The 126,509-nt window shown below is 40.7% G+C and overlaps 4 protein-coding genes across 4 annotated transcripts; 2 read left to right on the top strand and 2 right to left on the bottom strand.

Annotated features, from left to right (window-relative positions):
• The first annotated feature begins 15,586 nt into the window (after nucleotides 1-15,586).
• Nucleotides 15,587-26,080, top strand: rell2 (RELT like 2). Its single transcript, XM_061079666.1, has 6 exons — nucleotides 15,587-15,673; nucleotides 16,146-16,355; nucleotides 17,890-17,952; nucleotides 19,943-20,006; nucleotides 20,797-20,973; nucleotides 21,123-26,080. The coding sequence occupies exons 2-6, from the start codon at nucleotides 16,160-16,162 to the stop codon at nucleotides 22,999-23,001; spliced, it is 2,379 nt and encodes a 792-aa protein (XP_060935649.1). The 5' UTR covers nucleotides 15,587-15,673; nucleotides 16,146-16,159; the 3' UTR covers nucleotides 23,002-26,080.
• A 3,383-nt stretch (nucleotides 26,081-29,463) lies between these two features.
• LOC133011263 (F-BAR and double SH3 domains protein 1-like) lies at nucleotides 29,464-60,346 on the bottom strand. The gene is given in 21 exon segments (XM_061078948.1): nucleotides 29,464-29,514; nucleotides 29,640-29,695; nucleotides 30,450-30,600; nucleotides 30,732-30,842; nucleotides 30,993-31,108; nucleotides 34,807-34,951; nucleotides 36,349-36,432; nucleotides 37,457-37,585; nucleotides 38,068-38,223; nucleotides 40,294-40,398; nucleotides 41,651-41,767; nucleotides 42,445-42,540; nucleotides 43,279-43,401; nucleotides 43,672-43,800; nucleotides 44,116-44,179; nucleotides 44,969-45,105; nucleotides 45,229-45,373; nucleotides 50,741-50,814; nucleotides 59,436-59,481; nucleotides 59,609-59,706; nucleotides 60,326-60,346. Coding segments are annotated over 21 exon segments (2,154 nt in total).
• Nucleotides 60,347-88,149: 27,803 nt separating this feature from the next.
• Nucleotides 88,150-95,306, bottom strand: LOC133012200 (matrix metalloproteinase-17-like). The gene is given in 8 exon segments (XM_061080180.1): nucleotides 88,150-88,331; nucleotides 88,422-88,495; nucleotides 90,835-90,932; nucleotides 94,015-94,200; nucleotides 94,385-94,449; nucleotides 94,452-94,498; nucleotides 94,674-94,854; nucleotides 95,294-95,306. Coding segments are annotated over 8 exon segments (846 nt in total).
• Nucleotides 95,307-98,175: 2,869 nt separating this feature from the next.
• On the top strand, nucleotides 98,176-123,421 carry LOC133012199 (alpha-1,3-mannosyl-glycoprotein 4-beta-N-acetylglucosaminyltransferase A-like). Its single transcript, XM_061080179.1, has 17 exons — nucleotides 98,176-98,266; nucleotides 98,711-98,756; nucleotides 100,258-100,375; nucleotides 102,056-102,263; nucleotides 102,795-102,974; nucleotides 103,870-103,998; nucleotides 104,357-104,490; nucleotides 104,873-104,919; nucleotides 106,205-106,318; nucleotides 106,582-106,657; nucleotides 109,810-109,924; nucleotides 114,960-115,090; nucleotides 116,840-116,947; nucleotides 118,914-119,107; nucleotides 120,647-120,725; nucleotides 122,255-122,330; nucleotides 123,303-123,421. Exons 1-17 carry the CDS (start codon nucleotides 98,176-98,178, stop codon nucleotides 123,419-123,421), a joined length of 1,965 nt encoding a protein of 654 aa, XP_060936162.1.
• The last annotated feature ends 3,088 nt before the right edge of the window (nucleotides 123,422-126,509 follow it).

The raw sequence follows: 126,509 nt of genomic DNA, 5'->3' as shown, positions 1-126,509 counted from the left end.
TATCCCTTCCCTTCACACGTCCTTCATTCTATCTCCCTCAATCTTTATATTTTGAGACAACTTGCTCAGCAATACTCAACACAAAAATGTCACAGCGAATAAATTCATTGAGGTCATGATGATGCTGAGTCATCTGTCTGCTGCTCTCTGAGTGTGTGTAAAGGACAAAGAGAGATACTGTGTGTATGGGAGCTATGCATCAACATCCTTCCTTTACGTATCAGATATGTTTGTTCATCCATTCATTGGGTTGCAAGAAATTATACTCTCCAAATCTTCTATAGTTTTATTTCCTCTGCCAGGGAGGTTATTATTTCACCAATATCTGTTTGTTGGTTTATTTTTATTTTTATTTGATCAGCTCAGGTTATGGAGGTTTGCACTTTACAAGTGCTATTCTATTGATTGTAATGAAAACACTACTTTGGAAACAAATCAAACAAAAAATATCGAAGGCATATTTAGTTGAAATGTTCCTTTAAAGCTTGATTAGACTGTTAACGTTTTCTTTACTCTGTATTGGAGGGTCTCATTTAATTGATTGGTCAGTCAACTTGGGATATCCATTGTATGCAGAGAATGATTCTAGGGATGTTCACAATGAGCTGTAGGGGTGTCACGATACCAAAAATTCAGTAGTCGGTGCCAATACCAGTAAAATAACACGATTCTCTATGCCAATTTCGATACCACGGTAAAAAAAAGTGCATTATTTGGATGTTGTTAATGTCATATACGGTAATTCAATGTGCTTGCGCTGCGCATATACTGAGGGTTATACGGTAGTTGCGGTCGCATGTGAGTGACGCTTTGTTGTGAGACACGTTATGCATTAAATGATACATCTGCCTCACGCCGGGTTTACACCGGACGCTGAAGCGACGCCAAAGCGACTCATAAGCGCAGCACCAAGCCTTAAATAACAGCTGGCTCCCATCCACTCCCATGCGCCGCTTCAGCTTCCGGTGTAAACAACCATGTGCCGGCGCGTTAAGGATTAGCGCGGAGCGGCGGCGTTGCTTCTGTGTCCGGTGTAAACCCGGCGTCAAACGCAAAATACTTCCATACACGACTCTTTGTGCCTTTTTAATAAACAAGTCGAGGTGGGGCGAACGCTGCAGCCGCAGTTGCCGTCTTGGTTTTCAGAATGTAAACGTCGACTGGCGCAGCACCGATGCTAATGCTAAGTTGCTAACAGCTGCTGGCATCGAAGCTGACGGTGCCTACGGTACTTCAAAAACTTGGGCATCGTTTTGTTATGTTAGTATCGAAAGGTATCGTAGGTATCGGTTCTCGTGACATCCCTAATGAGCTGTTAACCAACAATCGATTAACACTCACAGCACAAAATTTCTCAAACATTGGGCTTTTCGCAGCGGTTTTACATGCCTTGCCTCCTGCATGCTCTACTCAGGCTCCATCCCCAGACTTAATGTTCCAGAAATGTTCCTGTCATTGTAATAGCATCGGACTCTGACAATCTCCTGTGTTCTTCATATGTGAAAGGTAGATTACTGAATTGTCTAGCCCCAATTTTCTGGACTGATAACAGTCCAAGTGGCTGGTATAGTTTACAGGAACATCCGTGCAAAGAATGGATTACAAGTATTCTAGTCCCTGTGGGACATACCACATACAGCGGTTGAGAACTACGGATCCTATGGGGCTTCAAGTTCCAACCTGAAAAACAACTGCTCACTATCCAAACATAAATCACCTTCTGGAAGAATAACCATGGTAAGATAGAGAAGTAGCAAGGTCTGAATGAAGAACTGGACCAGATATAAAAGGTGAAGTCCAAAGTGGTCCTTGTGGTAATAGTAGCATTAGGGGGTGTTACAAAGTCTGGCCACTCTATAAGGGCACTATCTCTATTCCTGGAACATTAGTACCATCTGAGAACGTAGGTCTCACAGTTAACAGACTGTCACCAGACTAACCCTACACTGTGGGCTTAACAGACACCTCATAGACTATTTTAGATTATTGGCTTTAAAAGTGAACTAAGCTGGCTACATTGTAATACGTTGACATACAATGGTATCTAGAATGATATACTTCAGAATAGTTCATTTTTAAATGAAAAGGCCCACTGAGGTTGCACATATATCAACTGTTACAGTCCAGTAACAACAAGCTATACCAGGTGGTGCTCTGCAGACTTTTTTTAATGCCTGTGTGACCTCTGTGATCTGTCTTCTCCCACAATGATTCTCAGGAAGCTGGTCAATGTTGCTGGCAACAGATGTTTATTGACTCTGCATATTTCATATAAAACACAAGAGCAGAAGGGTCCTCAACACAAGGTAGATGCGTGGTCACTCATGGCGTTCCTTAATCTAATAGTGGAATTTGGCTCATAAATGCTGTGTAACTAGTCTAGAGATGAGCCGGATACTCGGCTGAAACGAGTATCCGGTACGGATAAAGCACTTTTGCCGAGTACGATTATTATACGAGTAATCGGAGTCATTATCTGTGCTCGGACTGAATGAAAATCCTCACACAGCGTCACAGCGCTCCTCCCGTCACACACGGCTCTGCTCACTCACTCACAGAACAGCTCTCTGTCTCTCAGTCACTCAGGTTCACTGCGCATTGGGACTGTTCCATAGGCTCAGTCAAGGAAGCAGAAATGATTCGTTCATTTCCCGACTGGGTCTTCGGGTACGAGTCTTTGGAAAATTTTTCACGAGACCTGCATTGGCTCAGTAGAGGAGCGCTGCAGATGCAAGGGACGTTCACTGTCTCCCGGAGAAGTGAACGCTCTGTGTTTTTAGTATGGAAAGACGTGAATTGTATTTGTTCACGGGTCATGGTGACTGGTTTTGTTGTTTTCACTTTACATTTACACTTACTTTACAGTAAAGTAAACCTCTATTAAATACAGTACAACATGACAGTTTGTATGGCTTGAAATTGTCATTTATTATCACACTGGCATTTAATTATCACGGCAAACAATTACACTGCACTAAACTTTAAGTGTTAATGTAAGGTGAAAATAGCAAGGCCAGTCTGTGTGACTTGTGAACGAATGTGGATCGCGTCTTTCTGTGCTGGGGACACAGAGTGTTCGTTTCTCCGGGAGACAGTGAACATCCCTCGCATCTCACTCACACACACACACACACACACACCTGTTGTGGAAATAAATTTAAAAAAAATTAAAAAATCATAAAAAAATGTCAAAGTTAAAAAAGAAAGTTATGTTGAACCAGCCCACTTCCGGGTTAAATCACACCCACTTCCGGGTTAGGCCCCGCCCACCCCGAGAACGGATACGGATACAGATAATGCTGTACTCGCTCATCCCTAGTAACTACATGTTCATGTGTGAGTATGCCTGTTTGTGTGTCTTGTAAATTAACGACTGGTTCACATTGTTCACTCCCATCAACAGAAGAGATCTCCTGCAAGAATAAAACTCAAAGGGAGTAGAAGGTGTCTGTGAACAACTTTGTCTCTTGATGTCACAGGGTCCCTGATGCAGTAAACATTGATTCCAGGTTTCACAGATGCCACTTCATAGACGTTGGATTCTCTTTTGTCCCCTATTCTCCTCTTCCCCCTCTCGCCACGATTTGCAAGCAAGACCCTGTCATCACCAACCATGACGGATGATCCCTTTGTCTTGCAATTGTAGTTTCTCGACTTCCGAGCCTGTTCTGTCCAACTGTTCTGCCGGGCAATGAGTGCAGCTTCAGACAGGTCACGTTTCTAACGAAGGACAAAATCACTGTGACCGACAACAGCATCATTGGGAGGGACCTGCTGGCCCCTAACATCAACTGGTAACCGGGGAATCCTGCCAAACATAAACAAAAGGGAGCAAAACCTGTTGTCTCGTGCTGGGTGCAATTGTAAAAGAAAGTCAGCATCTGGAGCATTGTGACCACTTTGCCTTTGAATTTAGGGGCAGGGCCCTGATCATGTTCCCTGGCCAGGACCAAGAGTCCTGTTGTACCGTTCCACAACCCCATTCCCCATAGGATGGTACAGGGTGGTATGAGATTTCTGGACACTGGCTACTTCCAGAAACTCTTTAATGAGTTGACTCTGCAAGGAGAGCATCTGCCAGTTTGGAGAAGTGATCTGTGACAACCAAAACCTCCACACACTTCTTTTCAGTCTGCTCAGCAGTCCAAAAATCAATACACACAAGCTCAGAGGTGCTAAAGCTCTCAAGTGGAGCACAGTCCTTAAGTTTTTTGGTCTTCCCAACCAAACAGCGAAAGCAGTTTTTGACATGATTGATAATGTCTCATTAATTTCTCGAGCCTGGCCCTGATGACCAGCTGAGGCATGGAGACCATTGACGACTTGTGCCTTTATGGAGTTCGGAAAAACAAACTGGTGAGTTGTCATGTTCATTTGTTTGTCTCTTTTCACTTCGACCAGCACACTGTTCTTAGTGGAGAGCTTGGGCCAATGTCGTAACAGCTTCAGAACACGATGAGACTCACCAGCACGGTCACATCTAGTGGGCCGTGATGCTCGATGTAAAAGAAAGCTCTCCCCAGAACGTCATCCTGCTCCAGTTCAGTACTTGGTAGAGAGGCAGTTTGGTGGACAAGAGCAAGCTGGGGAAAATCTTGTTCAGTGCCTCTGACTTGGCTTACACATCCAGAGTCATGTGCATACAACACAGCTGAGACGTCCTGTGAAGACAGAGATCCCTGAGAAGAATACGATGCGTCATCAGCTTCTTTCTCAGACTGATCAACAAAAAAGTTAGCAGTACATCTGAACTGTGAACGTTTGTTGTTAGCCGCCACATTTATACCATGGATCCACTGTGCTTATAAACAGGGCTTGTCTCTTTGTGTATACCTGGTCCCTCACTAGTGGTAGGGGTGGGCTTGGTGGCGCCTACAAAGTTTATATATCCTAGGTTGTATGGCTGTCAGTGCCAGACTAATGTAATTTTCCAATTGCAGACATGCTCTGTGCTTTGTTTTGAATACCTTCAATGTAGAACAGCCAGACTCGCAGAGGTACAGTATGTGGTGGCAAATTAAATAAGATATTTCATACCTCCAAGTTTTAGATGCCAAGGTAGTATTCCATGGTTGTGGCAGCTTTGCGGCTGAGCCATCTTCAGTCTGGTTGTCTGATGGTCTTTTTCTTTTTAAAAATGTGTAAATTTTTTCCATTAGCAGGCACAGTGCATCTTTCTGATGCAGCGGCTGCTCGATTCGCTTTAGCGGTGTGTGTTTTTTTTAAATTTAAAGATTGGCATTAGAAGAAAAAGAAGATTGGAATCCAAGGACACATAGATTTCGATATGCGGTGATTCATATCATCTAAAACCATATTTAATTTAATAATTACATTTTTTATTTTTATTGCCACATTGTCCCCCCTTTTCCCTTACAGCCCCGACCCCACTGGCGCCCCCCCCTGGTGGTCGGGACCCCCCACTTTGAAAAGCAGTGAGCTAGGTTACACAGGCGAATCTTTAAAGACAATAAAACATATAAAAGATGATCAGTAACTGAATAAAAAACATGTAGAAATGTATCCTAGACATGTAAAATAACACTTAATAAATTCACCTTTACTAATATCCGCATTCATGTTGTTAACAATATATATAATTACGGACTTCAACACACACACACCTTATGGGATTCCTCGATATCTTTCAAGGAATACCAACAATTCCTTGCCCCTGGGGCTCACTACTCCCTGCATTAACACATTCACAACAATAGGTGGCACTGTTATTCTATTTAAGGGATTTAATATGAACGTTCATATTAACCCTACCTATTAACCACACCTGTATTAAATCTCTGATGTAGAAGGTGTCCAAATGTAGCCAAAGAAAACTAAAAAACTAACAATAAATAAAGAATAATTTGGAGGAGAAAGATAATGCATTATCTATATTTTAATAATCCAAACAAAAGAGGCTAGAATTGTACATCATGCAAACATAAGTGAACTAGGTTATTAGACTCTCGCTCATTGTATTGAATGGTGTAATAGTAGTTGTAATAGTATTACATTAAATAACATATAATTTAGCCGACACTTATCCAAAGCAACTTGCAATAAGTGCATTCAACCATTAGGGTACAAACCCAGAACAACAAGAATCAAGTTAGTACAATTTGCTTCAAAAAAGCCAAACCACAAGTACTACATATAAGTGTAACTAAAATTACTTTTATTTTTTATTGTTATGTTATTATAAACACCTGAGTTGACGATGGTTATGAGACATCATCTTTTTATCCAAGGTGTAGTCGGAAGAGATGTTTAGAATTTCTGCTGTCTTGAAGTCAATGGGGAGCTCGTTCCACCATTTGGGAGCCAGATTAGCAGGCGTTACTGATTTTGCTAAGTGGCTAGGTGTCCCTCGAAGTGAGGGAGCAAAACGCCGATTGATAGAAGTAGAGCAGAGTAGATGGGCTGTGCTGTAAGGTTTAATCATGTTCTGAATTTTGACTGGGTCTGATCTTTTTAGCAACATGGTTCCCAAGTACTAGTGTTTTAAAATGGATGCCGGCAGCCACTGGTAAACAGTGAAGGGAGCGGAGGATCGGTGTAGTGTGCATGAACTTACGTAGGTTGAAGACTAGTTAAGCTGCTGCATTCTGGATGAGCTGCAGAGATCGGATGGGACTAACAGGTAGCCCTGCCAGCAGGGAGTTGCAATAGTCTAGGCGTGAGATGACAAGATGGACCAGAACCTGTGCCGAGTGAGAAGGGGACCTATTCTCCTGAGGTTGTGCAGCATGTATGTACACATACATACATGTATGTCGGGTTGTTGCAGCTATGTTGGCGGGAAGGGAAAGTTGACTGTCGAGAGTCACAACCAGGTTCCTATCAGTTTTCTGTAGGGGCTACCTCGGAGTCTATGGTGATAGTAAGCTCATGGTAGGGAGAAACTTTCCCTAGAAGGAAAGTAGTTTGTTCTTGTCAAGGTTGATTTTCAGGTGGTGTGCGGACATCCACTGAGAGATGTCAGTCAGACAGACAGAAATTTGTGCTGCTGAACTGTTGAGGGAGCATGGCGAGCTGAGCAGACGCTTCCGACGGAGCTCCATGCCACTCGGTGCAAATTTTCGCAATATCATGATAACAACCGGGCGCTATAAGACATTTTTGTTATGAATATAATAGGCTATGTCCTTGAAAAACTTTTGGCCACAGTCTTTCGACAAGATGGGAAGAACCAGAGGTACTAAAGATAAAACAGACGTCCCGTCCAAACCCGACTAAGACACACAAGATGGCGACCTAGCCGAGTCTGATTCCGCAGATGGACTTGACCCTGCTCTTGCTAAAGCTCTGAACGTAATGACCGCCAACATCATTAAAGTTATTGATGAAAAACTCGGTCCTCTGGCCGAGACTATCCGCAAACATGCCACGGAGATCCAGGCCGATAGTGAGCGGCTAGATGAAGCAGAGGCTAGGCTACTCACAGTTGAAAACTCCTCCGCAGCACAAGAGCCGAGGATCGTGGAGCTGGAGAAGCAGGTCAGCGCCCTCACGGAGAGTTTGGACATGGCCGAGAACTTCAACAGGCGCCTCAACATCCGAGTCGTCGGCTTGGCGGAAGGTACGGAGACTGGGCAGCCGGTGGAGTTTTTCGAGTCCTGGCTGCCCCGCGTCCTAAAGATGTCAACGAAGGACGGCCGCATACAGCTGGAGAGAGCCCACCGCTCACTCGCATCGAAACCAGATCCGAACAGGAGACCCAGGTTGCTGCTGCTGCGATTCCACGCGTTCAGAGACAAGCAGAGAGTCATGGAGGCGGCGCGACAGGCGAGCCAGGACGGGGGCTTAACCTACGACGGATCCAAGGTCTCTTTTTACAGCAATTTCTCCCCGACGGTGATGAAGAAACGCAAGGCATACGATGCAGTGAAACAGCGGCTTCGAGAGCGAGGGATGCCGTATGCTATGCTATTCCCGGCTACTCTCCAGGTGACACACGGAGGCTCCAAAAAGAGGTTTTTCACCCCGGATGAGGTACGCGCCTTCGTTGAATCTCTGCCTGGATGATAACTTTGCGGACAGCCGTAGTTCTTCCACTCAGGCTGGCAGATCATGCTCTTTTTGTTTTCTATATGTCGCTTTCTCTTGAGCACTCTGAACATTATGAACACAATGAACGTTTCTTAACTGAGTGGCGCGGCTGCATTTAACGTGAATATCGCGTTCCCACCTTATTACGCCTTCGTATGGAGGACTTTTTTTTTTTTTTGACGTGCTTTTCATCATGATCCATCAGTGCGCTCTTGGTGAGTTTGAAAGCCGTTTGTATGGTTAACAGTCCCTGTTTATTCGGGGAACGACCCTCAGTTTGTTTTTCTTTGTTGTTTATTTGTTTTGCTTGTTTAGTGTAGTTCATGTGTCTAGCTCAGGACATGACATGTATATAAGATTTTTGTGGAGGTATCAATGTGTCTCTATTCCTGCCAAGTGTGACTGTCCTCTGCATCCGATAATGAGGGTCATGGGAGGCATATATAGGATAAATGTAGGCTTAACCCGCTCTGACTCTTCTATCCTGCCCTGGTGGCAAATAGTGTCTTATGGCCTTGTCTGATATTAAGATTTGTTCCTGGAACGTCCGTGGCCTCCAAAAATCTGTTAAGAGGACGGCAGTATTATCATTTTTGAAAAAGGAAAATGTTTCTATTGCATTCCTCCAGGAGACTCACCTGGAGGACAAGGATAATGTTAAATTGCTGAAGAGCTGGGTGGGGCACGTCTTTGCCACCTCATATTCCTCTTGCAGTAGGGGCGTTGCCATTTTGATTAGTAAAAGGCTGGCATTTAGGTCTCTTGAGTGTGTCAAAGACAGGCAGGGCCGGTATGTAATTTTTAAGGGAATACTCGCAAGGAAAGAGGTAACATTCATGAATTTATATTGTCCCCCAGTTTACTCCCCTGATTTTCTTTCGTAGGCTCTTGCAGTGTTTATGGAGCGGTCCTCAGAGGACTCTTTGATGGGATTTCAACTGTCACCTTAATCCCTTTCTTGACAAACTTCCATCTGACATTTCTCCCCCTTCTAAGCGAGCAAGGGTGCTCACTAATATATGTGCTGATATTGGATATTGTGATGTGTGGAGGCAGCTTCACCCTACTGACTTAGAGTTCACTTTTTTTTCGGCCCCACATAAAAGCCGCACCAGAATTGATTATATCTTTATCCCCTCCTCAAAAATGTCTCTTGCTCTATCATGTTTTATAGGTAATATTGTGTTGTCGGACCACGCCCCCCTTTATTTGGTGTATTCTCTCGCTGAGGACAGGGTATTGTCACGGTGTTGGAGATTTCAATCATACCTTCTCAAAGACAACAAGTGTATCTCCTATTTTACTTCAGAATTCAAGATTTTTTATTCTATCAACTCACCGTCCACAGATAATCCCTCTATCCTCTGGGAGACGTGTAAGATATACTCTCGTGGACTGATTATGTCTTTTGCTGCGTCCAAGAGACGTGGGAAGAATGAACAGCGTAGACTTCTCGATTCTCGATTAGCTGAACTGGAGAAAAATCTTATATCTAGTCCGAGTCCTGAGTTGCTTGAGGAGCTGTTACACGCACGTACTGCACTGAATACTTTTCTCATTCAGGATTCTGAACAGTCCCTCAAATTTGCCAGGCAGAAACTATATGAGTATGGGGACAAACCTGGGAGATATCTTGCTAATCTCGTAAAGAAGAGGGCAGATTCTCAAAATATAGTCTCTATTATTGATGCTAATGGTGTTAGATCATTTGATACTAGAACTATTAATAAAAACTTTGCATCATTTTACACCGACCTATATGGTTCTTAACAGCCGGATAATGCCTTGTCCCTTATGCGTCAGTTTTTTGCGGATTTAAGACTGCCCAAAGCTACGGATGATCAAAAATTACAACTAAATGCCCCAATTACTAGAGAGGAAGCGATATCTGCCTTGAAATCTATGCCGTACGGTAAGGCCCCAGGGCCAGATGGGTTTGGCTGCGAGTTTTATAAAGAGTTTAGTGATATTCTTCTAGACCCTCTGTTGTCTATGCTCAATCATTCATTTGAAAATGGGATTCTACCTCAATCCCTTAGGGAGGCCAACATCTTTCTCATCCTTAAAAAAGGAAAAAGTCCAGACAGCTGTGCCTCTTAAAGGCCGATAGCTAACTCTGACCATAAATTGCTTTCCAAAATTTTGGCCTTACGTCTGGAGAAGGTTCTGCCCCATATTGTCAAGGAAGACCAAACGGGTTTTGTCAAGGGCCGGGACTCCTGTGATAATGTGACGAGGCTCCTTAACATCATTCAACTAACTCAAAACAGCAAGGACCCGGCCGTCGTGCTATCTCTCGACGCCGAGAAGGCATTTGACCGGGTCGAGTGGTCGTATTTATTCTATGCTCTGGAGGAATTTGGCCTAGGTGACAATTTTGTGAATTGGATTAGGGTTCTATATAACACTCCGACGGCAGCGGTTCTGACTAATGGGCTGAGATCCGATAACTTCCCTCTCCACCGCGGGAATAGGCAGGGTGACCCCCTCAGCCCCCTGCTCTTTGATATTGCTATTGAGCCGCTGGCCCAAGCAGTAAGGCAAAACACTTTAATCTCTGGTATTTTCATTGGTGAAAAGGAACACAAAATTACTTTATATGCAGATGACATTTTGATACATTTATCACAACCCCAAACCTCTGTTCCCTGCTTGATTGAGGTCATCTCGTCATTCAGTGCCCTTTCAGGATATAAAATTAACTTTGCAAAATCCGAGGCCATGCCGCTGGGGTCGTTAACATGTGTTTCGGATATGGCTGAACCCTTCCCGTTCCGCTGGTCTCCCACCGGTTTTGTTTATTTAGGAGTGAATATAACACCTACTTTTGGTCAGATGTTTAAGTCGAATTTCCCCCCCCTCTTGGATGCCATAAGGGCGGACTTGGACCGCTGGGCCCCTCTCCCTCTTTCTTGGCTAGGAAGGGTTGCTCTTATAAAAATGAACGTCCTGCCTAGACTGCTACACCCACTGCGAATGATCCCTATATTATTATCAAATAAGGTTATCAAGGTGCTTGAAGGTTGGTTAAGCTCCTTCATTTGGAGCAAAAGGAAGCCCCGTCTAAAGATGATAAAACTTCAAATGGCGGGTTGTGATGGAGGGTTAGATGTGCCAAATTTCAGATTTTACCAACTGGCATCTCACCTGCGGGTGATTTCAAGCTGGCACAAATGTGATCCAGCCTCGATTTGGCACGACATTGAAGCCTCTCAGTCAAAGTGTCCCTTGTCATATTTACTGTTTATGAAATATTCTGAATCTGTTAAAAAACACTGTTCTAACCCTGTCACTCTTAGTACCATCAGAGCCTGGAGATCCATTCGCTCTATAGAAGGCCGGGCTCAGTTATCGTCTCCTCTCACTCCCATTCTTGACAACCCGGACTTCCTGCCAGGCTGTAGGGATCAGGGCTTTAAAGTGTGGAGCACCCAAGGGCTGAAGAAAATAGGTGATCTATTTAAAGGCCAGATTTTACTATCCTTCTAGCAGTTGCAACAACAATTTGGTTTATTCAACCGGGGTGACTTCTACAGATATTTACAAATTAGAGATTTCATAGTTAAAGACACCACCTTAACGACTAATAACACCACTTTGTGTGTGGAGAAGGCCCTGTCTCTGCAGATTAGTAAGAAATGTATCACTGTTTTTTACAGAGCTCTGAACTCCAATTCTCCTCTTACCTCACAGACCACCAAGCAAGCTTGGGAGAAAGATTTAGGCGTTGCTATAGATGATGCTGACTGGCAGGAAGTCTGGTCTCAGGCCATGAACATTTCTGCATGTAACCGTACCAAATCCATACAGTTCAGAATTGTACATCGCACGCATATAACACCTGTTGTCAAGAACAAAATGGATGCTAATATCTCACCGCTCTGCTGGAAATGCAACTCTGAGACTGGTAATTATGTCCACTGCTTCTGGTCATGTGGGAAATTACAAAGCTACTGGTCTAGTATAGTGATTGAAATGACTGCTATCTTTGATGTCCCAATACGGATGGACCCTATGTGCCTGATACTTGGTCTCCCGGAGGGTCGGATTACTGACAGTAAACACAGGAGACTTTTCAATATACTAACGTTTGCTGCTAGAAAGAACATTTTACTCTTTTGGAACAAGAATTTTGTTCCCACAAAAAAGTCATGGCACAACATTGTTATGGACTTCATTCCTAGTGAATACATCACGTGCATGCTTCACTCCAAAACAGACGCCTTCTATAAGGTCTGGGACCCTTACTTGCAGCATATCGGGTCCACAATGTCATCTTCCTGGCTTCCTGGATTTCCCAGCTCAGCCTAGCCTGTCCTCGTAACTTTGTCTTAAGGGGTAACGTTCATTTTGTGGCCTCGCTATGTCGGTATGCTCTGTATTGACTCCTATCTGACTCTGCCTTGTCTTGATGGAAATTGTGCCCACTGTCATTAATTCTTATTTTCTTAATTAATATCTCAATTATTTTCTATTTTACTGTATCCACATGCCCACATTCTGTTGTTTCATTTTTGTCGTGTCTGAGCAGTCCTGTTTGTTTTGTGTTGTCTAAAAAAAAATGTGTAATAAAAATATATTAAAAAAAAAAGAAATTTGTGCTGCTACTTGTGTTCCTGTTTCAGATTGGGTAAAAAAGAGAATTAGTTGGGTGTCATCAGTATAGTTATGGTAGGAAAAGCCATGTGAGTGAATGACAGAGGCAAGAGACCTCAGTAGTGAGAGGAAAAGGGTCTGACACATCCTCTCCAAGTTACCCGGTAGATACGGTCTTTGAGGTAGGATGAGAGCAGGGAGAGAGCAGAGCCTGAGACACCCAGATCCTGAAGGGAGGAAATAAGGATCTGGTGGTTCCTTGTTTCAAATGCAGCAGAAAGGTCAAGAAGGATGACCACAGAAGAGAGAGAGGCTGCTCTAGCAGCTCAGAGACAGCAAGGAGGGCAGTCTCAGTTCAGTGGCCTGCCTTGACTGGTGAGGATGAAGAAGGTTGTTCTGATGAAGATTCAAGATAGGAGGAGAGTTGATTAAAGATAGCACGCTAGAGTACTTTGGAAAGGGGAAAGAAGAAGTAAAGAAGAGAAGAGAGACAGGTCTGTAAGCGTTTTCCTCAGACATTTTGAGGGTGGGTTTCTTGAGTAGTAGTAATAATAGTGAGTGTCGCTAAGACCCACAGACCGCCATGTTATACTTTTCATCTATTTTTCTGGGAAAACTAAAATATTTATTCTATTAATACAGACAATAATTAGACATTCACCACATAACACTATAAATTATCAAAAATGATTTTCTGTAACTCACAAGGCGAATGGTCAAGTAAAAATAAAATGTTCAGTTCAGAGTTTAGTAGTAAGTATGATGTAGCTACTATGGGTGTTGCTGTATGCTGATAAGCCAGTGGGAGGGCAACACCGATAAGCTGTTACACGTTCACAATCTACGCTGCGCGTATACACACATGCTTGTTTAGATGGAAGTTAGTCTATGCTGATTAGGACTGGTGTATTTCAAATGTTTTCAGGTTCACTTGTGGGTTTCATTATTAAACCAACAAGGCTGAGGTTCCCTTGTGTAATATCTGCCCTTTTTCTTCTCACGCTGTCTGTGTGCCCGCTTCTCTGGAGATAAGGTTTGGCTAATGGGGAACTGTCTGCTAAGTTAAGCTTCTTATCCAACAAACACATTTTGCATTATTTATCAACTAAATCGCAACAGCTTTTTCTATGTTTTGTTTTTGCACCCTTTAGACTGACTACGATGGATGGATGGATCCACTGCTGACAGAGTGTTTTCTGGAGGTGCTGGTTAGTTCCTTTTGATGTTTCAATTGCTTTTCATGAATTTTTTTCATCAGCATGTTTAGTACATAACCAATAATGAAGCTCTTAGCGTGACATATTAACTCAAGGTTTTGAAGTTAGGTAAAATCTAACACCCCTTATCATGGTGATTTTCCAAAATAAATTTGCAAGTGGCCCCAGGGCAGCTCCCTGCTTTGCCCTGGTTGATAATCTTGCTTTGACCAAACTGTAAGGCAAAATAGATGCAAAGCCAGCATCACCCACATTTAAATAAAATCTGTAAACACTGCTTTAATCAAGCTTCTTTAAGCTACCTCTCTATACGAAGGCATTATTTACAAACGGGTTTCTTAGCTGCAATTAATGGCCTCATTAAGGTATAATACATCACTCACTGATTCTTAATGAGATCAGCATTTTGCATCGTCATATTGTGGAATATGATTCTCCAGCAGGGTATTTTAAATTTTTCTTGTCAGCTTATTGTTGTTCTTTAAAATAAGACACTTTGTAGTGTATGTGCAAACAACTGCTAATTAAGACAAGTGTAACTGCCTGCTCGTTGGATGAATTGTTGGGTTTCTCTATAATTTTATAGAGGCTAAAGTGCCTTGAGATAATGCATTTTATGTTTTGGCCGGATTCAAATAAGATTTTGTTGAATTAAAACGGGAAAGAAGTGACCAAATAGATGCAAGCAATTACCTTACAAAGATGTAACAACAAACAGATGTGAAAAAAACACATAGGCAAAGCAAGGCATGCCAAGTTTATTTGTGTAGCACATTTCAACTGCCAGGCAGTTTTGATATGTGCTATCCTTTGGATGTAAAATATATACTCAAATATTTAACATAAAACTTCTAAGTACAGAAATGAGAAAAAGTTAAAAAATAAACTCAAGAATAATAGATACAAGTTGCAAGTGTATTAAATGACTGATTAAGATTGAATGAAAGGTTGCAGTAAACAGACAATTCTTGATTTAAATTAGAAGAGAGCTCTTACAGTCAATTGCACTTATGAGGGGTTTAAAAATGTAACGCTTCTTCGCCATGTTTACTATTGCTCTGGGCACAGAAAACAAACCAGTGCCAGACGACCTGAACGATCTGGATGGTTCTGAATAATGCTCCAGATCAGAAATTAATTTTTTTGCTAAATTGTTCAATGCTTTATAGATTGATAGCAGTATTCTGAAGTCAGATATTGGAGCTATAAAACAACCAAGTACACAAATTGTTTTATTTTAATTTTTTTATGTCTTTGGCCTTGTTTCATCTTTTTATTCCCAATTTTAATTACACAAATTGTTTTTTTTTTTTTTTATGTCTTTGGCCTTGTTTCATCTTTTTATTCTACTCTTTTTAATCTTTTATTTTACTTACATTGTTTTTTAAACTGAGCTTTCAGACTCAAATAGTTTTTTTTTATTTTGTTCCTGTTTTTTTATGACCATGTACAACACCTTACAAAAATACAAATTATGACTACATACGAGGCAAAGATGTGAAACATAAAGACACAATATAACCAAAGAGCAACAACAGCATCAAGATGGATCAATGCTTCACCATCCATTCCATTTGGTCTAGGTAGCTTTTATACAGAACGCTGAGGTAGAATAAAGATTCAACATTTCCTAAAGAGAAGTGACAGATGAAAAATGTTTTCATTTAAATTGATATATAGGGGATAGTTTAATAATCTTTTTTCCTCCTTGCTTCACAGGCTGATTCTTGATGTTGACCAGTCTATAACAGAGGAACAACTGGAGATGATTTGAACCAAAAACTAAGCCTGTACATGTTTCTCCTCACACTGTAGTGTATATACTATATATAGTATATTTCTGTGTCTTTTGATTGAGGTGGGGGTGGGAGATATCACAGTAACTCCAAGTAAAATGCCTATAATTTTCTACATCATTCTTTTAAAATTCTCCATCACATTCCGTTTCTTTTTTACACACTCACATTTCTTAACTATAGTTGAATGAAGGTTTGACTGTAAAGACAAATTATAGCTTTGTCGCTTTCATCTAGTAATTAACAATATAAAACGGGTTGCATTTTCCTTATTTCAGGGTTAGTGTTATTATACCAGGCTTGTATTTATTGCTACACAATGCAATTTTCAACTTTTTTCAAGTGGAACCAAAGATTGGCTGGTTGTGATGGAGGGTGATTTACGACAATTTGGTTTCATCGACATTTTTTTTCTGAAATGGTTAAATAATTGTAATATGTGTCACGTCATCAATAATTATAAAAATGTATTCTCTCTTTATCTCAGATTTGATCCAGATTATGACAGACTATGAAGCCTCAAGTGCGGGGGAGAATACCCCTCCCTACATGATATTTGTGGTGGTGTTCCTCTTCTTCGTCACTGGACTGCTGGGTTTCCTCATCTGCCACCTGCTGAAGAAGAAAGGCTACCGCTGCCGAACTGGAGACATGGACAATGAAGATGAGGATGAGAAAATTGGAGGAAATACAGATGGTGGGTTGAGAAAATGTAATAGGAAAGAAACTCACAATTACTGAAACTAGCAGTTTCATCTTCCTCTGAGGTCATTGCGATGGCAGCAGACCAAGCAGGTTTATTATTTTTGTAGTTTTAGATCATTAGTTTCAGAGAATACCATTCAGTCTGTGGAAACAGTAGTCTTGTGTCTTGTGTCTTCTGTGAACCCCGGGATGTCACCAGGGTTGTCTCAATTTGAGCTTGAAGAATTCCGAGCAGAGCAGAAAGTCTTTACAAACTGGAAGTGTGGCCTTTTACCTTTTCTTTTGACTTTTTGAAGTGAATGAGTGATGCTATTGGTCAACAGGTTGGACATTTTTACCATCAGCCACTTCACTTAAGAAATGATTATGCAGAAACTTCTACTATTCGATCAGCAAATGTGTCTTTTTTCTGTTGGCTCTTGGCTGTATTGCTGAAAACTGAGTGCCCTTCACAGCAACATGCACATCTTAAGTATAAACTATCAGTTTTATTGTGAGTTAACATCATCCTGACAAATTTCTCAGTAGCCCGCAGGAGAGACACTCCACGCTATGGTAGGATTTCATAATTGGCTGTGAAATAGCTGTGACCAAAATGCCTCCCTTATGTCTGCATGACAAAAAAAAATGTAGTTTACCTGTCAATATACAACCAATCAATATACAAGGTTTTCTTGTTGCTTTAAGGGAAATGTAGGATCCAGTGATTTTAGAATTTGAGCCATTTCTCTGCTGTTTTTACCTATTTCTGGTGTTTCAAGTTACTATTGGTTATCTATTAGGGTAACGTTTTTAATTGAAGGCATATGTGTCTTCAGTTGGTAGGAAAGTCATGTAAGTGAGAAATATGTGCAAGGGGAGCTGAATAATTCAGTCATGTTCAACGATTTAGAAACACAAAACCAAGAGAAAAAATATACTAATTAGAAAGATCCATGCTTCCCTGCATCTGCAACACATGTATTATGAGTTATGATGATTATTATCATGAACTATGTCAAACCCACATGCACACAACTCTGCACACAACTCAACAGAAAGGCCCTGCTCATCTGGCATACTTGAATGCAGAATCTCTTGGCTGTGAAGTGACAGTGGTGTGAATGTAATCTTAACTAAGAAAAAATACATGATTTATTTCAGTTTTTATTTTCTTCTCTTTTTCTTTCCTTCTAGCACTGCATAAAAAAATCCATAAACATATGCACTAAGTCAGACACATACCTTATTTTGTTTTAATTAGGTAATTTTTAATTGAATAGTTGACAGACTGTATGGATGTGTCATTTGGTGAGAGGGATTGCTGAATTTATGGGTTTGCAGTCTACACCCACAACATTACAAAAGGAAACTGGTTTTAAGGTTGCAGTATTTTTTTATCTAGTCAAACCACAAAGCTGTGGACAATAATTTAAACTACAAAATAAAGCTAAAATCCCACTACTGATGGTCCACAATCTACACTTTCAATAACAAAAATATGCACTAATCAGTGTAATTTCATTCCTTGTTTTGCTGTTTTTCAGAGGAGGATGAAGAGAACCAGGATACGGTGGAGCAAATCCTCAAGTGCATCATTGAAAATGAAGGTGATTAATACAAAGTTACTGTAGTGTTTCTTGGTTTTAATGCTGTTTAATTTATACCAAATTAAAGTTAACCTGCTTTAATCTAGTCTTATCTTCTGGTTTTGTCCTGCTTCACTTTGGTCTGTGTTGCTGTTTGCTGCTTAGTGTTAAGATATATCATTACATTACATTACTTGTCCAAAGCGACTTTAGTACACTCAACATTTATGACGGACCATTTAGGGGTTCAGTATCTTCCCAAGGACACTTCGGCATGCAGATGGGGAAGAGTTGGGATTGCACCGGCAACCTTCTTGTTGGAGAACGGCCACTTTACCACCAAGGCCACACCGCCTAGGCGATATAATTAAAATTCAGAACACAGGAGCAGAGAGTGTGAAAGTGGTGTTTAAAGTTTTAAAACAAAGATAGTAAACAGAGCGGAGTCAGGTAAAGGCAAAAAAACGAAGTCGTTTAAATTCAGATGGACATGCCACGGGCATGGAGAACGTAGCAGAGTTATGATGTTGATGTGTGGATAAATTAGAGGTTACATACATCTGCTCCCAGTGTTGGGGAGTAACGGAATACATGTTACGGCGTTACGTATTTAGAATACAAATTATGAGTAACTGTATTCCGTTACAGTTACAAATTAAATAGATGGTATTCAGAATACAGTTACATTGTTGAAATCAGTGGATTACATGACGGTACTTCTCTGTTTCACGAGTTTAATCACTGTCTCGTAAATCCACCGGAGGCAAAGCCCCCAGGAAGCAGCTGGAGACCAGGGCTGCAGTAAGAGCGCCCGGACCCCGGCGGCGTGAAGAAGCCTCACCGCTACCGGCTCGGGACCGTTACAGGCCCGGTACCGTGGCTCTGAGAGAGTTCCGTCGCTACCAGAAATCTACGGAGCTGCTGATCCGCAAGCTGCCCTTCCAGCGCCTGGTGAGAGAAGACCGACCTGCGCTTCCAGAGCTCCGCTGTCATGGCTCTGCAGGAGACCAGCGAGGCACGCCGGGTTCACACCGGACGCTGAAGCGACGCTAAAATAATATCACCCGTTGACCCAGTAGTATAAAAGCATATAGTCACTTGTTGCTCCAACATTAACTGCAACAGCGTCCCAATTTAATGTCATCCATCTTCAAGAACTTCTCCGCTGTTTGCTCCGTTCAATGTCGGGTGTCGAGGGTAAACTACGTATTCTCCGCCCCCCCCCCCCCCCCCTCTCTTTTTATCTTTATGACCGCTTGTGTGTCTGTATGGAGGGGGGCATTTAATAATGTGATCGGTCAAATTGGTAAATTTAAAACTCCAGGACAACAGAAGGGGAATACAAACTATGGGATGCATGCTTTATCATTTATATCATATAAAATATGTCATCAATATCGTTTAAAATCATTTTTCAGTTTGTTTCCTCAAGCGATATGCTCGCGTCAAGCGCAAAAAATAGACCCGACGCCGAAACGATCGCTGCACGGCGCGAGGCAGCCTTGGCGCAGGGGGGGGTTCAGCCTCCGGTGGGACCGGCACAGAGGTGGGAGAGGATGGGAGCCGGACATCCAGCTGGCCCGCCGCATCTTGCGGAGAGAGAGTTTAAACTGCTGCTGCTCCACTGACTATAACGACGCCGCAATCATACACTTAAAAAATGCAATACAAACCGGAAGTATTCCAAGTATTCAGAATACGTTACTCAGATTAGTTAATGTAATGGAATACGTTACAGATTACATTTTTGTGCATGTATTCTGTATTCTGTAACGGAATACGTTTTGAAAGTATCCTTCCCAACACTGTCTGCTCCCCTCCTTCTCCTACTTTTGATGGAGAATGAGAGATCAGAGATCAGTAGGTGTATTCTTCCCGTTCCATTGCCTGCAAGACGGCGCCCTGGGTGGCAGCCCATTTCGCACATTTCTAAATCTCCCACTGTGTATTAGTAAATCTACTTAGCACTTTTTTGAATTCCTGCTCTAATATTGGTTCTTCTTGTCTCTAGCAAACATGGAAGCTTTCAATGAGATGTTGGGAAACCACAATGTCTGTGTGCGCCATGACCCCAGGTAAATTCATTCAGCTGACAAGGCTTAACTGTGGATTAGTGTTGTATTGCGTTATTTTTAGTGAATAAGAACTTTTAATGTTGAATTCAATTGTTGATTCTTTAAAATTTAATATAAAATATGAATTTGTTTTATTTTACAAGGTGTATCACACTTGTCAAACACATTTTCAAATATGATGTATAATTGCAATTTTTTGGAAAAATGTTCACTTATACATTAGATTAATGATCAGACTTTAATCAAATTATAATACTGTGGTAATATACAGAACAATTGAATGCTTTCAGTCTGAATGCTACGAATTATGTATAGTTCCTTTTGGGTTGCCGGAAAATACTCTGTATGAAACCACTGAGGATCGAAGAAAGTATGGATGGGTCCTAAAACCTGCCCCACTCAGGATACACCATTCTTTACCACACAACCAGTGACTGTCCATGCACATTTTCAATGACCCCTTTTCTACAGATGGTAACAAGCTGGAAAAAACATTCTGTTTTTCAGGATATAGCATAATTCTATCCTGTGATCCGCTGAAAATTATGTTTTCAGCGGATCAGTTCTTTACACAACCAACACACTCAGAATTTTAAACTACAACTCTGCTTCTGACACGGATTTCTTCTACATTTTTGGGATTTGGTTTGCAAAACATGACCGTGCTTAGTATAAAAAACACAAATGTGAACTTGTCTGAAGGACTTTCAGACTGCCCAGAAAAGCATAATTCCAGTTTTTGACTTCACCCTTCAATAAGGATAATATTCATTATAATTATACTATCCAGGTTGCGCAAGGAGTCAATTGGTGGTGTTCCTCCTCATCACCACACAGTCCACTCAGGCACCGACCACAACTCCTGCCACCTCTGTGCTCAGGTTCAATCTAAAAAGGGCCGCAGACAAAGCAGAACCCCCCGATTCAGACAACGGCCTGGAGAACAGACCGTATTCTCTGTTGGCAGGTAACAGATTATGTTTAAACCATTTTTGCAGGTTTTGTTGGAGAAAGAACGTAACCAAATAAAATGCATAAAGATAATGTATGAACAATGTAAAACTAAGTTGGAAAAAAAGGACATAGGTTTCATCCTTTATATCATTATCCCTTCAGATTTCGGGTGACGCACAATGACAAGAAGCTCCATGGAGGTCCCAATCCATTGGTCAGTTCAGGGGACCAGCTGGACCAATCCCAGGATAGTGAGGAGCAGAAGGAGGGAGGGTACCACCTGAGGAGCATGTTCAAGGATGTCCGGACCTCCACAGAGGGTGCCAATGGGGTTGTCCCAAATGTGGGGAAGCGAAGGAAGAGTGTGACCATATTTGGGCTGAGGCGGGGCAGTGAAACTGTTGGCATTAAAGAGGTGGAGGGGACAGGTCGGGAGGCCGGAGGCGCTAAATTTGCCATTCAGAAGCAGCCTGTCGTATTGGAGGAGCTGGTACAAGCACAGAACATTGAGACTGCTTCTGAATGTGGTACTAAATGGGGTTCTACATCAGGAACTGAGCCCTCACAGAATGAAATGCCTGCTCCACTGCAAAGTGAGGTTGAAACATCAGGTTCTGTTAATTCTCCCTCTTTTGCAAGTAAGGAACAGACCCATGACTTTAGCTCTGCTCCTGAACCTCGTATGAACCTCATAATTAAACCTTCAGTTGGGAGTACGGCAACTTCCGCGCTCAGCTCATTTCTCATTTCATCTCCCACAATGCTCGGACATACATATACTGCAACAGAGAAACAGGGACATGCTGGAGACAAAATTATGAAAAACGAACAGGATTATGATCCTGGGCCTCTTCAGGCCTCCACACCAACTATCCCCATGACAGTATCTATTCCAGGTTTCACTCCTCTCATTCCTGCTGGTCAGAGTAAATCCTGTTTGAGCACAGTTTTTCCAGTCATCCAGACTCCCCCTAACCCAAGCTCCAGCCCAGATCTGGAACACGGCTTTGGTGCTAGCCTAGCTTTTATAAATTTAGGCTCATCACCTCAGTCTTTATTCCCAATCAAGTCCCCATCTTCAAACTCTTTGTTGAAAACTCCTACATCACCTCAGACTGTCATGTTTAGCCCTGCACTAAGCTCAAAAAATAAACCACCAGAGACTACAAAAACAGCTCTCACTCCAAGTCCCAAACTTCCATCAGGTCAAGCGATGTCAAGCCAATCTAATATCGCCAGTTCATTAGAAGCCCAAACTCCCTCACCTGCTCTTAGTGGTAGCCCCAAACTTACCACCTTTTCAGCATCATCACAACAACACAACATCAAAACTCTCTCCTTTTCTCCAGCTGACCAAAACCCAGATTTCATAACTTCAACTCCTTTGCAGTCAGAAAGTGTCATGTCTGTAAAATCTGTGACCACAGGCGATATGGTTTCAAGCCCACTATCTATAAAGGAAGAAGAGCAAGCCAGAATCCCACATACAGAAGAGAAGACAGAAAAAAAGATGGTTGGGATTCTCAAAACAGCTGTACTTCTACCAGTGGAGGGAGGTGTTAAAGGCCTTGTCCTTTCCTTTCCCTCTGATCCGGTTCATAAAGATAGCCTGAGCAGTTTGCAACCGTCTCCCTCCAGCCCACTGTCCACAGCCCCATCAGGAGGGAGCAGAATAAATAGTATGACCATCTTCAAAGCCAGCCCTGAAAGCAAGAGAGAGTTTTCTGTTGTTACTATGATGGAGGATGAAGAGTCCACTTCATTAACAAAAGACCAGAAAAAAGAAACATGTAAAGTTGGGGCGGAATTTGAGAAAGTTGAATTTAGTCCAGCAGTTGGTCTGGGGGAAAAGTTTTCTGTTTCAGGTAAGGGGCAAACTGAAAGTCAAAGAGAAGAGACTAAGCCGATGTTGAGCCAAGAAAAAGAAGAAATGGTGGAGATGGAAGATATAAGAGATTGCAAGGTGATGCAGTTGCAAGAAGCAGAGAGAGAGAGGGAGGAGGTGGAGAAGACGGTAGACACTAGGTTGACACAGGACTAAGAGGTGCATTCTCAAGATGTTGAAGCCATGTGATAATCCAAGTAGTCTTGGATTATTATATGAAGTATGCCACCACTCAGCTGACTATAGGAAAGGAAGGGTTTTGATGATAAAATACATAATGAAAACACCTTTGCTCATTTAACCAAAGCTGTGAATATATTGCACTAAGCAGGTTAGGGTCAGTTGTGGAAACTCCCAGATTTTGACAAATTACATACACTTTACAAGACAGCTAACCTTGTATATAACATGCGATGGGTTTTTGCCTTTTCTAGCAATACTAGTCACATGGCTGTAGGGATAAAAATGTCAGTTGGCTTTAGTTTAGGCTAATATAGCTCAACTATCAATCATTGGCCTATGATTATCCCGGCTGATGAATCATTATGATGTTGAGAGATTACCACATTAATCAATCCAACAACCTTGGTTGTTACTTGTGCTATCCTCTGGAGTCTCCATGAGGTTTACATGAGTGATTATTATACCTCAACAACTGCCCTAACATTTGCTTCTGACACATATGTACCCTTCATGATGAAGTTTATGAGTGTTTGACATTTCACCTGGCACCGTTATCAGGTCAATAATTTCAATACAACAGTTGTCCAAGTCTGGGGGCCCTGGATAACTGTAGAGAATATTGCTTAAATACATCTAATAGAAAGAGCTTGTTGTACTTTTTTTAAGTGATATTCTATACTGGACCAAAGTGGTGGTCTGACCAGCTGACTGAAAGGCTGACAAACCCCCATTTCCAAAGATTGTTACTGAACATGTGTATTTAGTTTCGAAAGCACTGCTGTAAATTTACATGTAGCATTGATGCAGACTTGATGCCTACTTCCATGGATCAACTCAACTCAAGGAAGCTTCAGGATTCTTTTACTATATTATTCATAAACTTGACTTACTTGGAAAAATACAACATTACATATCAAATAATACAGGATTAATTTAGAAAGTGGTCAGCAATTATGTAAAATACTGCTATACTAAAAGGGTAAACTTGTCCTTCAGTCATATCACGATTTTATGCCAACTTTCTTGAGTTGTTTTGATGTACTCACCTTGCCTTGTTTGATTCCTAGTTGGTGATTTGTCAATAGATTCAGAGAATGAGTGGCAGCTTGTTGTTATTTAAAATCAATTAAATGTATGGACATAAAAACACAATTTAACCATTGACTTACTACTACCAATGATATGCACAACCACAATGATGATTGTTTAAACAACACATACCAAGGCATGATAATGTGGTGTTCCATAGACTATGTGAAAAAATCTCTTAGACTACAGAGTTATGAACCTTCCACAGAATAAACTCTGCAGTCCTCAAAGCTGTGAAACCATAAATAATATAGACAATACATTTTAAAATAAGATATGTATTTCTAAGTATGATTTACAAGTCTGACAGTAAAGCATATAAGCAACAGGTGATGTTGGGCATTGATAAGTGTAGCAGAACACTCTGATGACTTTTGGTCCCCCTCAATTGCGAATATATTGAGCTCAATGAGATATGCAAGAACACATCAGTGTCTGGCAAACTTCATTCTGTGATTACAGTTGACAGAGCTGTCTTTTACAGGCGTATGGCAATTTATATAAAGTATTTATACAAATCATCTTCACTGTACAGTGTAACTATATACTCTAATGCCTCTGTTATTGTCGCGGTCATGTGGTTAAACAGTATATCCTGTAATAACAATCTGAAGTCATATGCTAGAGAACAGATTGTGTATGTCCATTTGCACACAGATCTAAGGAAAATATTTTTTTACAAGTATAGGATATTTATTATCAACACTGACACTCCAATGCAACACTCTCAAGCTCTTATTTTCCAACAGTGAACATAATACTCTGCTGTGTAAAACTTGCAGCCTCACAACTACAGAGACAATCATCTGTCTGTTTTCCCACGATCCAAAATGTAACGTAGTCCTGTCACTTCCCCTAGTATTGGTCATGTAATAATCTTAGTTTTGTTGTGCTCATGTTGTCAGTGCAGGTGAACAAATTGCCCTTAACAGGTCAAATTGGGAGTTGGCTAGAAAATATTTATGTATATCTAATTCTAATGAACAAAAACTTTAGAAATTAATTTCCGTATAGGGAGTCTCTGTAGACTGATTCACTAGAAATTGAAAAGAAGTAGTTTACTTGACAAAGTTCAGAGGTTTCAAGTATGAGGTCAATGTCATTTCCTGCCTTCATGAGAAAGCAACTAGAGAATTTCTTCTGTCCTAACTTTTATCTCATTCTCTGTCTTCAATTAATCGTCATGTTAACCATCTTAACAATCTTCATGTTAATATCCTTGACTTGTGTCAGGATTTTACCCTGTCCACTTGTTTGTTTGTCGGGTTGTTAGGATGTTAGTTTGTCAGGATTGCACAGAAACTACTGAAGGGAGCTCCATGGAACTTTTTGGAAGGATGGGACACGAGAGAGTTCTTTAAATTGTGGACAATGGGGCATATCCAGAATTTTTTTCTCTTTCTTTAACATCGTGAGATAGGGCATTTGTTTTGAGATTTTCACCAATTTCCCAGGAAATAATGAATGACTCTTCATGGGAAAAAAAGAACAGATATTTATATATGTGTATTTTGATGTGATAATGGAATTAAAGGGGAAGTTTTGCCTGTGGCAGTAGTATGTGCCTCATTGAGTGCCATTCTATTTGTGAACTGTGATCATGGTTTGCATGTCAACCTTTGCTGGTTGCTAAACTAACCACAGCAGCTGGTGTGTGTGATCTTGTTTAACCAGTTGATTAGTTAACCATACCAATATGTAAAATTGGTGAATGCTAAATGTACATGTGAATAAAGAGGAAAATATATATTTTCTTTTAACTTGCCCGATGCAGCTACAGTCACTTAAGAAGCATAAGAAATGTAAAGATGCATCATATATGTATTACACTGCACTGTAAATAAAAGAATAAATATGAAATGTCCTAACAGGGCAGCAATCAGCATATCAGCCATATTATGTTCACTAAAGAGAACAATGTGAATCTACTTACTTGTCAATAAAGAACAGATTGCTTATATTACATTTGCATTGACTGTCATCTCTAGGGGCTGTTGTGCACTAAAGGTGTTCTGAATAAATACCCTCTTCAACATGTCAATCAGAGGCATTTGTGGTTTTACAGGCATAGTTTCCTGCTTTGTCAGGTTTTGAGAGGTCAGTCTAGAAAACTACGTGCAAGAAAGAGCTCTTGACACAAGCTTTTTAAAAAATTAAAAATGAAGGGACAATGTCAGATAAATATTTGTGAAAGTTAATTTAAAACATAAAAACATATAAGTATAAAATACCATCATAACACAGGAGTCTGTCTTTGTACAAAAGTGTAACTGTGTAGTCATATCACCAAGCACGGAAAAACATGTTAAAAGAAATGGAAAGACATGAATAAACAGGGTTGGGACTTTTGGAAGCCGTGCTATCCCTCTCCTCCCACCCAGGTGCAGGGCAAGTGCAGATATAAACCAGACGAGTCCAGGAAATAACATCACGTACAAGTTGACCAGTGCACCGCTGTGTTTTACATCAAACAAGCATGAATATCAAACTTCCTGCATTGTGGTCTGTCAAGTAGTTCTTTTAAAAATTTGTATTAACAACCTCTCAAAGTGCTTTGTACTCTTCACATTCACCTATTCTCACACACATTCTTACACGGCTGAGAGAGTTGCCCAGTGAAGTCAGTATATCACAACAGCATCATACTGGTAGGCCAAACTTGTTATTATGAACACTAATTTAATTAAATCAAATTCATAATCAAACAATACATTGTAAAGTCTTATTTTTATAATTTTACAGATATGTAATAAGATTTTACACACAAACTCACTATTTATTTACATAACCCTCTCATCCAATTGTATCTCTCAAAATATTTATAAAAACAACTCTGTCTGTGCCCTGGAGTTTCTGTGCCTTAGCGCCCGCAGATGCAGGGCCACAGCTGTGGCCGCACCATGGATTATGATTGTGGATCGCGCATCAGAGGTCGCAATGGTGGATCCAATTTGGTGGATTCTGTATCGTGCCAGCTGATCGTAGTGGTAATGGAGGATCCTTTGTCACGTTGGCATCGGATGATGGTGGACCACGACCGAGGCGGCGGCTGATGATGGATCCTAACTGTCACCAGTGGACAATGACTGTGGACTATAGTGGATCCCATCTTGATGATGGATCGTGATCTTGCTGGCTGCTGACCAGAGACTATGATTGCAGCAGGACTACTTGACATATATTATTGAAGTTATCCTTCAAAAATGTTTACCCTCATCGATGCTGCTAAAAAAAAACAACTTTAATCCCGATGATGTTTTCCTACACTTGACATCTATTGCACTTCTGTCCATCCTGGGAGAGGGGTCCCTCACATGTGGCTCTCTCTGAGCTTTCTACATATTTTTAGCTTTTAAAAGGGTTTTTAGTAGTTTTTCCTTACTCTTGTTGAAGGTTAAGGACAGAGGATGTCACACAATGTTAAAGCCCTATGAGACGAATTGTGATTTGTGAATGTGGGCTGTACAAATAAAATTTGATTGATTGATTGATTGATAGTATTAGTGAATTTACATTTAGTCTTTGTGATGGAAATTTATCTTGAGATTTGAAATAATGAAATTCTCAGAATGGAGTTTGTCTTGAGTCTTTTTAATAGTAAGCTCTGCAGAGTTTACACAACAAGTATGGGTGCTCTAAGTGGACTGGCCACAAGTTCACAAAAGCCAGAACTTATCCAAAGAGGTGTTTCATAAAACAATATGAAAAAAAGACAAGCCAGAACTAATACAAAGAGGCGCTTCATAAAACATAATATGAAAAAAAGACATGAAATCTTCATCTGTGTCTATCTGCTGTGTCCGTCTCCTGTAGCAAACTCCCTGTTTGTCAAGGTCACAGCAGTGAGACACCTGGCAGATGAATTTTCCCTTACATCTTTTTAATATATGTTATTTGAAAGCATATTTTAGTACGGCACTTTTTATGTTGTTTTGTATTTTTAGCTGTTAGAATCTAAGCTGTACTGCTGTAGGAAATATGTATTTGCTTATTAAAGTCTTACAAAGAAATAACTCAGTAGCCAAATACTAAAGGTACATAGTAATAACTTCTTCCTTTTTTTATATTTTACATGTAACAAAATTGAAATTATTAAAGCATTGAAAAATATCTCACTGCTTTCCAAATATGATATTGTGGAGTCATCAGAGTATCTCGAGCTTCACCTAGGTGAGTGATTAGCAAAGCTGAGTACAGTAGGCTAATCTCTCTTTGTAGGTTAAAAAGTGGCACAGAGACCTGCCACATAAAGAGGGGAGAGACTGACAGAGGAGGGACACCGTCTGAAACACAACTGAGCTGAGCTGTCACCAGATGTCTGCTGTTACCTTCTGAGACCCACTGGGCCGTACGATCTCAAACATCATGTTGTCTTTAGAGCGTCATGACTCCTCTGGTCTGAGCTACGGACATAGGGCATCTCTGTAATGTGTTGTGTTGTGTTGTGAAATTGATGAAGATGTTTTCTTACTTTGCTTGTGTTTTGTCAACTTGTATGTGTTTTCTTAAGTTGCCTTGCATTGAGCTCTCAGGGCCACCGTAAAAGGACATGGGTATCCTTGGTCCTTTTGCCAACACCTACCAAGTACTTGTGTTAGAAAGAAAGTCTTTGGTTGCCTTTGAATAGTCCACTTTGCTTAGCTAGGTTCCTATGAGATACATGACCATGCAGAAGCATTTAAGTGGCAGCCATGATAGCTGTTTGAGTTCTCTTAATTATAAGGAAAAGAGCTTCAATGTTTCCTAACTTACTGAACCTCCTTTACCATGGGAAACACCAGACCTTCATTTATGAAAGAAAAGAGAAAAATTATGTCCCACAATTCATGGCGGCCGCAACACCTGGAAACACCAAGGTAGTTATAGAAAAAAATAAGCAGTTGGTTTATTCTCCTGACAAGATCCAGAACTGACGTAAATCCGAACATGATCATCTGAGCTCCTCATTTCTTCTCTGTCACATCTGTCCAGTCATGAGTCACAGTGAACAACACACATAGTGAAATCATAGTTTACAATATCTTCATCAGAATTTAATGCTAATATAAATGTCATTTCAATCCCCTGATGGCAAAATGCACACAAGGTTTTCTCCACATAAATTTCATATTTTTCCAGTTGGTTTTGTTGTAAGCAACCGATTGTTAAATCTTCCCTTAATAATAAAGATAAAGAGAAAGATAGTATTTGTTTTTTTTAAACGTGTAAGTGGAGTTGGATTTCTTTCCTTACTCCTTACTGCTTCACTTTGACGTCTTTTCTTGACCTCGTGACCTTTCCTAGCGGGATCTTGGAATAGTGATTAGGAGAGGTGATTATTTTGACTTCTCCACCGCAGACCCTGTCTCAGGGATGAGGTGAAGGCTTCAGTGTTGGAGGAGGGGGAGGTGCTCGACACTAATACAGTACAAGGGATGAGAGAAATCTCTTATCAAATACGGATCGGTATCCATACAAAAATACAGTCTACAAATTTTGTCACAATAGACATATTGTAACATGATTCTTTTAACAGTACATACAGGTCTTAGTCGACTACTGGAGAGATCTGGAGATGGGTGGTTGCTGCCCCCAGTTTCTGAGAAAAAACACAAAGACAAATTGACAACCATTACTACCTAAACAACTAACCACATTAACTACAGTAAAGTTTAATGCTTCCCACCAGTGTTGTGCATGGACGAGTTCAAAAGAACGCGTTCATTAAACACGTTTGTTTTTATGAGAACGATGAACTGAACGCAACTTAATGACAAATAATTAATTTGAACGGTTAACACGTTCATATTATCTGAGGTCTGGCTAAAACGTTACAGAATGTTTTCCTTCTCTTGCAGAGAGATTCTGTCTACATCTAACCGGTTGGGCGCGGAGGCATAACAGGTGGGGCGCGCTACCGGGAGGGGGAAATGCGAGGCGGAACTAATATTTTACCCAAACTAATGTTTTGACGTCCGCATCTCTTTAACGGCGGAGCAGTAAACAAATCGTTCTTTCACCGTAGCCAGGGGTCGGCAATCCTCGGCTCTGGAGCCGCATGTAGCTCTTCAGCCCCTCTGCAGTGGCTCCCTGTGCAGTGTTGTGCATGTCCTCATATTTTTCTCGAACAGTGAACTTTACGAATCACTTTTTATATGGTGAACATAAACATGAGGGAACGTCACGTTTTTCATTCTCACTTTCCACCATAAAACTATGAAATGAGCTGAACTATGAACTCGTTCAGAATTTAAATGGTGAAATCTGAATGTGAACTATTCATGTTTACTTGTATGAACTGAACTTTGAACTACTTCATGAGAGGTGTGAACTTGCACAACACTGCTACTCACCTACTGTAATGTTTGCACCCCTCAGAGGTAAGGGCTGCTGTTTGTCTTCTACGCAGCTAGGGGGGGTAGCATTAAGTATGGAACTACAACCAGGAGTTGAGGGGATTCCTACTGTAGAAGAGAAGGGATGCATAGTTGGGGTTGGGAGAGACTGGAGAAAAAATAAAGATAGTGGCATCAAAGTCCAAACAAACAGGATCAAGCTTTCGGTCTTATGAGACATCGGAATCCTTCAACTGGAAAATAAATGGTTTGGAGGAGCAGTCAGGAAACCATTCTTACCTCCTCTTGTGGCTCCTCAAGATCCCCTTCATCATGTACAAGCTTTACCACCAACGACGGGAAGAGACCAATCCGTCCATTCAGCTCTCCCTCCCAAAATCCATCATCCACCTGACAATTTGTTTATTTGGATAACGTGGAAGGACACACCTTCAATAAAAGCTATATTTTTAACTTTCAGCCACTATCAGCAGCTGGAGTTGTTGACTGTAATTGTCTGTCAGATCCAGCATGTAGACTATTATCTGTTACAACACACACCTCTCCATGTCGACAGCGCATCAGTGTGATAAGTGCCCCCTCCTGGAAGGAAAGCTCTTCTGTACTTTGGGCCTGGTAGGAGTAGAGAGCTCTGGCTATACCGGAAACAGATCAGACTATATTATAATTATTATGAGCTATAGAGATAGATCACACTCAAAGGTTGTTATTAAAAATGGAAAGTACTCTGGGAAATGAGTTGGATCCTTATATGGACAAAAAGCCAGAGATCTGTTCAAGTTCAGATACACCAGCTTTAGAGACAAGTAGAATTACTGCTCTCTGTAAACAGAAAATACTGTTGTTTCAAGTTTGTTTCATGTTTCATTGTCTAGAAGCCCTTTGTAAGTGGACGAAACACAAGCAAAGTAAGAAAACATCTTCATTAATTTCACAACACAACACAACACATAACTGAAGGGCGCTGCAAATACAGAAACACACTGCAATTACAGAAAAAGACAGTGGCAGTGTTTCCAGAGGAAACCTAAAAGTTATGGACACCGCCGATTGTTATTGCTGCCGCAATTTGGAGTTGCTTAAGTCGGTGTCCGTCAGTGATATTGGAAAGTTTGCTAAACTGTAAAAGTTTTTGGTTTATTTTTATAAATAATACACTTTATTACTGTGGATGTCTACTGTTAACCCTCTGAGACCCACTGGGCCATATACATTTGCAATCAGAAATATTCAACCCCTGAAAGATTATAAGGATTTATCAATTACAGTTTTTTCAAAGAGCAAGATTCTGCTTCGGATGACTTCTTTATGAGTTGAGTGATACAGAAAATCAAAACAGAAAATGCATGATGTAGTATGTGTCTGTAACAGTATATTTTGTTACAAAAGCCATGTCACAATTATTCATTTATAATATTGTTGTTCTAAAGCTGTCTGACAGTTTTAATGGCCTAAAGTGGAGTTGAAACATTATTAAGCCTTTGGGAACTCTATAATGATCCTTCATTTGCTTCAGCTGTGATGCATATATAAACCCCACCCTTGAAGGTATTCAAGGTGAGTTGCAATCATGGGAAAGACAAAGGAGCTTCCACAAAAGCTGAGAGAGGAGATTATTTCATGAAACCTGAAGGCCCTTGGGTGTAAGAAGATTTCCCAAAAATGTATATTCCAAGAGACAACATTGGGAGCATTATAAGGAAGTTTAAAACGTATGGAGCAGCTTCAAACCTGCCTGGCCGTGAAAGAAAGCCCAACATTACATCAAGGGCCCTCAGCAACTTAGTCAGAACAACTAAGAGAAACCCCTGTGTAACTGCAAGACACCTACAGGATGACCTGATGAAGGCTGGTACACGTGCTTCACTGGCAACTATAAGACGTGCACTGAATAAACAAGGACTCCATGGCCCGACTCCAAGAGGCACTCACCTCTTGACCACAAGGAACATCAAAAGTCGACTAGAATATGCAGGAGGAATTTGGATAAGACGACCGAGTTTTGGGTGACAGTTCTATGGACTGATGAAACCAAACTTGAACTATTTGGACATATGGACCAGCGGTATGTCTGGCATGCGAAAGGTTAGGATTATGACTATAAGAATACCATCCCACCCAGACAAGACATCTGAAACTTGTGACAGATGCTCTTAGACGCCATGCAATCTGACACATATGTTCTGGACATGCTCCAAGTTGTTAAATTACTGGCAATCAATTTTTAAATCTATCTCTGACATCCTAGGTATACCAGTTAGTCCTTCACCACAGATAGCTATTTTTGGGGTGCCTCCTGATGAACTTGTAACTACATCCCTGCAGGAAAATGTTATAGCTTTTGCGTCCTTGATTGCACATAGAAAAATTCTTTTTTTATGGAAATCTTCCCAGCCACCTTCCTTCAAATCCTGGCTACATGATTTATTATTTCTATTGAAACTGGAGAAAATCTAATTCAGCCTTAGAGGCCGCCCTGAGAAGTTTTATTCACACTGGTAATCACTTCTGGATTATGTCGATAAACTCCCTGCCACTGAAACGTCCCCCTGATCCTTTGCTCACACCTCGAATAGTCCGCCAACCCCCACCCACTTTGATATGACTCTTGGTACCTGACCTGGGCAACCTGACCCATGAATAGTGGGCTGATCAGTTGAGCATGTAGAGACGCAGGCAGCAAACAACTTATATTACACCCCCCTTCTTTATCTATTTTATTTTATTTATTTTTATTACCTCATTATTTTATTATTGTTATTGTTTATTATTTATTTATTTCTGTATGTCGTGTTATCTAAAACCGATCTGGTATATTATACTGTTGTTAAAATGTTTGAAGATCTCTGGGATGGGTGGGATGGGCATGGGGTTATACAAAATGAAAATGAAACTGTCTTTGATTGTATTGTCTACTGTAAAAAACAATAAAAATGTTTATAAAAAAAAAAAAAAGAATACCAAGCCTGATGGTGGGTCATTGATGATGTTGGGTTGTTTTTCTGCGGCAGGAACTGGCAATTTTGATCGTGTACCTTGCATCATGGATTCTCAGAAATACCAGGCCATTTTGAGGAGGAATGTGATGGCTTCTGTTGACAAATGAAACCTTGGTGATCATTGGACTTTCCAGAAAGACAATGATCCAAAGCCCACCTCCAAGTCAAGCAAAGCTTGGTTGAGAAAAAGATCCTGGAATGTCCTGGAGTGGCTTTCTCAGTCACCAGATTTAAATCTGATTGAACATTTTTGGTGGGATTTAAAGAAGGCATCACTGAGCTAGAGGCTTTTGCACGTGAAAAATGGGCAAAGATTCTGATAGAGAGGTGTAAGAAGCTTGTCCGCACTTAGCAAAAACGTTTCTTACAAGTAATGAAAGCTAAAGGATGCGCCACAAAGTACTGAAGCTGGGTGTTGAATAATACTGAACATGCACATGTGTTAAAAGAGTTAAATTTTTCATTTGAACTTCAAAGTTAAGTCAACTTCTGTTGTCAAAATAACTAAAATACGCATCAGTAAATATCTTTTGTTGTTTGATGAGGTTTTTTGTAATTTATTGTCATTATCTGTCATCCACATCACTATAATGTTTTTTGAGGTGAGGGGCTTGAATATTTCTGATTGCAACTGTATGATCTTAAATATCATGTTGTCTTTAGAGCGTCATGACTCCTCAATGGTCTGAGCTAGAGACATGCCGTTTTGTCCTTTTAAACTGAATAAACAGTGCTAACAAGCCCCTGTTTTTGAGTAATTTACAGCACTTAGCATTAACATTCACAGTTTTCCTTTTCTTCATGTATTGTCCATATTGTGGAACCGGATTTGTTGGTTGTATTGGACGTTTTTGTGGCTCCTGTGGCAGCAGTGTCCATCCCTTTTAGGTGTCCCCTGGAAACACTTCCGTTGTCTTTTTCTGTATTTGCAGCGCGTTTCTGTATTTGCAGCGCATTGCTGTATTTGCAGCGTGTTTCTGTATTTGCAGCGTGTTTCTGTATTTGCAGCACGTTTATGTATTTGCAGCGCGTTTCTGTAATTGCAGCGCATTGCTGTATTTGCAGGGCATTTCTGTAATTGCAGCGCGTTTCTTATTTGCAGCGCATTGCTGTATTTGCAGCATGTTTATGTATTTCTAGCGCGTTTCTGTTATTGCAGCGCATTGCTATATTTGCAGCACGTTTCTGTATTTGCAGCGCGTTTCTGTATTTGCAGCGCATTGCTGTATTTGCAGCGCATTTCTGTAATGTGTTGTGTTGTCAAATTGATAAAGATGTTTTCTTACTGTGCATTATATTGTACAATATGTGTATGCCACACAACATAACTAAGTACTCATATGTTTAGTGCTAACCTCGGCTCCTTGCCTTCTCTTTATTTCCAGTGGATGAGGTGGAGCTGAAGGAACAGTCCAGCTGAGCAGCTTCCTCTGCTTGTAGACACAGGAACTGCACATAACGCTCAGGAACATAACCCACCTGACCACAAGAGTTACACACCTACCCAGAAACATGATCAGGTATCCAGCGATATGAATTATACACTGGAAAACATACAATATTCACTGTACAGCACATAATAAAACCACAGTTGATCTATGTTATATATGTTGATAAGTTGTGCACCATTATTCCAAATGTTTCCAGTCACTTTAAAAACCTGAAAAAAATCAATAATTTTAATGATTTAATTTTGTCACCTGTCGATGGCATTATATCTTCTATTTGTGCATACTTATCAGCATTGTGTTTGTGTGCCAGAATAGTTAAAATGCATATTTCATCCAATTTAAATCACATAGCTCGACTCGCCGCGCCACAGGGATGTGCTGTCCACTGCACAGCATCAGAGAAACACTCATTTAACATGAAAATGTTTTTTTTCATGTACATTTGTATAAATCTGAGTAAAAATAACATAATTTGGTAGTGCCACATGAATCTGGGTCATGACAGGACCTATGAACTTAGAGCTGAACACTTGTTATTGGATCTCCCTGAATGTAGCATCCCTGGCTGAATAATGGTCTGACTCTCTTTTACTGATGGTTCATAAGACTTTATTGCCATCTCCTTACATGCTGTGATAAGTGTGAACACACCTTAAGAGGTAGGAGGAAAACAAAACAAATATTACTTCCTTTATGTACTTATAAACGACTTGTATAGCACTTGAGTTGTGATATTATTAACTAACTGTCTTTTAGATTGTCCTTCATAAGGCTTGACTTAAACATGAATTTATACAAACATAAAATCCCTATGAACCTCATTGCTATTTATCTTAACAAAATAACAAACTCTTAATAGAGGGCTGCATATAACATATTCAATTTAAATTAAATTATTTGTCACTTTATAAACTACATCATATTATCATAAACATAACGTAAAATTATTAGTGTGAATGATACACAGTCTCAGTATGAGCATACTTGTACAATTAACCAAAACCCATGTGTCGCAAAGCCACAATGGAGCTACCTTTTCAAAATAAAAGTATGCCATTTCTCCCACCGTCAACACCATTAGAAAATAAATCATATACCAATATCTGTTTGGACGAAATTAACACAGATATCAGAAATATATATCTATATATCTATAAAATACATTAGAATGAAAAACAACATGTTATTTAGGTAATTTATAGTGAGCACTGCCTAAATGTCAGCCTGTGATAGACTGGTGACCTGTGCTTGTACCCTGCCTCTCAGCCAATGTCAGCTGGGTCTGACAATGCTTCTTTATCACCCTAAAGGATAATTGTTGAAGCTGATGGATGGATGGATCACATTTTTTTGAAAGGAAGAAACCTCAAAGGATGATTAAAACTAATGAAAACCAAACTGGGAGAAGCCTCCTGCTGTCATGATATTTGAACAAGGAAATTTTACCTTTAGCCAGTCCTCCATGTCTCCATCTTCGATCGCTTGAAGCTCCTCCCCTTCCCTGATTGACAGCTCGTCTGACTGGCCAGCCTGAAGAACACAACATGCTTTAAATTAAATTCTATGAATTCTTCAACGAAATGAAATGGTGTTGTCATTATGCAGTTCTCCACACACACTGCACATTTCCATTTGCTGGGTAAATTCAAACCGGCTTACTGTGATACTAGATGATTTTATGCAACCAAGAAGACAGGAAATACAGCATTCTGCAGCCTTTTTTGAATTCACCAGTATGTTCCAAAGATTTTAGATAACAAAATCATAATATGTGAGGATAAACATGACATTTTGGCATCTCTTAAATAACATCTCTAGCCAGTTCTCTAGCTAAAATGTAATCCTCATATTAACTTCCCATAGACCATGAGACTTTATTCTTTTATAACTTATTGTCATGGGTCAAAATTGACCTGATCAGGTTTGACTGTTAATGAAGCATCAGGTATAAATTATCATCCAATTATGTGTGACACCTATTTAAATAACATCATTCCAACTCCTTAGTTTACACATTTACACTACATGTTTATGAGTAAAGAAAGGCACAAATTGTAAATACTTTTGAATTATACCAGACTGGTAACATATATGTAAAATGTTAGCCAGGATATTACCAGGTCATATTGACTGATGCCTCCTAGAGGTTATGTTTTCACTGGTGTTTGTTTGTTTGTCTATTAGTTAGCAGCTTTACGCAAAAAAGACTATGAAACTTGGTGGATGTGGTATGGGTCACAAAATAAACCATTACATTTTGGTGCAGATCCAAAATAATTTGTTCTTACTGCAACATTTCGAGACAGGCTGTAATTAGCAGAGGTATGTGCTCTCCAAGCACCCTTGTAATTAACTATGGTGGGGGGGGAATAATAAATCACATATGCTCACCAACCTCAACAACTGACAGATATTCAAAGAAAAAATGAGACTCTGTCTCCCACAACAAAAATGTATGAGACTCAAACACCAAAATTCTGTGATGGAAACTTTGAGAGGTATTTTTGCAGATGATACAAAATCAGAAAAGTGTGTATATTTTAGCGAGGACTACCTGATAGCTATAGATAACTCTACAGGCTGCAGGATAAACACACGCTCCAGATGCTGACACTGGATCTGCAAAAATATCTGCATTCTCATCATCATAGTCCTCAAAGTCAGTCAGCTCAAATTCATCCCCCTGGAAAACACACAAAAGCAAACTTATAATCGAAAAGATTTAAACATTTTAAACATAAAGAGGGTCCACAAACCACCTCACCAACAAACACAATGTTTCCATCTTTGTTCATTTGTGTTTTTTGACTGAAGTAATTTCTAAACAAGGTTTAAAGGATATATCTAGCAATAACCTTTTGATTATTGTAAATAAATTACATTAAAAGATAAAACCATCTTAAAGCCATCTCAGACCACAAAAAAAACAAATTGGGAGACCATAACTTTGTGAAATATCTCAATAAAATAATACCGACATTTTTTAAATAGATTTGATCTATGAAATATCATTTGATTGAATCGACTGATCAATTTTCCTTCTTCTCATCTCAGCTACTTCGTGGAATTAGTGGAGTAGCTGAGATTAGGGCGACCTGAGTTCAATCAGTCACCAGAACACACCTGTGTGAGTGTGTGAGTGTGTAAGTGTGTGAGTTTGTGTACTGAGAAGTCTTCAGTAGACTTCCTCTGTTCACTGAGCCGTCTCTCTCTCTCCAGCTCCTCTTCTGCCTGAATCATGGCATCATGAAGCCACAGTTCAATTCCTGGGACACTGTCTGACAGCAGCACCAGACGAGCCTCTGCCTTCACTCTGCTGAGCTAAGACAAGAAAAACAAGTCACCAACTTAGACACACTCAGAGAGACAGAAGGTTCTGTATCTTACATTAAGATATGTCATCTATAAAAGTGTTTTCTAACTACAGTGGATGCTATCATCCAAACACCCCATCACCCAGCTAAGCTGAGCAGTCTAGTTTATTTATGGTAAAAGGTCTGTATTTATTTGGCATGCAGCATGGGGTAGATGGGGATCATACTTCCGACCTTCTGGTTATTGGACGACCCGCTCTATCTCCTGAGCCACAGCCACCCTTTATTTGAAAGAAAACTAACTTGAGGTTTTAGCATCAAAAATCACATTGAGGTTTTAGCATCAAAAATCACATTGAGTCATAACCCTGAGCCCACAGATATGGTATGTTTTAGATCCAGTATTACATAAACTCAGGATGTGGTTATTTCCATATCATCCTAGATAAATGTGCTGTTAGAAATAGACACTCCTTAAAATGCGGAGCTTGCTGTCTGATCTGGTCTAGGATGACTGTGATTCTTCCCCCTCCCACATACTTTTCCAATATTTTTCTCATTGTATTACCCTGCCACGAGTACAATTTGAACGGTAAACACCATGTTTCTCCTGGTTTCTCTAGTGTACCTCTTCAGTTATGTAGACAGAGTTGTGTCTTTGTTTGGCAGTTTCTAATATATGCAGGTATGGACAGTCTGTTGTACTTCTTTGGCAGCCGTTACTTGACCACCCTTTTCTGTAGCCTTGATAGCTGACTAACCCCTCTCAACGTTGCCTTAATCCTGGCCTTGACCCTTCTTTATGATTATTGTGTTCATCTTTTAGGCAAGATTTTTGATCTCAGGTATGATCTCCGTTATGGTGACAATATTCCAGCAGACATCTGTAAATTACTTACATAATTGGCTATGGAGGTTCCAGGTATCCAACTTGGTTGGTCTGCTATCTGAATCTGTTATTGGGGCTTCAAACCCAATATCGGAATGTCGGCATGATGATGATATCTACTCCATGATCTGTCATACTGGCTCCCAGCCTTAGCATATTTGATGCACCTCATCAATCTCTAGTTGTTAGAGCAGGTTGTGTTTGTGGAAATTGGGTTGGTTGTTTCTGTGTCAGCTTAGATGTTGGGTTTCCAAGTATACATAGATCCACAGTCAATGGGGTGACTTGTATTGCATTCCAACAATTACATTTTCGTCATCAAAGTCCATGATTGTCTTGATCCAGTAGTCTACTAATATAGGCTCACGCTGGACCTGCCAAGTCGAACCCCTTGAAAAAATATCTCACCTTTGACCTTGCCTACCGAAAGATTTGTATGGGATGTACACTATTAGATTATATGAGACATGCATTAGAACGCATATTGTATGAACCTAGATATATAGCTTTTAGTTGTGCCTCTTTTTTTCACTTTTACAGGCACAAAACATTGATGAGGCCCTTTGATAGATTTGAGGATTTTGTTTTTATCAGGTGAGAACAGACATAATTGGTGACACATAGATTCATTTTTGCTGATATGATATTGCTTGTGTTTTGTGCTTAAACATGCTCAACTAATATTTAACCGCAAATACATACTAAACTACTTAATACTTCATCCTCTTTCCCCTTGCTTGATATTAATATCAATATTATGTTTCAGTTTATTGATTATCATTACCTCAGGTCTTTATTATTTTAAATCATAGTCTTGAATGTCTTGAGTAGTGATATATCTATAGCATTGATATAAACATTTGTACATAAACATACATCATAATGATATACAGAACATTACAGCTCTCCGACCTAGTGCTCTGTACCGTTGCTTTATTGTAGGTCTCTGTGCGTGCAGTGCATTGCCCTATTCTCTCTCTCTCTCTCTCTCTCTCTCTCTCTCTCTCTCTCTCTCGAAACACACAAACACACACAAACACACACACATAAAAAAACACAAACACACACACAACACACACACACACACACTCAAACACACACACACACACAAACAGACACACACAACGACCTGTCATAGTCTCAGTCAGTCTGACCATCGGCAGCACCAACCTGTTGAGAGATCCATACCTTGGCTTTCCTGACACTGTCCTGCACCTCTGCTATCTTCTGCTCCACACTAATCCCTGTCTCCCCGGACAAGAGCTTCAACCGACTTCCTAACATTTGTAGAGCCTGACAGGAGAAGAAATATAAAATACATTCGTTGTCAGGGTAGAATTTTAAACATATCAACCATACTGTACATATAGCACGTCTAATTTCTGAAACAAATTCACTCCTACTTTCATTGCTACTTTGCATGAAAACATGCACAAAAAGCCTCTCGCAAGTCGCAACACAGTGATGCTAATCTGGAAATGATATTTTTACAAAATTAATATTTTGAATAACAAAAAAACAAACAATCAAAAATTGAGGGCCACTGATACAAGCATTTCCTGGCTCCAAAGTGAGGAAATGGCTTTATGTGAAGTGTGTCCTGAGAACTTTGCTACTCTACATTTTAAAGTTGTTAAAGGACCCATATTATGCCCATTTTACCACAGTTGATATGGTTCCTTGGGGTCTTAATGAAATGTCTGTAACATATTTTGGTCAAAATACCACAAGGGTAATTTTAAACAGCACCCTTTTTACCCTGTCTAAAACAGCCCTCCTCAGAATGACCTGTTTTTAGTGCCCCGCTCCCCTCTCAACCCCCCCCCCCCCCCTTCCCTCCTCCCTCCTTCACGAGATACAAGCGCCCAGATTTTTAGCTATCCATTACCTCTGTAGAAATATGGCTACTGGAGATACAATCTTGCAACCATATTGTTTTTAACCAGAGTCAGGTGGGCCGAAGCCTGGCTGCGAGAGCCCCAGCGCCCCAGCGCAGCCCCGCAGTGGGAGTAGCAGGAGTAGTGGGAGCTGGAGCTGGCGCAGCAGCAGCATCCTTCCACACTGTTGAGTCAACGTTTAGAGGTGTCCCGACGATCGGCATGTTTATGCGGCCACTTAAATGTCTGACGGGGAGCTAGCAGCCGCTCGCGAGCTTACGCTAGCCGGGGAGCCGGGCCCGGCTAGCGTTAGCTCGCAAGCGGCCGGTGGAGCCGGGAAGCCAGGGAGCCGGGGCGTCTCTCCCTGGAGCCGGTGAGATGATGGTGGGGGGTGGTCCAAGGCCATGTAGCGAGACTATGACGTTTTTTCGGGTTGTAAGCCCATTCGACGCCATCTAGCGTCTCGTTTCTTTAGCGTTTAGCGTCGAGTTTTTGAGACGGTAGACATGCCAGATACCCACAATAATGTGTAGAAGCACAACAAAAGTGGAATTTTCAGAATATGGGCCCTTTAAGTAAAAACTCAACTCAAACTCAAGCAGTGTGATCATCAAGCATTGCTTAAACAAGGATCACCTAGCCACTTAACTCTGAAATCAAAGGCTCACCCTCTCTCCGTGGGTGATGATTTTATAGTCCTTCGCAGCCTTAGAAGCCCACTTCTTGGCTTCCTTAACCAGACAACCCTCCCCTGCTGAGGCACAGGCCTCCTCTAGAGAAGACACCTGCAAAGAAGACAGACATGACATTATTTAGCTTTCAGACATTTGCAGTGTTCATTGCAAAATGCCATGTTTAATTCTTTAATGAGACTGCGTCAGAGACATGAGGGCTGGTGTCATTTACAATTTTGAAATGGCCGGTTTTGTCTGCATCACTTTTCAAAGTACATTTTGTTACAAATGTTCCAGCTTACCAAAGATCTCACATGTCAATAGTTAAACCTTTTTTGAGATTCACCCTGTTTCTCTCATGTTAAATAAGCAGTATGGAAAAAACTAGGCAGTTTAACTTAGCAAAAAGATAAGACTGATTTATTGTGTTTGGATAAGATATCTGTTTCAGTTTTTTCTATTTAGTTTTATTTAAGGGAAGTGACATTGGAAAGGGTGAGTATTACTGTTCTTTAGTGGATGGGATATTATTTTACAAACACATAAAGGCATCTGGGGTTAAAGACTGGCACAGTGATGGTCATCTGTTAAACAAGTGTGTACTCGGACAAACATTCATAGGTAATGATATCCAGAGGGAAAATAATTGTCTTTTGGGACAGTTTGCAATAAATGGAATTCAGGTTCAACTATGTGAAAAAGGTGTCAGAATCATAATGTAGTACACGCATATCAATATTATAATTCTCAAATTTAAAGGAAATATATTACAAGTAATCTTATCACACCTTGTCATGTGGAGCAGGTTGAAAGGGAAATCCGGTGGTTTTATTGAAGGCAACAGATTCTTTTAGAAACTGCTGAATATTTGTATCTCTAGTCACCTGACAACACAACAGTAAATCACTGTTAGCGGGGAAGTATTAGAAACATTCATTCCTCCATCAAACCTCTGAGAACACAGCTCCATTGTCACATCACTGGGAGTTCTGCACAATTTGACAGGAAAGTATAAAATAGCTTCATGACTTTTTCAATATGTGTGGGCAACTCAGACATCAAAACAACCACATCGTGTTTTTACCAAACAAGTGTAAGTGAACAACAATGCAGCATTTTCTCTTCTTCTGGCCATGGACCAGCAATACAGTGATACAAAATGCCTTTTAAACAATCACATGTTGAAGAGAAAACTGGAGGTGTTTCTCTCAGACTGCACTCACTTGCTAGTTCAAACATTTCGCGTATGTGCTGAAATTCTCTCTGTGACCTTTCTTTTTCTACCCTCCCCATGACCTTCTGCCCCCACACATATGTCGTCTAGAGAAAAGGCGAGACATTTCTTATGGCTGGTTTCTCAGAAGTCACTGAGTGATACCTGGCATTAATGCAACTTAGACAGAAACCAAAAGTCTTGGGCAAACAAGATCTGAAGGCCTTTTGCTAATTCTAACATCTTTGAATAAAGAACCTCTAAATGGGTGAGTGGGTGAGTTACCGAAAACATACTCAGTTGTAGGTATTCGTATTTATAATGAATACAGTAGAGAGCATTCTGTCAAAACAATACTCATACATAAATAAATCAATATACTATATGCTGAACATAACAACACACGTACTTTACCAACACTGTCCCATATCTTGCTGTACAGGTTGTGTGTGGACAAACAGGAATCCATTTCTATCCCACACAGCAGGGTAAAATGGCTCCTCAAGTCATCATAAACATCCCCATCCATTTGCTGATGAGATAAATAAAGAACAAGAGGCAGTTTTTATCAATAAAAAAAGATGCAGATTTTATTCCATTCACATTCTGAGATGATCATATAAGAGGAGGGGATCCCAGAGCAAAGTGGGAACCTTAAATACTCACAACACCCTGTCCCGTGTTGTGTGTGTGTGTGTGTGTGTGTGTGTGTGTGTGTGTGTGTGTGTGTGTGTGTGTGTGTGTGTGTGTGTGTGTGTGTGTGTGTGTGTGTGTGTGTGTGTGTGTGTGTGTGTGTGTGTACCTCCATAATGAGTGGTAAATCATTCCTAAAGTAGTTTTGGTGGTGGGCATTCACTGCTGCTAGGGCCAGCAGATAGTCATTACGAACTTCAGTCAAACGGTCATCACACTCCTTCAACCTAGCACTGAGCTGTACATAGACACACAGACCGTACACACAAATTTCCTTAGTACAAGCAATACAAATCACAGACACCATCATCATACATAGAGTACAGACCACTTTTAACAACAAAACTGAACTCAACCATTCAGGATTGTGTACAGTCATTCAGGGTCAGCTTTAAGATAAAAATGATTTCACCTCATCATATCAGTAACATTCAGGTACCACAGCTCGCTGCAGTTTCACAATTACAAAATATGGTTATTAGTGATATCTTGAATATTTGTGTGTGTCATTTCTGTTATTTTGTATTATAACAGTACCTTCATAACACCATACCTTAGCAGTCATTTTATATAGTCCTGCTTTAAAGTGGAAAATTCCATGGTCACTCTTTCTTGCTCTGGAAGACAAAGTTAAAACATTCTGATAACATATAAAACATACAGAATGAAGCCTAACATTATCTAACGCATTATGTTAAATCTCTGTTCTAAATGAAAACTCTAACTGAACCTAATCTTTCCCTGACACTGCATTTTACACACTGTTGATTTAGTCAGTGCTGCATTACATGGCTGCACTATATCAGTTTGCAGTAAATAATATAGTGCACCCATGTTGCAAACCTGGAAGTTACTGTATTAGTGTATAGTAGCCAAAATATTGACTGCGTTAACGTTCAGTCAAAGACAAAAATGGTGTCCTAAATAATCAATATTGGGAGAAGTATATCTTGCATATTTACAGAACCAGCACTACAATCTGTTTGACTATGGTCTTTGTAACTACAAAGCAGTGGAAACTCTGTTGGGGGTTCTAATCATTTATACGAATGAGAAAATAACATCAAAGTGAGCAGCATCCTCCCCTGCAGATTTAAACAATAAGTTGGATGTACTGGCAGAATTTATAGTCAAGTGGAGAATAATGAATTAAACCTTGTCTCTCCTGAGTTGAAGATGGAAGCCATTCAGTCATGTGATGAATAAACAATCAACACAGGGACATGCTATAATAATAGGAACATGTTTTTTTCATTTCATGGGGGCTTTAAACTCTTCAGGATTTTCCACCTTGACCTGCGTATTTTATAATGTATGTACCTCTTAGATGAAACCACTTGTCTTTTTCATGCAATCATATCAAAAATGTTTCTCTCTTTCTCTTAAACACAAAGACACACACTGACCTTGAATTTGCATCTGCAGCTTTCTCTCTGGCAACATTTGCAATGTGGCTGAATAGGTGATAGCTCTTCTTGAGCCTGTGCAGTTCTCGCAGCGCATCCACGACTTCACCCTGTACCCTCAGAAGCTGCTCCAGGCCCTTAAAAACACAAGCAACACGTATACACAAACACACACATATTGTTGTCTGTTGCAATGATGATTGTCTAACTGTTGGAAGTGTTTCATCACTGTAAGTTTACTCTGTGTGCTGCTTTCTCACTTGCTTAGCTCGGATGTCCTTTGCATTGCGAAAACTTCTGGAGGCTTGTCCTGTCAGTCTGCGGTATTCCTCTGCAGCAGCAAGTCGTGATGCAGCAGTCTGAGCTGTTGCATCAACCACTGACCGCCACACACCAAACACACCTCTGAAATCACACACATCCATGACTGCTAATCTCATTAAATGTACTTCTCTACACTCTTCTCCAAATGATAAACAGTGCACATTGAAGCCCCTTTTTGTCATTATGTGTCCTGCTCTCTCCCTCCATCCTCGCCCCAAAAGTTAAGAAGACGTTATAAAAGATGGCATTACATGAAAGCAAGTCTAAAAAACATTGGTTTTAAGAAATGATTTAAAAGAAGTCACTGACCCTACGCGCCTTATCTCCTCAGGTAGGTCGTTGCAAAGCAGAGAGGCCAATGGAGAGAGGCAAGGAGTGGGGCGAGGTAATGTTGTCTATTAAAAACCAGTAAGAAGCTGCATTTGTAACTATTCTGAGACGGCCGATTGACTTATGGCTTATGCCAGAGAAGAGGGAGTTACAATAGTCCAGTCTAGAGGCCTTTTAATTTTTTTAATTGTTCTGATTTGCAGGAAGCAGGAATGGATAACTTTTTAATTTGTGGTTTGGTTTAGTTTTGAGTGAAAGGTCTCTGGCAAGAAGCTTTACATTGATCGACCACGTACCAAGGCTGCATTCAATGAGGTTGATGCGGTTAGGTCAGGGGTCACGTTCATTTTTTAAATCATCATCGTATCAGGCCGTCGTGAAATACCAGGAGCAGGGGGAATGTGTGTGTGTGTGTGTGTGTGTTATTGCGCTCCCAGATAGCGGACACACACATAGGCCCCGGGGCTCCGCCCCCCGCCCCGCGCACTCGCTCAGAGACTTACGTCCGGTGTGAACCTGGCGTCACACCGTGAGATCAGAGCTCGTTCACGTGAAGCTCAGTGACTGACCGACTGCTTCTTAACAGTTCCCAAGCTCTATTGAGATTGACCACCTCATAAATAGCTCTGCAGACTCATTACGATTAACATTAGACTCAATAGCGCCTCTAAAAAAGAAATGTGTTAAACATAGTAAATTAGCTCCGTGGTATAATTCCAAGACACATGAGTTGAAACAAATATCAAGAAAACTAGAAAGGAAGTGGCGCTCCAGCAACAGTGTTGAAAATCTCCTAGACTGGAAGAGAAGTGTTAAAGAATATAAAAGGGCTCTCAACAAAGCAAGAGCTGCCTATTATTCAAAACTAATAAAAGAGAACAAAAACAACCCAAGGTTTCTCTTCAGCACTGTAGCCAGGCTGACAGAGTCACACCTCCACCGAACCCAGTATTCCTCGATCCCTAAATAGCAATATCTTTATGACCTTAATGATAAAATTCTAACTATTAGAAATAAAATCAACCATCTCCTGCCCTCAATTGGCATTAATACCCACCCAACAACAGAGATCTCAGAAACGGCTGAGAATTCTTCCAATTATTTAGACAGCTTCTCTCCGATCACCTGTGATCAGTTTACCAAAATAATCTCAGGTTCTAAACCAACAACCTGTATCTTAGATCTTATTCCTGCAAAATTACTTAAAGAAATTCTGCCCCTAAAAGATAGTTTGTTACTTAACACAATCAATCTGTCATTATCATCAGGTTATGTACCACAGTCTTTTAAAATAGCTGTAATCAAACCCCTACTCAAAAACCCCACCCTAGACCCAGAGGTTTTAGCAAATTACAGGCCAATATCTAATCTCCCCTTCCTGTCTAAAATCTTAGAAAAAGTTGTAGCCAATCAGCTGTGTGAGTTTCTCCAGGAAAATAATATACACTCCTGATCAAAATCTTAAGACCAGTTAAAAAATTGCATGAATTTGCATTTTGCACTGTTGAATCTTATGAAGGTTCTAAGTAGAGTTTCAAAATGCAAAAGGAAGAAATGGGAACAAGAGCCCAAAAGTTGTGAGCAGGCAATTTATTGAAAACAACAATTTAACTGAAGTAGGCTGTTCATCAGCTGATCAAAAGTTTAAGACCACAGCCTTTAAAAGCCAAAATCTGTGCAAAAATTTGGATTCCATGTAATTTCCTGTCAAGTAATCACATTGTGAAGATCTCTTGATGGCAAAGAGAAAAAACCCCCCGTCTTTGAACGTGGTAGGATTGTTGAACTGCATAAACAAGGCCTCTCACGACGTGCCATTGCTGCTGAGGTTGGACGCAGTAAGACAGTCATTTTGCATTTCTTATAAGATCCTCAGGGTTATGGAACAAAAAAATCAAGTGGTAGACTCAAAAAAATCTCACCGGCGCTGAGCCGGAGGATCCGAATGGCTGTCCGTCAAGACACGGGACGATCCTCGTCCCAAATTAAGGCCATTACTGGTGCTGAGTGCAGCCCAATAACCATCAGGGCTTCAAAAACAAGAAACATCTTCAAAGGCCACGTCTCCTTCAACGCCACAAAATTGCCCGTTTAGACTTTGCAAGGGAGCACCAAACATGGGACATTCAAAGGTGGAAGAAAGTTTTATTCTCAGACGAGAAAAAATTTAACCTTGATGGCCCTGATGGCTTCCAACGTTACTGGCATGACAAGGAGATGCCACCTGAGATGTTTTCTACGCGGCACAGTGGAGGGGGCGCCATCATGATCTGGGGTGCTTTTTCCTTCAATGGAACAATGGAGCTCCAGGTTGTGCAGGGGCGTTAAACAGCAGCTGGCTATGTGGAGATGTTGCAGCGGGCATCCCTCATGACTGAGGTCCCTCGTCTGTGTGGTAACGACTGGGTTTTTCAATGCCCGTCTGACCAAGACTTTTTTCCAGGAGAATAACATCCCTCTTTTGGACCATCCTGCGTGTTCCCCTGATCTTAATCCAATTGAGAACATTTGGGGATGGATGGCAAGGGAAGTTTACAAAAATGGACTTCAGTTCCAGACAGTGGATGCCCTTCGTGAAGCCATCTTCACCACTTGGCGCAACATTCGCACTAGCCTTTTGGAAACACTTGCATCAAGCATGCCAAAACGAATTTTTGAAGTGATCAACAATAATCGTGGAGCTACTCATTACTGAGTCAGTTTTTGACACTTTCATTTCTGTTTTAGGAGGTTTTTTTTTTTTTTAGCTGTGGTCTTAAACTTTTGATCAGCTGATGAACAGCCTGCTCACAACTTTTGGGCTCTTGTTCCCATTTCTTCTTTTTGCATTTTGAAACTCTACTTAGAACCTTCCTAAGATTCAACAGTGCAAAATGCAAATTCATGCAATTTTTAACTGGTCTTAAGATTTTGATCAGGAGTGTATATGAAGACTTTCAGTCTGGGTTAAGAGCCAATCACAGCACAGAGACTGCCATGGCAAAAGTCACTAATGACCTTCTTATAGCTTCAGATCAGGGACTTGTGTCTGTCCTCGTCCTGTTAGATCTCAGTACAGTATCAACACAATTGACCATCACATTTTATTAGAGAGACTAAAACATTAATGGAACCGCCCTAAACTGGTTTAAATCTTATTTTTCTGATCGCTCCCAATTCGTACAACTTAATAATGAGTCGTCTGTGCGCACCAAAGTTAACCATGTTGTTCCACAGGGCTCTGTGCTCGGCCCCATTTTATTCTCATTATATATGCTTCCACAAGGAAACATTATCAGGACACACTCACACAAGTTTCTTACTGCTATGTGGATGACACCCAGTTATATTTGAAAATAAAACCTGAACAAAGTAATCAATTAACTAAACTTCGAGCATGTCTCAAGGACATAAAAACCTGGATGACCCGCAATTTTCTCTTATTAAACTCAGATAAAACGGAGGTTATAATACTTGGCCCTAAACACCTTAGAGAAACATAATCTAATGATATAGCTGCGCTAGAAGACATTACCCTTGCTTCCAATGAAACAGTCAGGAACTTGGGAGTGATCTTCGATCCTGATTTGTCCTTTAATTGTCACTTAAAACAAATTTCTAGGACCGCCTTTTTCCACTTGCGTAATATCTCAAAAATCAGACATGTCCTTTCACAAAAAGATGAAGAAAAACTAGTCCACACCTTCGTTACATCGAGACTGGACTATTGTAATTAATTATTATCAGGCTCCAGCAGTAAGTCGTTAAAGACTATGCAGCTTGTCCAAAGTGCCGCAGCACGTGTCCTGATGAGAACCAAGAAAAGAGAGCACATTTCTCCAGTATTAGCATCGCTACACTGGCTTCCTGTTATATCAAGAATAGAATTTAAAATTCTCCTCCTCACCTTCAAGGCCCTTAATAATATGGCGCCTTTTTACCTTAAAGAGCTGTTAGTAATTAAAGCACTCCGATCCCAGAATTCAGTTCTACTTGTCGTCCCTAAAGTCTCTAAAAGAAGAGTAGGAGCCACTCACTTTCAGTTCGGAAAGCAGACATGATCTGTTCGTTTAAGAGTAGGCTTAAAACCTTCCTTTTTGATAAAGCTTATAGTTAGAGCTAATTAGTGCGGCAGAAAGTAACTCGTCCTATGTTCCAAAATAGAAAGCGTTTAGTTTAAAAAGGCATAGAGGTATTGATGTCTGATCTACTGAGTGGGCCACATGGTTTTCATCGTACCACCATACAAACCAGCAGAGTTCTGTGTTTCATTTATTTCAAAGTAGGCCTGCACATGTATTTTGTTCTCCTCTTCATAAGAGTTTGGTGTTTTCCTTTTTTGTAACAGGTAAAACTAGCAGTTAAATGTCAACAGTTTTTTTTATTGTCGTTCTATAATTTAATAAATGCAACAAACTATAGTTTTTATTGTATAACTGTATATATAAATTTATAAGCTGTGTTATCAAATATGTTTTGCGGCTCCGGAAAGATTTAATTTGGGGGAAGAGGGGGCAAAATGGCTCTTTCGATAGTAAAGTGTGTGTGTGTGTGTGTGAGAATGAGTGTGTGAGGCTAAATGGCCAAAACTGTACCTTTAAGTGCTTTGGGTAGTCATCATGAATAAAAAAACATTTACCATTACCATTTCACATTTTGCACATACCCTATGTTTACATCGATTCTTACAGCTAATAGTGTGAATAATGTATTTGCTCATCCATTCACCTCCAACTTTATCATTTAAGAGACACTATTACAGAGAATTAGTCTTGCATATATCATGATTCAAAAGTGTTTGATGTAAAATGGCTTATTATGTTTAGTGTATCCTGGTTACAGTTCCCATATGGCCCAATATCTTCCATATTTTTTATAATAGTTAGCTATTTGAGTTTGACATACTTTGATTCTTCTTAATCTTCATTGTCAGTACCACATTATGCACAAACTGTTCCTGGCAAAAACAACACATGACAGTATCTGCAACTTTCCCTACTTACAGAAAATTACATCAATCTGCCATAGCCAACAGTCTAGTCACAGGTTGTATAAAAAAAAAAAATCAACCTCAAAAAAGAGAAGAAATGAGACGCAAATAGCTGGTGAGATTGCTGTGTACGTCGTGTGTGGTCTTACCCAGAAGTGATAGCATCTGTATTTCCTCTTTGCCAGTCTCTCTTCTGGTACTGAACAGCTAATCTCTGAAGAGCCTGAAAATGATGTTTTTCACATCACAATGCAAAAAAGAAGGGAAAGTAGTGTGTTGACAACGCTATTCATTTTTTAACTACTTGTCATTTGTCAAACAGTGTACATAATAGTGCAACATGCAAAGGCTAATGTACTTTTTTCCAATTGAGCGTCGGTGGGCGTGTTGGCCTTAAACTGAGGTGTCAGTTAACTGTTGGTAGGCCTACATTGCTTATTTGAGGCAGTGGAAAGTAATTGACAAAGAAACTCTGATCGGTGTTGTATTTTCCTGTTATTTTAGGGATCCTTATCAACATAGTTAAATGAACCTACACAGGCAGATTCACTATGAGCACACATTTTGCTTGTTATATACAGATTATTTATTTGTGCGCAAAGTCACACAGATTCCTCTAAAGAAAAGCCTCTGTTTTACCACCTAGAAAATCATCTGATTTGTTTGTTTCAGGATATGTCCAAGACATGGCTCATAGTAGAACCCCTTTCAACCATGGTTTCAACAATGAGCAAATATGCCTTTGGACTCAACGTAAATGCACTTGTGTCATGTCCATAAGAACATGCGCTTGTGGATAGCAATGGAGCAGTCATCATCGGCATAATCTGGCCTGGGCATTTTACACTGTAGCAAATTTTTTCTTCAAAACTCAAAACTTCATTTCAAGCATCTTATTTTAAACTACCAGACTAACAGTCACTGTGGAGGCTTTTGTATCCGCAGTGAACTGAGTGTTGTATTTTATCCTTAATGAACAGAGGCAAAACGAAGGAAAATACAAGATTAATACATGGTACATACAGGTTGTCAATTCCTCAATTGATGGGGTTAAAATGCAAATTACTAGCTCTCACAAGGATAATAAAAATCGTTGCATATTTGGTTAACTTGGAAAGCTTGAACACAACCATCTTGTCATGCTGAGGCAGGATGTAAGGTAAAAGTTACAAGGCAAAATTATTTAAAAAAGATTGAACTTAATCTTTGTCTTCATTAAGGACGCTCCATTGTGTGTGTAAATATAAATTGCTTACATTTATATAGCACTTTTCTAGTTTTGAAGACCACCACAAGTATTTTATAGTATATTTTTGCCATTCACACACATGAATTTATTACATCTGCAGCATTTTCCCTATCAAACTGTCACACCGCGGTGAGGTTTGTCTTGTCTTGGGGTTTTTGTCTCCTAACTTCCTGTTTTATTTTGAAATCCTAACTCTCCTCTCGTTTCAGGTCACTTGCCCTTCCTCATGTGTCACCGGTCTGATTGTCTCTGATTGTTTCCACCTGTTCCCTTCACCCTCATGTGCTTATAGTCTGCGTCTCCCCTTTGTCTTGTGCCGAAGTGTTTCGTTCTTGTTCGTGCACCTAAGCCTTACCCACAGTCATTGTCGTTTTTGCCAAAGAGTTTCTTGCTACGCCACGTAAGTTGTTTTCTGTTTCCTCCTTGAGAGTGATTTTTTGTTTGTTAAAGTTTTCCAGTTTAGCTTTGTTTTGTGTTGTTTTGTAAACTGTTTTTCTTCCTCCCTTTTGGAGCGATTTATGTTAAGAGAGATTTAGTTAGTTTGTTGAGCCTCCTGTTTAGGTGAGCCTTTTCTTTTGCCCCATTTATTAGTAGTTTGGTTTTCCTCCTTCGGGAGCGCTTTTGATTTCTTGCTCTTGCCATTTGTTTGTCCTCCTTCGGGAGTGGTTTATGTTTAAAAGCTTTTTCTTTTTCTAGTGTATGTTTTGTATTTATTAGGAAGTTCTTTTTCCCCAGTTATTGCTTGCCAAGTATTATATTATTATATAGATATAGTTAGTGAGATTTTCATAGCCTTCTTGTTTGTCACTCTGCATTGAGGTTCTGAAATCAATAAAGTGTGCTGGTACGTGATATTCTCTGCTTCTGAGTCCTCATTCCAGTCCAGGCCTGACATTACACTTCGGCCAGTATGGACTCAGCAGGGATGACACAACTCACGGCAGTCCTGCAAGCTCAAGAAGCCCGGCTCTCCCGTCAGGAGGAATTCCAGACCGCTATGGCATCCCAGATGGGGATTCTCTCGACACAACTTCAGAGCCTGAACGATTGTCTGGTGCAGATGACAATTACAGCACCCGAGCCTCCAGTAGCAGCGGATGCTACACCCGTGGTTCCCGTCCTGACTGTGCCAGCCGTTGGAGCGGGATGCAAGTTAGCCCCACCAGCACGATTCGCTGGTGAATTAGGATTATGCAAAACATTTCTCATAGACTGCTCCATACACTATGAACTAAACCCCAATGCTTTTCCTTCTAACCGAGCCAAGATTGCCTTTATGATTTCCCACCTTACCGGAAGAGCCAAGGCATGGGCCTCGGCAGAGTGGGCCCGGGATTCGCCAGTTTGCCAATCCCTCACAGACTTTGAAGCGGCGCTGCAGAAAACTTTCGACCCGGTAACGACCGACCGGGAGAAAGCTGGGGAGCTGAGCGGGCTGAGACAGGGCAGCGACTCCGTTTGTGATTACGCTATCCGTTTCCGCACTTTGTCGGCGGAGAGTGGCTGGAATACAACGGCCTTATACGACTTGTTCCTGAAGGGGCTGGCAGCTCCTATCCAAGACCTTCTGGTTCCCTTGGACCTACCCACAGATCTCGACTCACTCATCGCACTCGCAATCCAGACAGACAACAGAACCCGTCAACTCAGGCAGCAACGTCTTCCGAGACCCACAACGATGGAGAGACCCCTACGCACTCAAGCACCAGGATGGTCAACCACCCGTCGATCACCGCCAGAGCATCGTCATCATTCCCATCCGGAAGGAGAGGGAGAGCCCATGCAGCTAGGAAGAGCTCGACTAACACCCGGGGAACGACAGAAACGTCTGCAGGAGGGCCGATGCTTCTACTGCGGTGAACCCGGTCATCTCGTCGCCACCTGCACTGCCAAACGGACCATGGTGGTGAGTGAATTCAAGGTTTCAGGCACCACCTCACGCACTCTCACGACAGTCCAGGTAATGCACCACACCACCACTGAACTCAAGGCGCTCATAGACTCAGGGGCTGATGAAAGCTTGATGGACTGGGAACTAGCAGAACAACTGGGCCTTAGCACAGAACTTTTAGCTAAGCCCATCAGAGCTAAAGCTCTTAATGGACAGGAACTGTTTACTATCACACATATCACAGCACCTCTCAAACTGTGCATTAACCATCACCGGGAAAACATTCGTTTCTATGTATTCAAGTCACCGTCACAGACTCTAATTTTGGGTCAGCCATGGTTATTCCGTCACAATCCCCATATAAACTGGAGAACAGGAGAGATCCTGGGCTGGGGAGGGGACTGTGTGTGTGTATGATTGTGCCATTGAGCTGATTCCGGGCTCAACCATTCCCAAAGGCCGCCTGTACGCCATTTCTGGGCCAGAGAGGGCAGCCATGCGGGAGTACATCGAAACCTCCCTGAAAGCGGGTCTGATTCGCCCATCATCATCAGCCGGAGCTGGTTTCTTCTTTGTGGGGAAGAAGGATGGCTCCCTCAGACCGTGCATTGACTACAGCCCACTCAATGACATCACTATAAAGAATCGCTATCCACTTCCTCTTATGTCATCCGTGTTTGACCAGCTCCAACAGGCCAAGATCTTCACCAAGTTGGATCTTCGCAACGCCTATCACTTGGTGCGGATCAGAGAAGGTGACGAGTGGAAGACTGGTTTTAATACACCCAGTGGACACTATGAATATAAAGTCATGCCTTTTGGTCTCACAAATGCTCCTGCTGTTTTCCAGGCTATGATAAATGACGTGTTAAGAGACTTTCTTGACCATTTCATGTATGTTTATTTAGATGACATACTTATCTACTCCTCTGACCTGAAAAAACACCAAGACCATGTAACTCAGGTACTGAAAAGACTGCTAGAAAATAAACTATGTCAAAGCAGAAAAAAGTGAATTCCATGCCGACACTGTCTCCTTCCTGGGCTTCATCGTAGCCCCTGGAAGTGTGCAGATGGACCCGGCTAAAATTAGCGCTGTGGTCGAGTGGCCTACACCTGATAGCCGCAAAAAGGTTCAGCAGTTCCTTGGGTTTGCTAACTTTTACAGGCGGTTCATCAGAGGCTTCAGCGCAATAGCTTCCCCTCTCCATGCTCTTACCTCCACAAAGGTGCAGTTCCAGTGGTCTCCTGAAGCTGATGCTGCTTTTCGGATCCTCAAGCACCGCTTTACCTCGGCTACCATCCTCACCCTGCCTGACCCTCAACAACAGTTCGTGGTAGTGGTGGACGCCTCCAACGAAGGAGTCGGGGCCATCCTCTCCCAGCGGTCAGAGCAGGATGGTAAGGTGCATCCTTGTGCCTTCCTGTCACGGCGGCTATCCAAGGCGGAGCGGAACTACGACGTTGGTAACCGGGAGTTGCTGGCGGTCAAACTCGCGCTGGAAGAGTGGAGACACTGGCTCGAGGGTGCTGAACATCCATTCATTGTCTGGACTGATCATAAAAATCTGGAATACATCAAGAAAGCCAAAAGACTCAATTCTCGCCAGGCCAGGTGGGCGCTATTTTTTAACAGATTCTCTTTTTCTCTCTCATACAGGCCGGGGTCCAAGAATGTCAAGCCAGACGCCCTGTCTCGTCTCTTCGACCCCGAAACCTGTTGCCAAGGACCCAGAAACGATCCTCCCACTTACCTGTGTGGTTGGAGCACTGACTTGGCAGATAGAAAATGAGGTTAAGCAGGCTAATGGTGAGGTCCCATCACCTAGTGGGTGCCCAGATAATCGTTTGTTTGTCCCAGTTGAATTGCGCCCACAGGTGATCCACTGGGCCCACACCACGCTGCTTTCCTGCCATCCGGGAGTTCGAAGAACGATGTTCGCTATCTCCCGGAGGTTCTGGTGGCCCTCCATGGAACCGGAGGTCCGGGAATACGTAGAGGCTTGTTCGGTCTGCGCCCGAAACAAGACATCCTCCGGGTCACGCATGGGTCTTTTGCAGCCACTTCCCATCCCCTCCAGACCGTGGTCCGACATCTCGGTAGACTTCGTCACGGGGCTTCCGGTCTCTCAAGGTAACACCACTGTCCTCACAGTGGTGGACAGATTTTCCAAGATGGTTCGATTCATCGCTCTGCCAAAACTGCCCTCCGCCAAAGAAACGGCGGAGATCATGATGAACAATGTTTTTAAGGTTCACGGATTTCCCAAAGACATTGTCTCAGACCGGGGTCCCCAGTTCGTCTCCCGGTTCTGGAGGGAGTTCTGCCGGCTCATCGGAGCTAAGGCCAGCCTGACCTCGGGTTACCACCCGGAGGCCAACGGCCAGACCGAACGCCTAAACCAGCAGCTTGAAACCGGCCTCCAGTGTCTGGTCTCCCAGAATCCCTCGACATGGAGTAAACACCTGGTCTGGGTCGAGTATGCCCACAACCTACTGCCCACCTCGGCCATAGGTATGTCACCATTCAAGTGTGCATTTGGTTACCAGCCCCCTGTTTTCGCAGACAACGAGTTGGAGGTGTCTGTGCCCTCCGCCCATGCCATGGTCCGCCGCTGCCACCGCATCTGGGCAGCCGCCACGCAGGTATTGATTCGCCAAGGGGACAGAGTGAAGAAAACTGCGGACCGCAAGAGACGACCCGCCCCCGCCTACCAGCCAGGACAGAGAGTGTGGCTCTCCGCCAGAGATCTACATCTTAAAGTCCCTTCCAAGAAGCTGGCGCCGCGGTTCGTGGGCCCGTTTCCCATCATCAAGCTCATCGGTCCTGCAGCAGTTCGCCTTCGCCTGCCCCGATCCCTCCGTGTTCACCCCACCTTCCATGTGAGCCGGGTCAAGCCCGTCAAGGAGAGTTCGATGGTTCCAGCCGCTACCCCTCCGCCACCCCCAGAAGTGATTGAAGGCGGTCCGGTATACAAGGTCAAGCAGTTGCTGGCGGTTCGCAACAGGGGTCGAGGTAAACAGTATCTGGTGGACTGGGTAGGATATGGTCCTGAGGAGAGGCAGTGGGTTCCGTCTCGTCACATTGTAGACTCTACACTCATTACAGACTTCCACAGGGACCACCCTGACCAGCCTGGGCCGTCAGGAGTCGGCCCTAGGGGGGGGGGGGGTACTGTCACACCGCGGTGAGGTTTGTCTTGTCTTGGGGTTTTTGTCTCGTAACTTCCTGTTTTATTTTGAAATCCTAACTCTCTTCTCGTTTCAGGTCACTTGCCCTTCCTCATGTGTCACCGGTCTGATTGTCTCTGATTGTTTCCACCTGTTCCCTTCACCCTCATGTGCTTATAGTCTGCGTCTCCCCTTTGTCTTGTGCCGAAGTGTTTCGTTCTTGTTCGTGCACCTAAGCCTTACCCACAGTCATTGTCGTTTTTGCCAAAGAGTTTCTTGCTACGCCACGTAAGTTGTTTTCTGTTTCCTCCTTGAGAGTGATTTTTTGTTTGTTAAAGTTTTCCAGTTTAGCTTTGTTTTGTGTTGTTTTGTAAACTGTTTTTCTTCCTCCCTTTTGGAGCGATTTATGTTAAGAGAGATTTAGTTAGTTTGTTGAGCCTCCTGTTTAGGTGAGCCTTTTCTTTTGCCCCATTTATTAGTAGTTTGGTTTTCCTCCTTCGGGAGCGCTTTTGATTTCTTGCTCTTGCCATTTGTTTGTCCTCCTTCGGGAGTGGTTTATGTTTAAAAGCTTTTTCTTTTTCTAGTGTATGTTTTGTATTTATTAGGAAGTTCTTTTTCCCCAGTTATTGCTTGCCAAGTATTATATTATTATATAGATATAGTTAGTGAGATTTTCATAGCCTTCTTGTTTGTCACTGCATTGAGGTTCTGAAATCAATAAAGTGTGCTGGTACGTGATATTCTCTGCTTCTGAGTCCTCATTCCAGTCCAGGCCTGACACAAACATCTATCACTCACAGTTGGCACAGCCTTCAGAAGCCTTTGGGAAGTTCAATATCCTGCCCAAGGACAGTTCGGCCAACGGAATGGGGGGAGACAGGGATCAAACCACTGGCCTACACTACTTCCTAAGCAACAGCTGAAGCTGAAGTGTGGATACTTTGATTTTGGAAGTGATTGGTCATGGAGGATATAACACACAGTACACTCTTGCACTTTCAAGCTACCCTGCTGCCTGCCTGCTGAAAACTGTATATGCTTATCATTTGAATGCCAACAGTGAAAGCTGTTTGTACAGAAAGTCTACATATCTTCCGCCCTTGACAAAAGACACATCTCTTCCGACTACACCTTGGAATAAAAATTAAAAAATGTTGCATTCACATGGCATTTACATGTAGCAGTTTGTAGTTTGGCTTTTTTGTAAATTGTAGTTCCTTAATTCTTGTTGTTCTGGGTTTATACACTTATGGTTGAATTAACTTATTGGAAGTCACTTTGGATAAAAGTGTCAGCTAAATTAAATGTAATGTACAAAGTTTATGTTGAAATTTACCTGCCTGCCGAGGATGGTACAAACTTTATGAATGTCTTATGGCCACTGACAAAGATGTTATTTCTCCAGATGCTATAAATGGCTGCATGGACCAAAGAGTGTCATATACAGCTCCATAGTGAAGCACCAGGGAAAAACACTATGTAATAGAGATCTATTATGTAGTGTAAAAGAGATTATATCATGAAACTGTGGGCCGTGAAATAAAGGTATATGTGCAGTGCTAAAAGCATGCTGTGTAATGAACATTTACTTAATAAACACTCAGTTTATGCTTACAGCAGACATTTCCATCTAGGGTACAGCTCGATATGAACTTTATGCATATAGCATGTGCACCCACTGTCTAAACCTGTTTTGAAGATGTTCTACCACCTTCGACTTGAACTCAGTAGTGACCTTTGCTGCATTCTGTTTGAACTCTGTTTTTCCTCTGTTCGAGGAACTCAGCTTAGACAAAAAGTGTTATGTTTGATAAGGATGCTCCTTATCAAACATAACACTTTTTCCTCTGCGACACAGAATGGTTACAGCGTGCAGCCTATATATTACACCTATGACTTTATGTTCCAGACACATAATGATAAATTCTCCCACAACGTGTTTGTGGTCAGGGCGTAACACACACAGGGACACTTAAATCAGAGAGGTAATGTCCTACACAATACATAGGGTTAGGGTTAGGGGTTAGGGTTAGTGGCATTGGGTTAATGGCGGTTACATATATACATATATATGTAACTGCCATTCAGGGCAATTTAGCCTATGTGATATGTGATATGCACCCTAACCATTGGACTATCAGGTTACGCATTGTTATTCATTTTTGGCTGTGACATTTGAATGGCTAAAATATGAATGTGCCGATTATGTGACAAATCGAAACAAATCCTCTGCTTCATATGTTCCACTTTTACAATTTTAAGCAATGTGCACCTCTCACTCATATAGAAATAGCACAACACCGCTGGCCATCACTAGTGTGATCATCTTAATTATTTGTCTCATGGCTCCACAAGCTCTGATAGTGTCAAAAAATACATCAGACATCAGACGATATTAGACATTTCAGAGCAAACTGCTCTCTGAAACTGATACAGGACCTCAAATCAATAAATGATGAACATTTCCAGTAAAGAACGAAAGATGCCAGAAACAGGACTAATAGTGAACTATAATAGTACTATGTTTGCTCACCTGGGCATACTCCTTCTCTATAGCTGCACGATGCTTACTGAAGGACCTGGGTGAAAACAAAAGAAGCCACTTGTGTACTTTAACATGCTTTCATTATCAGTTTTTTTTATATCTCTGCCTGTCTGTCTCCTCCTGGGACAGTATCATACAGCTCCACAGAAAGAGAACTGTACCTGATCTCCTCCAACAGTTCAGTGTCCTGATGTTGTTTGGTTTGCAATTTACTGTGCTGCTCTGAGAACACCAGTTTCACCTGCTGACTCTCCTTCACCTGCACACACACGCACGCACACACACACACACACACACACACACACACACACACACACATATACAGGGATTATTGAAATGTTATATTTTAATGAAGATGAACTGTGAGTAGATAAGCCAATCCTTATTCACAACTAATATTAAGATGTCAACTTAAGCTTTAAAAATGCAGCTATTTCCCAACTGTTTCAGTTGCAAGTTGTGGATTGAAGAAAAAAATGTTTTAGCTTAAGGGAATGTGAATTTCAACTTTGATTAGAGATAAAAAATGTATTTCTTAAATCTCTGTAAGGTCTCAAATGAGCATGTAGTACAGACTTTCACACTGTAAAATAACAGTAATTTCAGCAGTTGCAGACAGATGCGTTCCCATCTATGCAGGGTGAAGAAAATATATCTACTATCTAAACACAAATTCAATAAATATCCCAATAAATGCATATATGATGTATTTGGCACTATATGCTGTACAATCCATGTACTGTAGTAACAGTGAAATGGTCTGTAGATTTGATAATCTTAAAGATAGAGGAACAGAAATGAAGGTAGATAAGCAGTAGATATTTGTGGAAGCAGTAAGCATGATACTCTATATTCATTTCAAGTCATCTCTTTCTTACCTTTCTGGGTGGTGGTTGCATGTTTCAATGTTATTATCTCCGTTTCTTTCAAAGTCTGTGTCAGCTGTGTTGAACTACTAACTTCCTCTCTCTCTCTCTCTCTCTCTCTCTCTCTCTCTCTCTCTCTCTCTCTCTCTCTCTCTCTCTCTCTCTCTCTCTCTCTCTCTCTCTCTCTCTCTGTTGGAGTGCATGTTGGGAGTGAGTGTGGTGAGTGAGCTGGAAAAGTTTGTTGGAAAACTGTGATTTATCTACCTTGTTTCTATGATATTTTTTTCCCTCTTTGTTTATAGTAGAGGTGTTTTTTGTTTGTGTGTGAGTGTGGGATTCAGGAGCAACAGTTTAGTTGGTGTTTAACGGTGTGTTGGTGCAGGTGGAGGCTCCGGCCTCCACAAGCTAACACGCCAACATGGCATTAAACTGTGTCCAGCTGTGGATTGCTCCGTGGAGGAGGTCAGTCTGGCTGTGGGTGAGGTGGTGGGGTGGGGTGTGAGTGTGTAAAGTCTGCCTCACGGATGAATAGTGCGGTGGTGGTGTTTGTGGACAGTGTAGCGAAAGCTAACCTGCTAATGGAAAGGGGAGTAGTAATCAAGGGCTCGTTCACACCTGTGATGTCCCTGGCTAACCCGGTAAAGAAAATCCTAATATCTAATGTTCCCCCGTTCCTGACCAATGATTTACTGGAGATAGAACTGGCAAGACACGGCCAAGTAATGTCCCCCATCAAATTGATTCCCATTTATTGCAAATCCCCACAGCTAAAACATGTACTGTCGTTTAGGAGAAGTGTGTTTATGGTTCTGAAGAAGAGCAACGAAGAATTAAACCTGGGATGTGGGAAGGAGGGGCACTTGATCCGTGTGTGCCCGGATAGAGCCGGGCACACACGAATTACAAGATACTAAGGGCATGAGAATGGTTAATGTAGATGATTTCTTCCTAGATCCAAGACAGTTCATGGAAGTAGCAAAAGGCCTCATGGGAAAATCTGAAGGTATCGGCCAACCGACCTTCTCAGATCAGGAGGTGTACCGCCTGAGGAAACTACTGTCGAAAACCCGAGCCCAACTGGCCCATGAGGAGAGACTCGAGAAACTGTCTCTCGTAACACCGAGCACCATGACGGAGAAAATTATGTAATATTTATGAGTTTCTGTAAGAAGATCAGCTGGTATTTTTTTTTGTGTGGATTGAATATTGTTTTATTATGATGAACAAACAAAAAACAAAAAATGCTTGATATGTTGTAGTATTTTGTTTTGTTGGAACTTCACTGAGTAAATAAAAGTGACTTAAAAAATCAAATCTCTCTCTCTCTCTCTCTCTCTCTTGTTACTATTGTTGCGATTACATGAATTTAGGACACTTGAATGCAGATTATTAAATTAATAGAGGAAGACCCCCTCCATTTTTTACATTATAACATTTGAACATAATCTTGTTTTAATATTTCAATTGCATATCAAAAAAAATTACAATACGGTAAATGACAGTCATGTTTAGTTAATTCTGCTAATTATACACAATACACACAATAATACAACAAATTAAAATAACAATCGTTTTTCTTTTTCTTTATTTATTGTATTTTCTTATGCTATACAAATCCAGACCACTGACCATTTCTAAACCAATGTAAGGCAGAAGGTGAAACATCAAGGATATCCTGGGGGTGATTAAAGGTTCAATAGACCACATAAGAAGTTAGCCTGAAGGGAGGCAGGGATAATGGGAACAGGTGCAGACGATATCAGGGGTGGGATAACAGGACAAGGACAGGAAGATAAGCCTGAGACACATTAGGAGCATATATTCAAAATCTAATCTAAATCCATCAAATATACCTTATATCCCATGGGGAATTTTTTTCGTGATGGATATGGCACCCTAAATTAATCTACCCCCCCCAGTCATATAATAACACACTTTGGCCGAGGAGGTGGAGTTGCTGCTATTTTTAACTCTAGTCTATCATATAATCCTAAACCTAAACTAAGTTACAACTCATTTGAATGTCTTGTTCTTAGTCTCCCACACCAATTCAAGCAATATCAACAGCCAATAATATTTTCTGTAGTTTACCGTGCTGCTGGGGCTTATTATGAATTTTTTCAAACCTAGTTCTAAAGCAGATTAAGGTTATTATCGTCGGTGACTTTAATATTCATGTTGGCAATAATAATGATGGCCTTAACGTAGCATTTATTTCAGAACTATCAATACGTTTCAGTCAGTGTGTATACCAACCTACTCATTGTTGTAACCAAACACGTCACCTTGTATTATCATACAATGTCAAAACTGAACATCTAATAGTACTTCCATGTAATCCAATTCTATCAGATCCTAATTTATATATTATATTCAATATTAATATAATTTAATATTTAATAACCTTAGATTTTTCATTATCAGAATATATACAACTAATAAAAAAAACTCATTTTCTAGATGTATACCTGATACTGCTGTAGCTAAATTTAAGGAAATAATTAAAATTACATATAAATCCTTATTATCCGTCGATATAACCAACAACTTCTTTAAAAACCCGAGCTCCACTGCGATTGACCATCTCGTCGATAGCTCTTGAGACTCATTACGATTAACATTAGACTCAATAGTGCCTCTTAAAGAGAAACGTGTAAAACATAGTGAATTAGCTCCCTGGTATAATTCCAACAGACATGAATTAAAGCAAGCATCAAGAAAACTAGAAAGGAACCTTGTTGAAAATCACCTAGCCTGGAAAAATAGTGTTAAAGCATATAAGAAGGCCCTCCAACAAGCAAGAGCTGCCTACTACTTCTCTTCAGTACTGCAGCCGGGCTGAAAGATAGCAATATCTTTATGACCTTCTTTAATGATAAATTTCTATCTATTTGAAAATAAAATGAACCATCTCCCGACCTCAGTTGGTACTAATACCCTACCAGGAACAGAAATCTCAGGAACTGGTGAGAAACTTATCAATTATTTAGACAGCTTCTCTCTGATCACCTTTGATCAGCTGAAAAAAATAATCTGACTTCTAAACCCCCGAACTTGTATCTTAGATCCCATTCCTAAAAAATTAAAGAAATCCTGCCCCTAATTGATAATATGTTACTGAACACAATCAATCTCTCATTATCATCAGGTTATGTACCACAGTCCTATAAACTAGCTGTAATCAAACCCTTTCTCGAAAATCCTGGATCCGGAGGTTACAGACCGTTATCCAACTTCCCCTTCCTGTCTAAAATCCTTCAAAAATGTGTAACCAATCAGCTGTGTGAGTTTCTCAAGGAAAGTAATGTGTATGAAGACTTTCAGTCAGGGTTTTGATCTAATTACATCACAGAGACAGCCTTGGCAAAAGTCACTAATGACCTTCTAATAGCTTTAGATCAGGGATTTGTGTCTGTCCTCGTTCTGTTAGATCTCAGTGCAGCATCCAACAGTATTGACCATCAAATTTGATTACAGAGACTACAACAATTAATTAGAAACCGCCCTAAACTGGTTTAAATCATATTTTTCTGATCGATTCCAATTCGTGCAAATTTATGAGTCATCTCTGCGCACCAAAGTTAACCACGGTGTTCCATAGGGCTCTGTGCTCGGCCCAATTTTATTCGCATTATGTATGCTTCCCCTAGGAAACATTATTAGGACACACTGTATATTTCCACTGCTATGGGGATGACACCCAGTTATACTTGTCAATAAAACCTGAACAGTGTAATCAATTAACTAAGCTCCTGTCTCAAGGACATAATCAACCCACTAGAGCTCTGCGCTCCCAGAATTCAGGCTTGCTTGTCGTCCCTAAAATATCTTAAAGTAGAGTAGGAGCCAGAGCTTTCAGCAATCAAGCTCCTCTCCTATGGAATCATCTCCCACTTTCAGTTCGGGAGGCAGACACCATCTATATGTTTAAGAGTAGACTTAAAACCTTCCTTTATGATAAAGCTTATAGTTAGAGCCGGTCCAGGCTTGTCTTAGACCTGCTCATAGTTATGCTGCTATAGGTCTAGAAGGTCAGGGGACACATGACACAGAGAGCTTCTCTTCCCAGCTTCTCCTTTCTCTTCTCCCTCCTTATCACAGCAAAGAAATTAATATCTCATCAAAACATGTTACTGACTTGACTTCTTCCCCTGATTCCCTTTGCCTTATCGTCCGGCTGCGGCCACATCGTGGATTATGACCAAAAATTTGATTGATTGATTGTTTGATTGATTGATTGATTGATTGATTGATTGATTTATTGATTGATTGATTAAAAAAACATTGCTGAATCAACATTTTTCCTCATTGAGTAGTTTGGTTGGTCTTACACTTGTAGGCCCTGTATAGTCTGCCTAAAGGTTACAGGTCAAATTCAGTGAATTTGAAACCAAGTCCATAAACTAAAGGGTCGATAACAAGAACCCAAAAGTGACAGTGACATTAATAAACATTACCAACATTAATAAAAACATGCAGCTACTGTATATGAAAAAGGAAAATATAATAAAGCTTTACTTGTTGCTCTGTATTTATATTGTAAATGTCATATATTTTAAATTAAATAAAATCATTTAGAAAGAATTTCACCAATTCCAGAAAGAATATTATGGAGAATGGAGGTTGGGTGGAGGTCAACCTGCAGGTCATAGGGTCTGCCTGGATCATTAAATCCCGAAGGGTCAGGTCAGGAATGTCCACTACTCGGTCAAAATTAAGTTAAAGTCTTATAAAAGTACAAAGCAGAAAAAGGAGACGAGCAACATTTTCTTTTTTGTCGTTTTTTTATTTATTTTTATTTACACAACTACTGTAATAGTAAAGTAGTAGCAAAGTGTTGCATGCAAGCAAACATTGAAACTGTCTATGATCATTTTTCATTATATTATTAAATTGGAAGGATTAAGATGCATCAATAATAATCTTATAATTGCATAAAACCAACAATAAGAACTACCAGCACCTCTGAAATCTTGACAGTGCCTTTGAAGCCCTCTAAAAACAGGTAGAAACCCCTCATAAGGTATATTGCTATTTATGGTAGGAAATGATCATACCAACTTGGCAAAAGTCTTGGACATACTGGATTTTTGACAATAATAATCAGATTTTGTGAGTAACGGAGCACTGAGAAAAAAAAGCACAATTTGATTAGGAGGATACATTTAAGTTTAGTTGCACTTTTAACACACAGCTAAATCCTTGTGCACCATAGCTCAGTCTTTATGCAGTATAATTATTGTTGTTTATTCAAATAAACACTGTACATTTTCAAAGTTCAAATATATAGAGTGTTTTTCCACATTCATCCAATTTGGAGGGCAATAACATCAATTGGATAGGTTTTATGAACATATTTCCTTGACATAAATAAAAATAAATAAGTCAAAAATAATACATTGGCAAATTTGCATCAATGTCAACGTGAACAAATTAAAAACACAAAAACATACTGCTGCCGTAAAGTGTACAAGTATTACCAGCAGAACGTTACTGTTTTCAGAGTTCCTCTGACGATTTTAACCAATGGTATTTTGCCTTGAGTTGATGTTTTGCTTCAGTTCTTCTAGTGCCTCAACAAGGTGCTTTGTTGTTATGACGGGCATCACAGCCTTCAGACACACCTTACTTTTCTGCGGAGATACATAAGACATGAGTGTTGCATATTAAAATGTAGCAATGTATCGCTTGCAGTGATAAGGCAAAAAAAAATAACAGGTTATTAGCCTCTTATAGCTTAATTTTATCGTTTTTATGAACATAGTTAAGAGACTTGTGCTTTAATGTGAACGTTCTAAAGAAAGGTTGTCTTGTGTTTTTTGTTGGAAATCATTAAGTTGATCCTGTAGATTTTCATTTTAGATCTCTTAAGGCAGTGATTCTCAAAGTGGGGGGGCCGTACACTCTCCAGGGGGTGCGCAATGTCACAGACGGAGAAAAAAAAGAAAAAATACCGCTGACCTGGTTAGTGAAAGCTCCCTCAGTGGCGAAATGCAAGGGGCTGGACTGACACAAACAAATCAAATACTGTTTTGTTCCTGATCCACCAATCAAAAGAGGAGTGTTATCATTTGAACGCGAGTTGCACGTACGCATCCGAGTATAAAAGTAACCACAGGCATGGTCAGCGCTCACCCTCACTGAGACGACACCCTGCAGAGTTTGTGCGATTGCTCTTGTTTCCTCAATCATTCAGATATTCATTGCTTTTTAAACAGTCTTTTTAAAGACTCACTCCTTCCTTAGTAATACCTTCCTGCACGTGCAGTAGGCCTATTCGTAGCCTAATCTAAGGAGTAATTTGCTTCACAGTCTTTTTAGAAAGCTTGTAGCCCCAAGAGCTAGCCTTCTAGCTAGCTGACTTCTTCCAACTGCAGCTAGCCCTTTTCTCCTTAACACCTACCTTTACATCTTCAATCATCAACCGTGTTGCAACAAATAAAACACCAGCACTTGAATACTATTCTGTGCTGTCCCTGTCTACATTGTGTACTGTTTGTTTTGTTAGGAACCATTGCCTAGTACAGCCTTATTCATTATTCGTGTGCAAGTCGCTCACAGCCACACATACAAACACACTCACAAGACCACGAGGAGGCTGCTAACAATAATAATCATAAATAGTAAAATAGTAATAATAATTGTCTGTATGGGCCTAACAATAACAATAGCCTAACCTTGACAGGCCTATCAATAACAATATGCTATCTATCTATCTATTTATATGGTGGTGTAGTTGAGGACGGCGGGCAGCGGCGGCGGGGTGGGGGGGCCCCAACTACCCCTAACCTGCTTTGGGGGGGCCCAGCTTGCCAAAGTTTGAGAACCCCTGTCTTAAGGTATAAATCAGATGCCGCATATGGTCAGTTACGGGCTGTTGCACACTAAAGGATTTTCAACTCTTGACCATTTAAAAAAATGGGGCAGACCACAGACATTATGACATATTTATCAGATTTTTGATTTTAAAATCTTCAGAACACACACACACTGGACGATTTGGCCAGAATGTCAGACTACACACTTGCCATGTTTTTCACAGTGGCGATTCCAGAGACTTGAAATCTCACAGAAACTTGCAATAACTTCTTCTAACTATGGATGTTGTCATGGATGAGAAGACGTATAGATTTTGCAGTGTGAGCTGGAGGTGAGTTGGAAATTGATTTTTGTTCAACTCAGCCGTATATCGTAAACATCATACATCAAGCTTCAGGAGCTACACATGGAGACTGCGACTCAATCTGTAGCATAAAGATTATTACGTATACCCCTCACACTTCAGAATTATTTGGGCAGTTAACTGGCAGCCTTGTTGAAAGGGGCATATCGGGTCTAAAATCAGCCTGATTATCCTCTAGTGTGCAGCAGTCCTTATCTAATTGTCCAACCTTTACCATTGTGCAAGCTCAACGACAAGACTCCTGGGTAAGTTTGAACCTAATGGAAGGATGTTTTTCTCTTCTAAATGGGCAGCCTAGTTGTGCCGTGTGATGCCGTCAGCCTTAGGCTGCAGCCTCTGAGGGATGTGGCAAGAGAGTTTGGATACAAGACATTCATTGATGGAAACACTGGACACAAATACAGTCATACTGACATACTGGTGTGAGCAGGATACTGAACTGTTTACCATCTGAGCTGTCAAGTTCAAATTCAAGCACTCCAGATCATCGATCAGATCGGGGATGAGGCCCTTAGAGGAAGTATAATTGTTCAGGATCTTCAGGGCATCAGAGTAATGACGAGGAAAGCCACATTCCTTTTCAGAGGATGAAACAAAATGATTACATTATTTCATGTGTTGAAGTGTCCTTGGGCATGTAATGAACCCTAAATTTCCTCTGAAGGCTATGGTGGCAGTGTGTGTTAGATGTGTGATAGAGAAAGTGCTGCACATAGATACACTATGTGAATTTTTGTGTGAATAGATGAATTGCAAAACTGTACTGTATAGCACTTTGAGTGGTATACAACCATGAACCATGAATGTAAATGATGAAACTAGAAAAGCAAATAAACAGTGGATATGACTGCTGACCTTTTAAGTAAAACGCTAAAGATATACTGTACTTAACTATAGGGATTTTTTTTATATTTTATTATTGGTATTATTATCTTTTGTTTGATGAACTAATATGAACATATGATGTAGATACAAAATAAGTTTTTATCTGTTCTGCTGCTAAAGTTGATCTGTTGTGAGCCATGTTTGACAGAAATGCCTATATATAATAATGAGAAAAAGTGTGTGGATCATTATTTTAAATAAAATATGTCGGATGCTTTCGTTTTTGTTTCTAATCATGTTGATTTGTTATATGATAAAACAGCAAAAGCTTCAGAATGTCAGGCAATACGTAAGAATCAAAGATTATTAATTTAATTAAAATGAAGCTTTAATAGTTGGGATGTATTTACATACTGTACTAAACTCTCCCACAGTTTATTAGAAGCTCTGTTTTAAAACCAGAGTGATCACATGAAAGGTCTGGAACAGAAAAATAATTCCACTTATCTATGAAGAAATCTGCTGACATTATTTCTAACCTAACACTACATAAGCTTGCCAGTATATATTGATTAATTCCGCGTGACTGTATTTTTGCAGATGAAGATCATCTGATAATTCCTGATGTGTTAAGTAGAATGAAATCAGACAATAACATTGTAGACAGCAGTCTAGACAATCATCGCATTCATGTGTGTTGGTATATATGCCTACCAGGTATCAGGGCAATTTTCCATTCTTAATTTTCTTTATAGTTTATCATAAAATTGTGTGTATCATCATTACATAATTTATGATAGTAGACTTTATTGCATTAGTACTGACACACAAATACACAAACCACTTACCCCTGCTGTCAGAGTCAAGTTAAAACAGCGACATATTTTGTCCTGGGGAGATGACATACAGAGATGACATTAATGTAATCCAGTGTTTGTTGTAAACAATCCCTCCTCAATGTAACTTTTGTAACTTTCTTGTTTTAAATTCCGGTAATTTGTCATGCTACAAATGAAAATAATTAAATTGGTGTAAAAGTAGATATATTATAGATAAATATTTCCAAAAGGATGAAAGAGAAATAAATATTTACCACTGAACACAAATTTGTGGTTAAATAGAAACAAAACTGCATGTAGACAAAAAAACTTCACATCAGTAACTGAAATTGATTCAGATGAGATTACAGCAAAGAGGAAGTGGTAACGATGCTGTGGTCCTGAAGAACCGTATGCTCACATCAGTATAGAGCAACAAAATTACGTTACAGAGTGCAGATTGCAGCATTTCTGTCTCAGTGGCAATGTGAACATAACATTTTAAGCTTATTATCTTATTCCTCAGAAAATTCTCCTCTGTAAAAGGTAAAAACACACAGTTTGTTTCTTATGGTGTACTTTGGAAGCTAACATAAATATTTAAATCAGTAAAACTAAAACTTATTGCTTTACTCCTCCTCCCCTCCCATTATGTAACATATCAACAATGTCTGAGTAGTAAGAGAGAACAATATTTTCTTCTTATGTAACACTAAATCTCTTTGTTTTGAAGAGTTGGAATTTATGACCCTTAAAAGGCACAAAAACGTGTTAATATTTTGATGAAATAATTAGAGGTACATGTTTGGAAAATGTATATTTTCAAATCTCTTGTATTAGTTATCTTTATGTGCTTCTTACGTCCGTTTCACGGACGGGAATCCAAGAATTTTTTCTTTCGAGTGTCCCATGAATTCAATATCAAACTTGAGATTTAAGCTTACTTGGTAAGCACCCTTTTGATTTTTTGGAGTGCTGAGATACAGTCAGATTAACAGCAACAGAGGATATCTGATGAAAAAAACGGGTTCAGACTTACAGTTATGTGGACTGAGCTGCAGTTCTTAGAACAATTCTGTCAAAACAAAACAAGAAGTAACATCTCAAAAGAGGTATCAGCAAGATCTAGTTAAAAACCAGCTTGTTTGTTTGCTTTTTACACTCTCTCTCTCTCTCTCAGTTTCTCTCTGTCACTCTCTCTCTCACACACACACACACACACGTACCCGCACACACACGCACATATAACCAAATTCACTCACATATATCTACATATGTGTATGTGTAAAATGTGTTGAAATTAAGACACTTTACCTTTGCACTCAGTCCAAAATGATTCACATTGTTATTGAACTCATGTAGAAGCACTTTGCATGAATGATGAAGACTGATGGAAATAAGCAGCAACAGTAGAGGCAGCATCCATCTGGAGGTGGTGGAGAACCCAGTCATGGCTGATAGATCACTATAAAGGTCTAAATTCACGATATGAATTAAGATATAGAAATGTTTTGTATTTGAATAAGTAGATCAGTAAAATTTTTGTCTGGGATGGTCTTATTTAGCTCCAACAAATTATCTTAACCTACACTTTTACTCGCTGTATGTTGTAGAAAGTTGTACACATCTGAACCTCTCCCTTTGTCAATGGATAGGAGCCAGGTTTTTAGCTTTTAATAGATCAGGATGGGTCATTTCCAAACTTTTGGGGAAACCCTGAATTATTTTGTCCATCGTGTGATTATTTGTCTCCGTCAACATGCTCCCCCACAGGACGTCCTTACTCAACAGGACCCTGACTCGACGGCAAGAGTGATGCAGCATGTGTTGATGCTAGCCACATATCAGTGAAATCTGACTGCATATGACTGTTACGGCATTTCCTCAACTCTGTGAAGTCAGATCATTTTTCTGCAGTTTATAGGTCACTGAATGAACTGCAGTAGTTTATTTCATCCAGCCATTATATCCTTAGCTGGGAATTCACATAAGCCTCAACTGTGCCACAGTGTTTGCCTGCACACAAACTAATAATTTGATTGTGTTCTGTAAGTGCTTATTTTCAGCTCAAATCTGATATTTTTGTACACCTGATAATGTTTTCCTACACTTGACATCTATTGCACTTCTGTCCGTCCTGGGAGAGGGATCCCTCACACGTGGCTCTGTCTGAGGTGTCTATGTATTTTTACCCTGTTAAAAGGGTTTTTATTTTATATTATAAAATGCTGAATGTATCCAATTTCAGGACTTTACTGGTGTTGTGGAAAAATGTATGAGCACATCTACAGGTTGTATACACGTGCTAAATAAAAATCTGGAGGACTTGGCCATAGGATATTATAATGATGCTTATAGGATTTTTTACACATACATTTTGGAACACAGAATTGCAATACACCACATATTTCATTCCCCTTAATCGCCATGGAATTTAATTGATAAGAACTGTCTGGTAGCATTTCCATTAGGAATTAATATTGTTAAATGTCTGTGATTAAGGTGTGGAAATAGAGAGAGTGAAATATACCTCCTGGTTAATTGTGAGTTGTTTAATTGTTAAATTTCATTTCATCTTCTAATCAAGCTAGTTTATGGTACTAGCAGTGTGTAAATTGGAGTGGTTGGAATGCTACTTTGATTAAGCTGGGTTGAGTAACAGAAACTTTTGTACCAGGTATTGTAATAAGTAAGTATTACAAACACCCAAACACCCAATTAAACATATGTGTATGTGTGTGTTGTATGTCTTATGTCTTACTCAAGCTCGGGTTCTAAGGAGATTGAAGGTTCTGCAATCTTCTGGATAGAGGTTTCAGATGTTGTGCCTGGGATCTGCTGGAGCCACGTAATATATATATATATAATAAGCCACTCTAATGTTATCTTAGCTATACTGTCCCAGACCTATGACTGCTCATGACACACAGATGATGATCACTTACATGTGCTGTATTCACAAATGTTTATTTAAGGCTCTCTTTGTGACAGTTTAATGCTTCTATTCCAAATGCATTCCATAAGTATAAACTTTAGCCCAGCAGAATACATTATGAAACACAAAATAAGACACAAACTTAAAGCCTCAAAGCTCCACATCTCATTCAGCAATTACAAGCTCAAGATAAAAGCAACAGATGTTTTGTCATTTTTTATAATTTCCTGACTTTCTTAACTTTTTGCTGTCATTATATTTCCTCCTCTTACCTCCCTTCATCTTTTCTACTCAAGAAACTCACTCCTCAAGCTTCCCTCACTGTCTGACAAGTTGATCAGCTCCTCAACCTGATCACCATCCTCATCCTCATCTTCCTCCTCAGCCTCCTGTGAAGTCTGTGCCTCCCCCTCTCCTCCTCCCTTCCCCCCCAACTCCAGGTAGCCCTTGGCTGTTTGGTTGACCAGCCCGTCACTCTTGGTTCTCCCTATTCCTCCTCCGCCTTCAGCTTTTCTTTTGACCGGCTGTACCATCATGATACCCTCATCCAATATGGGGGTCCCTTCAGGGCTGACTTCCTCTCCTGCTGCCTGACTGGCTCGGTCTGCACTTAGAGTATGAGCGCTGGGATCAAGAGTGACAGTTGCCTTGCTTGTGCAAAGACCCATGATCAGTCCTTCTGATGTGGTGTTGATTGAATGTAAATCAGGTCCTTTTAGCAATTCTCGTTGGTAGCTGTGGTTTGTCAAATCAGCTGTTGCGTAGTCTAAAGAATAACATTCATTCATAAGCAAGAATGTAAATTAAATTCCGTGCTTGATTCGACGATCCAAGTCTCCTCTCGCTCCACCTTTCGAAATGGTCAAACCAAAATATTCATGAAATTTTACAATCCAAGCATCTGTTTTCCTGTTGAAAATCCCTCATTAGAATAAATCTTCATGATTGTTAAATGGAAGTCAGATGAAAAAGAAAAGGAAAAGACTCCTCTTGAAGACTGGATTGCAGTTATCAAAGATTGTGGAATAAAAGTGAACTTGGTAAGCTCAAGAAAGAATAAATCTTTTGTAAAGTCCTGAGACGTCCTGAGACATGCTGCTAGCAGAGATGCTCCCATCCACACTGGCTGAATTTATTCATATGGTTTGAAATGACCATAGAACAGAGGTGCTGGAGCCAGAGTTCTCTTTGCCTGTGTTCAGTCCATACATAGGTTTCCTCTTCTTCTGTCTGGAGCTATAAATGGAGCCAAACCCATCCAGTGTATCTGTCTTTTGCATTGGACCACCTGGAAAATGTGGGTGGGCAAAGTGAAGTGGTATTATCTACTCTAGTTGTCATCCCTATCTACCAGCTCAATACTGAAATACTCCGCAAACGATTCACTATTTAAGTTTCTCAGTAGTCAGTATCAGTTGACCCTAGACCCTGATCTTAGAAAGTCAGATTAAGTGAATAAAGTCAACCAAGGTCTGTAAGCAACAGAGATCAGACCTATTTAGGATGATTAGATTTTTTATAATCTTTCCTTTTATTGTACAAGGCACTTTTCAACATAAGGTTTTAGCAGGCTTCATTGTTCTCTATATCTCAACTGGTCCTCTGAGGGTCCTTAACATTAACCCACGGAGCTCTTAGAATGCACAGTGTCAGAGACATAGTCTGTTTGTGGCAGGTCAGCAGATTTTAATAGGCACTTTAAATCACACAATTAGAGAACAAATCCAGTTTTATCTTTAATAGTTTTATCTATAATTTATCTCTTCAAACCTGCTGGAATCCTTTTAGAACAGAGTCAGGGGTTAAGGGATTGTAAAACAGAACCTTCCCAAGCAAAAAGCAAACATTTGACTGCAGATTTTAGGGAACTGCAAACAACAGCTACTTTTTCTGAAATGAACAATTCAACAATCATACCCATTCCTACTTTTATCCCAATGGAAGACAAGAAGCAGGGTTTGGACTGCTCTTTCAGGGTCTCTTTTAATTCCTCTCAAATTGTTCTGTCATTCTTCTTATGTACACATAAATGCCAAACTATTAATGATTTTGAGTAAAGTGTTTGAATTATTTCCCCAGTTAAGTGTGAAGTTATAAACACCTTCAACTTAAATTGTCCCACTTTATTTGTCCCAATAGGGCAATTTGTGTTCACAGCAAGGGGTGCAACACATAAGAAATAAAGCATGGACATAGCCTATTGTACAATAAGGGGTCAGCATCTTGCTATATGTTATACAACCAGCCATCATCAGGGACGTAGTCATCAAAGACATCATAGTTAACATTGTCACCACCACCACCATACAAGAGCCACATTGTCTCTTGTATTTTCTCATGTCATTAAAAACAACACTACACAACAAACTCAGCCAATTGATAACCTTTGGTCACACAGCTCTTCCCCCATCTTGAATTTAAAAGAGAGATGGCTGAGGGGATAAAAAAGTGTTTCTACCTGTTACTCTTAACTGACGGGAATCTGAACCGAGAGCCGGAAGGAAAAATCTAGATTTATAGCATAGGGGTTGGGAGTCGTGGATTGCATAACTCTTTCTTTCTACCTGTCTTTTTAAAAGAAGTCGGATAACATATTCTGCTGCACTTTTGTCTTTAAAGTATAGTTTCATTACTCTTCTCTCAAACCTGGTCTGTCTCCTTTTCCCATTCTACCCAAAAGTTTAAACCTGCAAAATGACATTGCTTGATACACCTCTACAAGAAAACTGGACTTGTTGTGCACAAAGAAACATCAAAGATCATATTCTTCACTACAAGGACGCTCTCTCTACAGCAAAATCCACTAATTACTCAGATTTAATCAGCTCAAATGGAGGGAACACACTTAGTTAACAATATACTAATACCACCTGACTCTCTTGCTCCTCATGTAATCAACCGCTTACTGTCCTAGTAAACGCCAGCCTACTCTCTGTGGCCTCCCTAATAACTGCCATCATACATTTCTCCCTCACTATATTTTAGCTAATAAGAATAACAGCAGTGAGGTCTACATGTAGTCGTAAACAATAAGTTTGAATATTTGAATATTGGATGCTCACAGCTAAGACACAATCTCAAGTTCAGACATATTAGTTGTTTTCAAAATTGTAAATTACAAAACAAAAGTTACAAACTGAAATAGGTTTTTTTTTCCTATTGTCCTGTTTCCAAAGTTGAACCTAGCAGCAAATTAAAGTTGCAATTTAAATGTCATGTAACAGAACACTATAGAAATAAGGCATTTTATTTAAGTTATTTAATGTAATTAATCAAGAAATGTGTCATTTTATCAATATTTATTAAAATGTAAATGTATCATTGGTTTTGTGATAACTTAATAATTAATTCTATTCTTTTCTGTCTTAAGATGTGTCTTGTGGGTTCTAGTAAGTGTTGGATTCCCATAACCAATTTAAAACTCATCTTTAAACGCTCAGTCAGTCTGAAAATTAAAAGGTCTTTGTCTCAGGCTGTCAGAGTTGAGAAATAGTCAGATGGCTGAGATAGGGAAAATAGAAGCAGCTGGCTCGTCTTATCTCTCTGCTGTGACAAATAAGTCTGAACACAACAGCACATGGTTTTCCTCCTGTCAGAAAGGGAAAATTCACAATGTTACTCTGAACTTCCACAGTTCAGTCAATTATTCTCTTTATGAGAAGTGCTCAGAAACTGGAGTCACCAATTCATCAATTTTGTTGTATGTTTTTGTGAATAGTTTAATGTTAATGAAGATTAAGTGGATTATTAAGGTATTACAGATGAGGAGCTTTAATGGCATAACTGTGAATTTGATACAATATGTTCCATGTTTAGACCGCTTCATGTTTTCTCTGATGTTATCTCAAAGTGCTGAAGTTGTGGTAGTTTGAAGGATTGCCGCTTATCTTACTACTAGTTAGACTATGAGTCTAATAGGGCAACCACATCAACCTCTCCACTCCACTTGCAGTAAATCGCATAGATGATGTGGAATCTGAGGATTCCCCTTTTCAATACTGAAGTGATCCAGCTGGGGGAGTTCCAGTGAGGGAGGCCACAGCCTTGACATATCACTTATCAAAAACAATGCAACCTCATTCATTATAAGGAATATTATCAGCCCACTTCTAGGATGGAGATGAGTGGAGTATAGTTGGCTGCCCCTACTACCACCTATGTTTTTCCTGTTTATCAGAATGAAATACTTAAATATAAAGTACTGTCCAATTATTGTCTGTGGACGTCTTACTACGTTAGTTTACGCAAAACGCAGCGTAATGCGTTACTATGAACTTTTTTGGGTAATAATAGCTAGCTGGTTAATGTAAACATTGTTCCTGTGCAACTGGAACGCTATCAACTTTGGTTATTCAGGTGTGACGTCATTCAGAGAGCTGAGCTCCGAGGTGCAATGGAGCAAGTCTTATTTATCAGATAAGATTTCAATCTGTTAATGTTAACAATGTCTCCCCAATGTACATACAAGTTAGTCATGGAGTTTCACAGGGTTCTGTCCTTGGACTAATACTCTTCAACATATACTATATGTACCACATACACTTCCAATTGTTAAACAGATATTACATATATTTTAATTTCATATTCCCCACTCCTTCTCCCTGTTAACTGCTGCTTCATTTAACTATGTTATATGTGATATGTTAGATGTTATATGTACAAGGTTATATGTTATACAAGGTTATATGTTATATGTTGTATGGTATGTTATTTTGTATGGTATGCATAGTGCTACCCTTAGACAGCCCACGATTAAAGACCCACCAGCTCACGTTTCAAATAGATTTTCTCCACTCAGCGACGCACCCGCTGAGAAACAAACTCTGGTTATTGGCGACTTGGTTCTGAGAAACGTGAGGTTAGCAACACCACCGACCATAGTCAATTGTATCCCGGGGGCCAGAGCCGGCGACATCGAATCCAAATTGAAGCTGCTGGCTAAAACTAATCGTAAATACAGTAAAATCGTAATTCACGTCGGCAGCAACGACTCCCGGCTTCGCATGTCGGAGATCACTAAAGTTAATGTTGAGTCGGTGTGTGCTTTTGCAAAAACAATGTCGGACAGAGTAATTTTCTCTGGCCCTCTCCCTAATACAACAGGTGATGACATGTTTAGTCGCATGTTGTCTTTTAACCGCTGGCTGTCGAGGTGGTGTCCTGTAAATGGTGTGGGCTTTGTAGATAATTGGCAAACTTTTTGGAGTAAACCTGGTCTTGTTAGGAGAGACGGCGTTCATCCAACTTGGGATGGAGCAGCTCTCTTATCTAGGAATATTACCCAGTCTATTACATGACAACCCAGTTGGGACCAGGAAGCAGAGCGGCAGTGCTAAACACTTCTCTGCGCTCCCTCTAGATCAGTCACCCAACCGCATAGAGACTGTCTCTGTCTACCGTCCGATTCAATTATTTAAATTAAACAATAACAGAGCAAGAAATCACAATAATCTTATAGAAATTAACACAACCTCTGGAACAACACAGGAAACTAAGACTTTCAAATGTGGTCTTTTAAACATTAGATCACTGTCCTCAAAGGCTATTTTAGTTAATGAACTAGTCTCGGACTACAATATAGATTTATTGTCCCTTAATGAGACGTGGTTGCATCCTGATGAATATGTCAGTCTAAATGAATCTACTCCCCCCAGTCATATAAATTCACACGTTCCCAGGGAACTCGGGCGAGGAGGTGGAGTTGCTGCTATTTTTAACTCCAGTCTATCAATTAATCCTAAACCTAAACTCAGCTACAACTCATTTGAATGTCTTGTTCTTAATCTTCCACGTCAATCCAGGAAACACCAACAGCCAATCATATTTGCTATAGTTTATCGTGCTCCTGGGGCTTATACTGAATTTCTAACAGAATTCCCTGAGTTTTTATCAAACCTAGTCCTAAAGACCGATACAATTATTATTGTTGGTGACTTTATGTTGACAATAATAAAGATAGCCTGAGCGTAGCATTTATTTCAATACTAGACTCAATTGGTTTAAGTCAGTATGTACATCAACCTACTCATTGTTGTAACCACACACTTGACCTTGTATTATCATACGGTGTCAAAATTGAACATATAACAGTACTTCCGCGCAATCCAGTACTATCAGACCATAATTTAATAACCTTCGATTTTTCATTATCTGAATATATGCCCCTAATAAAAAACTCATTTTCTAGATGTCTACCTGATAGTGCTATAGCTAAATTTAAGGAAATAATTCCGATTACATTTAAACCCGTATTATCCGTCGACATAAACAACAAATTCTTTAAAAACCCGAGCTCTATTGAGATTGACCACCTCGTAGATAGCTCTGCAGACTCATTACGATTAACATTAGACTCAATAGCGCCTCTAAAAAAGAAATGTGTAAAACATAGTCAATTAGCTCCGTGGTATAATTCCAAGACACATGAGTTGAAACAAATATCAAGAAAATTAGAAAGGAAGTGGCGCTCCAGCAACAGTGTTGAAAATCTCCTAGACTGGAAGAGTAGTGTTAAAGAATATAAAAAGGCTCTCCACAAAGCAAGAGCTGCCTATTATTCAAAACTAATAAAAGAGAACAAAAACAACCCAAGGTTTCTCTTCAGCACTGTAGCCAGGCTGACAGAGAGTCACACCTCCACCGAACCCAGTATTCCTCAATCCCTAAATAGCAATATCTTTATGACCTTTTTTAATGATAAAATTCTAACTATTAGAAATAAAATCAACCATCTCCTGCCCTCAATTGGCACTAATACCCTCCCAACAACAGAGATCTCAGAAACGGCTGAGAATCCTTCCCATTACTTAGACAGCTTCTCTCTGATCACCCGTGATCAGTTTACCAAAATAATCTCCCGACCTCAGTTGGTACTAATACCCTACCAGGAACAGAAATCTCAGGAACTGGTGAGAAACTTATCAATTATTTAGACAGCTTCTCTCTGATCACCTTTGATCAGCTGAGAAAAATAATCTGACTTCTAAACCAACAACCTGTATCTTAGATCCGATTCCAACTAAATTACTTAAAGAAATTCTGCCCCTAATAGATAGTTTGTTACTTAACACAATCAATCTGTCATTATCATCAGGTTATGTACCACAGTCTTTTAAAATAGCTGTAATCAAACCCCTACTCAAAAAACCCACCCTAGACCCAGAGGTTTTAGCAAATTACAGGCCAATATCTAATCTCCCCTTCCTCTCTAAAATCTTAGAAAAAGTTCTGGCCAATCAGCTGTGTGAGTTTCTCCAGGAAAATAATATATATGAAGACTTTCAGTCTGGGTTTAGAACCGATCACAGCACAGAGACAGCCCTGGCAAAAGTCACTGTAACTGTCAGCAAAACCGGCCAGTTTATGCAGACTGTTTTATTCTTTTATTTTAGGGTTGGGCTATATATTGTTCTTATGTTCAACTACGGTTTGGGTTATTTTCGTTGTCTTTTATACGTAGCGACTCCCCTCGCATAGTTACCTGCAGCAAAGGAGCGGACGGTTTTATTCGACACACCTGATCCCTCGTTTCCGCCCCAGTGCAATAAAATCCCTGCCGTCAGCCCGGCACAGATAGGAAACCAAACCGGACGCCAGCTTTGCGGCATTTCTCGGACCGAAAGAACCATCCAAACAACTTTAGCTTAACACCCCTCGCCAAGCGGAACGAGGTAAGGAAGCTGGTCCCATTTACTTTGCTGCGGGTAGTGCGGAAGGGAGTCGCTGTCACGTTAACGAGTCAGATGTCTCACGTGGCGATTTGTTTGTTCATTGTATTTTAACGTTCGTGTTTGGTTTTAATGATTAAAATCTTTGTAACTTGTAACTGTCATTACAGTTTTACGGTGTCACTACGGCAAACCAGATGTGAGAATAAAGAGCCGTGTACATCAGTTCAAGAGACTCAGCGTTTGTGTGGAGAAGCGGGGGGGCCGTTACAGTAAAACTCGAGGCTACAACGAAACGTCTTCCTGACTCGTGTCGTCACCCGAAGACACAAAACTTACAAATCGACCGTCAGACAAGACCGGACAACGCATCAAAGGCGCACGCACGAGAGAATATATGCAAATTTAATGAAGCATTTCCATATGTAAATACAAAAATGTTGTGAACTTTCCTGCTTTCTTGAAGTCAAAACTGATCACTAAATAATGATGATGATTTTAACGACCAATGGTAATTGTGTGTGTCATGTTGCAATTAACATTATTTATTGTTGTCTATGAGGAGCGTAAACACTGTTTAAATTGCCTAGTATAATTTTCTAAGCATACTTACAGCGCATCCTCTTTTGTTTGTGCCCATCTTACTTAGGATATTTAGGTTGCATCTGTTTTTGTGCTAAAACTCTGAGTATTCAACTGTTTTGCAAATGTCTGGTATAAGAAATAGCAGTTACTAAATTAAAGCGACTACTTGCAGAGGTTCTATTCAGGCACACTGCATATCACACCTAAAGATTAAGGTCCGAAGGTCAAATTAACAACGCAAGTAAAATAAAATGTCACTTAAAGCAGCAGCAACAAGTAAATCAGTTCCCATGCATCAAGACAGACCAGGCTCGCGGCAAAGAATAATTCCTGAGAACATCCGAGAGCTGCATAAAAATACTTTCTATTCGGCCTATGAGTCCTGGAAATTGTCAGCAAGAGAAGTTCGGACTGAAATGAAAAACTACTGCTCTCCAGATGACCTCGATAAAATCCAACGAAAAATTTGCACAAACCATGATGTGGTGAGCCATCATTATGAGGCACTTGTATGCAGCCAAACCACCACCCCAGATATCGTTGGTAAAATGGACACCTGCTCTGCTCTGACTGAAGAAATTCTTGCTCTTGTGAGTAAACGCAGAGACATCATCGATGGCAACTATAATGAACGAGTCGAGAAGGAGAGAGTGAGAATAGTGCTGAGTAAGGAAGATCATGGCTCCATATTTGGACTTACAAATACTGAAACCGCATTTTCAGAAACATCACGGAACTCAGACCAATCAAATGCAATTTCAACAAGCTCTAGTAAACGACAAGACGCAGAAGCAGAGCTCGCAGCCAAGCAAGCGGAGGTAAAGGCAACAAAAGACATTCTATCCCAGGAATCCAAGCTCAGAAGACTGGAAGATGAATAGAAACTTGAAGAGGCGGCCATGTTGACCGAATTGGAGCGGAAAAGGACAGAGAGACAATCAAAGCTAGAAGAGGAAAGGAGGAACCTGCAGCAGCTTAAGGCAGAGAAGGAAGTCCAGGTAGCAGCTGCTAGAGTAAGAGCATATAACAGTTTCGAAGATGTCCGCCAAGATGGGATGAACCATGAATCAGTCGCTGCTCACCAGGAGACCAGATATGAAGCTCGGCTAAATTCAAATGGTTCACCATCTCAACCTCGACTAGCACCTTTGCGAGCAACAACATCTGAAGATACAGTCTCTCTGGCCCAAGCAATAGCAAGCGCACTAAGCATAAATCGCTTGCCTGTACCGGAGCCAGAAACGTTTAATGGCGATCCTTTGAAGTTCACTGATTGGAAGATGTCTTTTACAACCCTTATCGATCAGAAACCTCTCTCACCAAGCGAGAAGATGTATTATCTAAAGATCTACCTCGTCGGAGAAGCCCGCAGAGCAGTGGAAGGGTTCTTCTATAGGAACTCTGAGGACGCATATACAGGTGCCTGGAAAGTCCTACATGAGAGATACGGAAACCCATTCCTTGTTCAAAAGGCCTTCAGAGACAAGCTCGCCAGATGGCCCAAAATCAGTGCGACTGATCCGTTAGCACTGAGAGATTTTACAGACTTTCTCCAAGGCTGCGCAGAGGCAATCCCACACGTTAAAGGTTTGACCATCTTGAATGATTGCGAAGAAAACCACAAGCTACTTCAAAAACTACCTGATTGGATTGTACAAAAGTGGGGCCGAATCGTCGACGATAACCTGTATAAAGCGGGGGATTACCCTGATTTCAAAAGTTTCACAGCGTTCCTGAACAAAGAGGCCCGGATATCTTGCAACCCTATCACGTCCCCACATTGGATGAACTTTAATCCCACAGTCGAGAAGGAAGCCAGATCCCTCAATTCAACTGCCCAATTAAAGTACGCCACCCGAGATGCACCTGAAACGGCCAATTATAGGGGAAGACCCCCATGTGTGCTCTGCCAAGATGAAACGCATGGCATCGTCAGGTGCCCTTCTTTCGCTGCGAAATCTTTGGAAGATAAAAGGGCATTCATCCACGAAAACCGCCTCTGTTTTGGTTGCCTAAGGAAGGGACACATCAATAAAGACTGTAGAGGGCGACATACATGTAATACCTGTGGTCGTAGGCATCCCACTTGCCTGCATGAGGAGTAGTTAAAAGGACATAACACTCCTAGATATTTAGCTGAAAGGGCCATTAAATGCTCTAGAAATCCTGTATAGCACAGTCGGTTAAAATGTTTATATCAGGATTTGGTGGGAGTGTAACTGTCAGCAAAACCGGCCAGTTTATGCAGACTGTTTTATTCTTTTATTTTAGGGTTGGGCTATATATTGTTCTTATGTTCAACTACGGTTTGGGTTATTTTCGTTGTCTTTTATACGTAGCGACTCCCCTCGCATAGTTACCTGCAGCAAAGGAGCGGACGGTTTTATTCGACACACCTGATCCCTCGTTTCCGCCCCAGTGCAATAAAATCCCTGCCGTCAGCCCGGCACAGATAGGAAACCAAACCGGACGCCAGCTTTGCGGCATTTCTCGGACCGAAAGAACCATCCAAACAACTTTAGCTTAACACCCCTCGCCAAGCGGAACGAGGTAAGGAAGCTGGTCCCATTTACTTTGCTGCGGGTAGTGCGGAAGGGAGTCGCTGTCACGTTAACGAGTCAGATGTCTCACGTGGCGATTTGTTTGTTCATTGTATTTTAACGTTCGTGTTTGGTTTTAATGATTAAAATCTTTGTAACTTGTAACTGTCATTACAGTTTTACGGTGTCACTACGGCAAACCAGATGTGAGAATAAAGAGCCGTGTACATCAGTTCAAGAGACTCAGCGTTTGTGTGGAGAAGCGGGGGGGCCGTTACAGTCACTAATGACCTTCTAATAGCTTCAGATCAGGGACTTGTGTCTGTCCTTGTTCTGTTACATCTCAGTGCAGCATTCGACACAATTGACCATCAAATTTTATTACAAAGACTAAAACAGTTAATTAACATTAAAGGAACGGCCCTAAACTGGTTTAAATCAGATTTTTCTGATCGCTCCCAATTCGTACAAATTAATGATGAGTCATCTGTGCGCACCAAAGTTCACCATGGTGTTCCACAGGGGTCTGTGGTCGGCCCAATTTTATTCTCATTAGGGCCCGAGCACCTCCGGTGGGAGGCCCTATTGAAATTGAAAGGATTATTCTGAGCGTAGTGAAAGGGCTTTTTGAGGGCTTTCCCATGCTCAAAAACTTTCTAAAGTTTGCAGTAAATTAGAGAGTGGTGGAAATTGACGTATTCTGGAGTAATTTGAAATGGGCGTGGCAAAATAGCTCAACAGCGCCACCTACGGAAAAGCCCCCTCAGTTAGCTTTAACCGATCCTCACGAAAATAAAGACAATTGTGTATCATGACCAGACGCACAAGAAAGCCTCTTGGAGCATTATGAAAAACTCAACAGGAAGTCCGCCATTTTGGATTTAGTAGCCATTCTTGCCATATTCCACATTTTTACTTTGATGTACTTGTCGTAGAGCTTTCATCGGATCAACTTAAAATTTAGACGAGTGTCATCACAACAATATGGAGATCCAAAGTTATCAAAAGATCAACTTTTTATCAGAGCGTGTGACCGTGGCGTTGCGTCAAAGTGTGATTAAACGCCATCAAAACACGGGCGTCTGTATCTCGGACATATTTGGTCCAATCGAGTCCAAACTACACACATTAGACAAGAGTCGCGACCTGAAGACATCAACACAGAAATCGTGACTTAAAATTACAGCGCCTCCTGGTGGCAGCAGGAAATGTCTTGTTTTTTGTACGTCTTACACTTAGAAGTATTTCTCCTCATCCACTTTGCGCAACCATGTCAAACTGTGGCAAATGGGTCTCAAGGCATTGATAATGAAGATATAAGATTACTGTGACTTTTCATCAAACGCCATATTAATGGCGTGGCATCAAAGTTCATCTACTCGCCATGACACACCAAATCGCTGTAACTTCAATGTTCATGGGTCCATCTCCCTCAAACTACATGTGTGTGTCAACAGCCCCCCCCCCCCTGAAGACTGTCAGATAGTTTTAAGGAATGGGCGTGGCAGAATAACTGACTAGCGCCCCCTAAAGGGCAGCCCTGGCACTATGATTGGCCTACAGCTACGAAAATCGACGGGGACATGTGTCTTTACATGACAAAGAAATAAGTCTCTTGGATAGATATGCTAGAGTAAACAGGAAGCCCGCCATTTTAGATTTGGTGGCCATTTTGGCCATATTCACTATATTTACTTTGACATACTTGTCGTAGGGCTTTCATTAGATCAACTTAAAATTTAGATGAGTGTCTTCACAACAAGATGGAGATCTAAAGTTATTGGAATTTTAACATTTCGTCAGACAATGTGACCGTGGCCTGGCGTCAAAGTTTGATTACATGCCATCGAAACACGAGCTACAGTATCTCAGGCATATTTGGTTCAATCAAGTCCAAACTACACATGTAAGACAAGAGTCGCGACCTGAAGACATCTGCGAAGACACCGCGACTTAAAATCACAGCGCCACCTGCTGGCTACAGGAAGTGAAGTGTTTATCCTTGCCACAGCGCGCAAACGCATGCAACGCAGAGACGAGCGCTTGCTCATCCAACGCTGTCTCTTCCCCGACCGCAACAGACTTGAAACGCGCGTGTGCTCGGGCCCGTTAGTGCTACAACGTAGCCCTAGTTATATATGCTTCCACTAGGACACATTATCAGGACACACTCGGTAAATTTTCACTGTTATGCGGATGACACCCAGTTATATTTGTCAATAAAACCTGATCAAAGTAATCAATTAACTAAACTTCGAGCATGTCTCAAGGACATAAAAACCTGGATGACCCGCAATTTTCTCTTATTAAACTCAGATAAAACTGAGGTTGTAATACTCGGCCCTAAACACCTTAGAGAAACATTATCTAATGATATAGCTGCGCTAGATGACATTGCCCTTGCTTCCAATAAAACAGTGAGGAACTTGGGAGTGATCTTCGATCCTGATTTGTCCTTTAATAGTCACTTAAAACAAATTTCTAGGACCGCCTTTTTCCACTTGCGTAATATCTCAAAAATCAGACATGTCCTTTCACAAAAAGATGCAGAAAAACTAGTCCACGCCTTTGTTACATCGAGACTGGACTTCTGTAATTCACTATTATCAGGCTCCAGCAGTAAGTCGTTAAAGACTCTGCAGCTGGTCCAAAATGCCGCAGCACGTGTCCTGACAAGAACTAAGAAAAGAGAGCACATTTCCCCAGTATTAGCATCGCTACACTGGCTTCCTGTTAAATCAAGAATAGAATTTAAAATTCTCCTCCTCACCTTCAAGGCCCTTAATGATATGGCACCTTTTTACCTTAAAGAGATGTTACCATATCAACCTACTAGAGCACTCCGATCCCAGAATTCAGGTTTACTTGTCGTCCCTAAAGTCTCAAAAAGTAGAGTAGGAGCCAGAGCTTTTAGCCATCAAGCCCCACTGCTGTGGAATAATCTCTCACTTTCAGTTAGGGAAGCAGACACGCTCTGTTCGTTTAAAAGTAGACTCAAAACCTTCCTTTTTGATAAAGCTTATAGTTAGAGCTAATTAGTGCGGCAGAAAGTAACTCGCCCTATGTTCCAAAATTGATTAAAAGGCAATAACCCCTGATGATGCTAAGACGCACAGGGAATTTATGACACAAGACACACGGAGCTTCTCTTTCCTGCTTCTCCTTCCTTTTCTCCATCCCTAACACATCAAGGTATTTCTTATCTCATCAGTACATGTTACTAACTTGACCCCTTTCCCGGAGTTTCTGTGCCTTAGCGCCCGCGGATGCAGGGCCACAGCTGTGGCCGCACCATGGATATGATTGTGGATCGCGCGTCAGAGGTCGCAATGGTGGATCCAGTTCGGTGGATTCTGTATCGTGCCTGCTGATAGTAGTGGTAATGGAGGATCCTTTGTCGCGCTGGCATCGGCTGATGGTGGACCACGACCGAGGCGGCAGCTGATAATGGATTCTAACTGGCGGCAGTGGACAATTACTGTGGACTATAGTGGATCCCATCCTGATGCTGGATCGTGATCTGGCTGCTGACCAGAGACTATGATTGCAGCAGGACTGCTTCACATATAGTATTGAAAAATGTTTACCCTCATCGATGCTGCTAAAAACTTTAATCCTGATGATGTTTTCTTACACTTGACATCTATTGCACTTCTGTCCGTCCTGGGAGAGGGATCCCTCACATGTGGCTCTCTCTGAGGTTTCTACATATTTTTACCTGTTAAAAAGGTTTTTAGTAGTTTTTCCTTACTCTTGTTGAGGGTTAAGGACAGAGGATGTCACACCATGTTAAAGCCCTATGAGACGAATTGTGATTTGTGAATGTGCGCTTTACAAATAAAACTTGATTGATTGATTTTTTAATTTTTTTGTAAAGCCCGTCTACTGCGTAGATGTTGCCTGCCAGGTCACAAGAATTTCACTTCTTCGATGACGCTGTCATTGGTGCATGTGACAATAAACTTTGATTTGATTTGACCTTACTGTATATATCTATGCAGATACATTTCCAAACACTTTCTTTTCTTCGTTGCAGTTCTTTAATAAAAAGTAATTGCTCTTTAACATTTATCAGCTCGAACTCGAACACGATCTGCTTAGGAACACTCACTGTTGCTCTGAAGTAAACAAAGACACCAGTAAATTGAACCATAAACCGGATGACACCATCATAGAATTCACCATAACTAGCGTTTCGGTGGTGTAATTGCAGCGCAATTCACACACACCTACGCACAGCTAGGAATGCTCTGATCTTTGCGTAGGCTATGTGCATACCTTTGGGGTAGGTTCAAGACATGCGTTGGGGTTCAGTCAGCAACACCATCGGAAAGAATACATTGGTTCCAAAGTTCATATAATAAACCTCTAAAACAACCGATTTGTTGTAGAGTGCTGCACTTCATCCCACTAACTCTCTGGGCTGTCTCTAAAACCAATAAATAAAGCTGGGAGTTGCATTATTATGGAATAAGAATTCATAGTCAGACTAAAAAAGGGATGCTTACTCAACAGCCAAACACCATTAATGGTATATAGTCAGCTACCATTGTGAGAATTATACAACAGTATGGAGCATATACAGTATTTTTACAATTGTATAGACTGCTTTTAAGGAGCTCCTTCCGGATATTTGCCTTGCAGTCCTTAAAGTTCAGAGCAGGTTTCAGTATGCATTTAACCTGAAAACTGTATAGACAGCTAACCTGGCTCGGTCCAAAGTTGAACTTAGACTCAAAAACACCTCATCGTCTAATAAATGATCACCCATTAACACAGTCTATCTCTTTTTTTTAGGGACAATCACTGTATGTGTTAGAGCTACTTCTTGGAAAACAGATTATTAGTATAATGATGCCAGGTTTGTATCATCATCTGTATTGACTAATCCCCCACTGAATTAATTAATTACCAGGCTAGCTGTTTCCCTCCAGTCTGTCATCCAAACCAGGCTAAATATGCTTCCAGCTCGTTATAACACGCATGCATTAGAATTAGTGTCAATCTTCACATTTCAAAACGGTGTCTTGAAAAGGTGTAATGAATCCACATATGAATATATAGAATGTATAGAATGTGTGGATGGGATGCCCCTCTCAGCCGACTTTAATTATCTTATAATGCTTTAATAAACCAAAAGTATCCATGTGCCCAGAAGCAAGGCACCAATAAAAGTTTTTGTCCCTTTTTGGCAAGTGCACTGTGTCCAGATTTGTGAAAACAACACTTCCCACAATGAGTAAGGACTTGGCAACTGTGGAGAAAAAAAAACTCCCTCACACTTTAAATATTAAATGTATATTGTTGGAATTTACCACTGATAAAGATAATAGCATGATCTGACTGTCTCTCCAGCACAGCATGAAGACGAGGCAAGTCAGGAGGTAGATCCCTCCACATCTTCCTGATTGAAGCCCCGCAACCCGACACCAGACCTGCACCACTGACTCGCCACATGGTCAGACCTGCAAAAGAGTGATTTAATGATGAAGCTGGAATGATCCTTCTATTTACTCATTTGATATGCCTAATTAAACAGTTGTATGCATTCAGACCTTTGAATAAGAAAATCTCTCCTCGTATCCTTGCCACAACGTCAAAACTGGTGTTACATCGATCTAAGGAGGAGCTACGGGAAGAAAACACAGAGGTGGGGTGGTTGCATTAGTTTACATGCATTTTATAAATTGGTTGCGAGTTTTCAGTGAGCCCAATCTGGAAACACACATTTGGCTCACTCTTATTCAGTCTCATACTGACCATCCACCACTGCACGTACATACTGTCCAGCACTGTATTGTTTATTTGTCATTACAAGATCACTCACTATGAGCCGGGCTCGTTCATTACAGCTCTTTCGGCAAACATTCCTCAGCTCAAAACTCAGTGCTCCCTATTAACAGAAATTCTGTACTAATGTAAATTAAGAAACCTGAAGACGAACAGAGACCATGTTCTAAACAGAGTGAACCAAACGGAAACGTAACAACAACCTGGCAAGTTGACATTTCGAGTTTCTGACACTGAGGTGATGTAACACATATAAACAAACATGTCAAGTGGCCCTATTACTAAAGCTCTTCAAACATGCTGTCTCTTACCGAGTCTCACCCATTTCCATACAAAACACACATGACAGTTTCACAAAGGTTTTATATTGTTAAAAACCTGGAGAGAATGTGTGAACCTACGTGGCTCATTTCCTTTTTATTACTTATTTGTTTTATGAGCCAGGATCAATCAATCAATCAATACAGTTTTATTTGTATAGCCCATATTCACAAATCACAATTTGTCTCATAGGGCTTTAACAAGGTGTGACATCCTCTGCCCTTAACCCTCAACCAGAGTAAGGAAAACTACTAAAAAAACTTTTAACAGGGTAAAAATAACATAAAAACCTCAGAGAGAGCCACATGTGAGGGATCCCTCTCCCAGGATGGACAGAAGTGCAATAGATGTCAAGTGTAAAGGAGAACATTATCAGGATAAAGGTTTTAGCAGGATTGATAAGGGTAAACATTTTGAAGCATAACTGAAGGTCAATTAATGATGGATTATTGTCAGTAATGGTCAAGTATCTGAGGAGAAATACAATGTATCAAGCATTCCTGCTGCAATCACAGTCTAGGATGGCTCCTTCATACACACTTAATCTAATTCCTTGTGAATTCATAGCTAATTGCTACCCCCTACTGATATCACAAGGGTATGACATGAGATAAAACAAACAAACTAAGTGACAAATTCTGACAAAAAATAGTTGAATTACTTGTTTGTCTTCTCAAGTTGAAATGATGTATTTGATTGACATTAATTCACACACACATTTACACAACACTTCTATAATTCTCTCTAAGTATCATTCATACATTAACCATTGTGGGGGGGACTCCCCCATACGTTCTGATCGGACAAAATATCCCAAACTGTGTTTGGTGGTAAATGGTGTGATGTCATACTCATTGATTATTACATTAAAAGTAACCTCGACATTACACAGACTTTTCTATTGGTTGATTTACAAAGGTTATCAATAACTGTTAAACTACTACTGCCAAATTGGCTTTAAAATCTACTCATTATTGATGATCACCATATCAAATCTGTATCAAGTAGGCTACTAACAAAACCATTTTAGCTTAATATCCACATAGTATTTCTATGAAAAAAGTTCAGTGTAATGTTGAACCATGTGATAACAACAATACAAAGTGAAATGCAGACATCAGTGTGCTGATATGATCATGATGACAACAATAAAATGTTTATCCTTATCAGCTTTTGTTTTTAGCATGGCCATCAGGTTAGTGTGTTTACCTGCTAACATTTGCTAATTAGCACCAAGTGCAAATTATAGTCGAGGTTGGTGGGAATGTCACAAGTTTTGCAGGTGTTTGGTTATAAACAAAAGTATTTAACAATATAAGTGTAATACAGGAGGTAACCACAGTGGGTTCTCTCAGCATGTCGCACACAGAACATAGAGTTGTCAGCTTGAGATTTTTCTTTATTTCTGCATACGATCAAATTTACTCAGTCATTGTCTGCACTTTCCTGCTGGCTGACTTCATGCTCTTTGTGTCTTTTCTTATGTCTGGGATCTCTGCAGACCTTGTGATGACTGTCTCTTCCTCTGTGTCTCTCAGTCCAGCCGCTACTGCATTTGAAAAAGAGTGTGACTAGCCACCTCCATGTACCTATGCCAATAAATCACCATCTCCTACACTGCCTCTCTCGGAACCACGCCCACCTCCATGATATGGTTCCCCCAAATTATTACAATTCATCCTCTGGTGAATATGAAGGCGCATATCACATTTCATTGCTATTGCATGAGCGCATATTAGAATTTATTTTTGAACAGATTTGATTCACGGTTCCAAGCTTAAGGAGCTAAACCACTTCAGGCCAGTAGACTTGACCTTTCACCCGATGAAGACCATAGAAAGGATTATACTCAAGCACCTACGCCCACTGGTGAGCACTGAGCTGGACCCCTTACAGTTCACATATTTGGTGTGGACGATGGGGTTATCTACCTCCTTCACAGATTCCTTGAGCCTCTGGAGAACACCAGGAGCACTGTAAATGATTTGTATTTATATAGCGCTTTTCTAGCCTGATGATGACCACTCAAAGCTCTTTACAGTACAGTTTTACATTCACCCATTCACACACACATTCATACAGTGCATCTATTAGCAGCACTTTGTTGCTCTACGAGGAGCCATTCGGAGTTCAGCATCTTGCCCAAGGACACTTCGGCATGCAGATGGGGAAGACTAGGGATCGAACCGCCGACATTCAGGCTGGAGAATGACCACTCTACACCTCAGCCACAGCTGCCCACACAGGAAGTTACATCAGTGATCAGTGGTCAAGACAAACTCAGGAGCAACAATACGAATCTTTTTCTGTTCACCATCAACTCCAGAAGGTAGAACTCACATTCTAATATCTGTGAAAGCAGAAAATAAATTTGTATTTTCTTTCACAGTGTGCAACACAGGTAAACATAATATGTAACAGGACATTTTCTGGGTCACAAGCTTCACAACAACAACAACAACAACAACAACAACAACAACAACAACAGGGACATTTCTGGAACATTCAGGCAAGGTTTAGAGTAGAGACAGGAAAGGATGTCAAGTTCTGCTGCTGAAACATTGTTGTTTACATTGCATCAACACCTGCATTGGTTCCTACAGCCAAAAGTCTTTGAATCGTGTTGTCTTTCTAAGTAAAAATTTTTTTAATTTTCTATGTTGATGACAACTGTTTTTTTAAGATCAGTTACAATATAAAGGAACACGAATCAAATTGATCAGATAAACATTTGAAACACATGAAATTCCCAGATCAATGTCAACATCTAATGGCAAAAAGAGTCACAAAAAATCCTCTAAGAAGTATTATTGTGACCATCCAAGTGGAATTGACTACCGGTGTTTGCTTTTACAATATCTGCAGAGTGGACATGAAATATTATGTTCAGGAGTTGCTTCACTCATTCTCTACTATGTGAGCCGGCCCCTCCTTTTATCACTGTACGGTGGCTCTTTATAATTAATCATTTACACAGCTTTCTGGACAGGCAGCGTGTCAGGACAGCCCCAGTGACGTCCTGGCAACTCGCTGGAGATACTTCATAATTAAAATCCTGCGCTTGGCACCAAAGTGAGAGCTGCTGCGCAGAGCAGATTTATGCACACACTTGTACGTGGGGGGCCACGGTCGAAGCATCAGAGATTTTATTACATGACTGCGAACATTAGCAGTGGAATCTCACATAATGATAGACACCAGCGTGGCAACACTGTGCTGGTATGCTGTAATGTAGCATACCAGTGCATAAATAACCCTGCCGAGGTAGCAGGCAAACAAAACAACTAGTCTAGACATCCATTAAGATATGGATATTTTGAATATTTTAACTGGTGTTGAAGTTTGTTTTTCCGTGATAGGATTAAGCAAAAATACTGAACCAATTTTGTTGAAACTTGGTGGAAGGGTGAAGTACAGGCCAAGGGCAAACCCATTAAGATTTGGAGCAGATACAGAGAAGATTCTTTTCCGCTGTCTTTGACATTGTGACATAGGGCGTTAGCCTTGGTGAAGGTATGTGCCCTTGTAGTTTGTCTCTGTTTTAGTGTGTGCGCACTAAACCTTGGTTTGAAGCACAGTCTACAAAACCATTTTTTTAATCTTTTTTTTTACCCTGACCTCCACTCAAGCCCCACCCTCACCCAATCATGAATAAGTGAGATGTCGGTCCCTCAAACCAAACAGACATTTGCACACTAATTAGGCACATCTCTTTGTCCTTGTCTTGCTGACAGGGTGGTTCCTGTCTGGACAGAGTGACTCGCTCCAGATAACAACAACTAAATCCCCAAAATTGCAATCTGCTACAAAGAGGTTTTACTCACATGATTCATTCTGTAAGGAAACTCCTTTGGGAAGGCGTAAGAAAATCTAGTCTTTACTGTTCCATAAAAAACAAAAAAACACTGTGAGAGTTATGTTTTTTTACTTCTCCAGTGCTTTTGTTAAGATTTTAAATATATGTTTGTCTGTCTGGGGGTGGGGGAAGGGGCAGTTTGAGCCATATATATGGCCTAACACAATGACTTCATAATTCATTAGTGTTGTTTTGATTGGAAGATGCGCATGTTTACACAAACAGAACATACAGCCGATAGAGCAGGAACACAATATTCTATACTCCACTGAACAACAACACCAACCCACAAGGCGTCAGCCGAGTCAAGTTTTGTTTATGAAACACAAAATCGAACTGTCATGGTGTGAAGATTTTGCCCGGCGGCTTTCAGAGGAGGGGCCTGACTCGTCACTTCCTGATTCCAGTGCCAAGAGGCTGGAACTACGCCTGTGCATTATTGACCAATCAAATTATACCTACTGTTATAAAATATTACAACCGCTGTCCGTGCGGTGTGACTCGTGGCTGTCCAGTGCTGCTAGAGGTGCAGGGCTGTACGTTGGGTGCCCATTGCTTTGCTGTGCTTTTCATACCTTTTTATTGCTTCATAATAAATACTTGTGGAACCAAACTGAGACCGGCTCTTCTCATATTTGGGATAAAAGAACGCAACATTTTCAAGACAATCCAGCCATCACTGCTCAGGAAAACATTGGAATGAGCTAGAGAGAACTACGACCTGGCTGCATGGACCATAAACACATCAACAACAGACCACAGTATGTGAGGCTTTGTGACAGTGTGTCGGATGTAGTAGTTTTCAGCACAGCAGCCCCACAGGGAACAGTGCTTTTTCCCTTCCCATCTACCGTATATACATCAGTCTTCAGACACAACACAGACAGAAAAAGACTAAACAAACTAGCTAGGAGAGCCAGCTCGGTCTTGGACTGCCCGCTGGATTCCACTAAGGAAATGGCTGAGAGGAGGATGTTGGCAAGGCTGAATTCAATCATGAACAACACCTCTCACTCCGTTCACAACACTGTGAGGGGCCCTTATTCTCCTGTCTACCTCATACTGACTTGCCTGCTGCTTTAACAACTGCCTTTTCCTGGTGTGTTGATCAATAAAATTGTATCTTATCTTATCTTATCATATTTTATATCAGTTGAAGTCTACAGAAGCTTTCTTCACACCACTCTACCTAGTTGTCTGAAGGCCCACACCTCTTCTGCTTCCAAATGAACTCCTCCTGCCCGAGTAGGGTCTGATGGGGAAAAAGCATGGCCGACTGCACCACCTGCCCCATCGAAGGGATGGCCATCACCGTGGTAACCATGGAGGAAATCTACCTGCAGGTCAGCTGCATGTGGACTCCTCACCTAGGGTCCAAGGGCAACAGAATGGAAAATGTGTAGATTTAGGCAAATAAATATCAAAAAAATAGTCAATATCAGCAGCTAGTTGTTCTGCCATGGATTTCTTTAGCAGGCCTTTGTATAGGATATGCATTTATGCATCATATCCTTTATCTCATTAATACAGCATTAGTTAAGATACACTCACCTCGTGGAACTCCAGAGTTGTCGGTTCTGCCCATACTCTTAAGGCATAGATGACAAGTGAGCGACTTGTCTTCTATGCTAGGACAGATGAGAGGCGGAAGGATACGAATGCAACCTGAAATGTGAGTGTGTGTTTATGTGTGATGAAAGGACAGAGAGAGTGAGAGACATTATCACAATGAAAATGCTGAAGCAAAGACGCTAACTGTTAAAAATGGAAAATACTTATGTTTGAACCAGGTTAGCAGATCATAATCAAGTCAAGATAATGAGGGTATTCTTGTTCGAACCTCGAGTTAATGTACTTGCGTGTCCAAATGGAAATAGTCCTTCTCCTTCTCTTGGTTCTCCTCTCTTTGTTGTCCAGTGATTTGGATGAGTCCTCTTGGTCTGGCATGGAACAGCGTGGACTGTTCATCAAGGCCATTGTCTCCTCATATGAACACCACAGCACACCAGAATCAGAGTAAACTCAATAAGGCACATATAGAACACAGAACAGAAACATCCATGTGTCTTAAAAGTAAGCTTGACTCAGTGTTATTCATTAATTTAAATCCTACAACGATCCAATCTCTATGCCTCAAACAGACTAGATGACCAACTCATTGGCATGGCTTCAGTTATTTTTGGCGAAACAGCGCCCCAAGGTTCTGCAGTTGCATCTGGGGACTTAAAAATGTACATTTGTTTTTCTAGTCTGATGATGACCACTCAAAGCGCTTTACGGTACAGTTTCACATTCACCCATTCACACACACATTCATACAGTGCATCTACTTGCAGCACTTTGTTATTCTATGGGGGGCTATTCAGGGCTCAGCATCTTGCCCAAGGACACTTCGGCATGCAGATGGTTCAGACTGGGGATCGGACCGCCGACCTTCAGGTTGGAGGACACCCACTCTACCCCTCAGCCACATCCGCCCGTAAAGGATAAATACGCTGGCCCCGGGGCGCAGCGCGAGACCCTAAGCACCTGTGTGTGGGGGGGGGGGGGTTTTGGTGCCATGCTCGACCAGAGTCGTATCAGGCTGTACCGGTTATGATCCTTCCGCAGGCATATAGGCTCAAATAACTTTGAGAACCTGCTGCTTTTGCGGCTGAACAAAGCCTATTGGTAGTGATGTTGTACATACAGGATTGAGTCCAAAGGTCTCAAGGTCTCTTCCAATGAAGATTATTGATAACATTCCACTGAAGTTTGACTTTTTGCATTATTACAATTAGAGATGAGCCGGATACTCGGCTGAAACGAGTTTCCGGTACGGATAAAGCACTTTTGCCGAGCACGAGTATTATACGAGTAATACGAGTCAATATCTGTGCTCGGACTGAATGAAAATCCTCACACAGCGTCACAGCGCTCCTCCCCTTCACGCACCGCTCTGCTCACTCACTCACAGAACAGCTCTCAGTGACTCAGGTTCGCGGGTCTTTTCCGTTAACGTTTAGGGTTTCTTCAGCTTGAATTTTGTTTTTATTTCAGTTTGTACTTACTTATTAACCAGTAGAGTTCTGTTAAACGTGGGTTCGTTCAGACGTGGTGCTGGTAGAAAGCGACTCGCGTTGCGTCTCATTTTTATTTTATTTTTCCCTGCATCGCTCTTGTTCACATGAATGTGATTATACTGTGTTTGTTTTAATTATCCTCATCCGAAGCAGGAGAGACCCGCGTCTCCTGTCAATCTTGTCCCCGGGAAATAGCAAACAGCATCGGACTATTTGATCCGTAGAACACAGTCTCCCCGCCCCCCTCTCTCTCTCTCTCTTACTCACTCATACACACACTCACACACACACTCACACACTCACACACACACACACACACACACACACACACAAACACACACACACACACACCTGGTGTGGAAATAAATTTAAAAAAAATAAAAATAAAAAAATCATAAAAAAATTTCAAAGTTAAAAAAGAAAGTAATGTTGAGTATGAAAACACTTGTTATTACATTTCACTTCATAATTGCAACAGCATGTGTTGTATTCATTGTTGCAAAACTTGTTCTGTAAATAGTTTGTTTGCTATTGTGATCAAAATCATTGATCTGAAGCTCAATGCTGATGCTGTCCTGTAATAGTTTTCTAATCAGCAATAAATATAACAATTTCTGATCAACCCATATCAATTGCATGCTTAAAATAACATACTGGTTAAAGCCCCGCCCGTTTCAAGACAACCCGGCCTACTTCCGTGTTAAATCCAGCACTTTTGACCAGAGGTGACAATAGGCTTTGTTCAGCCGCAAAGGCAGCAGGTTCTCAAAGTTATTTGAGTCTATGCCTGCTGAAGGATCATAACCGGTACAGCCAGATTCGACTCTGGTCGAGCATGGCATCCCCCCCCCCTTTTCTAAAGGCCATTATGACTATAATGTTATATTAAAATGTTATGTTGAAAAATGTGGGATGCACTATCCGTTTCAGCTGCATATATGCCATATATCACATTTGATTACAATGCAAATACATTAAAGTACCATATGTGTACTACTGAGCATGAACATGCATTTCATGGAGCGGAAGACATGATAACTAGTTGCCAATAATTGTAATAATGCAAAAAGTCAAACTTCAGTGGAATGTTATCAATAACCTTTATTGGATGAGACCTTGAGACCTTTGGACTCAATCCTGTATGTACAACATCACTACCAATAGGCTTTGTTCAGCCGCAAAAGCAGCAGGTTCTCAAAGTTATTTGAGCCTATGCCTGCGGAAGGATCATAACGCCCCCCCCCCCCCTCCCCCCCTCCTGTAAGGAGTAGAAAGTACAGATATTTGCCGTCTGAAAAATAAATACTCCTGTAAAGTATAAATGCCCAAAATGTCTACTTAAGTAAGGTAACGAAGTGTTTGTACTTCGTTACTTGACACCTCTGCACACGCGCGCACACACACATACACACAGACACATAGCATGCAACAACACATAAGCCCTCCGCAAACCTTGAAAATCCCCGTATCTTTCTTTAAACCGGTGGACAGAAGTACAAATGAAACACCTACAGAAACAAAACGGCCAGCATACGTCTTTTCCTCAGGCATTGGCCGCAGTGGTTGGCAGATGTCGTAACGTTACTTGTACAGGCTGCGCAGTGAACACAGCGATATAAACCACAACCATGTTGACTGCGTTCATGTAGAAATACACCAAATCATTTTGCACTCTGCTGAAAATCCCGTTTACGGCCTTGAAGTTTTTTCGTCACGTTGTCTCAGCTGTGTCCGCGCGTGGTCAACGCTGCGCAAGACGGGAAGAGGGCACGAAGGGATGAGCTTAAGTGAAATGTCATGTGACTGACAGCAGTCAGGTCATTGCATTTATAGATAAATTATTATTAATTGTTAAATGTGCATCATGGGCATGATTTCACAAAAAAAAGAAATAAAAAGAAATAAAAAAACAGGCACATTTGGGCATCCAGGGCAAAGGGGCAGGTGCTCCAGCATTTTACGTGTTTTCAAGTGTAAAACGAAAGTGCTCACGGCATCGAATCAGCGTTTAATGGTGACATGCGAGGGGACAGCCAGAAGTTTTCTTCTTGAACCAGCAGGTATCGCTGATGTCAGACATGAAGGTGCAGGGTTAGGGTTAGATGATCCGTAATTAAATAAGAGTGAAAAAGTTGAAGAACAGGTATGTTTAGTGTGAGGTAGCGTAATTGTTGTCAGTCTGCCGTTCCCTTCCTCTAACGACTCCTCCTCTCTACCTGCGCACATCACCTGCTCACAAAACACCGCAGTAAAACGGTGGGACTGTCAGTGAGAGACGAGATGAGGTTTTCGGACCTGAGGTTTAAATGTCTGCTGGCTTTCGTCTGTTTGGTGTCGTTTACATTGATTAAATCGATTCACCGTGATGAAGGTAAGTTGCCAGTGTACCTGTCGGCTGCGAGAAGAAATAACTTGCAGCATAACTATAGAATAAACTATTGTCACACACTGTACGTGAAGCATGTTAAGGTTAAACGCGTCGAAGCTCAACCAGGAATTCACCTGATATAACCTCATGCTGTCAATTTGTGGACTAAAGAGTCAGAAGAATATACGGAGCTCTGATGTTTATTTTGTCCTGAGACACGTGGTCTTAGATGGGCATGAAATTGTGGCATTGCAGCTTTGGAGACCTCATCTAATATTACAATACCTTTACCTCAGGAATCAATCATTTTAACGGTTGGAGCTATTACCAATATATATTTTTTAAATAGCCTCACTGATAACTTCCTGAAGCGTTAAGTGTCAAAATAAAAATATATTAATTAAGAATTGGACAATTGTGACATTTCGTTGGTCTCTGGTGCATTAGTTATACGTTTGGGAGTGAAAAATCCTAGATTTGAGAAGCCACGACAGTATGCATGGCCTTATCAAACGAAAACAATTCAGGTTTGTTCTGATTGTCAATAAAACTTTAGTTTAGAATCTAAAATGACACCTGGGTATTTAAAAATATTCACTTCCAATCTTTTGAGCCTTTCTTTTCTGTAACATTTATAGCAACATTAGTTATATTGATGTGGTGGTTGCTTTTTACCCAGGTTACACAAAAAGAAAAAGGTCTAAATTGGAGTCACCCCAAAGTTAGTAAGCTCAGTCTCTGATAACACACCCTGTTCAGAGGAACTGCTACAAACAAACAAACAAAATAAAAAAGGTATTATCTTATTTGTTTGTAGCATATGCTTCAGTATTCAAAACCATTTATATAATTTTTGCTTTAACAGGCTACTGAGGGCCAATTATTATTTTGATACTACTACTATATGTATACATATATAGACAAACATTAGGCTTAAGATGAGAATTAGAAAGGGTTTGGAGCTTGAACTTTAAGTTTACTTTTGGGATGATTGTACATTTATTATACGCCAGTCTGTATCTTAATCTTAATCTTAGTCTAGCCAAAACAAGCAGTATAAATTGGTGCAAAAAGTGAAATCTAAGAGTAGGTTACATGTCACCTCTGCTCTTAGCAGCTATTTTATTGTTAAGGATGATATTTTGGCTCATAGCATACAGTATTTAAGTTAAAGGATATGAGCCATAGTTTCTTGAGGGATTCATGTCTTAGTTTTTTTTTTACGGTTTAAAAAAAATCAAACTCACACTGCAAAAACCAAGCTATACAAAAACAAACTTTATAGATATTACACATACGGATGAAACGTACCGTGTTGTTCATGTACAGTCTTAAAAAGAGAACTCTCAAATGTTAAGTATACATAGTTCATAATTTTCTATGTGCTGGATTACATTGAAATTGTGTGTGCATTGTGCAAGATCAGCTACAAATGTGAAACAATTTAATTGCTGACAACAGTTGAAATGTAGGCTTGACCGATGAGCCAATAAAAACAATTCACGTTTCAATCCAAGCATCACTTAATTGAGGCGTAGCTTAGTGGGTAACACTAAAGTTTTAGATGTAGTAGTTGAACTAGAATTCGAGGTGTAAATACGCCTGTACAAAATGAAAAATAATCTGTCAATTAATTAACCCTTGTGTTGTCCCTGCTTCCCCCGGCTGTTGGCCGTGATTCCCCCGGCTTTTGGCCGTGATTCCCCCGGCTGTTGGCCCCCTCACATAGCCCACCACATATTAGCAAGCACACATAGGGCAATAGACAAGTGAGCAGCCCATGCAGATGTGTTTGTTACATCCACGCACACGGTGTGAGTTTTACAGTCCTTTTTCCTGGGGCATACCTGACACCTCTTACTCGCCCCGAGCATCGTCGTCGTGGTCAAGAGCTCTCCGTGCGGCGGCGGCTTTCACAGACTTCAAAACCGCGGCAGCTGTAGGTTCTGATCACCTTGTATAGGTTGTCCACGCCTCCTCTGTTGTGGTTGTAGTCCAAACTTGGATGAGAACACCTCTTTTGCCTTGACCGTGAGCAGCTTGGTCGGGAGCTCGGGCTTGTTCTTCCGAACCGTGTCGACCACAGTGATCTTCCTCTCCAGGAGCTGCCGCGTGAGTTCACAGGAGGTGAAGTTATTGTCGCACGTGACGTTGCGACTGTGCAGTCCCTCCGTGACATTGAGCACTACTCGCTACCCTGGTTCCGTTCTAGACGTCCAAGTTGAAGTGTAATATAACTAAATCAGCTAGGGTAGGACAGTTTGGATCTGAAAACCAGCAAACCTTCGATGATGCTTGAGTTTTTTATATTTTTTGACAGGTATACCCACAATTTACACTTCTCTAGGCTTCTACGTTAGCAACACTAGACTGCTCGAAAAAATAACAAGAACACTTAATCATCACAGTATAACACCAAGTCGGATTCACTTCAATCTGTCCATTTAAGAAGCACAAGTGATAATAATCAGTTTCATCTGCTTTGGTGCTAATAAAAGTGACATTAGTTGCAATGTAGAAGCAAAATCGAGACAACCTCCAAAAAGGATATGACCTCCAGCAGGCTACAGCGATGCATGTTTCTGACTAAACTGTCAGAAACGGACTCCATGAGGATGGCATAAGGGCCTGAAGACCTCTAGTGGGACCTGTGCTCACAGCCCTGGGGCCTCATTTATAACCGTTGCGTACGCACAAAACGGGCCTGAAACGTGCGTACGCCACTTCTCACGCCAACGTTGGGATTTATAAAAACAAACTTGATGGGAAAATGTGCGTATTTCTACGCAAACTTAGACCCTCCCGTACGAGCGTTTTGGGGAGACGGGAAAACGGCGACACAGACGTGAGGTGGTGAACTGCAGCAGATTATTGATCCAATTCATAATTTACATTAAAACCAACAGTTTTTCTCGCGCGACGTATCTGCTCCACATGAGCCTTTTAATTAAAAAAATATAAAACAACTTTAAGCAAATAAGGTTCAGATTCGATTTAACGGCAGAGTTACGGAGCCGAGTCATTAATAGGTTTTAATAATATCTTCTAACACTGTGCGTGTATCATCAGATCGCTGCAGTGAACGGGACTGAGCCAGAGAGCGCACATAGCGCACAGAGCACAGAGCGCACTGGAGATTACTTATAAGAAATGAGGAAACTTTCCAAATAATATCCCAGAGGAGGTGAGGATCCACTGATGTGAGGGAATCGGTCCGATGCTTTAAATAAATAAACACTGCCGTGACACCGGTGCGGGGTTCTGCTCAATGTGTGCATGTGAATGAAAGAACGAGGAGGAAGCGAGGCTTCAGCGATCTCTGATCTCACACAGTGTGTTATCCACAGCAGCAGCAGCAGAGTATCAGTGTATTTTCTTTATTAGTGACATCGCTGCTGTCCCATAAAGTCGCTCTTCACCTCCACCTCACTAACAAACACCTCGCTGTCAGTGTCAGAAAGTTTCACTTCCTCTTCACATCGCTTGATGTGGTGACTCCGTCAGGACTCACGGTGGAAACCCATTGGTCAGCAGCATCATTTAATATTCACGCCGTGCTTTGCGTTGACCATTTATGGTGGAAAGTGGGCGTGTGGAGGGCGGATTTGGAGGCAGATCCACGTACGAACGTTTCCAAGTGGACTGGGATTTTTAAAGCGAACATTGCGTTCAGGTGTACGTGCGCACGGTTTTAAAATCGGAATTATCTTTTGCGTACGCCATTTCCGGATTTTGTACGTACGTACACTTTTAGTATGAATCCTACGCACTCTTTTATAAATGAGGCCCCAGCACCGTGCCGCTCGATTGGCATTTGCCAGAGAACAACAGATGTGGGAGGCCCACTATCGGCGCCCCATTCTCTTCACAGAGGAGAGCCGATTCCTCAGAGCAATTATCAGACCTTACGCTGGTGCAGTGGGCTCTGGGTTCCTTCTGGGTCAGATCAATGCCAAGCCTCATGTGGCCAGAGTGTGTAGGCAGTTCCTTGATGACAAAGGTATTGATGCCACTGACTGGCCCTCTCATTCCACTGACCCAAATCCAATCGAGAACCTATGGGACATTATGTATCCTTGCATCTGACGCCGCCAAGTACCGCCACAGACTGTGCAGGAGCTCACAGATGCCCTGATCCAGGTCTGGGACGAGATCCCCCAGACACCTTTCGCCAACTCATCAGGAGCATGCCCACACAGTGCTGGGTGCGCATACAGGAGCGTGAGGAACAAACACAACATTAGCATGAGTTCCTGTGATGAAAGTCATGCAAGTTGGATCACCCTGTGGTTTCAGTTTTTTTCTTTAAATTTCAGTATGATTTTGAATCTAGCCCTCAATGGGTTGATGATTTTGGCCTCCATACTGTTGTTGTCAATTTGTTCTCAACAAATTATAGAACATCAGTAAAGATTTTAAATTTGAATAATTCGTTCATCAATATCTGATGTATGATTTATGTGATCCCTTTATTTTTTCGAGAATTGTGTTTTATAGTTTCAACAATTGTAGGTTTTTTCTCTGTATCCAGGTTCAATCATGCTGCCAGACCTACAGAAATTGCATGAGCGTCTGTTGGTGGCTGAGGAGTTGGGAGAGCAGGTCAGCAGGAATCTCAGCAGCATGCTGGAGCAGCTGAGGAATGTGTCCAAAGTGGCCAATAACACCCACCCCACCAGCAACACCACCAACACCATCCTAATCTCCACAGGTAGATCCATGGCTGGATGGAAACAAAATCTCTTTGACTTAATCTCATCACTATTGACTTTGCATGTTGTAAAGCTGGTAGCAGTATTTCTTTCTTAAACTGTAAAAGTAACTGTCAAGTTCTCCAAGTTTTTTGTTCACCTCCTGCCCTAACTTGAAAACGGCCTGGTTAACTTTAAAGGATGCATGCGACAACTCACTCTTCTTCTCCTCCCTTTTTATTTAAAATAAACTTCTGTGCACATTGGAGGTTTTATTTCTAATATCATAATCAAATTAAATCAGTCCGTTTTCTTTTTTTCATACCAGTAGCGTCTGTGGTTAAGCCGTGAGGGGAACGCCGTCTTGTCTTTGTCTACCTGCTATGACGCCAAGTGTCCACTTTTCACTTTTCTTTTTTTTACTCTCTTCAGTGGTGCGCCAATCTTATAGCTCCGCCGGGAACAGCAACCGAAAGTTAAACTTAGGTTAAGGCTGGTTCCTCTGAACTACGTTATTAGAGATGATTTTTTATTCTTATTTCTGCCTTCTGTTCTGAATTTTAACTGAACAGTAACCAACAGTTATTGAGCTGCAGCAAGTAAAAGTTTTGCTGAGTTTTGCTGTGTCTGAAACTTCATACCAACATATCCTACTAATAATTAGTTCTTAAAACTAGATTTAGGCACAGGACTTCTCAAGACAAGATAAAAGTAACAATGCATGATCCATTTACTCAAGTTGTCTAAATTCTGTATTAGCAACTAATAAAGATAATCAATCTTAATAATTAGAATTTATTCAACGAGTTTCATAATTAGTTTAAAAGTTTAACATGGTAAAAAGTTACTCCTGTTGACTGCTGAGTACTAACTTTTGTACTGACAAAATACTTCTTCTGTTTCCTCCAAAAACAGTAATGCAGACAGGCACTCCTAGTCGACAGATGTTCCTCCAGCCAAACATTTACCTCTACTTGCCTCACCTCAAACAACATTCAGACAGCCTCACTCTTAACATAGTCCTGGGTCAGGGACGCTCTGGAGGTATGGAGCAGTCACACATCAACACAAAAGTACACCCATAAAAACACACACCTTTACTGATGCTATTTGCAGTCAGCGTCTCTCAAAACCTTATCTGATAATTATTTTAACATGTTACATACATGTAATTTCATGATGCCGTCACATGAAGACCAAGTAGAATGCTGCTGTCTAGATGGAAAGAGAGAGAGTTCTGTCAGATAATTATAATTTACAGATGAGAGAGAGAGATATTTTGAATTTTATTTTGAATTTAACAAAGAGCCAATGCAGAGAAGCTAGGACAGGAGTGTTGATCACTGTTGTTCTGTTTGCTCTCTCCTCACCTGTATACGTGGGTGTCTCTGTCTGCTCCCAGTGTCCATGGTGCTGGGCATTCCTACAGTGAAGCGTGATAAACGGAGTTACCTGGTCAATACAATCAACTCTCTGCTCTACAGCCTGGATTCCTCGCAGCGCCAAGATCTTCTCATCATTGTCTTTGTTGCTGAGGTCACACAAATGCTCACACACACAACCACACAATTTTGTCTCCATGGCCTAGTGTATGTGTGTGTGTGTGTGAGTGTGTCTTTGTGTGTGTGTCCTTGTGTCTGTGTCTGTGTTTATTGCCACTGGCAGTCATGAATACTGAACACATGTCTGAACACATGATACTACACAATAAGTTTAAATGATAGGATGCTACTTCAACCAAATATCAAATGAAACTTGAATGGCCCTTACCTTAGGGTGATGAGGACAATGAAGATATCTCACCCCATAAGACCTCCAAAATCTGTTCACTGTTGCAAAAGTACTCAAGGATTTTTTTGAATTAATTAGTGACATCATAAAAATATCAATGACATTTTTTGTTATCCTCCTATGTCAGATGGACTCAAACTATGTGGGCAGCGTAGCTGAAACCATCAGAAAGAAGTGAGTGTGTTTAGATTGCTTCCAATGAGGCAGTTCTACTATTATCACTGTTGTTTACATTGGTTTATGTCCTCTAATGTCGGTGAATAGTGACAGCAGTTGTAACGACAAGGTCATAAAACAAGGTCTGATCAAGTAAAAAAAGAACCATTCCTACTATCAGCCCAGTGCCTATATCACATAATGAGGCCTCCCCTCAAGCTTTTCCCCCTGCTCACTCTGAGTTTAATTGATTTATTAGTCTTTGTGAAAATCTCCAACCCCCGTCCAGCAGAGTCTATGTGTAACGTCTAACCAAAAACATAAATCTTGAGCCTTCTGACAACAGACCATTGCACTTCCACCTTGTAATAATGTCTATAGTAGAGTTTGTATATATACATGTTTATACGGCAGGTGGAGCTGATTGAGTTGTTAACAAAATTATTATATCTTCGGTAAAGGAGAGCGGTGTTTTTTTGGGTTGTAATGAGAAGTGGTAAAGATGGAAGGCGTTTTTTGTAATTTTTAAGATACATTGTTAAGGGTATTGTTTACTTTTTATCAGCCATAGTAAATAGGTAAAAGGAAACAAGAGATTGGGAAGTATATGCAGCATTGCCAGCATCTTAAAGCTTTTGGCCCCTTGGAAAGAGAGTGGTTATTGAAATGAAATGCGTTTCCGTAAGCATTCACATATTCCACAGCATAGAAAACTACTATCCCTACTATTTGACAGTAGGGATGACAAGGTATTTAAAATGTTCTAGCCTGCATAGTAATCTATGGCGGTTTATCTAGATTGTTTAAACAAAACATCTTTTAGCTTTTCAGAATGATATTAATTTGTGAAATATTACATCGAGCATAAGTGGTAGTTAAACAAAAACTGAAAAATGGTATTTATATTCACATAGCATTCTTGCTTTGAAAAATGATAAATTCTGCAGTGGATCTGGGACACATGGTGAGATAGGTGGAAGTATGCACTCTCCAAGTGTCCAGTCACAAATGTGTGCTGTGCTTTCAGTAATTTGTGAAATATCAATGTTCAATCCCTTGTGCACAGATTTACTTAAAGGTCAGCCTTTTTCTGTAAATCTTTGTATACATTCACTAAACTAAAATGATTTTGCACTCAGTGAAGTAATGCGAACTTCAAAAGCTCAAAATTATTTACACATTGTCTTAATTTCAATTATTCCCCATATGATGTAAAGTACTCTGTGTACCTCATTTATATTTTTCAGATGATGTGTGTTCATGGATAATATGGATCTGTAGTTAATCATCCCTTTATATATAGTTTTCCCAAGGATGTGCAATCAGGGTTACTGGAGGTCATCTCTCCTTCACAGTATTACTACCCCGACTTCGACAGCCTAACAGAGACCTTTGGAGACTCCAAGGACAGAGTCAAGTATATTTACAATTTTTTTATTATATAATTGCTGGTTCTGTTAACTTTGATATATCTTTACATCATTCATGTCATATTTGTATTGGTTTCTGCTGTTACGGGATAATTTAGATTTAATCACATCACCTTCACTTGAAAAGGGAGAGGAAATTAGTGTATTCAGTATATAAATAAGAGGTTCAAGTAAATTAACATGAGTTTATTAATACAACTTTCGTCGAGAAAAAACATTTACATTGTGTTAACGCCTTGTCTCTTCTTAGATGGCGAACTAAGCAGAATCTGGACTTCTGCTTACTCATGCGATATGCTCAGGACAGGGGAACCTATTATGTTCAGGTAGGGGTCAAAGGCCAGATTTTACCTGCTGTCTGATATTTGTTGGTTCCCATACTTACATTAAAAAAATCATGTTAGTGTGGAATTAAGGTCCAAAGTGCTGTCTAGATAATGCTCTTATATACAGTTCTTCTGATGGTACTCAGTCCATACTCTAGATATTTGGACACCTACACATTTCTCTCCATCTATCTGTCCCATTCTTATCAAAATCTCAAGAACTTTGGTACAAACCTCCAGTTGGACTCAAACATGAACTGATCAGATTTTGGGGTTTAAAAGTTAAGGTTGGTGTGACCTCACAAAATCCACATTTTGCATTATAAATGTTATAAATCTCAGGGACACCTCCAGACATTCTTTCAAAATTGGAACAACTATTCACTTAGACTCAAGAAAGAACTGATTGGAATTTGATTGTCAAAGGTCAAATTTCACTGTGAACATACAAAACATTGTTTTGGTCAACATTCAGGAAAACCTTGAGGGAATATATGAAGTTATATGTATAAGGTTATATATGAGGTTATATATCAGGAACACTCGTTTGAAATTTTATTACATCTAGCAAAGACCATCCTCAACTCATCCATCACTGTATGGTACATTGATGCTACTGCCAAGGACTGGGTCTCCGCTCCGCCGGGAAGGTTGCAACCTGCCCTCTGTACAGGACCTGCACAGCCCCAGTACTCTGGGACATGCAGGTAAGATTGTGGCTGACCCCTCCCACCCTGGACATGGACTATTTAAGCCACTCCACTCTGGCAGGAGGCTGTGAGCCATCTAAAATATATTTTTTATTTGCCTATAGTATTTTCTATTTTATTTCAATTTTTGTTTCATATTTTTTATATTTAAAATTGCAAAAACTCACCACAAAAATGGATGTGGTGCTGACGCCATTTTGTCTGTTGTCAGACTTTTTTTTCTCGATAAACAGCCACAGAGTTGTACATGCAAGAAGAAAAAACGGCTTTATGCTTCACGCCAGTAACTCCAACATTGGTGACACTAACTTTTTCTGGACGCTTCCAGAGACAAGCATGGCAATGATTGCAGTTATGCCTGGTTTGCCCAGAGAAAGGCACAGTTTGCGCCAAGCAGCAGTAAAGTATAACTATGCCGCTGCATCCCACAGCAGTTAACAGAGGGCAGAGTGCTGGATAATCCTCTGGCACAGGATAGATATGGTACATTGAAGGCTCAAGTCTATCTTAGACTGAGTAGGTTTGCTGGCTTCTCTTGCTGCCTGGCATCGGCATCAGCAACCCATTGGAATAAACGGAGAAGATGTTAGTTTTCCTGGGAAGCTAAAAGCTGGACATTATTTTCATTTAACTGTTTCTGCAACAGCAGACTCATGTTGGCTCCAACAATGTCATCAAGGACTATCGGGCACTGGCTGAGGGGCCATGTTGGACCTAGCCCAAGCCAATATCAGTGCCAGGAGACAGTGGGCATCACTGGCATAGTTATTCAATAGCAGCAATTCATTGGCCTGTTTTTCTACCATGCAAGGTTTGAACCGAAGCCTATGAGGTGCCTCTCACCATGTAGTTTCTCCGGGACATCAGCAAAGTTGGTAGACTGCTGTTTGTACAGGACACCAAATGTGGGCAGTGCATTAAGGGCAACACAGGGGCGCAGAGTAGCATCTCATCTTGCCTGCATTGCAGGTGTACATGCTGACTGATTGGAACGACCCTCCCTGGAGGCGGACAATGGCAGCCCATCCACACCAGGCATGGAGCTGTGTTTTGGGAGCCAATGTTTGTTACTGAAAAAGTAGCCATTAGCCTCTTTGCATGGCTTTCCTCTGTGCTTATGTGTTGTTGGTGCTGCTGCTTGATTAATGCTTGGGACTTATTGTTCCTATGCATGTACAGTCAGTAGACAAGGTGTCATGAGGCTGTCTAGCATGATCTCAGCCAGGGATGAGTTCCTCCTCTTGGCCCAGTTCTCAAATGTACACAGCCCACTTTCTCATCCACGACCACCGAACCTGGGAGTGGAACACCACATCTCTTCTACCAGCCCTTTGGAGACTTGACCTAGCTATGGTCAGTATCTTGGACACTTTACTGAGGCCTGCCTTTCATTTTTTTAAATTTAAAAAAAATTTGGATGACACTCTTTTTCTAAGGCAGAGCATGTATTTCACATACAGAGTGTATTGAAGTGGCTTAGTCACCACAGCCTGATTGCATCGTCAACCCAGACAAGTGCCAGTGAACAGCTCCCCTGACCAAGGCCCTGAGTTCAAATCGAGTTCAAGTTCAATTGATGACCCAAACCGTGATGATTAAAATAAAAGAGAGTAGGCTTCATGGGACCAGTTAGGTTTCTCTATAAGTTTTAAAATGTAAAGATTTGTTGCTAAAAATGAATTGAATACCTTTTATTCATTTGTTTTTTACCATGTATTTTGTGAAGAACTTTGTAACATTGTGTAGATAAGTGCTAACAAATATAGTCATTATTATTATTATTATTATTATTATTCAGTGGATATAGCACCATGACTACTGGTAAGCGCTATTAAAAGCATATATCATATACAAACATGGACAAACAGAATGTAGTTCAGCAAATAACACATGAACCATTATAATCGTGTCATTTAACACACCCATTTTACATGCACAGTACTGTTTCTCACTGTTGGCAAGCAACCAAACCCTTGGGTTAAACAAACAGTAGGTGTGGATCAAACCTGTCAAGCCTGCAGAGCAAATTCAGCTGAGACATATTGCTAGGAGATACAGTATGCTATTAACATCTCTCTGAGCACAGTATCTCTACTAACATCATAGTATCAATATTTACAGCCTCTGCACACTCACACAGTGTTTTCTTTTCAATGAAAATGGCTTATCAGACCAAAACAGTGTGACATAATAAATGGGAGAGCTGTCAATCAAACAATCTGTCCACACCCACATATTCCTGAGAAGAGTCGGCTTTAATCTATGGCATCGTTATGCAAACTGGACCAGTTAAGAGAGGTTTTTATATTTGTGGCAGGAGCCATGTTGCATATTTTAAATGTTATTAGGGATTTTTTAAATAGTGAAGTAATAAGTAACGCCAAAAACGTCTACTTAATGAATTTTGTTTTTTAAATTAATTATTTTTTGTGTGTTTTCCAGTTAGAGGATGATGTTGTTGCAAAGGCAGGCTACTACAGTGACATGAAGACCTTTGCCTCTCAGGAAGCTTCAAAGCCATGGCTCTACCTGGAGTTCTCCCACCTTGGATTTATAGGTGTGTCTCTGTGTGTTTATCAAGATGTTTGTACATTTTGTACAGTTTGTACCACCCTAACCCTAACCCTCTTGTTACAGCAATTTACAAACAATCTATTTGAACAATGATCATAGTTACTTACTCCCTGATGTAGCGTTGTGATGGGGGAATAGCTACAAGGGTAGGAAATAAGGAAATATGCAAAATTGTGTAAATTAACACATGGATTTATCTCAATGGAATTGAAATGTGATCATTTGAGTGATGGTGGCAGATAAGATATCAAAATAGGATTGTGAGTGAATGAATGAGTAATTTAATCTACAAAGCTAAATTTAAACATTATAATTCTGGTAACCACATCAACCCAGACATTAATAGCAGAATCCAATGATTTGCCTGAGCCTGAGTGATCCTGTGCTGTGGAGCTTCTGGGCTGGAACTCAGACTTTGGTTCGGTGGCTTCTAACCTCACGTCGAGTCCAGGTGGGTTTTCCTTGAGAAGTCAGTTGGTCAGCAGTGAGTGCAGGCAGCAGGTCTTCGATTAAGACTGTTGGTGCAGGTCTGCAGTCGGCGTTGCTGTATAATTAAGCTAAATGCTCGACTAGCATTGGTGGTACAACACAAAATCTCCAAAGTTATTTAAACAAAGTCGTAATAGAGTTGTTTTAAAAGATTAACAATAAGAGCATTTAATGCACTTTTGTCATGATCAGCTTGCTATTGATTTGGCGCAAAGAAAAATAAATATTGCGCAGGAAATTAACTTAAACACACTTAAGATAAAGTGATTCTATAGATAAACTTCAACAGACAATAGGCAAAGATAATATACTAAATAAGTGTGTGGAGAAGTATGAAGATGTGCAGGAGAGAGAGAGATTGCATATTATATCTCTACAATGACTAGATAAGCATTTGCTGTATGGAAAAACAAAAAGCAAAAGTAATTTTAGTATATTTATGAAGAAATGCAGTATATACATAGCCTGACGTTGTCATACTCATAATTCTAGTCAGAATATGAGTCTGATACTGCTCCATTGGGCTGTGATTATGGGGCGTGTTTCAACCGAACCAGGAAAATAAATTTCTCTTCGCTCAATTGGATAGACCTACAACCAATCTGAGCAACGTAATATGTGACGTATGTCAAGCGACGCATAGTTGTTGTCAGTTGTCTGTTTCACGAGTTTATTCACTCTCTAAATAAATCAATGGAAATGCTGCAAATGCCGCTCGTAAATCCACCGGAGGCAAGCCCCCAGGAAGCAGCTGGAGACCAGGGCTGCTTGTGAGAGCCCCGGCGACGTTAAATAGCCTCACCGCTATCGGCACGGTACCGTTACCGGCCGGTAGCGAGGCTCTGAGAGAGATCCGTCGCTACCAGAAATCTACGGAGCTGCTGATCCGCAAGCTGCGCTTCCAGAGCTCCGCTGTCATGGCTCTGCAGGAGGCCAGCGAGGAGTCAAAACGGCAGTTAATCGTTTTTACAAGCATACACTTACTTGTTGCATACATTAACTGCAACAGCGTCCCAACATGTGTCGTTTTTGTCTCCACTCTCTTTTTATTTATATGACTGCTTGTGTGGCTGCAGCATCGGGACCAGCTGATAAATTAAACTTTTTCCGAATCCCGTAGGAGGACGGCAAAAACATCTTTTCGATCTACAAATGCCTTGATCGCGTTCCTCTGTTCCTCTTTCAAAATGAATGTGCTGTCGATGTCTTCTAAAACAGACTCAAAGGCAGCATCTACACATCTCAGCTCTCCAGCTGCAGGCATGTTTGATGAAAACGAATTCAACCCAAGCGCTCTTTGGTGACGTGATTGATTACATCACTGTAGATCATCTGTCCATCATCGTATAAAGCCCGCCCTGACAATTTGATTGGTCTGAACAGCTTCTGTTTAATCATAGTTTCTCCCCAACGGAGCAATGCCAGACCGAACTTCCCGAACTCAAATGTTGTGGGCGGGGCTAAATACGTCTGGCACCCAGGCTAGTATATACATATATTATAACAACAATTGCAGAAAGTTTTAACATTATTGCTCCAGCAGTCAATAAAATTATCCGGTTTTCATTTCAGAGTGGAAGGTGGGTTTTATTGCTTTAGTCTGTGATATCTCCTGAAAGTAAGCACATCTCTATTGGAAGGGGGAGTGGCAGAAAGAAGTCTTGTTAGCTACTTGAATCACCCTTTCAGCCATTTCCATCTGAATAATCCACAGTGGCAGCCATACATTGATTTTGTCAGGTTAAAAGCAGTTTGTAGGAACAGAAACCCTTGTTGAGATTGGGTTGAGGTCAATCTGCTGGTCATAGGGCTGGCTTTCCACATATTTGTTCAGTGAGGAATGGAGCCAGAATTTCTTCCACATCCATATTTAAAACAAAATTCAAACCCTCCCAGTCCACCAGGTACTGGAAGCCTCTGTCCAGTACTTGGGATTCAGGAGACATTAAATGCTCTATGGTTGTTGATGATCCGGGGGGAGGAAGAGGTTCAGTAGTAGGGCTCAGAGGACTGGTGACAGGCTTGATGAAAGATGTGTGAAAAGTAGGGTGTATCTTGGTTGCTTGAGGTCGAAAGGTGACTGGGTTGATGGCTTTCTCAATCTAATAGGGGGTCAACTTGCGTTACTCCACCAGGAGTGGAAGGTGGGACGGAGGGTGGTAACAGTCACGAACTTGGGAGTGATTTTAGATCCCAATTTGTCCTTTAATTCTCACTTAAAACTAATTTCTAGCACCGCATTCTTTCACTTGTATAACATCTCAAAAATCTGACATTCCCTACATTTCTCCAGTATTAGCTTCACATCACTGGCTTCCGGTTAAATCTTGAATAGAATTTAAAATTCTCCTCCTCACCTTCGAGGCCCTTAATATTATGGCACCATTATACCTCAAAGAGCTGATAGTACCAAATCAACCAACTAGAGCACTGCGGTCCCAGAATTCAGGCTTACTTGTCGTCCCTGAAGTCTCTAAAGAGGAGAAGAGGAAGGAGAAGCTGGGAAGAGAAGCTCTGTGTGTCATGTGTCCCCCGACATTCTAGACCTTTAGCAGCATAACTAAGAGCAGGTCCAAGAAAAGCCTGGACCGGCTCTAACTATAAGCTTTATCGTAAAGGAGGGTTTTAAGCATACTCTTAAACAACAGATGGTGTCTGACTCCCGAACTGAAAGTGGGAGATGTTTCCACAGAAGAGGAGCTTGATAGCTGAAAGCTCTGGCTACAACTCTACTTTTAGAGACTTTAGGGGCGATAAGTAAGCCTGAATTCTGGGAGCACAGTGCTCGTGGGCTGATAGTGTTACCCCCCTATGAGGGAAGACCAGTGACGAAGTCCACAGGTATATCGGACCATGGACATCTGGGGATGGGCAATGGTCGAATCAGTCCAGAGGGAGGTTGGTAGGAGCTGTTACACAGACTGTGTGGAACAAGGAAATTAATCCATCTAGGGATTCTGTGTACTTTCTACTTCGTATATTCTTAAAACTGGCTCATTACTTGAGCAGGGGAGGTGCGCCGGTACGCACGTCGCACCTCTCTCTCTTGCTCACTTGCGTGCCTACTGTCGCGGGAGATGTGCAGGTCTGGCGGAGTGTTTGCCGCCAGGGGGGGCAGCACGAGAACCAAAAGTCCGGATGTTGGTCGGGCTGCCTTGGTCGACCGGGTTCGAGCAGGCTGTTCTGGTAACGATCCCTCCGCAGGTCCACCTTCAGAAACTTTGTTAAGAGTTTTACTTCATCTAGATCAGCCATCCCCAAACTTAAGAATGCCGCGGCCCAATTTGAAAACTGAAAAATGTGTACGGCCCACCTACACCTTTAATCACAACTATATGATCCACACACAGGACTAGAATCATACATATGATTAATTTAATAGCAAAAATAATTGTATATGAAAGCAGGCATATGCAGTGCAAATCCAATAACAACCACATTTAAGCTTAACGATTTGCAAAGCAACCAATGTAAAAAAAAGAAGTGCAAATAGGGTATTGTTAAAAATATATTCTTACTGTTTGTATAACAGAGCACAACAAGGATATCCGGGAGAATACAAACACATTTGAGGCGTGACCAAATTTACTTAAGGCGTTTAAGCTTGGCCTGCGACAGGTACCTTTCTGCGAGTCCTCTTTTTAGTTATGTGTGCCTAAAACTTGTTTCCCTTTGCTGAGTTATCATAAGGGGCATTGTGTATCATTCCTGCTTCTGATGAAAGGTCCATGTTTAGTAATATTTACAGAATGTTTTAGTGGTTATATTGTGGTCTATTAGTGTTCTTAGGTAGACGCAAGATCAATACTATTTGAACCTCAGTATCTGGGGTTCCAAATTTGTAAAATTATACATTATATGTATATTGTTGTTATCATTTTTCAGTCAGTTAAAATAAATCCTGAAGAGAAAAATTTTGGGTTGTTTTGTGTCTGTATAGGACTACTATAAAAAGCACTTTGCATTTTTAATTTTGGTGCTCGTACTTTTACTTTTGATACTTAAGTACATTTCAACACCAGATTCTTTTGATACTTAAGTACTTTTAATAGGAGCTACTTTAAGACTTTTACTCAAGTAATTTTCTGACGGGTGACTTTTACTTTTACCGGAGTCTCTTTCAGGTAAGATATCTGTACTTTTACTCAAGTATGGCTTCCAAGTACTTTATACAGTACTACACTGTTTATATGTATATACGTCTATGGTTAACAGCCCAAGACAGTAATGTGTTGAATAAACAGGAATCCAACCAACTAATTTCATGTGAATTCTACAACCGGTCTGGACCACTCATAACTATATTATTATGTTCCTACCATTGAAAAAACCTCAATGTATGAAAAAATTGGTGAATAACACAATTCTGATGAACAATTGAAGAGCAGGACGGCTCAAAAATTATTCCATGAGTCCCATTGTGTTTGTCTGTGTTTGTGATTTATAAGAAGACCAGATACATTTTATGAACTAATATTGTGTGTGCGTATGTGTGTTTGTGTGTTCTTGTGTATGTTTCTGTCTGTCAGGGAAGATGTTTCGGACTAGTGATCTTCCAATGATCACTGAGTTTTTCCTGATGTTCCATAGAGACAAACCCATTGACTGGCTGTTGGATCATATTCTGTGGGTGAAGGTTTGCAACCCAGAGAAAGATGAGGTGAGTCAGTTGTGCCAAGAGGTGAAAGCACATCACATGTGTATTTTGGATGGTGAATTGACTAGTGGGGTGATTGTACAAAATATGGAGGTGCTATGGGCCAAAGCAGTAATCTTATGTAAGGTTTAAGATATAAGAACGTTATCAGTATCTTAGAGGGGTATTTATTCAGCCAAACAAACAAACAAACAACAACGTTTTGTGTTAAAAAAAAACATAGCACAGGAAAGATAAATTAGTAGATACATAAGGGAAATTAAGGCTGGTATATATAAAAAATTCAGTTTGAGTGTTTTTGTCTGTCTGTGTGTTTGTGTGTCTTGTCTCTGTGCTTATCTGTTGGACTGTTTTATGTCTGAGTTCATTTGTGTGTGTCCATGTGTGTTGGTGAGAGAGAAAGAGCAAGAGACAGAAAGAGAGAGAGATTCACATTCTTGTTCACACTGCTTAAAGAGTCTGGACACATTGATCTAACCTTCAAATGTGGTCTGAGTGATCGGATCTCAAGTACATCCTCTATGTGCCTTGGGTCAAATCCCTACTTAGAATTTACATTTCAATACCAGGTCTGAACAGGGTATTTTTCTATCCAGTCAAATATAAATGTACAGTCTACTTCCTGCAGTACAGTATTATCCTTATGTATCCGAGGCTGTAGTTTCATAGTTTGTATTACTTCAAAATACTTTTTAAAAATGAGAAAGATCCTAAGCATTTCTCACCTCCACACAGCTGACCAATCACAGAGTTGGTTTTGGAGAGTTACAGAATGAGATTTTGTGCTCACAATACAAAAATGAACTAAAATGACAAATACTTTAAGAACCCAACTTCGAAATTCGCATAACAAAAAGACTTACAATTACGTAACATGGAAACACTTAGACAAAGATTAGACATTATATATTCTATTATTATATATATTATTACATATTATAATTATTATACAGTGCATCCGGAAAGTATTCACAGCGCTTCACCTTTTCCACATTTTGTTACAGCCTGCTCTACCCGAGTTGTATCGGTCGAGCAGTCTCTACCGGTCGAGCAGGCTGTACCGGTTGAGCAGGCTGTACCGGTAATGATCCCTCCGCAGGTTCACCTTCAGAATCTTTTTTAAGAGTTTAACTTCCTCTAGAGTCTAGAGGAAGGTAAACTGTAGTATGCAATGTAGTGATCTACATGCCTGTGTGTTGAAGTAAAAGTCTTAACAAAGATTCGGCCAGAGTTGACCAAGGCAGCTCGACCAACTTCCGGATGCGCTGCCCCCTCCCGATGGCAAACACGTCGCCAGGCCTGCCCATCTCCTGAGGCAGGGGGCACGAGCGGAAGGGAGCGAGAGAGAGGTGCGCCGTGCGTAAAGGCGCGCGTTGCGCCAACCTCCGCTGCTCAAAATAACAAGCCAGTTTTGAGAATATAAGAAGTAGAAATTTGTGTTCAAATGTATCGAGTACAAGTAAAAAGTCGTCTGGAAAATAAATACTCAAGTACAATACAGATATGTGAAAAATCAACTTAAGTAAAGTAACGCAGTATTTGTACTTCGTCACTTCCCACCACTGATCATAATATGCTGCTTATTTATTTCAATTATTATCCTAAAAGGTTCCTAACATAACTAAAGTGTCCATCAACACTTGAGGAGTTTCAAAAACGAATTGTGAAGTCAATTTTATATTGATACAACACCCCAATAAACTCTGTAGTATGCAATGTAGTGATCTACATGCCGTGTGTTGTGTGGTGTAGAAAGACTGCAAAGAACAAAAGGCATTGCTCAAGCTGAGGTACAAGCCCTCACTCTTCCAGCATGTAGGCCTTCACTCGTCTCTACCTGGGAAACTCCAGCATCTTGTGGTAAGTGTGTTACATAAACTCAACAGACAAGACAGACAATGCCTATTTGTAGACTGTATTACATAATAGTATTTTTTTTTTTGTTCGATGCTACTTTTCTCACTGAATAGTGTGGCTTTCTGCTCTCAATAAAATGGTGGCTGCAATTGAACATCTTTAAATCAGTAACAGTAACTTTAAGCTTTATGAGCAACAGATTTAAACACTCGGTTATGTTGTAACCTTGGTTCTTTGAAATATTCATATGTATGGGGGGATGATCTCTCTGCTGTCAAAGTGTGTGGATAGTTCTTTAAGACACACTGGCTCGCCCAGCCATGCCCTACGATGTATCTATTAAACACCTGTGTTGGTGTGGAGCCAGTTGATATTTTAATTGACTCCAGGCACCCCAAGAGTTGTAGAGATAGTCTCTTCACTAAGAGAACCAAGGTTACAGGATATCCAAGCTTGCCCTATTGTATCGTGACTATCTAATCACTCCGTTACATATTCATATATACGCGTTAACTCTTTAAGACACCCCACAAGGAGATGCTGCTGCCCATAAGCCTGTAACACCAATATTTGAAAAAGGAACTATTTACAAATGTACACTACTAACATACCAACCAGGTCTGAGCCCCACTAGACGCAAAGGCCCAGCCTGGAAGGCAGAGGGGATGCATAGGTAAGTTTGCAAGACTGACCTAGGGAAACAGGTAAATTACTTGTCAGTCCGCAGAGGTCAAACAGGAGCTCTCAAGCCACTGAGCTGACCAAGGGAGATTACAAAACTGGGACTCAAAGCCCAGGCTCTCAGGTTGAAAGATTGATGCTTTTCTGTCTGAGCTAAACAATCAGCCAGGAATTTCTCCCAGAAACCCCAGTCTTCATATGTATTATAGCTCTGAGATGGCAGATCTGCACGTGACTTTACCAAGCATGTTAGATCACAGGTTAGCACCGTGAGTTACAGCAAGTATAAGGGGAGATAAAGTGTCTAGAGAGCCGGTTCCGGCATCCTGGAAAGGAACCCCTGTGCTGTCTACGCACAGCACAGCTCCTACCAAGCACATTAGTTCACGCCCCTCAAACAATAAGCTAGAGTGAGGAATCACAGCCGTCACAACCAGGAAAAGAGGAACAGAAAAATACAGATAGAGGAAACACAAATCCAGGGAGGGTGCCTGAAGAGAGACGCCCAACTATGTAACAGTAATTGGATATAGTGTTGTAACCCAAGTTCTTTCACACACTCAACACACAGATCGTCACACACTGCACCTGACTCAGGGCGGAGATCAAACTATCAACTGGCCCCACGCCAACACAGGCGTTTAAAGGTTAACTGTGGGGTGTGGCTAGGCAAGCCAGTTTGTCTTAAATAAGTATCATGAACCTTGACAGCAGGGGAATTATTTCCTGTACATATGAATATGTAACTGAGTAGAGAGATAGTCTCTATCCAATAGAGCCTACCAAACACTGACATGAACAGTAAAAAGCCTTGTGAAACCTATTTGCTATGAACATATTTTAGAACATTGTATAACTAAACTTTATTCTGAATATTTGTAATACATAAAGTACAGGTTAGTTTAAATGTCTGTGTTGGTTCTGTAACATGACAATACTTTGAGATTCACTCCCACAGTTTAAAAACATAATTTCAAACATGTAGAAGGTGGAGACCACCTCAAATCTAATATCAAAGTGAATTTAATCTATTCAGTCACAGCAGTGCAGTATTACACAAATTGTAGCCATTTAAAGATTGCAGGACTTTAAGGTAGCCATAATAATCATTGTCATAATAGTCATTGTGATTGCTGGCATCAACAACTTAATGACAAGATACAATCATAAATACATAACAGTTTAGTTTTTTTTAGTGCTGCCAGCAATGTAAGTAAACTGCATGTTGGGGTGTGTGTGTGTGCATGTGTGCGTGCGTGTGTGTGCTATTGTCTTTTTGGCCCTTCAGGATAAAGACTTTGGAAAGCTGCTTATGTACCAGGCCCATAGAAACCCGGCTGCAAAGTTGAACAGCAGCCTGACACATTACCAGCAGCACAGTCTGGAGAGGGCTTACAGGGGAGAGGACTTCTTCTGGGCATTAACGCCCATCCAGGGGGACTACATCATCCTCAACTTCCTCCAGCCAATCCACATATCTGGGTCAGTTAATTAGTAACAATTTCCTCTGCTGTGCATGAGGGTTTAATCACATGCCTATGCAAATTTGGTATAGTTAAGATCCTATTATCATCGAATATAGTAGAAAATGACTCCAATTATTACTAGTGAGGTGTAGTGGAAATAAATAAGTGTGGTGGTAAACCATTTTGTAGTTGAAAAGTAACTTTTTGTATACATGTCTGAGACTTTTATGACCTGAAACCTGTATGACCTGAAACCTCTATGACCTTTCTAATAACTGTATGACTTAATCTGAGTGGCTACTGGCTTGTATGCCAGTAAATTGAAAGCAATGTGGCCCGCTTAGTAGATCAGACATAATTTCTTCTATGCCCTTTTCAAACTGAACCCCTTCTGTCACAGGCAGCAGAGTCAAAAGCTGTCCAATTTTATAACATACAAGATGGAGAATATCCCTTATATGTTCTACCACGCAAATAAAGTGCCTACCACCAGTTGATGTTAGTGGATGTTTGCGACCACCAGCGGATTTTAGGGACATATCTTAAATTTTGTAACTTAGAGTCATCAGGTGTTTCTGCATTTAATCACAAGACACCCTCTTTTAAGGAAGCCCCACTGCAGGTTGATCACACCTGATTGCATGCCCTAGCATCTTGGGGCCCAGTTGGGATCGTTCCTCCTGATCCAGAGCCATTGGCTGCAGTGTTCTGCAGTCTGTGATTTGAGTTTCTTTTATGGTCTGGTGAAAGGCTGTCTGTGAATTCCAAGGTAACTGAGCAACCTGATGGCGATGCAACTCCTGCAGCCAACCTCCACAGGGCAAACCATTGCTTTCCAGCCATGTTGCTCTGGTCTCAGTGTGGTTTTAACAATATATAATGGCCCACGTCCACCAACATCTCCCAGTCTCGGAATGCTCAAACTGACCAACCCTGGTCAGTGGAGAAGGCCCTCTCCGTCTCCGTTCCCACTCTTGAACAAATGTTACTCTTTGAACTGCGATCATACCCTGCATACTTAAGTATGTTTTCAATTTGGTTAGATTCAAGAGACGTTCCATTCATGTTTGGGGATAAGTGCTTCTGTGTGTTTTCCTTTAACAATGTTATGCAAAACATTATGCGATTTGAATGCAGTTATTGAAACTACATTTTCATTTGACCCTTCTCTGTCATTATTTGATGTGACAGTAGAAATTAAGACTTTGCATTTCCAAACATCTGGTGGCTGTGTTGTATAACAAGCAATTCAGTTTTAGTTTGTTAGGAACTATTTTTGGAAAGATCTTGAAATTATTCATAACCATATGCTAATTTAGATCAATATTGTCAGGCTCAAGGAATAAAGTATAACCTAACAGGAAGTGTTGGAATGGAGTATTCATTTGTTGTTGGCAGAAGTTTTGTTCTCTAGTCTCTACCTTTAAGAATTTATAGATTATATGACATGTCTGAAAATGATACGTCACAATATGATGCAATATTTTTGATATATATACGTTTGAATGTTGACACTGGCAGGACACTGGTTATTACACTGTCTTCTTTGCTATAGATACCTGTTTCGCTGTGGAAACATTGAGACTGGTGGAGATAAATTCTACAACACCACAGTAGAGGTGCTGCCCAGTAATGTGAGTAGACTACGTATGTGTTTTCCTGTACTTATATCTTTGTGTGGACCATCTTTAGCAAAGGCCCTACAAAGTGAGGACATTTTAGCTGGTCCTCACTTTTTCAATGTGCTGTTTCAGGGTTAAGACTTGGTTTTAGGGGAAGAGTTAAAATTAGGTTTGGGTTAGGATAAGGGTTAGGGTTTCGATGGGTAATGTTAGGGTAAGGGAACCATATTATGTCAATGAGTGTCCTCACTAAGCTAGAAGTAAAACATGTTTGTGTATGTGTGTGTACAGTTTGTTTCTCTGCCTTTTAGGGTGAATGTTAGCAAATTTGTTTGTGTGAATACACACCTCATTCATCATTTTAATTAGTACCTATGACAACTAAGAGCTTGTGTAATGCTACAGTGATGACTACTGGTTACACATGTAACAATAAAGTGATTATTAGCTTAGATTTAGTTTTTAAATTTCAGTTCATTTTAACTTTCAGATCAATCCTGTTGCCTTTAGGAAATGTAGGTACTATGTACACCATATTCATGTGATTGGCCTTAAAAGAACAAATGCTAGTGACAAAGTTGCATTTAGCAAGCTGTTATAGACTGTACTTGGCACAAGTCTTAGTTTCCTACATCCATAATTTACCCTGTAGATTCATGCTGTACAACATCAGGAGAATACGTCCCCTTCTCACTCAGAATGTGGCGCATTGTCTGATCCAGTCTCCTGATCCTAGACTATTGCAACTCCCTCCTGGCAGGACTACCTGCTAGTGCCATTTGATCTCTGCAGCTCATCCAGAATGCAGCAGATCGATTGGTCTTCAACCTGCCTAAGTTCACTAACACTAATCCGCTCCTCCGCTCCCTTCACTGTTTACCAGTGGCTGCCCGCAACTGTTTCAAAACACTAATACTTGCCTACCGTGCTGGGAACGGTTCGGGTCCAGTCTACATCCAGGACATGGTTAAACCTTAAACAACAGCCCGTCCGCTCTGCATCTGCCAATCGGCTTGCTGCTCCCTCACTGGAGGGACACCTAGCAACTAAGCCATATCACTAATGCTTGCTGTCCTGGCTCCCAAAAGGTGGAACGAGCTCCCCACTGACTTCAGGACAGCAGAAGGTCTAGACATCTTCAGCCACAGGCTCAAAAAAACACATCTCTTCCGACTACACCTTGGTCAAGAAGAGGTGTTGATATTAACACGAAAATTACGTTTAGTTGCACTTATATGGCACTTACGTGTAGCACTTGTAGATTGGCTTTTTTGGAGGAATAAAAGCATCAGCTAAATGAAATGTAATGTCATGTAACTGTGAACGCAAATGGTATTAGTTCTGCTCAACCGAGACAATGGTGCCAGCAGTTTACGTACATACGTCAGTTCTATTCTTGTGAACATATTTTAAGAGTGTCTTCAGGGAATTTCTTCAAATGTGATCAAATGTGTCTCTAACCTCGTAACTTTTGGTAAGACGCTAAAAATGGGGTGTGTTATACCTCATGTTGCTGCATCTTTTGCGTTTTCTTCCCTCAGGCATCAACGCGAAGAAAACTAGTTACGGGCTCATCCACACTCAACAAAGAGTCTGATAACGGTTTCATCATAATTGGTAAGGAGGCACAAAATAATGTCAAAAATAAATCTGTCCCTGTGTTTCACACACAAGTGCAGTGCCTATTCTAAAAAGGATGTTTATTGTTTGGAATAGGCTGCTTGCTTTGCTCGTGACAACGCTGGTTGCAGCTTTCTTTCTGAAACTGTAACAGTGATAAATGATAATGCATAAATGAGCTGCTGCAAGTAAAGGATGGTTGTGGAACCCTGAGACCACACCACAAAGAGCTGTGACAGACAGACATTTCCGGATTTATTAGACAGATGAGATGCTCTTCACGATATCTGTTTTTTCCCCTAATTTACATAAGAATATATGTGTATAATAATTTTTAAGAATGACTGATACTTTTACACACTCCGCAATTTACTGATTTAATGTTTGTGTGCTGAATGTTGTATGCAGATGTTTTAATATAGAGTCTATGTTGGAAGTAAATCCATAATGAAGCTGTTGTGCATCCATGATTAGCTGGAGAGCTGCAGCTCTCCCCTGCACTGATTTGATCCTCTGCTACAGGTGGAGGTGCTCTCCCAGCCACCTTTGAATAAATAGGTAAAGAGAGCCTTGTAGTCAGTGGGGGCGAAGCAACATGCCTTACAGGGGATTTTGCTTTTTGTCAACCTGGGCACTATTTTTATGAATGTGGGTGTGTAAATAATTTCGCACCTACAAAAACCTTTGCAGTTTAGTAAATCGCCTAAGTCAGCAGCCGCAACTAGGCAGCAGTGGCTACAATGTAATCATATGGGGCAACTTCAACATTCCACTTAATGTCCACTAAAAGTGCTTATTCTCAAAGTCTTAATCTTGAGAGTCTGGCAACATTAAGCCAAGGGTGCACCCTGGACAGTTCGTTGGCCTATCACATGGCCAACAGAGAAAAAAATATACGTATATACAAATGCATTTAAAAATTCAATTTCTATGTGATCTTATCTATTATGTGTGGTTTGTGTGTTTAAGGTGGATTTGAGGACGGAGTAGCTGAGGGGGAGATTGAAGAAGCGCTACAGCCGATCTCAGCGCTACGTCTGGTGGTTCACTCAAATTCTGACGTCTGGGCTCGACTGACAGAGGTCTGACCTGAGAGCTTGTGTTAATTAAGAGTGCATTATCCTGTGTTTGTGTTCAGATACTTAAACACATTGCCAATTAAACTCGATCTGCTTATTAGTGCAGATCGTTGTCGGAAAATCGAAATTTTCCGACAACAAAACATACAAAAATCGCAATTTAAAAATTTTCAGAGAAATTTTAACTGATAAGCTTTGCACGGACTGACCAGGTTTAAGTTGGTTCTGACACTTTGTGTGATTGAGGGTGTGGTAACACTTCTCATTGAACATGAGTTGTTTTAAGTGAACTAGAAAAATGTGAATAATGCAGCAACACTCAACGCAAATAAGTGCATTCTTTTGTTAACAGCTGCATTCTTTACATGTGTTTAGCATTAAACAACTCAGTCTGCAACCTAATTAGATTCCCCACATCCTGTCTCCAACTCAGTTTTGAGCACAATGAAGTTGACATCAGTCATCAGAGTAACTCTTACAGAGACTTCTAGGCCACAAATTTAAATGGACACGGTTATGATCCAATTTGTTGGTCCTCATGACCATACCGTGACCATAAAGGCATTTTAATATCTGCGAAGAGAGAGCCTGTGAGATTTTGTATTTTTTTTTCCACATAAATCCTGATCCAAAAAGCACCTCAAACTAATTAATTCAGAGTCCAGGAATTTCTCAAAAAATTTTGAAGGTTATGATCCCAGTTGCATTTTCATAAATGTCTGTCTACTCATCTACATTGTCAATTTAAATGTGTGGCTATTATTTCTATTTTGACACAACTTTACACTAAGAATAGACCACCTGGCTCTCTCCATGCTGCTTGCCACTATAGTAATTGGATGAGCAAGCTTTATAATAGTGAGATGGTTAGCTTGACTTTTTCTGTTTCTATGCTGTTTAGTATAGATCAGTGTCACAGAACCAGGCTGCAAATTGCTGGTCACATCTGCCACTGCCTGGCAATGCACATTGCCACTCACTTTACATTATCCTCTGCACAGTGCCCTGAACTCATCCTCCTGTGGTCCAAGACTGAAAAGGAGACACAGACATGAAGGAGTTTAACGAACAAAACAGAAGTTGCATGAATGTGGTCTCAGATGGATTAGCTAGTTGAAAGTGTTGCCAACTATTAACTGTTGCAGCACGCCACACCTGCCAGCTAGATGACACTTCAGCATATTCCCTTTCGTGTTTAGTGAAAATACATAAATAAGTAGGTCAACTGAAAAAAGCCTGTCATGTCTGACTATTCTACTGCAATATATTCAAGTTATTTATTATCTTTATTTTTTTTATCTTATTACTGTGTGCCTGACATTACCTAATGTTCATTGTAGAGATTTTAAATACAAAATCCAAAGCAGTTGGAATGTTGGACGATATTATTTAAACTGTTCATCACGTAGTTCTGCAACCTAACACTCTTGTTCTTGTCTGTCAGATTCACATTAAATTTGAGGACTAGTATGCAAACTTGCTGGCATCCAGTCCAGTGCTTCTCCTGAACAAACCTGCCTCCTGCTGGACAAAGACGTTTTACTACATAGGAGACCTGAGATGCCTTCACTGTCTATTGTCTGTGGGGAAAGACGTTTAGAATTGCCAATCTGACGTCACTTACTTTATCTGCAACATGTTGTGAACTGACCAAATTGCCAATGCTACTGCCTTCAGAGAACCTGTATAATGTATTACAATGATTTTGTTGTAAGAAAGAAAATATATCAAACTTCTTCTTTTCTTTGCAATATTAAAGGGCCCATATTGTGTAAAAAACATTTTTGGGGCTTTTACTATCCATAATTACTTGAAGGGGGTCAGTAGGGACCTTCAAAGTATGAAAACAGTCCCTCAGCTGACCTTTTCACTCAGTCCGTTCTAAGAAATATGTTATTGAGAGGTCGCGTTTCGTACTTCCTATTCCATATGATGTCATCTTGAAATCGCACTCTCCTCTCAGCCCCACCCAGCTGGTACCAGTGCAGCCTCCGAACTCACCAACCCCGCTCCCCAACTCCCCCTCCTTCCACACCAAACGTGACATCAGGCAGACATGTTGCTGAGCTAGCAGCTTGTTAGCTACCACAAGCTTACCACAACAAACAACACCGAAGAAACACTGCAGTCTGGAGGGATGCAAGGAAGAGAATGTGTCTGTGCACATTCCTCCTAAGAACGTTACTGTTCGAGACCAGTGGTCTTATAGTAAGCGGTCCTTACCTGGACTGTACACATTTTGTTTTCCCGTTGTGGCAAGGAACAGAGAGGATTACACCACGGGGTTAAAGTTGGTCACATTCAATATCATTATTGTAAATAAATCCAAAACAGAGAAGTACTGTGTGTGACTCCAAAACCTGGTGTAGGCTATGAAGAATCACCAGGGATTCAGATGTATTTCTTGTAACTCAGTCCTGCTGCCATAAATGCTCACTGCACAGCCCAATATTTCCTCCTGTCTGAGTAACATTTGATAAAAACTACTGTGAGCAGCAGGTTTAGGAAATTACTGAGCTTTTTTTTAAGGACAAAACTGCCAAATTGGGCAGATACAGTAAAGCTGCTCAGGACAAACCAAAGTTTGGGCTGATCTAAACAGTCGTATTCACAAAGCACACAATAGAGTGTTAACAGCACTTCAATGATCTCTGTCCATTAAACTTCATAGCACTAATAGTGTGTGTTTTACGATGTTTATGGGAAATGAGATCCTCTTAAATAGTTTAGTATAAAAAGGCCAATACTCTCACTCTAGATTCATTGAACCTATGACTGTACACTATCAGTTAAAGTGCATCTAATATTTATCCAACACAAACCTACAGGTGGAGATGAGGTGCAGAACGACAAGTCGCAGGTCACTTGTCATTGTGAGCACCCTTAGTGACAATGAGCATGTGAAACATTGAATAAACCGATGATTAAATTAGGAAACATGACTCATCAAAGATAATCCTCACTTTATTAAAATAAAGTAATTTAAAATGAGTAACAAAACAACCAATGTTACTGATGTACAAATGCAGTGTAACCTACAAGAAGCAGAGTGAACTTGTGCTGACAAATGGGCCTTTAGGCTTTACGGCCAATACTG

This window comes from Limanda limanda, chromosome 10 (assembly GCF_963576545.1).
Source record: "Limanda limanda chromosome 10, fLimLim1.1, whole genome shotgun sequence".
Lineage (NCBI taxonomy): Eukaryota > Metazoa > Chordata > Actinopteri > Pleuronectiformes > Pleuronectidae > Limanda > Limanda limanda.
The sequence above is the reverse complement of the archived record's forward strand: the minus strand, read 5'-3'. Positions and strand labels throughout refer to the sequence as shown.

Bases quoted from the DNA above. Each gene is read 5' to 3' on its own strand.
- rell2 (XM_061079666.1), top strand. From the start codon at position 16,160: ATGACAGACTATGAAGCCTCAAGTGCGGGGGAGAATACCCCTCCCTAC. The intron at 16,356-17,889 runs GTGGGTTGAGAA...GCTGTTTTTCAG, and splicing joins AATTGGAGGAAATACAGATG to AGGAGGATGAAGAGAACCAG. The intron at 20,974-21,122 runs GTAACAGATTAT...TTATCCCTTCAG, and splicing joins ACCGTATTCTCTGTTGGCAG to ATTTCGGGTGACGCACAATG.
- LOC133012199 (XM_061080179.1), top strand. From the start codon at position 98,176: ATGAGGTTTTCGGACCTGAGGTTTAAATGTCTGCTGGCTTTCGTCTGT. The intron at 98,267-98,710 runs GTAAGTTGCCAG...CTGGTGCATTAG, and splicing joins ATCGATTCACCGTGATGAAG to TTATACGTTTGGGAGTGAAA. The intron at 98,757-100,257 runs GTATGCATGGCC...TTGTGGTTGTAG, and splicing joins AGATTTGAGAAGCCACGACA to TCCAAACTTGGATGAGAACA.